This window comes from Zalophus californianus, chromosome 4 (genome assembly GCF_009762305.2).
Source record: "Zalophus californianus isolate mZalCal1 chromosome 4, mZalCal1.pri.v2, whole genome shotgun sequence".
Classification (NCBI taxonomy): Eukaryota; Metazoa; Chordata; class Mammalia; order Carnivora; family Otariidae; genus Zalophus; species Zalophus californianus.
This window is the reverse complement of record NC_045598.1, coordinates 33,889,661-34,025,479: the sequence shown is the minus strand read 5'-3', so window position 1 is coordinate 34,025,479 and position 135,819 is coordinate 33,889,661. Positions and strand designations below refer to the sequence as shown.

The following is a 135,819-nucleotide window of genomic DNA, read 5'->3' as shown; positions in this document are numbered from 1 at the left end:
CACAGCCATGGCAGGAAGGTGGAGACCCTGGCAGAGGATCCAGCAACCCCCAGACTGGCCCTTGACCCCCAGACTTGAATATTCCCCCACATACTGGAGGCAGCCAGCACTAGGTTCTAGTGCTGCTAAATTCTAGTTCACTGTGTGACTGTGGACAGGTGAGTGTCACCTCTCAAAGCTTCAGTATCCTCACCCATAAGATGGGAGTAATAATACCGTCACATGTAACAGTCTCAGCCCAAGACCTGGTACACATTAAGCCAACCATAAATATGAGCTGCGACATCCAGCTGCCTCCCGGGTCCCTCAACCTCACACCATCTCCCAAACATGATTTTCATCCCAAACCTGCCCTTGGTCTCCAGCCGGTGGAGCCACCATCCACCCCCAGTCACCCAGGCTAGACACCTAGTCAGCTTTAACGGCCCCTCTTCCCCAAGCTGCATTTCAATCAGCTGCAGGGCCTACCCTCTATAAACACCTGTCTGTCCCGCCCAGCTCCTGCTTGAGGGAAACCCAGAGCACAGCATGAGCTAGAGTGGGAAGGCGCTAAGAGAAGTCTCGGGAGGGCTCTGGAACCCCCTCTGGCCACTCCCCTGCCCCCTCCGCGCAGCGCTCACCTGCCTGGCCTACACCATGCACCAGCAGCTGGATATGCCTGTCCACTTGGCCCACAGGACGAGCAGCATCGGCACTGCGGCCAGAAGCCATGTCCAGGGGAGAACGAGGACCCTACAGGGAAACTCGGGTCAGGGCCCGGCTCCAGGGGGCAAAGTATGAGGGGAGCACAGGGGCCTCGGGGGTGGGGGTGATACGTGCCGAAGCTTCCTCAGAGTAGATGGGCTCCTGGCTTCGGGACAGAGCTAGGGAGGGGGGCAGCGCATCACCTTCCCATGGCCGCTCGCTGCAGGAAGTCTCCAAGAGCCTGGGAGAGAGGGGCACAGTCTTTGGACATACCTCCTCGGCCACCATCCTTGGTCCCGGCTCTACCCCCTCTCCTCAGGGCCCACGTACCGCAGGTAGTACACAGCCTTCGTTGCTCGTTCCTGATAGACAAACATATTCTTCCGGTTCACCACAGAGAAGGCATTGAGCACGGAGCGCAGGGCCTGGATGGCTGTGGGAGTGACAGGGGCTCAGGACACCCCCTTCTCCAGATCCCCTCCCCTCCCGCCTGCCTCTCAATGCCCGTCACACACCCCGAGACACCCCCATGCTGGGCCCCATTTTCAGGCGCGAATGGACTCGAATCACGGTTCCCCACACAACGTCACAGGAGAAATGGCCAGGGACAAACTGCATTGTGGCGGCTAGGTACCCTCGGGGCGCACAGCTCTCATCAGCAGCGTAATCTGGGCGGAAGGGAGACAGCGGATCAGAAGCGAGACACGGCCCTCTGCCCTCGCTACTTCTCACTGAGGAATTGGCCTACTTGTCCTCACTCGCCAGGATTCCTTGGACCTGTCTGTTACCCTGCAGGGGAAAGCCGGTCATTTCGGGTAACAAGGCAGGACTATGCTCTTAGGAAGCCAGGTCACAGCACAAAGGCTCTCAGGGAGATGTGCAGGAGGTAAGAAGAGGTGTCACATAAGGCAGAGCATGAGAAAATCCTCGAGACAATGTCAGGACGCTCTGGCTGTGTCATGATATAATTTATAACACACACCCCACCTTTTGAACTCACAAAAAGCGGCAACGAGAACCCTGTTAGAACCAAGAGAACAGGAGTGCCGATACACACCCCCAGAGTCAGGGAAAACACAGTGCTCTGGAGGACAGCCGCCCCAAAGAACCCACAGGGCAGTAGGGCAGAATGCAAGAGCCCAAGGGCACAGGCCAGTGCCTTGTCTGACCCTTTCCAGCTTCCCAGGTTGATGAGGAGCCTCCCAATATGGCAGAGGTGGCCATCTGGTTTCCCAGAGAAGCTGCTGCCAGGTGTGAGCAGCGTATAGAACACCCAGAAGGCTGTTCGGAACAGAATGCTGCTTGCCGAGGGCTCCAGCAAAGCCGCATGGAAAGACTGTAATGAGGAAGGGCTGTCTCCGGGCTCCGACCAGTCTTCCGTCGCACGCTGCTAGAAGGCATCTGCAGCAAAGGTGCGTGGCTGTCCTAGCTCATGCTCAATGTGCAGAAGACGCCATCAAACCCTGGGAAGTCCACTAATTAGGGGAACGGTGCTTTGATACGGAGCACATCTCAGGATGTGCTGAGAGACGTGATGTCCGGGACTGTTAGGAACATTCACCTACCGACTTGCTGAGAATATTAAAAACAAGAAGTGCTCTGATTTTATTTTTAAACCAGACGGGACAACGGCAAAAGAACGACATCATTTGGCTTTCCCCTGCAAGCTGTGCTGAGGGGTCATCAGGGGTAAGAGGAGAGAGCGGAAGTGTGAAGACTTCCGTTAGCATCTCGGGTAGAGCATCAGTTAGAGTAAAGGACTTGCTAACCGAGCCCAGCGATCGCAGGAAGCCCAAAGGGGCCCTGTGCCTGCCTGTCAGGAGGGACAGCCGATCGGAAGGCAAACCCGCCCACCGGGCCTTAGGCTCCTCCCCTCTGATCTTCTTCTACCTGTGACTTGGCCGACTCGCCCACCCCTCCACACCATTCCTCGGCCCTATAACCCAAAGGGGAAAGACGGTCGTTTTGGAAAGGAAGGTGGGGCCAGGCAGAGGCACGGCCTTAGGAAGACAGGTCACAGCCCCTTCCATGGTCCCTTTTCTCCTGTGTTCTTCAACCCTTCCTTGTCTCCTGCCTCCTTCCCTGTGGAACACACGTGTGCTCGAGTCCGCTTTTTTGTCAAATTCCTTCCTTGTGTGCCTGCCACGCTATCTGAGCGAGTCGCTCTTCTCTGCCCCGCCTGTGTGAGATCCTCTCACTTCTGTCTCCTCTGGTTCCTAGTCCCACCCCTCTGCCAAAACTATGTTCACTAACGACACACGGGAGCTCTCAATGGCCAAACTCAGTGACGCTTTTCTGTCCTACCCTCCCTGCTCTCCTGGCACTGGTGAACAAGTCACGGCCACTCTGCCCTCGTCTTCCCACCCAAGCACGGACACAGGAAGGGCGGCAGGGAGGCTCCTGGGTGGGGTCTCACCATCGCTGGGCAGCGGTGCCCGCTGACGGGAGTGGAAGGGGGTCTCGCTGCGCCACAGATCCTCTTCGCTCTCGGCCACCAGAAGAGAGTTACACACGTGACTGTCATGGAGGTCCTGCAGAAGCAGCCGCTGGGAGGAGGAGCCGGGTATCAGGGAACTGAAACATTCCTCATACAATTGGTGGTGGTGGTCAGGGGTGATCAAAGGCCAGAGAGAATGCCCATTATCATGGGGGGTCAGCGGTCAAGAGAGCATCAGTAATCACTGGGGGGGTCAGAGATGTGTCCCACAGTCACCGGGCTCAGGGCTCGGAACCCCAGGTTAGAAACATTCGTCCCTCCTCTTTGCCAGAATCTGGTCCCCACCCTCCAGGTCTCAGCTTAAAAAATCAATTCTTTCCCTGACACTTCAGAAGGTTAGACCCTGTCATATGCTCCCACCGCAGTCTCTACTTTTCCTCTGTACGATTCTTCACAATCGTAATGGGAATGATTCGTGTAATTTAGTTGTTCAAGGTCTATCTCCCTCACTTGACACGAGCTCCAGGGAGTCAGGGTTTCCCTGACTTGTTCACTATTATATCCCTGAAGCTAGCGCAAGGCCACAAGATGGAACAGCTCAAAGTCAGGGTGTGGGAGAGTAACCCACGCTACCAGGAGTGCGTGAGGGAGCGCTCCCCCGTTTGTAGAACCCAGGGAGTAAGAGTACCCCAGTAACCAGCTGTCAAAGAAGATATCCAAGATGGATCAAGAGCCTCTGAAAGTCAAGCTCCTAGAAACTCCTTCCTCATCCGAGCAGTGTCCCAGGCCTAGAAAGCCCTGCTCGCTGTCCCTTACCTGGTTGACCTCCCTGCAGATCTCCCCAACTCGCCTCACCAGGAGCTGCTGCAGGTGGCGACACTCGGTGCCTGGCCCCCCATCTTCCCGAATCAGGCTCCTGGAGGGGAGGGATGGACCAGACAGAGTCGGGGGGGGTGGCGGGGGGCTTGGGAGCTGGGGCCAAGAGAAGCCACGAAAAGGGAGTAGGACTGGACCAAGGGAAGAAGACATGGTGGAAAATGGGAAAAGCGGAATTCTCCATAGCAATTACGGAAGCACAGGCTCCAGGCTTGCTTTATCAGCTTCCACGTGGGCAGCTTCCGAAGCTTCCTTCCTCTCCGTTCTCAGATCTTGAGCAGAAGGATGGCCTTCCCTTCTTAAACCCACCCCACCCCATTATGGGAGCCATATTTAACCAGGGGCCTTGCTGTGAGTCCTGGCTCTGCCCTTTCCTGTGACCTTGGGCAAGTATCTAACTCACCTGTGCTTGAGGTCCCCCCCCATCCCCCCGCCAAGCCACAAGGAGAATAATACTCTCTAGGACCGTGGCCCAGATGAAGGAGCTGATCCAGGTGGAACACTAAGAACAGCGTCTGCCACATAGTTAAGTGCTCGTTACATATCATCTGTTATTCCCATGTCAGCTTCTGAAGCTGCTCTGAAATGGAGATGCTCTTAATGCTTGGCTACAGGAGCCCAAATCCTACCAGCTTTGAACTCCATTAGGAAAGCAGAGAGTGAACTGCTTTGCTCAGGCTGTGGGAAGTGGTCAGGACCCTCCAGCCCCAGAATACAGTCAGACCTCTCCCCAAACCCTCAGTCCCAAGTCTTACTTTGGAACGACCCCGGAGAGGAGTGCTGTGGGACCAGGGAAAAGCAGCAGACATCAGAGTCAGGGTGCAGGGCCCTACTTACCGTGCGTGGGCATACACCTCCACACGATCCTGCAGCACCCGAACGATGAGCCAGAAGTCAGGCACACAGGGCCCAGGGAGGCCTGAGAGCGAAGGCTGTGGAGGTGCTGGCCCAGGCGGGGTCCGCAACGTGAAGGGAGCCTTCTCCCCTAGGGTCTCATTGGGACCCTCACTGTCTGAACCACTGCTGCCGCCATCGTAACCTGTGTCAAATGTGCTGAGGTTCAGCTCCTTCCTATGGCTCATCTGATCTTCCAAGTGTATCAGGCTTGATGGGCCCAGCTCCTTCACGTCAGTCCCTTCTGATGCCCTCTGCCCAGTCCTTCCACCATGCAGCCCTGCGTCTGCCTCCTAACAGCTTAGAGTCCTCCCTGCGTTGTCCCAGCTTACCCAGGTGGTCAGAGTCCACACTGCCCTGACTGGACATAAGGCTCAGCCCCCGGCTGGGCCCAGGCTGGCTCCCTGGGAAGAGACGGGAAAGGCCTGGAACCTCTGTTGATTTTGCTTAGGACCGCCCTCCGAAAATGGAAGCAGGGCCGGGGATCTACAAGTCCCTGGTCCTAGCCCCCAGACTTTGTTGCCCGAGTCCTCTCTTACCTCCCTGTGGCAGGCTGAGGAGGGTGGTGCCCTCAGAACCCTCTGGGGAGCCAGGGGCTTGGGGGCTGGCTGTCAGGGCCTGAGGGGCAGGAAGTCAGAACTGAATACAGGCCCCCCCCACCTACCTCCACCCCCCCGCCCCCATTCCCAGGTTATCCCAGGGAAGACTCACCTCCCCTTCGATGCCTTCAGCCCTGTCCTCATGGCTGTGCCAAGCCCAGGCTGCTGAAGGGGGCTCCCCCTGGGACGCACCTGGCTGTTGGCCAACTGCCACAAAGAAGAAGCCACTGTCAGGATCCTCAAGAAGAACATGGCCAGGGAGGCGCAGGCGGCGAAACTCCTGGGGAATCAGGAGCCAAGGTTACAGTTCGGGCGGGAGCAGCCCGCCCTATTCACGGCACCCCACACTTCATCAGACCCTCACAACTCCCTGGTGAAGCAGACACCGGCACCCCCACTGTTGAGGTGCGCAAAGCGTCAGGGACTTGCCTAAACTTCAACAGGCCTAGTGACCAGGAGGGGAGCTGGGTCTCTTCCCACTGAGCTGGGCCTCCAGGCAGGGGTGAGGGACAATGTGGTGAGGAGGCTGTCGGGAGGGGAATGCTATGGACTCAGACCAGGAGAGGCCCTTCTACTTCTCTATCTGGAGTCCAGGGAAGAACGGGCCCTGGGACAACCGGGGGGTGGTCCGGGGACAGCGTACCTCCTTGAATTGTGTGAGGGAACGTTCTGGCCCAAACACAAAACTCAGTGGCAGGGTCTGGCGAAGGCAGGTGGAGCGTCCAGGAGAGCTATGGATGTGGGCAGCTGCCCGCTGCAGCGCAGGGCTCTGGGGGATGCCCCCTCTTCGGAGGGCCCCCACCATCTCATCCTCCAGCAACCAGTGGATCTACAGTCGGAGAGCAATCCAGGAAGTGGCAAAGGGCACCTCCCTGCCGCTTGGGGCATTATCTCCCTCGCAGACCAGAAGACACTGCCTCACAGATTGAGGGTGGCCTTACTTTGATCGCGGAATAAAGGGGCTCCTTACCTTACTCATGTGCTGGCAAGGGTATCAGTTAAAGCGTTAAGGGGTTGTCACCTAGCTTGGGGGAGGGAAGGCCCTCACCTCACTCATGGTGGTCTCAATAGCCAGTCTGTGGGGTGTGGCCAAGTTGGATAGTCCGGGGTGCCTAAGTGGAAGAAAGGTTTAGACGTTGGTTTCCAGAAAATAAAACTGACAGGGAGCAAGGAACTCCGCGAGGCGGAAGGGGAAGTACCTGTCTTCTTCTGGGGGTGGCAGTGGGGGCCCCAGGCCATCATCCGACCTTAAAGATGATGGCTGCCCTGGGGATCGTGGGAATGAAGCACTGCTTTCAGACGTGGACCTGAATAGGGTAGGAGCAAGGTCAAAGATCAGCAGCTACCCTCTTCCTAGGCCTCCTCAGCACTCCTTTCTTGGAATCCTTAAGGGGTCCTGAGTCCCCAAGTGCCTCTAGATTCCTTTAATGGGACCCTGCCCCAGCAAGGCCCAGACCCCCCCACCAAACTTGCTGCCACACCGGTGGTGCTGAGGGTCCGAGGTCGGGGGAAGCTCCACTTCCACAGGCAAGGTCAGCACAAAGACGTCCAGGGTAACACTGAGGTCCCTCAGGGGCACTCGGCCTCCAATGGGGGGGCCCTCCAGACTGGAAAGCACCTGGCCTGCGAGAGGGGGAAAGTCAGGGGTTGCTGGAGCCCGGGGATAAGCACAGACTTCAAGTCCTCAGTGCTAATGAGTTCTATCCATAGGCTCTGCCCCCTACCCACCACCATGCAGGCGGGCTGTACTGGGACCTGTGGCCTGCCCCCGGGCACCCTGGACTCACCCAGGCACGTGGGCAGGCTGCACACGGGTACTGAGCTGTGTTGCCCGTGCAGCCGCACGGAGCACGTGAGGTGCAGGAAGAGAGGCGGCAGGTCACGCACCAGGCTCTCGGGCCCCGTCGGTGAGTCGCCCCCCAGGATACTGAAGGAGTCTTCATCGGGGTTCACGGTGTCTGCATCTGACAGTGAGGCGGAGTCGAGCCCCGCTGGCCCCAGGTCTGGCTCACGGCTCTCGCGGTATTCCACCTCAAGCTCTGGGTCACTCTCGGTGACCACACAGCAGGCTGACATGTCTCCTAGACAGGGATGCATGTCGTGGGCTTCCTGGGACAGGCTGGCAGTGGAGGGCCCCGAATCCCGGCTTGAAGCAGCCTTCCCACCTCTCCCCACCTGCCCACACACCTTCTTCTCCTATGAGCTCAGCCTCTGAGAACTCCAGGTCACTGACTTTTCTGTCTGCTGGGTCCCGGGGGCCCTCATCCTGAGCAAAAGAAAGAGACCGCTTTATCCACAGCTGGACGAGAGCCACCACATCAGGGCCTCAGAGAGCCAGGAGTCCAGAGGGTCTGGGTGGGCCCATGGGGTTATGGCTCGGGGGTCCGAGGGAGGGAGGGAGGAAGCCGCTGACCTCTCGCCGGCTGGATGGAGGGCAGTAGAAGAAGTAGTGTGGATTGGAGGGCACCGTGCGGAAGTGGAGACTGCTTATCTCCAGGAACTTCTCCTGTTTGGGGGTTAGAAGGAGCCTATTATGTCAGCCTGCCCTCGGCAGAACACTCCCCGCTAGCCTAGAGTAGACATCTATATACCCCGGTCCCAAGAGAGCACACGGCGCCCTGGGGCAGGTGGGCCTCCACCCTCCTCTTCCCCCAAGCGTCTCACCTGGATGAGGCTATGAAGGGCGTCATGTGCCTCTCCTCTGAGCTGGCAGACATCCGTCAGAGAGATCTCCAGGCTAGGGTCTGGGTTGCCAGGGACACGGCTGTTCTGAAACTCAGGCTCGCTGAGGTCCTCGGTCTCTATGCTGAGTGGGCAGGTTGGGGGTGAGGGGCGTTGAGGCATTAAGAGCCACCAAGCCCCGGAGGAGCCTGCGTCCCTTCTGGGAGCGGCACACACCATCTTTGGCTCTAGCGAGGGTGCTTAGCACAACGGCACGGGCAGTGGGAGAGGCAAGGGGAACCACCCCACCCACTTTGGCTTGAACCCCCACGTTTCTTAATGACTGGACATTTCTGTGACACAGAGGAATGAGTAAGGAGGACTCTCACTTTCCTGACTCGGACCACTGGGTGGAGGGTGATCTCATTCACTGTGGAAGAACACAGGTGGAGAAGCAAGGTTTGGTGGGGAGAAAATGCACGGATTGGGGGGCACAGAAGGTGGAGGGTCTAGAGCTCCAGACAGGGAACTGGGCTAGAGTTCGGACCTGGGCGTCATCAGCGCCTTCCTCCCTCTGCTTCTTTTGCTTCCCGGATGCTAATACGCTGCAGGGGCCAGACACACAGCTGTCTGCTCGCTTGCCTTTCTCCCTCCCCTCATCAGGGACTTGCTGGGCCCCTCAGGTGAGCTGGGGACTCAGCAGTGAGCGACACACTCTGAAACTCACGGAGTGGTTCCAGGGATTACTACTATTGCCCGAGTGTCCTCAGAACAAGCTTCTATTTTCACTGATGCAGCCGGCAACTCTCTAACCCTCACCCAGCTCAACACTTCATGCCAGAACAGGAGAGACAGAGAGGAGACTGGTAAATGGGAGCAAGAAGCCAGCGACAAAGCAACCACCTCCCCGGTGTGTGGGCATGACCTTGCACAGCCCTACCCCTGGCTCGGAAGGTCTGTTTACAGGGACCTCACGCAGCCCTGACACATCATTCTGGGACCATCCTAACCTGGACTCAGAAGCCAGGACAGCTCGGTCCTGAGGCTCAGGGCCCTCATCGATGCTGCTGCTGAAGGGCCCAGGGCTGAGAGGCCCAGGGCTTGGGGGTGCCTGGGGCAAACCCCGAGTATGGCCACACAGTGCAAGCAGGAAAGGGGTGATGTCTACTTCTTGTAGTAGCTCCTCACAGGCATCGACCGCTATCAGCAAGTCCTGTGAGGAGACGCTCTGTGCTTGCTGCAAGCTCCGGAACAGCCCTGAGGAAGTGGAAGGGACCATGACGGTCAAGCTCAGGAATGGACCCTCCTGTCCCTCTGCCCGTAATCCCGCAAAGACTCCTCCCTAACACTCCCTAACGTGGCCTCCTGCTCACCACGGACGTAGCATCGCTGTGCATGCTCCTGCAGCAAGGCACAATGGTTGGCTGCCTCCTTGAACCTGGGCTCCATCCAGGCTGAGGATGGGGAGGGCTGGTCGAGGAACTGAGTCCTAGGAATAGGAGGGAGGAGCAAGCTTGGCCGACTCTCCTAAGGGGTATCTCAGACTCCCCATCCACCCTCGCTCCCGTGAACTCTCCCTGCGTCTCTACTGAATATATTCAAGGCCCAGGAAGTTCAACTGATTTGCTGAAGGAAGCTAAGCCAGGAGCCGGCAGGACATGGACTGAGTTCCTGCCACTGATCATCAACCTGTCTATACCCCTGAGCATGGTGGTCATGAGCCCTGGCTGGGGGCCGTGGTTGGGGGAGGACCTAGGTCAATACTGAGGGTATTCACCGGAAGATGAGGTCTCGGGGTGCCTGAGGGGGTTGCAGGCCAACCATTTGCTCTCTCAGCGCTTCCAGGGCACAGCTATAGATGTAAACAGGACACCGGGTCCGCGGACCATCTGCACCCTCCGTCTGTGGAGCCTGACGCCCAGCGTAAGCTTGTAAGTCCCGACGGAAAGGCGGGCTTAGGTCTCCTGGGTTCTGGGCAGTGTCTGTGGGAAGAGGTGTCACATGGTCTCCAAGCCTTCTATTTCTTCCCATTCCTGCTCCTGCTTAACTGACTTAAGAGTTAGCAGCCTTACCGCCGGCTGGGGTGACACTGAGCGTGGGGACCTGGGCCTTTGCAGCCCTCACCCCAGGTCCTCCCAGATCTTTCAGGCTGGCGGCCCCACTCCAATCCCCGAACTTAGGCTTTGTCTCCTCTGGAGAGGGTCCCTCCAGGCCACAGGCACCCAGATGTTGGACATCTGAAGAGGAAAAGAGACAGAAGTCAGAGCTGCCTGGTAGGCTGGTGAAAGAGTCCAGGGGTTTGTATCTGGGGCTAGTGACAAAGGTGAGCAGGTGGTACCTGAGAAGGTAGCTGGGAGGAAAGTCAGAAACACATGCTGGGGAGTCAGAAGCCTTGCATAGCAGCGCCACTGAGGGGGCTGGGCAGAGATGAGAGGCTTGAGCGGCTCAGGAGGGCCTCCACCCTGTAAGAGAAACATCAGAACAATCTGCAAGGGACCACCCAACCCCTGCTCCCTTCCTCCACCATGGAGTGTAGCCCTAGGTATAGCTTGGAAGATCTAAGACAAAGGGGAGTGACAGTACCCTGTCTCTGGCATCCCTGGTGGTAGAAAGTTGGGGCATGGATATGTGCTAACAGAAGGTCAGTGGGAAAACAGGCTCAAGGAGACAAAGCGGTGCTGACCAGGGCAGGAGGCGCTGAGTCTCCAGTGGCTTGGGTGCTGCTGACTGCTCGATCCTTTAGGATCCCTGGCTCCTCTGGACCTACAGTGGGGGTAGAGGTGGGTAGACGAGGGCAGGGCCAGCAGAGAGACAGGGCTCTGAGGTAAAGAGACAGGGAGGCCAAGACCCAAAGACAGAAACCCCCCCACTCCGAGGGGTAGGGAAAAGGGGGGCTGGGCCAGAGTGTGCTGTCTGGGGAAGAGGTGGGAACTCACCTGGACTGTGGAAGGCCCGTCGCAGCACCTCACTCAAGAAGGTGGCCTGCTCAGCAGCGGTCAGCGGGATCTCCCGGTCACTCAGCTCCTGCCCCAGGCAGCTGTGCAGCAGGCACAGCACCATGTCGTTGGTGGGACAGGGCCCCTCGGCGGGAGGGACGCCCTCTGGCTCTGCCCGACACACACTCCACTCAGCACTGAGAGCCTCCTGCTGCCCAGCACCCTGGCTCAGCCCTGACCATAGCGGCCCTCGTGCGGCCTCCAAGCCTCCTCCTGCCCCAGTGCTCCTCTGACTCATGTGCAGAATCATCTGCTCTCTACGCTCTATCATTCCCACACCCACTGGCCCTGTGGGTCAGTAAGCAGGAAGTTCACCCACCTCTAGAAAGCAGAAGGAAGAACATCTGGAGCTGTTGACACTGAGGCAACAGTCCCATTAGGTCAAAATGGAAAGGGATCTCGTGGACACAGGTATCTCCTCCCTGGTCCAATCCTAGGAGGGAGGGAAGGAAGACAAGACCCATGGTGAAACCCAGATGCCTCAGCTATGGCTGCCCCCCGCCCTCCACTCTCCTGCTCCACCCTGGGGGCCCCTTCCCCACTGACCATCAGAGACCCTTGGCTCTGGGAGCAGGGGACTCCATTCCTTGCTCTGGCACAGCTGTATCAGGTATTCAAAGCTCAGCATGGAGCCTATGCACGCAGCATCCCGAGGGTGGAGCTAGGGCATAAACAGCAGAAGTTAGGGATCAGCCTGCCCTAGGCCTGAGGACTCTGGTGTCCAGCTCTCCAGGAAGCCCACACAGAGACGGGCAGAGCACAGAGCTTCAGAGGGCCCAGGAAGTGCACAGGCTGTGGTACTCCAGAGGGGATGGCGCCTGCCCTGGTAAGGTGTGGGGGTCCTGCAGGGGTCACTCACAGCTCGAGGGATCTCGGAGTATGTCAGGTCCTGGAGATGCTTCCAACTCTCAGGGCCGGGTCCCACCCGTCCATACTGAGGCTCCACCCACACCTCAGTGACCAGGTTGAGCTCTGAGTCTCCTTCCAGGGCCTCCACCTCCACGTCGTTGTCGTCATCTGTGGAGAAGCTAAAGGAGGAGGAGCCCTGAGCCTGGCAGACAGGAGAGTCCAATCCATAGCTGAGTGGCAGGGGGTCAGTCCACGCGGGGAGCACAGAACGGACGAAACTCCCACGTGGCCCTTCCAGACCAGCGTCTGCCTGAGGAAGCATCCCCAAACAGCACCCACTACCCCAGCTCTCTAACAGCCCAGGAGACAACTTCAGAGGCAGTAGGGACAAGTGGGAATGTGGAGAGAGGCGGCTCCCAGAGAGGACCTGGGCCTCACCTGTCTTTGGTGGAGGTAGAGTGTGGGGGGAAGAGAATGTACTGGACAACGCAGGTGTGCTTCTCTTCGCCTGCAGCCTGCCCCAGGGGCTCGTTCTGGGGGCAGAACGGGAGATTGTGGGCAAACGTCAACCAGGCCAGCTCGGGCCCTCAGAACCCTAGCCTCCACCACATTGTCCTGGGACTGGCCTCAGGCTTTGGGTCCTCTGACCACAGGATCTCCATGAGGCCGAGTTTACAGCAGTCGCAACCTGGCTGAGAGGCAAGTGTCCCTCGGATGACGGGCCCTGGTGGGGAGGCGTCACGAGGGACGGCACATACCTGAATTGGAAGCTCCAGGACCATGTTGATGATTCCTTCCCCACTGCAGGCGAAGTGGAAGCCTTCGGAGAGTCGGACTCTGAAGCCCCGCAAAGGTGGGGGTGGGGACGGGATGAGATGGGGGAGAGACACTCAGAGTCCATCCTCCTGCCCCTCATGCTACTTACGTGACCACTTCCAGCAGCTGTCCAGGCAGACTTGTCTGCTGGCAGCCCTGCTCAGACTACTGGTGCCTCAGGTGCAGGAAGTTCTAGCTGCACAGGCCACGGTAAGTCGACTGTGGCAGGTGCGGGAGGCGAGGGAGGGCAGTGGCAGGCGCTGCTCTGCGCTAAAGACCGCGCATAATGGCGGCGGCGGCACAGGGGCTCAGAGAGGGCCAGGGTCTGAAGTCGGCTTTCTGCCAGGGCCGAACCCAGAGTCTACACCTGCTCTCTCCCTGCCCCAAGCTGCCCGGCGGGGCCCGGGTGACGTACTCAGTGAGGATGGACAGGAGCTGTGCGATGGCGCTGAGGGGCAGCGCGGGGGCCAGGCCCGACGGGACGCTCCAGAGCCAGCGCTGCTGGTAGAGGTAGCGGGACAGCGACGCCAGGCTAGAAGAGGCTGAGCGGCCTGACACCAACGGCAGTGGCCCTGGTGGCTCCAGTGTCAGTAAGAAGGGTGCCCGGTAGTCCAGGGGCAGCTTCTCATACCTAGGCAATAGAGGCAACCCCTCGATCTCCACTTGGACCCAGCTGAGCCCCAGCCTGAGCCCCAGCCCGGGCCCCAGCTTCTCCACCAACCTGATGAGTAGCTTGTCCAGGGGCTTATGCAGGACCACAAGGCAGGGCCGGTCGGACAGGGCCTGCTGCGGGCCCAGCATGGGGGGGGACTTGGAGGGAGAGCTGCCCCCACCAATGCCCCCCAGCCCTTTCCGTTTGACCTTGGGTGTTGGCTCCTTGCTTTGCACCCGGTGGGGGAAACGCAGCCGCAAGATCTCTTCCCGTAAGCCTGACACAATCTGGGGGAGAAATGTGATCAGATCTTCTTAACCCCATCCCCTCTAGGTCTGGGAGAAGGGGCCCCCAGACAAGGTGAGAGAGCCCTCTACTCCAAGCGTTCCTTGATCTGGGGGCTCCTCTCTCCACTGGCCCTGGCCCTGTATGGTGTGGGGAGAAAGAGTCAGTCTACCCTCCAGGGCTCCTGGGTCTGGGAGTCAGTCAGGGCCCAGCTCACCTTATGTCGGGCCTGGGCCGGTGTGCCGATGGGAAAACCCAGGCGAAGGACCATGCACGGGGCCTTGGAAATGATGCGGACCATGTAGAAGGAGGAGGGGGGCTGGTCAGGGGCACTAGGAAGAGATGGGGGTCAGTGAGCAGCTCTAGGCTGTCAGTGGGCTGAGAAGGAGCGGTGAGGTCTGGGGTTAGAGGAAGAGATGTGGGATGCGGTGGAGGGGGAGGAGCGAGGGCCCATCGCTTTGCACACCTGGACAGCAGCTTCACATAGGAGTATCCCTCGACCAGCACGAAGCTGCTCCAGTCCCGAAGCAGAGAGGTCAGCGAGGAGTGCGAGATCCTGCACTGCACGGTGCTGTAGCGACCGTTGCTGCCGGGGGTGTGCAAGTGCTTGGGGATGGGTCTGGAAGAGTGGTGTGGGCTGAGGTCAGACCTCGCAGCCCCAAGCTTGGGGGCAGAGAACAGACTGCTGTCTCTCTCTGCCAGGTCCTATCTGAGGATGTGGGCGTGGGTAACCCGGAAGGCTGGGGAAGGGTCGTCATTTTTCCTTGGCTGCGGCGGGTGAGGGCTCATCTGCTGCCCCCGTCTTCCCCAACCCTCCCTGTCCCCTCAGCCCACAGAGGATACCCACGTGTCGTGCTCCAGGATGAGCACCAGGCGATGCATGTGCAGCCAGCGCTGCCAGGAATTGGCATCCATGGACAGCACCGGCTTCCAGTAGGCCGCAAACTGGGCATGGGAGGAGTCGGACCCACTGTGCTGAAGGGAGAGCACCTAGGGATGGGAAGGACTGCCCTGTAGGAGGAGCATTCGTGGAGAAACACGGCACGAGGGTCAACTGGCAAACAGGACGGTGGGGTCCAGGGGTCAGAGAGGAGCTCCCAGCTTGGGACAGGAGCAAAACACAGAGGCCTCCAGGACGAAGGCCAGATTGGGAGGAGCCCAGAGACAGACTGGGTAGCCCTTTAAGCTAAACCCAGGCAAAGGGTGAGGCGGCTGCGTGCTAGCAAAAGCTGCGCCTGGCGGTGCAAGGCTGATGTCCTTGGGCCGCGGGTGAAGTGAGCACAGGACAAAGGAAGCTACGGTCTTTAGGCAGTGCACAGTTCACGGTGGCTGGCACTGGTGGGAAATGGGTGAGGATGCGGGGAGAGGCCAGAATACTCCACATGGAGACGGGGCGAAGGGGCTCATGGGAACCTCTGCGTTCTCCAAGTCTATGTCTGGCACCGGGGGTCTGCTGAGGACAGCCTCTCTCTATAGATCCTTCTCTGTCAGGAACTTGGAAGGAGGGAGGAGAATTGCTCTCAAGGCTAAAGCTTAGGAATTCTGGTTTAGGAAAAAGGAAGGTGGGAAGGAAAGGAAAAGAAGCTGGCTCTGGGTTCTAGAAGCCCAGAGGGAAGGAAAAAGAAGGTGGCTCTGGGCTCTAGAAGCTGTGCTAGTCTGAGCTTGGATGGGTGTGGAGGGGGGCTGCCGAACATGAGAACCACTCACCGGGGTGGCGGAGCCGGGCGGGATATAGAAGAGCGGCACTCCGCTTTTGGTGCTGTCAGGAAGCGTGAAATGTTCTGGGACTGAAGAGAAAGACTGAAGGTGGGCTAGCATCTGGTCCGTCTGGTTAATGCTGCAGAGCAAGGGTCAACCCTGAGCCACCCCTGACTCCAGTGGGCACAGAGGAAGGGAGCCCCAGGGGGACGTGGGATCCTGGACACAAGCCTGGGCCTCAGGGGGGCTCTCACCAGCTCCCAGTTTCACACCTCTGTCTCCCCACACAACAAACAGGGCATCACTCACTGAGTGGTGACCTCATTCACCTCTGCAGCGTGTTCCAGAACCGTCGGATAACGTGGGTACGATAGAGTGAGCGAATGGGTTGCCTTAGTGCACAGGACACGTCGTGCAGAATGTCATAGCCCCCTTCCATTGTCACTTCCACCCGTGTTCCTCGAGGGCCCTCAGGCTCCAGGGGCCAGGGCGCCATAGCCACATACTCGATGCGCATGTTGTGTTTCCACAACAGCACGAGCTTCACCTCCAGCTGAGACCCTCCTTCAGGGGAATCAGGAGACTAGTTAGGGGAAGAAGGGCACAGGACTCCAGCCTGGGACTGAGTTCTATCCAAAACCCCCACCGACCTCCTGGAACTCTAGCCTGGCTAAACGTTCCAAGCATAGTTCCAGAGATTTCAGGCCTAGAGCCTGCCAACTGCCACAAACAGAAGTTTGCAGCAGTGATGTGAAAACAGAGTCAAGCTCAGGACACCACACCACCCTCCGCTGACCCACCCCTGGCAAAGATGGAACCGGGAGGCTAAATGCTAAGAGAATGAGGCCCTGAAGGCAGCTCAAAACCCACTTGTCTCCAGTGACAAGCAGAATCTCACGGGTGATACCTAGGCACCTTCCGCTTGGTCTGGCAGGTCTGAGGCTTGCGAGATGGGGCAGAGCCTAGCGACCCTCACCTTTGGCCAGTGTGACCTCTCGGACACTGTAACCCTCTCGAAGCCGAACAGACACTGTGCTGACCAAGTCAGCAGGCACCTCCTTCTCGGTGTGCTTCTTCCGACGTAGAGCCAGGGCAGGGTTGCTGCTTGCGGAGACCAGGTGCTCATTGAACAGGCGGTGCTGAGAGCCTAGAAGACCAGCGAGGTGACGGAGGGGCGGGTGGCTATCCGTGAGCTGACAGAGAGCTGGGGGGTTGGGGGGGGCGCTATGCTGCCATCCCAGGGGAGAGAACCGTGCCAGAACAGTCAGCCCCAGGCTCGAGCTCAGGCCCCCCAGGGATCCCTTCCTGCATCACTTCCATGTCCATGCTACACTCGCCAGCCCCCCACCCCTGGCCCCAGTCTGCCCCTCACCGCAGTAATACTCGGGGTTCAGGGCTTCTCCACTGCGCAGGAAGGAGTAGAGGAGAAATGCCCGGTGGTAGACAGTCAGACCCAGGCTGCCTGGTTCTGGCTCAGGACAAGTGGACAGGTAAGAACCAAATGTGGCCATTGCGATGAACTTCATCAATTCCACGTTGGGCACATGGCCAAAACTGCAGTCATAGGAGTAAACTCCTCCCACCTAGAGAAAATGAGCAATAAGAGGCCTACCTCCAAAACAGGCACCTGAGAAAGAAGTAAAAATAGGAGTGGAAGAGACTGGGCCGGTGGCTGTTCCCACCCCTGGGGACCACAAAGCAGGAAGTGGGTCAGTGTTCTCCCAGGACAGACCACTGCTCTGCAACTTTCCTTCCCTGGGCCCCTGGCTGAAGCCACACCCTTTTGCAGGACATCAAACGCCAGACTGCACCACTCACTAAAGATTTTGAGAACTGGTTCACGGGCATCCTGTTACCATCGGAGAGACTTCAGTGTCTCTAAAAAAAGGGCTTCTCAAACCTTAGGGTATGTACAAAACACCTGGGGATTTTGTTAAAAATGCAATAGGTCTGGGGTGGGCCTAAGATTTTCCATTTCTAACAAGCTCCCTGGTGATGCCAATGCTGCCAGTCCATGGACCATATTGTGAATACTAAGCCCGTAGATCAGAGATTGGCATACTACATATAACCTGTGGGCCAAATCTAGCACATCACCTGTTTTTGTAAACAGGTTTCACTGCAACACAGCCACGCCCATTCATCTTGTCTATGACTGCTCTGACACCACAAGAGCAGAGCTGAGTTGTGATGACCGTATGGCCAGCAAAGCTTAAAATATTTACTAGCTGGCCCTTGACAGAAGACGGTGACAGGCCAACTCGAGATGTTCCATTCAATTCCTTGACCTCTCTGTTCCTGAACCTCATCTCCCGGAACTCCCTCTATTCCACTCATCTGCCCGCTGCCTACACGCTGGCCCTTGGCTTCTCTTGGACCCACTTCATTTTTGCAATTTCAGTTGCCACATCCTACCGATTGCACACCATTATACCCCTCTGGATTTCTTCCATCCTTCGCCTGCACTCTCTGACCTCATTAAGACTGCCGGCCTTGAACCTCTGCTCTCCAAGTCTATCCCTGGCCCTCCTGACCGGACTCTGCTTTGACCTCCAAACCCCAATGAGGAGCACAACCTATCCACGGGATCCCAACTGGAGAAAGGTGCATCGCTGTCTAGGGTGGCACCACACGGGAACACGGAACACCCAGCCCAGCAAGTCCTTCAGGGCTGTCCTCAACACAGTTCTCCCCGATGCTGGCCGCCCCTCCTCACAGTACTCCCCCGCACCTTCTCCTTCAGAGAGGGACGGGAGGCCCTCGGTCGAATTTATCCCTATCATCACTTCTATCCTTCTAGTTTCAAAGGAAGAAAGGACTCCTCTCCACTCCCAAAGGGTCCCTCGATCTACTTTGAGCCCGCGCCCTCTTGTCAACGGAGAGACTTCACTCCATCAGGCTTCCTCTTCTTTCCCTTATTTTCAAACTCTGCTTCCTCACGTGTTCTTAGAAACGGGCTGAAAGTCTCTAGCTTCAAAACCAAACCAACAGAACAAAGCACCTGCCTCTTCCGCCCTGCACTTCCCTCCAGCTTCCATTCTCTCCTGCCCCCACCTGATCTGAATAGCCACAGTCCTTGTGTCTTGCTTGTCTCCGCTTCCTTCTCTCCCACCCACTGCAGTCACTTCCCTTTGCCACCTCTTCACCGAAATGGCCTGAAAAAGGTCCCGGTGGCCTCTTCATCACCAAATCAAGAGGGTGCTTTCCACTCCTCATTTTACCCGATCAGTCTGCTGCCTCTCACACTGCTATGTGCTGCTCGGACTTCTCTGACATGAGAATCTCCTGGTTCTTGTCTGATTCTTTCCCTTTCTTCTTTGCTGGGCCCCCTTCTTATGAAAAACTTCTCAACACTGGTATTACCCAAGCTTCTTCAGGGGCCCTCTTCTCTGCTCAACTGCCATCTGCAGGCTGACAAATCCCAACTCTCTCAACTAGTGCTGTCTCCTGAGTACCAGATCTGCATATCCAACTGCTAACTGCTATGAAAAGCAGCCGTCTATGACATAATTATGCACTCTGCTGAGCACTTTAAATGCACTGTCTCACTCTACGAGGGAGGCACTGTTATAATCTCCACTTACAAATGAATCCGACCAAGAATCAAGTGATGTGCCCAACGTCACCCAGCTAGTAAGTGGAGCAGGCAGGCCTAACTCCAAAGGTGATGCTTTCTGCTGCTTTCCTGTTGACCCACAGATGCCTCAAACCCAACACGCACACACCTGGTTTGACCACCTTGTCCTCATTCCACCCCAGCTGCTTCTCTTCCTGTTTAGCTCTGCCAGCAACCCAGTCACCACTGAGGTCACAAACTTGGGAGACATCCTTGACCTCTCTTTCTTGCTCACCCCTCACACCTTGCTAATTGTAAGTCATGTTGACTACCTCTTCACTTTCTCAATTCTATCCCCTTGTCTCTTACCCCTTAGTCCCCTAATTTTTTTTAATAATTTTTTATTGTTATGTTAATCACCATACATCACATCATTAGTTCTTGATGTAGTGTTCCATGATTCATTGTTTGTGCATGAACATAACGTTCTGCTCCACGCAGAACGTGCCCTCCTTAATACCCATCACCGGGCTAGCCCATCCCCCCACCCCCCTCCCCTCTAGAACCCTCGGTTTGTTTTTCAGTCCCCTCATTTAAGCCCTGTTCCTCTCTCACCTTGAGCACTGCAATTATTAACCCCCCTGCTTCCACTCCTGCCTTCATGCAGCAGCAAGAGTGACCTTTATAAAACATAAACCCAACTAGTGACTTTCCTTGTGCTTCCCTGCATCACCCACAGAATTACCCTGAAGCGTCTTAATACAGCAGAACCAGCTTTTCATGTTCTGGCCAATGCCTACCCCGTGGTCTTGTTTCCCAGAGCGCTTTGCTTCCCACCCTATGGCCCATCAATCCAAATTGGCTGTGGTTTGCTGAATATTCCTATTCTTTCCTTTGCTCAAGCTAGTTTGAGTTGGGTTTTCTGATCCTTGCAATCAAAACAGTGATAACTAATCTAACGGGGGAGATGAGGCTGGACATGACTGTCAGATTTCAAATTCAGCACTCTTTTTCCTATAACATGCTGTCTCCCCACACCCTAAGGATGAAGATGAGAGTCCTCTCCCACCACTGCCACCTACCCTGTTCTAGACATGCCACCTATGCACCCCACTAACACACAGGCAACTATGTTATTGGCTTTACGTGGGAGATCGTCACCTATAAGAAAGTAACCAGCCATGTCCAACTTTGTGACATACTACACTTCCCTCTCCTTCCTACAAAGTCCTCACCTGCACAAAGGAACAAGCCACGGTGCCACTGCGGAGCTGGTTCAGCAATGTCTCACAGACAGCAACGTCAGGGACACTGGTCACCCCATCTGTGATCACGATGATACCTGGAGCAGGAAACATTGGACAGACCTGGGGACGCTGACCAGATCAAAGTCACAGGGGGGCATCCAACTGATGGGGCCCTGAAGACCTCGGTGCCCACAAACCGATGTGTTTTATGATCCGCAAACACCCTTCCTTCTTCCCTCTGTCCTGCTTCTCCCTCCTGAGTGCTGGATCCCAGTGTCCTAAGTGATGTCCCTGGAGCGCTACTCCTTCCCACTAGGGTCCCTGATGGTTGTCAGAGCTGATAATACTTGAGAGATACACGCATGCACACTCACCTTCCTCAAACAAGGAGACAGATCCTCTCCCCGGGGACCCACTGGTGCCCTGGTAACCTTGATGGATACTGATAATGTCCCCTTCTTATACCCTCCTATTTCCCCAACCCCACCAACATTCCTTCTACTGACCTGCACTAGAGTTTGAGGGGAGCAACTGCAGTGCCAAGATGCCCTGACGAATCATACTGACCAGCCCAAGATCAGCTGTCACCATGGAGACTCCCACCTTCCGGCCTGGGGGCTCCCCTGAGTCTGGGGACTGGTCCTCTGCCTGGCCCAAATTACAGAAGAGACAGAACTGGTCAGACGGCACTACTGTCCCACCCAGAGCCAAGCCAGAATTTACAGCCCAGCGCTGGCCAGGCCAGAGAGGCCTAATCCTCTGAGGACCCCCAATCTCCCGCTATGCAGCCGAGTCCTGACTGTGCTTGCTCTCCCAGGGTGTGCTCAGATGCTGACCTGCAGATGGACAGGGAGTCTGGCACCGGATGGAGCACCAGATTATACTGAGCAGGGTTCCCCACCTTTTGTCAATGAGGCCCCTTACCTAGAGTTTCCTAACACTATGATGAAATATTCTCTACATCAATCAGATTAAGTCTTCACACAGGTGGGACTCAATTTCCTCGGCTATTTCTAGGATGTCCAAAGGAATGAGCAAGTGCGTTCAAGTGAGTCCAAGCAGCTTTATCCCTGACTGTACAAAGTCCTAGAGAACAAAGCCGCCCACGATCACCCTCTCAGATCCAGTAGGGGAGGAGATCTAGGACTGAAAACACACAGGCAAATGGCTTTCACATTTTCTCCCAGCAAGAGTGTGTGTCTTGGGGAACGTACGTGAGCCCTCCTCCAGCAGGGAACCTGTTGTGTGTGCTCACCAGCAATTCTATCCCTGGCTCCCTCTCCCTTTTGCCCCTTAATAGCTCCTCTTTCTAAGTGGTCTCCACCTGCTTTCTCTCGCACATACCTGACTCTGGGGGTCATACTGCTGCTGCAGCATGGTGGCCACTTTATCCTCAAAGAGACAGAGCTGCTCGTATACCTGCTGCAGGAACGCCTCCCGCTGGGAAGGGTCCAAAAGGCAGCCCTGCACCAGCACCTGAGAAGCATAAGGGAAAGACAAGATATGAGGGTCAGGGGGACACTGGAAAGTCCCCCTCTGGTCTCCTTATTTATTCTCCACAGCTCCCTCTAGGCGATCCTGACTTTTCACCCAGGATCTCAAGTCGGCTAAATCCACAGCCAGTTCCTCTCTTATCAGATCATCTACTCCATCAGGGATATGGGGCCATTCGTGACCTTAATCTGGTTCACAACCTTCCTCTGCTTTCAGTCCCACACACTGGGTTCCCCCAAGCTCCCGCATGGCGGTGCCCTAAGATTTTCCATCTCAGGTCACCAGACTACCCCACCTCAGCCTGGCCAAGCCTTTCTCATTCTGACTCATGCTTTTTTACTTTTGTTGATTTCAAAGCACGGCACACAGAGGCGGCTCTGGACCTTTTCTCTTTTAGGTGCAAAATCATCTTCCCAGTGAGTGCTCCCTCCTTCCCTTTACCCTCAGCAGGTTAACTCCCATGCCCCTCTTCACAGAGAGAGGGAACCAGCCAATGGGAACTTCTGGCTTACTTTAACCAGAAGGGTGTACTACTCTCCAACCCACTGAAAATACCCACAATGTCTGCCCAATGTTTACATCTATTTATGTTTCTGTTGTTCTTTTGAGGCAAGAAAACACTCCTCCTCTGCTTTTTTCCCCTAAAGCTAATCTCTCCAACTAATCTTGGACCTTTTGCTTAATACCTTCGTTCTTTCTCCATGGGGTTCCTTTCCTCCTCCTTTCAACATAAATATAAGTGCTCCCACCCTAGAAACTTCACACAGACCTGGAAGCCCCTGTGATCTCTCCTGTCAGGCCCCTACCACCTTCTCACATGCAGACTACTCCCCTGCCCCTGCCCTCCTGGGCAACAGCTGCCTCTTCACTCCCTACTTGGGGCTGGGCAAGTGGGTGGTCACAGCCAGAAGAGAGGAGAGGGGGGCTCTGTACGTCCACAGGCATGACTATGAGAAGAAAAACAGAATCAGACGAATAGTAGGAACTGGGGCTCTAAGGTGGGAAAGACGTTCACAGCGGTACTGTTTACAGGAATGAAAAGTGGGTCAACCCAAGAGTCCAACAATAGGGTTTGGCTAAATAGAGAATGATAAAATGTGATAAAATATTAAGCCAGGCAGCAATTAAAAATCGTATCTTCAAAGAATACTTCCTGACAAGGAAAAATGCCCCGATTACACATTAAAAAAGCAGGACGTCAAACCATGCGAATCACCTGATGTTTCTCCTCTCTTTGGATGGAGGGGTGGTAGTGAGCAAGGATAAACAAGTACTCAAAGACATGAAGGAAATTCCATCAAATGTTCATAATACTTATTTCTGGGTGGTGTATTACCGGTGAGTTTTGTTTTTCTATTTTATGCATTTTTCAAATTTCCTTCAATGGACGTACATTATTCTTGTGATCTTTTGTTTTGTTTTAAGGAACAGCAGGATACATCTTGGGGAGCTTTAGAGATGGGGTGGGGGAAGGAAGCTAGCCTGGGGCTGACTCTGGCTTGGGGGGTAACCTGAGTAAGCCTCCTCTTTCTCCACTGCTGGTTCAGGGCCCACCTCTTCTCCAGGGCTGCAATCATCTTCTGCCCGCTCTCCTCAGTACAGAATTTGTCCTCTAATCCATCCTCCCAATGTACAAATCTGATCCCGTTACCATCCATTTAAAAACCTTCCATTTTTAATAGTTTTAATAACTGAACAGTTTTAATAGCTAACATTTTTGCATGTTTTCCATGTGGCAGGCACTGTTCTAAGTGCTTGATCAGTTACCATATGATATCGTTACTGTTAATATCCCTATTTTGGAAAAAAAGACAGATGTGCAGAAAGGTTAAGTAACTTGCATAAGGGCTCACAGCCGGCAAGCAAATACAGGGGTGTGTGAATCCAGTTCAGCGCTTGCATCATCACGCTAAACTCTTTTAATAGAACAAAGGACAAGTTCTTAGCCATGACACTCAAAGCCTCTCATCATTCTGCCTCCACTTACCTCTCTCTTTTTTTAAAAAGATTTTATTTTTAAGTAATCTCTACACTTAAGTGAGCTCGAGCTCACAACCCTGAGATCAAGAGTTGCACGCTCCATCGACTGAGCCAGCTAGGTGTCCCTCTTATCTCTCTCTCTCGTCTCCTCTTTACTACCACTCCCCACCCCTACATTCAAGGTTACTGTGTCAAACAGAATTACAAAATTACTGTGTCAAAGGACACCTGTGATTGGGAGGGCCCTCTGTGGCTTTGCTTTTGGGCCCCTCTGTCTGGAAAGCCCATTTCCCCTTCTTTGAAGGGTTAACCTCAATCCTTCCTTCAGGACTCAGTTCAAATGCCTCTTTGTGCAGAAGTCTTTCCTGTCGCAGCCCCAGGCTTGGCTGGGGCTCCCTCCTTCTCGGTGCTCCCACCGCACCTGAGTCATTACTTACAGTGCCCTTATCACATTCAACTGGAATTACCTCCTTCAATATCTGTCTCCCCACCACTAAACTCTCAACTCCTCCCATCAGGACAGGGACAGTGTCTGATTCATCTGTGACTACAGGACGTAGCCCAGGCCTTGCAGAAATTGGGCTTCAGTAGGCATCTGGCAAAATGAACCAAGCGTTGAGTGATTACCTAACACCTATGCCTTCCCTGTCTTGGCTATTGGTGCCTGCAAAGCTCGGCCTCTGCCTGGGGATGCAGCCTACAACCAACAGTCCTAATAGCTGTACTAGAAGAGCACTTTAAACCACAGCAGACGGCTGGGATTCAGACATGCACCAATTGCCCTGTAGATTTCAGACCCTCAGGTGCCAGTTTGACAGCTAAGGTGACAACATGGCCATCAGGGACAGTTTCAGGGTAAGCCCCTACCGAAGAATTGAGGGTGGTTAAGAGCAGATGAGGGGAAATTGGGCCACTGCTTATCTAAGCCCAAAACAGATATTCCAGTAACAGACTTGGCCATTGTCCAAAAGGAGTGTCTTGTGCTAGCCTGCTTGGGTGGTGGATAAGCCCTGTGCATTATCTGTATGGTCAGTATAACACCCAGCAGTTCACAAGGCCCTCATAGGAAATGACCCTCCTCTGTCCTTGGCAGAAATTATGTTTCTGGGTATTTGTTATATTTCAAAATCATAAAATTATTCTAAAAGATCATCTCCCAGAGGTAGTGCCAGGAGTAAGGATACAAGCAAATCTTCTAATAAAATTAGGAGGGTGGTGGTGGAGGCCTAAAACAGAGACCTCCAGTGGCCAGAATCACAGACTTACAGAAGAAGTGAGAGAGGCATTTGTCTAATCAAGGCCACCTGACCTAAAGCTCATGAGAAGGCTCTTGAAGAGCAGAGGAACAGATTCTTCTCGAGAGGAGAGAGACTCAGAGATGACTAGTAAAGAGGTTCAAGAAGCCGGCAGAGCTGGGGACTCTGGGCACAGACTGCAGAGACGGGACGAGGGTACAGACCTGGGGATAGTATGCACTACCTGGTGGGCCTGCAGGCCAATGATTGAGGAGTAGGCCTGGATGGTTATGTAGATCTCAGGCTGGAAGTCGATGCAAGATCCGGGCACGCGGAAGGGTCGAAGCAACCCGCCCAGGCAGCGGGAGAGGGCATGGAAAACTTCATCAAACAAGATCTCTCCTGTGGAATCATCCTGAGGGCAAGGCAGAGAAAGATCTCTCAAGTGTAACCAAAAGCAGCCCAGAGCAGAAACGAGCAGCTTCCCTGGGAATTCTTTTCTGAAGGTTGATCACACCTCCAAATACGGTGCCACAGATGGAGGGGGCGGGGTCTGTCTTTCAACACTCACCATTTAAAAGCCTGTTTCCTTCCTCCAATGGTAGGCTGGGATCCCTTTTCACTTCTCTCAGGCCTCTCCCTCTCTCCCTCACCCCCTACTCCCTCCTTTCCTCCCACTGTCCCCCCCTACCCCCTTACCACAATGCCAGTAGACGGGCTCAGGTCGAGCTCAATGACAAATCGATACTGCCAAGCCAGGAAGGTGACCCGGGTGGAAGGTACAAGGAGGAATGGCCTTGAGACCACTGGTTCATCTGGCTGCCACCCAGGGGGCAGGACGCTGAGGACTTCCAACTCCTGCTCAGACTGGAGCTGACAATTAGGACAGAGAGAAAGGCAAAGGGTCTGGGAAGAGTCACCCCTTTTATTTCCAGGACCTGAACTTCTGTATCCAAAATGGCAAATCATTGGCGCCACCTCCTGCAACCTAACCATATATTCTTCCTGTCTGGAAAATTAAACAGCATTTCCCCTGTGGAATCATCTTGTGGGCAAAGTCACTTGCCCATCCTAGAATTGGACCCCTCAGAGTTAATCTCCCCTCCCGTTTCTAGGATCCTCTTAAAAAAGTAGATTCTTTTGGGCCAGCCCCTCGTATCCTGTATGTTTCTGAGCCTCACCAGCATCTCCGGGGGTGTGGCCTGCACAGTTTGATGCAGGTGATTGAGGAACCAAGCCAGGCGGACATTTCGGGAGATTCGATAATCCTTTTTCATCAACAGGAACACCTGCCCAGCTTCTTCTACCTGGAGACAAAGAGACATTTAAAAATTTCTAACCATTCACTGAGTTCCTGGTATCCGCAGGTGACCGCACAAGGAACGTGTTCAAGGAGTACATGACACGTGAGTGAGAAGCAAGGCAGCAGAGGCGAAAAGTTAACTCCCACCTCAGTGCATGGGGTTCCCAAGGGCTCGGTTCTCTGCTCCCGCTCCCCCTACGTGGACTTCTAAGTTCATGAAGTGACCTTTTCACGTTATCGAACATTTAGTAGGTGTTTCTCCTATAAGCCACGAGCTCGTTGAGGGCAGGGACTGTCTTGTTCTATTTTTGTGTTCCTATGTGTGGCAAATTGCTTACAACAGAGCAGATACTCTAATATTGCTACATGCTTCCTCCTAAGAAGCCTTGACCACAGCGGCCACTAAAGGACTCTTCACTGTGTGACTAGTGAGGCTGCCTCAAAGTTCAACTTCTTCGGGTCACAACCTACACTTTCCCCACCCTCCACACTTCTTAGCGGTCAGCACTCTAGACCCTTCCCACTACTGCCTCACAACCGTTGACTCAGCAGTGTCCTGCCAAGCGTCAGCTCCCTTACCTGCGTCCCTGTCCTTCCATTCACAAGCCCTGCCAAATAGTGATTCAGGATGGATGCGACATTCTGTCTTATCCACACATATACCACTAACAGCTGCGCTTTGACGCGAAGAAACCTGTCACCTTGCCGTGCCGCCTCTGGCGGGCCTTTACCCATCCTTTTACTTCTCCCTGCTAAGCAACTTCTCCTGTTTCCCCTAGAACGTTTCCCGATCTTTCAACCCCTGGAGTCCTGGCAGATAAACTCACCTACTGTCTCATGCAGAAAACAAGGGTCCACTGGTCTGAACTCCCCCAACGTTTCTTCCTGATCAAGGTTTATCTGAAATTCCTTTACTCCCTTACTCTAGCCTCCAATGAAAAGATTACTGTCCTCTTGGTTTACACAAATTGCAAATTGCTCGTCCTGGGTCCCTGACGGGTGAGGGGGAGATGCCAGGCTATAAGCACTGAAGAGAGTGGTAGAAGAGAAATGAAAAGAGGCCAGTGATTGCCTGTTAAGAAATGTGGTATGGAAAGGAAGGGAAGGTTTTTCTTCCCCTAAGTGGGGGAATGGGGAGAAGAAGTAGAAAAAGCCCTGGAAAAATCACAATGGAAGGGTGCTGGGGCAGACAGGAGGGTGGAGAGCAGAGATGAAAAGCCTTTCTTCTACAGGACAGAAGGCACACGGCAAAAGATGCAGAAACAGTCCCTGGGATGTGGCACAGGTGAGAACAGAAGGCAAGGAGAGGGAAGGCACTCCCATCCCTTGAGCACCTATAATATATCTAACAGTCCCCCGGAGAGGCTAAGTGCAAGAACTTCAGACTCAGCCTGGCATGAGTCCCAATTCGGCCTCTTAGTAGCCTGTGAGGTCAGGGAAAGGGTACTTAACCTCCCCAAGCTTCAATGCCCTCATCTGTAAAATGGATCTAATCCTAATACCAATCTAGTGTTGTTAAGTGGGTTAAGTGAAATCAGGTACATGAAGTGCTCAGCACTGTGCCTGGCACTCAGAAAGAACATGATACAAATTAACTATTACAGGTTATTAACAGGCACAATACAAGGTTCTTCACACAAGTACCTTCACTCAGTCTGCACATAAGACATTTAACAGAAAAAAACTTGAGGTCCAAAAAGTGAAATGATTTAACACAATTAGTAGGTAGAGGAACAGAAGTCAAATAAAACTGGGGAAAGAGCAGAAAAGATTTGGGGTGCCTGGGTGGCTCGGTTGGTTGAGCATCTGCCTTCTGGTCTCGGGGTCCTGGGATTGAGCCCCACACGTTGGGCTCCCTGCTCAGGGGGGAGTCTGTTTCTTCCTCTCCCTCTGCCCCCCCCCAAGTCTTTCTCATTCTCAAAGTCTTTTTTAAAAAAGCTTTTATTTATTTGTCAGAGAGAGAAAGCGTGAACGTGCACACAAGTGGGGGGGAGGGGGGCAGGCAGAGGGAAAAGCAGGGTCCCCACTGAGCAAGGAGCCCAATGTGGGACTCGATCCCAGGACCCTAGGATCATGACCTGAGCCGAAGGCAGATGCTTAACTGACTGAGCCACCCAGGCATCCCTAAAAATCTTAAAAAAAAAAAAAAAATGAATGAATGATGGGTCTCTACAGGCAGAAAGGATGCTCTGGCATAATCAGAAAGATAAAAAAACAATTTAAACATCAATATGATGTGATTCAATATTATTTTGTGTTAGCTCTCTACACTAACCTAAAATCACACAACTCTCTATTTTACTGTTTCCCTACAGCTCAGGTAGGTGCTGGCCAGGATTTTGGATTTTATCACCAGAGTTAGGGCAAGCTACTGACTTTTTTTTTTTCAGCAGAGCAGTAACATTATATCTGCATTAAAAAAAAATTCCCTCTAGCTACCACGTGATTCAGAAAGATTCCCTAACGACCAGGGGAGATGACCATGGCCTAGACCAGAGCTACTCAAAGCAGCCCTTCTGTGAACTGTGAGACTGACCCCCCATGAGACAGCAGTTGTGCCAGAATGTAAAGCCAGTACTGCCTTTCATTGAGAAAGCCTGGTTTTACACATTCAGCTGAACTAACTTTCAAGACAAGTGAGCTTAGCTGCCATTTTAAGGAGTCTTTGGAATAAGACAAAAATTGGTGATTAATTGGAAAGTAACAAAAAGGTGTCAAGGATGGCTAAGATAGCACTGGAAACCAGTAAGCTGCAGAATGATTTCCAAGTTAACTAGAAAAATCAGATATAGGTATCTTCCATCATTTCTAACCACCATTCCCCCAAAAGGTCCCATCAGATTGTACACCCTCATTACCAAGATGCTAGAAACAGAAGAGGAATCTACGGGTAAAGAAACTGCAGCAGTTACTTGCCCTCTGCCTGGCCCTTGGTCTCAGACTGGGATGCTCTCATAAACCAGTCAAGCTCTCTCTCAGGCCTGTCTGAGCTGGGTGTGGGTGTGAGATGAGTGCCCACTCTTGTCTAACTGCTGATGCTGGATCCCTGCCAAGGGTCTTATCTAGAAAAGGATAGGCTGGGGCTCGGACTGTTATCAGAATAGGAAGGATACCCGAATTCAGCAGTCCTGTTTATCACTCTATCCTCAGAGCCTACAGCAGTGCCTGGCACATCAGATGCTCCACATGATTTTGCTGAATAAGTGAATTCACCATATGTTCTAAGCAAAGCAAAGTTGATGTTTAAAACTAATAATCAGCGGGCGCCTGGGTGGCTCAGCTGGTTAAGTGTCCAACTCTTGATCTCAACTCAGGTCTCGATCTCAGGGAGATCAAGTTAATCACACTCCAACTCAGTGTGGAGCCTACTTAAAAAAGTAAAACTAATAAAAATAGTAAAACTAATTCTCAAGGTGAGATAATATTAACACTAATCTCGGTACTATTTTCCTCTTGTTCTTTGGTAGTTAGTGAAGACTTTTTTCCAAACACCAATCTGTTTCAGCCATGCAAGGAAACACCAAAGGGAGTTTGGGCCCCAACTGAGCCGGGTTAAACAGGGGAGAACGCATGTCCGTGGGTCAGTACCGTAAGAACAACTGGGAACAATTGCTCATTCCATCTTCTAGGACTAAAATCTTGGCGATTCTGGGTTTAATGGATGAATCTTTCTATGATTCCCTACACCATTAGGTACCTCCATCAGGCATTCACAAGGCAGTCTATAGCTCTTCTTCATAGCACCCAGCAGTTTTTAATGAAGAATTTGTGTATTTCATAATGTCTGTTTCCCCTACAAGTCTGGAAGCTCCAGGGAGGTAGAAGTTGTGACTATATACTGTTCTTTGCTGTATCCCTAGCAAGTAGCACAGTGCCAAGACACACAAGGTGTTCAAATATTTGAATGAATGTATAAATGAGGGAAATTGCTGTCATAAGCTTTATTTATTCTCTTCTCTGTTTCAAGCTATGTTTTGAATTTCTTACCAGTGATTCCTAGTTTTTCACTGTTATCAACATCTGCTCTTTGTTGTTCAAGAGTTCCTGTCCTTCATCTACTTTACGGAAAAACTAGCCTATTTTATTGTTTGGATTTTTCCTTGCTTCCACAAAAGTTGTTTTTACCAGGTTTTCACTAATATGTGGTTTTCTAATATTCTTTTTTTAAACGGTTCTTGGAATCTGGGGAGGGGGTGCTGGTGTGGGTTCTAATAGATTTGTTTTGAAAGCAAGTGTGCTTTGATAGCTAAGCCTCTGGGCTTGAGCTTTGGTTTCCTCCTCTATAAAATATGATCGCCTCCCCCAATGGCATGTAAAAGGATAAATGCATGTATTAGTGTAACGATAACAAGTAATTAATCAAAAAGGTGCTTCTCTAAGTCTGGAAGGAGTCCCGCATAGCCATTCACCAGCTTTTTTGCTCTTCTCCAGTTACCTGGCATAGTTGGGTGTTTCCTCACACTAAGCCAAAATGTCTTCTTGATATAATCTTGACCCATCCTTGAGATCTGTTTTCTTGAAAACATCTAAACCACTGTTGGTTTTACCTCCTAAGGTCCCACAAGGAAAGTCTGACCCCCTGCCAAAGGAGAATCTATCAAACTTCTGAGGGCAGTCCTGAGTCTCTGCTTCTCCATGGTAAACATCTCCCAAGTTCTTTAGGTATATCTCAAATGCCATGGTTTCCGGTTTCCTCACTATTTTATTTCTTATATCATATGCCTATGAACACTAGCTGGTCTCTTTTTCAACTTAAAATGTGGGGGCCAGGGGGCGCCTGGGTGGCTCAGTTGGTTAAGCGACTGCCTTCGGCTCAGGTCATGATCTTGGGAGTCCTGGGATCGAGTCCTGCATCGGGCTCCCTGCTCAGCAGGGAGTCTGCTTCTCCCTCTGACCCTCCCCCCTCTCCTGATCTCTCTATCTCATTCTCTCTCTTAAATAAATAAAATCTTTAAAAAAAATGTGGGGGCCAGAATGGAACACAATACCCAGGTGTGATCACGGATTCAGAGTTTCCTAAGTTCTATTTGTAAGCTTTACCATACCGTTGCCGCAGGCAACCTTCATGACTTTCTCACTTGTGTTGCTGTTAAGACATATCCTCCATTCTGTCCTCATGCAGGCTTTTTGGGACACATACAATTATTCAATTAGTCCTGAACATTGGGTAAATTCAGTCTATTATTCTATTGTGAGGCTCAGAGTGCTGTTTTGCCTTCTAGCAAATCTCTTTCCAGCTTAATTTCCCTGCTAATTTGATCATGATGCCATCAAGTCCTCATCCCGGTCCAAAGAGGACAAAGACAAGGTGAGTGTGCATTCATTCATTGGTCAACAAAATTTATGGAGAGCCAGCGACATGCTAGCACCAGGCTAGGTCCTAAGGATACCATGGAAAGCAAAAATTGGCATTCTCTGCTCTCACAAAATTTACCCTATAATGAAAAAAATAATTAATCAAATAATCACTCTAATTACTGTATTATTACAAACCGAGTAAGTGCACCAAAGGAGAATGTGGTTCTATGGTAGCATACAACAAAGTAACCTGACCCAGGCTAGATCTTAGGAGAAAGTGACCCTGAAGATTGAGGAGGGTTTGCTAGATGAGGATGGAAAGGGGGGATAAACCAGATGGAGGACACGTTCAGGGGCTGTGGTATTAGAAACGTTCTTTAGATTAGTAGTAGTTAGTAGGCTGCTTAATTCCACTACTGTATTGCTTCCATTTCTCTACGTTGTCTTTAAAGTTATTTTGAATGATGGATTAACTGCCCAAGGCCAAGCTGAAGCCCACCTAGTTCATCAACCAGTTCTTACAGAATCCATCTCTTGAAACTGGGGCGTTCGCTCAACGTGAGCTTTGAAACCAGGGGCGTTCGCTCAACATGAGCTTTCTCACAACATTCTCCCTCATCCACAATCCTTCGAAGTCAACAGCTATGTGTTAAAAACCATCATCTCGAAGAGGTCCTCACATGCAAGATGTAACTGATCAGAGCCAGGAGACTTAAGAATTAACTTAAGCAGCTAGAACAGTAGTTTTCAAAGTGTGATCCAAGGACCAGGTGCATCAGAATGGCCTGAGGTGCTTATTAAAATGCAGATTCCTGGGCACCACCCAGACCAACTGAATTCGAGTTGATAGGACTCGGGAACCTAAATTTAACAAGCTCCCCAAGGGATTCTTCCACTTTAATGTCTGACAATCTCTGAAATAGTTGTGTTCTCCCAGCATCCACACTCACATGGAGCTTCAATTCCCTGATATTTAATCCTGAGTCTGAAGTACATTACTCTTGGAGGAAGTCTGGCAAAGAGAAGGCAGGGTTCTGGAGTCAGAGATCTGGATTCAAACTGATGTGAGCTTGGACAAGTTACTTCATTTTTCCAGGCCTCAGTCTCTTCATTGATAACATGTAGGTAAGAATATCTACTTCATAAGGATGTTGTTGCAATTAAACATGAGAATCCGAACAATGGGAGAGGAAGCCTAGCATTCTTTGGAACATTTATTGAGGCCTACATACCATGTATAACAAGATGAATAATACATTATTAGGCACTGTGCTGCATACCATGTATACCAGGATGAAGGAAACATCGGCCATCTCAATTTGTTGGCTTTTCTTTGTTCTTTACACCCGTCCCTTTGTGATTAAGGTATAATCAATCTTTGAAGCCTTTTCCAACCCTCATGCTATTTTCTGTTAACAGAATCCCCTGAGATAATTTAGACACTTTCCCCCCTTGAACTGTCTGCAGGCTCCTTCCTACTGTGTGTATGCCAAAGTCCTGAACCTCTAGCATGGGCTCAACCTCACTCTTCTTTTCATCTCTCCCCAATCTCCCACTGAATTGGAGCACCTAGGATCTTTTAAACACTGGTTCTGCTGCTGCTTATTGGTATAAGGCCTTGGTGAAGTTACTTAAACTCTCCGTGCCTTAGTTTCCTCATCTGTGACATTGGGAAAATAATAATGCTATCTCATGGAGATTTTACAAGGACTAGGTGATACTCAGTAAGCACTCTGGAAGTGTTAGCTACTCTCATTGTCACATTGCACTCACATTAGCAGCTGCTTCTTCTGTTCTCTGAAGGCTCTAAGCTCCTTCTCACCCCAGGATTTTCACTATTGCCTCTGCTCATGGCCAACTTCTACTCAGTCTTCAGGCTGAAATGTCATTTCTCTGAGAAGGCATCCCAACCCACCCCTCCCCTCACACTTCCTAACAAAGTCGGTTAAGAACCCCTTTTAAACACTCATTCACTCTAGTTTTCCTTTGCAGCCCTCATTATAATTCAGTGTTTGTTTACTCCATTAAAATAGGGGACATGTCTGTCTTACACTGCTTGGCATCCACCCTGATACTTGGCACAATTCTGAGTCCATAGTAGCACTCATAAACTATTTTACGTATTTGATGAATAAACGATTTCTTAAATCTGACTATGCCCAATTTTTTTGTCTTGGGATTGTAACAACCTCTAAAAGTCAGTCACTTTTCTGCCCAGGGACAGAACTCTTCACTCCCCTTACTTTCTGAGATAAAATTTTCGGAAATGCAAACCAAGAACTTAACACATGCTTAACTTTTGGCTGAATGAGACTCCCACAAGTATGTGTCTTGACTTCAAGTTACTACAGATCTGCACTGATCAATACTGTAGCCACTGCCAAATGGGGCTACTGAGAACCTGAAATGTTGCTAGTCCAATAGTCCAAAATGTGATGTGCTGTTAAGTGTAAAAATACATGCTGAATTTTAAAAATTTGGTAAAAAAAAGAATGATAAATATCTCATAATTTTTATCACGTCAAAATGGTAATATCTTAGAAATGCAGAATTAAATAAAATACATTACTAAAATTGGCTTTTTACCATTTTAAATGTGGCTACTAGAAAATTTACATATATAGCTTCTGTTAGATTTCCACTGGACAATGCTGTTTTTTTTTTAAGATTTATTTATTTATTAGAGGGGGGAGGGGCAGAGAGAGAGGGAGAGAAAGGATCTCAAGCAGACTCCCCGCTGAATGTGGAGCATGTCCTGGGGCTGATCTCATGACCCTGACATCATGCCCTGGGCAGAAATCAACAGCCATATACTTAACCAACTGAGCCACCCAGGTGCCCCTGGGCAATGTTGTTTTAGATTACCTGCCTAAAAGGTATGTTGTATTTCCCTATAACATCCTCCCATTTCTTCTCATCTTAATCCTTAAGGAGATGTACTCCGAATTCTTTCCTTCTTTCTCAATATTGATATTTCTGATGCATGGGCTATTCCACCATCCCTGTGGAACATGTCTGATTCTTTTTTTTTCTAAAGATTTATTTACTTATTTGAGGGAGAAAGGGGAAGAGGGAGAGGGAATCTCAAGCAGACTTCCTCCCAACGTGGGACTCGATCTCACCACCCCGAGATCATGACCTGGGCTGAAATCAAGAGCTCAACTGATTGAGCCACCCAGGCGCCCCATCTGATTCTTTTAAACAGTACAAGGTTTCCTACTTAATCTTGGGTCTCATCACATCAAATCCCAACAAATTGGAGATTTACCATCCTGTGGCTACGTTATTATACCATAATCATGATGGTTAAAAATTAAGATCTGGAGCCAGGTCACCTGTTTGGGAATCCTGGCTCTACTACTTACTAGCTGTGTAACCATGTTACTCTGGTGAGCTCTGTGCCTCCATTTTCCCAAATGAAAGATGGAGATGATAAAAGTGTCTAGGGATGAGAGCACTAACTGATATTGGTAAAGTCCTGAGAATGGTGCCCGGCATGCAGTAAGCATTCAATAAGTAATGACTACTATTTGTGTCCTTATATACATCTTTCACCCTTCCCACATACTCTCTTAGAACACTGGGCACCTCTTCTAGTGATATTCTTTCCAAATCTGATAGATTCTATGCTCAGCTCTTCTAACTTCAAAACTCTGCTACTTCCCAGCTGAGTAGCACTTGGGTAAGGTACTTAACCTCCTTCACTTTTCAGTTTCTTTATCTGTAAATGAAAACGGATATTGCCACCTTCCCTTCCTCGCACAAGTACGAATAACATGTAGGTATAAGTTCCTTGCATTAGCACCTAATGGATGCCTCATACACATTTTCTGGTTTAATACATAAGGTCCTCACACCATAAGAGAGGTATTTTATGAAGAAGGAAACAGGATCCGGATAGTCAAGACTTGCCCAAAGTTGCACAGATAGCTAAATAGCAGCGCCAATATTGGAACGAGGTTTCACTCCGAGTCAAATGTTTTTTCGCGAAACCAAAGCTGCTCCCAAGTGCATGAGCGTTACAACTAAATTAATTCATGCTGTTTATGTCATTCCAATGTTTGGAGAAATGCATAAACCAGCAAAGTAGGTCTACTGCCGTGTTGCCTACGGAAACTGCAGCAGAAAATCAAACCACAGGATCATTATTAAGACCGAAGAATCCGAGAGCCCTAGAGTCGGCGACGTGTCTGAAATTTCAATAAAAAAAAGCCAAAGCGACAGGTTTCTGCTCTAGCCCCCCCTGAGGAAACTGCGGGCCCCGGAGAGGAGGTTCAATTGTCGGGCCTTCGGGGCTGGGCCGATCCCTGCCCAGGCAATTCGGCACGGCCGCCCCCCAGGCCGGGAGAGGACCGCTGCCGCGCCAGGCTGCCGGACCCTCCCCCTCGGGGCTCGGGGCCCAGGGCCCAGTGCTGCGCCCGCCCGCCCCTCACCTCCGGCTCCGGGCGCTCCGAGGCCATCACACAGCCCTCCCGCACGGGCCCGGGCCAGAGAAGATGCTCCACTCGTGACCCCTGACCCGGTTACTGCGGCCCCGCAGGAACCGGAAGTAAGTGGGAGGGCCGAGTTCTGAGTTTTCTGATTGGGGGACGAAGCCCTCTGAGAGTGGCTCGCTGACTAGGAAACCGGAAGGGGAAGTCGTTGCCGCCTCCGTTGCCGACGCAATGCAGGTGAGAGCGGAGTTGGGACTGTTGACCGCTAGCTAGCTTCAGGGAACAGGAGTGAGAGTGGGCTGGCCGAGGAGAGTGAGGAGTTGGGGCTGAGAGGAGAGGGCAGAGCCCGTAGCTGGCGGGTAAGGGCCCGCGGGATGGGGAGGCGCGGCCGACTGGAAAGGTGGGGGGTGGGGCCCATCTGGCAGGAGACAGTGGCCGAGTCGCGAGGAAGGAGGACGCGTGGACTTGCTGTGGTGCACGAAAGGATGAGGCTACTGTAACCTGGGAAAGTTGAAATGCATTCCAAGGAAGACGGCTCAAGAAAATGGCGGGTTGGCTCAGGCCCCGTCCTAGGCTTTTGGATGGACGCTGTTGGATGCAGACATAACAAGGGATCTGGAATTGGAGAGGAACCCGAGGGGTGAAGGAATTGCTGGGGGAGGGGTAGGGGATGGCCGAAAGCTGAGCTAATTATAATATGAGGCTGAGGGTGGAACCCAGGATCAAGGCTCATGTCATACACATTGGTGAGTTTGCAAGACGATTTTGCATCATTCTTCCCACCCTGAGCCTGTTAGTTGTTAAGGATGAAGAAATGAAATAAAACTGGAGACCACAGATGGGAGGAAAATGTTTGCGGACACCCCAGCATTTAAAATTGTTTCTCTGGTGCTTAGGAGCATGTGCATTTTTTTGTTTTTCACTTGCCAGTTACTTTATTGCACCTGGTTGACTGTCAGTGAATGTTTATAAGTTGACTAAGCTTGTGAAAGGGACACAGGAATATTGGCACAGAGTTAAAATGAGTGCCGATTAATTCAGCAAGAAGAAATTTGAAAACATCAAATGTGGAGGGCAAAGGAAGAGTCGGGGAGGGTGGAGGGCAGCGGTGGTACAAGCCTGGTATTCAGGGAAACCTTCATGTGTGGGTAGGTTTCCCAGAGATTATGTTATTGGCAAGAACTACCAGGCTCACAAGGCAGGTTCTAGTACAGGAGAAGCTAAAATACATATGCTGCAGAGGTGTACAAAGATAATAAAGCCCCGGCATTAGGTCTGGTGAAAGTGTCTCAGTGAGAGAGTACAGAGTATTTCCGATGCAGAGAAAAGCCAGACATGAATTAGGAGATGATGAGAGAAAGGAGGAATGGTGAGGCAAATGGATTGAAAGGTCTAAGGGTTGATGCTGTCTGTAACCCAAATACCGAAGATAGAAAACAACCTGGCTCTCCTGTGCTAGGGAAATCCTGTGTTACTTGACTAGTTTTGCATACTGTCATCCTGGCTTTCTAGCCTTCCTCTGTATGTGCCATACTCACGGCTCTCTGGGTAACCAACCTGTTCCTGTCGGTGCAGAGGGAGGAGAAGCAGCTTGAGGCATCATTAGATGCACTGCTGAGTCAAGTGGCTGATCTGAAGAACTCACTGGGGAGTTTCATTTACAAGTTGGAGAACGAGTATGACCGGCTGACCTGGTAAGGGTTGCCAGGGCAAGCTGAGGAGGGCTCCATGGGTGCTGGGGGTGGGGTGGGGAGGCCTCCTGGTGGATAGGACATCTCCAGTGATGTCACAACTTCTCACTTAGCAAACATCTTTTGATTTGGAAAGAGCTGGGTTTTTACCAGCATTTAACAAGTGAAGTTTGTCTTAAGGCCATGGAAGTAGAGAAATACCCAGTTTCCCAACCCATGTTCTTTTTTTTTTCTTCTTCAAAAGATTCTATTTATTTGACAGAGACAGGGAGAGAGGGAACACAAGCAGGGAGCGTGTGAGAGGGAGAACCAATGTGGGGCTCGATCCCAGGACTCTGGGATCATGACCTGAGCCGAAGGCAGACACTTAATGACTGAGACACCCAGGTGCCCCATAACCCAAGTTCTTTCTGGCTTTTGATTCTTACCCTTTGACTTCTCTGGGAGGAGGTACTCTCTCAGTGGGTCCTCCCACTATGGTGAGAATCTCGTGTTCATCCTGGATCTCTTACCACAGATATTGCTGAGTCTTTTAGGTCCAACCTACTCTGGAAGTGTGGGTCCTATTTTCAGGCCTGGAATGTTTTTACCCAGTTTCTGAATGTTTAGTGATAGGTATAGCCATGGTTCTTATTTTGTCACTGGTCCTCACCCCATTGAAAGAATGAACTGCCTTATTTCTCCACCTGTGTCAGAAACTGAAAGTGTGTCCCTCCTGCCCAGTCCAGTTGGAGTGCAATGAGTCCTTTTGGGGTGAGCCTGGGAATTCCTAGTTTGAGGGACCCCTTCAAGGCTACTTTACTGAGAACATTCTGACACCTTATCACCACCAGGCCCTCTGTCCTGGACAGCTTTGCCTTGCTCTCCGGACAGCTGAACACTTTGAACAAGGTCTTGAAGCATGAAAAGACACCACTGTTCCGTAATCAGGTCATCATCCCTCTGGTGCTGTCCCCAGACCGTGATGAAGATCTCATGGTAAGAGGAGGAGAAAGGTACAACATGGGAAATTAAATTCTTAGATGAGGACTTGGCGCACAGTTGTTGCTTGGTTATTTTAGAAGTTCTGAATGTGTAGCGTGTGGCAATAGAAAGTAAGGGCTGCATTTTGGAGACCTTGCTTTTTTTCCTTCTGGAGTTGGGGAGCCACTCCCAAATAGTGCCAGATAAACCTGAGGCCTCTGTCACTAAGGCAAAGACCTTTCTCCTCCAATACCTATCTTGAGCAAAAAGTACGTTCTTTTGTGAGTTTGTCTGTTTTGGTATTTTATTAAAATGTAGCAAAGAACCTTGCCTCTAGGCGTGGTAGAAATAGAAGTGTGAGGAGACAGAAATGAAGCAGGGAGTAAGGGCAGTAGTGTCCTTGGAAGCTCGATACTTTAAGTGTCAGGTGGTGTTTTCCCTGAAAATGTACCGTTTGCCTATGGAAGGAACCATATATATCAGGCCAGACTGAATCTACTTGAACTGCATAGGAGGATCAGTAAAATCTGTGTGTTATAGCGGCAGACCGAAGGACGAGTGCCTGTTTTCAGCCATGAGGTGGTCCCTGACCATCTGAGAACCAAGCCCGACCCTGAGGTCGAAGAGCAAGAGAAGCAGCTAACAACAGATGCGGCCCGCATTGGTGCTGACGCAGCTCAGGTTGGATGGCGTCACTGCCCTGCTGCCCCCCCCCCGAATCCCTCAAGTCCCATCACGAGAAGCTAGGCATTACCGTTTGTGTGTGGTGGGGATGCACAGTTGGTTACCCATAAGTTGTCCCTGGAAGAGCACAAGGAAGAAATTTCACCACACTCTTGTTTGTCCTGATCTCTGCACGAATATCTATGTGTTACAGAAGCAGATCCAGAGCTTGAATAAAATGTGCTCAAACCTTCTGGAGAAAATCAGCAAAGAGGAACGGGAATCGGAGAGTGGAGGTATGGAGGGATTGGTGGCAAAATGGAGAAGGAAAAGCGGGAGAAGGTCGCTGGAATAAGAGTGGTGGTTTTGGTGGTGGTGAAGTGAGGACAGAAGACCGAACTGCTTAGGAAAGGGACGTTTCCATTCTGTTTGCCGTGTGTACTTAGGGCTAGCCCTGGAGCAGGTGGAGGAAATGGGCAAAACGAGAGGGGAGAATTCTGAGATAGCTGTGAGGGTCTTTGGGGGCTCTTCCTCTGGGCTGCCTGTGAGTGTGGATGCTGCTGAGCCCTGGTGCTCTGAGCCCCTGGGCTCAGCCTGGTCTTCCTCTTGCTAGGTTCAGTCCAGGGTCAGAGGCGTACCTCAGGCTTCTCACTTCACCTTTTTCTTCAGGTCTCCGGCCAAACAAGCAGACCTTTAACCCTGCAGACACCAATGCCTTAGTAGCCGCTGTGGCCTTTGGGAAGGGGCTATCTAATTGGAGACCTTCAGGCAGCAGTGGTCCTGGCCAGCCGGGCCAGCCCGGAGCTGGGACCATTCTTGCAGGAGCCTCAGGATTACAGCAGGTGCAGATGGCAGGAGCTCCAAGCCAGCAGCAGCCGCTGCTCAGTGGGGTACAGATGGCTCAAACAGGTCAAACAGGTAAGGGGGCAGGGAATGACATGGTTGCAGACCTTGTGGAAGTAGGAATAAGCTGCATTGTCTGGGCCCCCAACATCCCAGAGCTGGAGATTTTCTCCCTTTCTTCTTGGACCGTGACTCAGAAAACAATTTTTTAGGAGTAAAAATCTCCTTTGAGACTCTGTAGCAGGCACCAGAGAAAGGAAGAACTTTGAGCAGCAGAAACTGCACCTCCTACCCCCATCTTAAAGTTCTGTCTCAACTACCTTTCTGTCCCATTTACTCTGGTACAAGGTGTGCTGTCAGGGTCTTTTCTTAGACTAATGGTCTTAAGACCGTTCAGTAGGTACACTGGGAATTGACAAACAGGCAAGCTCCATGTACTCTTTTCTCTGTTTCCTCTGTCCTGCTTAGCATTAATAGTTATGAGAACAGTCTGGAGGAGTCTGGATGTATGTAGCTAAAAGAGGTCTTTTTTTTTTTTTTTTTTTCCCCAAAGCTGTCCAGGAAAAGAAACAGTTACAATAAGAGAAAACTTTTTTCTTTCTTTTTTTTTTTTTTTTTTTAACCTGTGACATTAAATGGAGTCTAGCTGTCTTTTCTGGGAGTAGCTGAGCAGGAGACCACTGGGGTGTGTTTTGATCCCTCCTACTATCAGCCCTTTCCTCCCAGACACCTTCAGGGACCCACATCTCTGATCTTTGCTACTCAGGGTCAGAGGCCACAGAGGTTCTGAGATGATAGAGCAAGGAAGGGGGTGGCGGAAGGGAACCTGGGAGACCATCTCTCTGATTTATCATGAAAGTCCCACCATGCTTCAAGTGTATTTCCTCATGTTCCTTTTAGGGAAAATGCCAAGTGGAATAAAAACCAACATCAAGTCAGCTTCAATGCATCCCTACCAGCGGTGAGTGTGGCCGGCAACCTCCACTCCCAGGTGCCCCTTACAGAGTTGGGCAGTGAAATTGCCTTTTGCTCAAAGTGAACTACATGGGTACAATAAAGAGAACATGGGCTTTCAGCACCAGACAGATCCCAGCTCTACCACTGACTAGCTGAGTGACCTTGGGCAAGTGACCTCATTTTTCTCAGCCTGTTTTCTTATTTGTAACTGGCGATGATACCTACCTCATAGGGTTGTTGTGAGGATTAAAATGAGAAAATGAATGTAAAACACTTAGTATAGTCTATGAAATGACGGGTATTCAATAAATGGTAGTTTCTACAGCCACTTCTCCCCACTGCCCTCCTCAATCCTGGATCCAGAACTTAGCGGGATCTGATACTGCTTCACGTCAGTAGTGAGCTGACAGACCCAAGATCACAGGCTGTTCTGTTATGTTTGAAAGTCTGTGCTTACTTTGTGTGGCCAGAAACTGTCATAGCCTCTGTATGTCCTTAGGGGCGTGCTGGCTCTGCAGGCCCCCCTGCCCAGGTTCCATCCTGGCCATCTCTCCGAGCTGCGGGCACTGAAGCTTCTGGGCGGGGACAAATGGCCCACCTGCAGCTCTGGTGAAGTGTGGGTCTGCTCTCCTTCTCTCCTCTAAGAAGCCGGTTCAGCTCTTACCTGGGAAATAGTCACAAAGTCAACTATCCTTTACCTCACCCCGTACACATGAAAGAAGATGTTGCAGGTCCAGTAGGTGGGGGCTTCCCAGGAAGTGGCTCTACCAGGTAGGACTGTGTGAGAAAGGGATTTTCTTAGCATGTGAAGAAGCCCCTTCTTCCTGGACTCATTTTTCTCGTTTTAGAGGGAGAAGGGAATTATACCTCACACCACCTTTCTTCAGGGTTCAGTTGGCCTCATAATATACCTGGTGCCTGGACTCCAGCCAGGATGGCTTTCTTCCAGTCCACTGAAACTCTAACTAAGAGCCAGATTGCTGGTGGGTGGGGACAGCCACCAGGACCTTTGCCTGCTTTGCATAAAGCTGAAGAGCAGCGTGAGTTGGGTCTGCAGCCTAAGCTGCCTTTCTTGCTGCTCCTTTGCAGGCAGGGGCAGGGTTTGAGTCAGGAGAAGACCAAAGGGTTTCTCTGAATAAAGTTTGTTTGTTTATTTATTTATTTATTAGATTTTATTGATTTATTTGACAGAGACACAGTGAGAGAGGGAACACAAGCAGGGGGAGGGGAGAGGGAAAAGCAGGCTTCCCGCGGAGCAGGGAGCCTAATGCGGGACTCGATCCCAGGACCCTGGGATCATGACCTGAGCCGAAGGCAGACGCTTAACGACTGAGCCACCCAGGTGCCCCTCTCTGAATAAAGTTATTTAAATTTCTGGCCACCGTGTCGGGGTTAGGCAATAGCGATTTATAAGGGAGCTATATAGGGATCAGAGACCATATGTCAGAGACTTTCAAAGTTGCTGCAAGGCAGTTTTAATTTGTCCATAAAACGTTTTCTTAGCTTTGATTAGCTTTGATGTAAAAGTCCTGAGCGGTATGAGGAGGGCCTGCTCATACCTTCCAACTGCCTTTTTTCTGTTCGCTTCTGTCACACAGCGGTGCTTTGGCATTTGGTGCCGGGCAGAATTCTGCCAGGCTGTGGCAGCAAAGAACTGGAAAAGTGGTCCCCAATGTCACATCCATTCCTGCTCCATCAAGACAAGAGATGGTATCCGCAGAGTTCAGTGGTCATAGCACCCAACAGCGTGGGGAGTCCTTTTATCATCTCTGAGGCAATGCCAGACCTTTCCCCCACTTCAGCAGTGCTGCTTTACTGCTCTGTTGGCCCGCTCAAGTGTTCCTTATGTTCTTACCTTTTCCCTCACTGCTGGAAGTGTCAGAGCTAACCATATTGGATAAAGTTCAAGTTGTATGTCTCCAAAACCCCTGAAGGAGCTTTTGGTGACTGCCGTCCTTAATTCCACCAGAAGATTCCCTCCTATTGAGAGGCACCAACCCCAAGTTACTTTGTTGTCTCAGACTACTACTACCTTCATTCCCACCATAATATTTGAAATCGGTTCCTTGTCCTCCCAGACTGGAAATGTCCTCCTGACCCAACAGGAATATGTGCAGGATCTCACCGACATCTTGGGCCCTTATGCAAACATTCCTTACTCTAGAGGCACTCACATCTTTATATTCTTTACTTACTCTGGAAACACACATTCTCATTTCCGACCCCCTCCTATCCCCACATCCTCTGGAGTACACACACCTATGTAGCATCACCAACTTTGGGACCCACACAACCTGGTAAATGCCTCCATGGAAAGTATCTCCCTCTCCTCACCCAGGCATTCCCTCCACTCCCTTGGGGACGAATATATATGGTGCTCCCTTTAAAGAAGAGGGTGTGATGTGCTTACTTGTTTAGATTTAGGATGTGTAAAAGATGGCTCTCTTGCTCTACTTTGGGGGTATTCCTCTGTTTCTGACTTATCTGTTTTGCCTGGGGACTGTGCTTTCTCCTACTCTCGGGGCCCCTGGGAAATGAGATTAGGCTATCGTCTCCTGGGCCTATGCCTAGGATGGAGAATGAAGCACTGAGAAACCATGAGATCTTATTGCAGTGCAGAGTCCATCCCACTGAAGGAGATTAAGAAAGCTTACTTAGGGGTGCCTGGGTGGCTTAGTTGGTTAAGCGACTGCCTTCGGCTCAGGTCATGATCCTGGAGTCCCGGGATCGAGTCCCACATCGGGCTCCCTGCTCAGCGGGGAGTCTGCTTCTCCCTCTGACCCTCTTCCCTCTCATGCTCTCTATCTCTCATTCTCCTCTCTCAAATAAATAAATAAAATCTTTAAAAAAAAAAGCTTACTTAATCCATATATGCATGGACCATTACCATTGCCTAGGACTGGTCTGTCTCCAGCTCCGCCCTGTGGCTAGAATTCTGTCATTGTTGAACCTCCCTTTCACTCATTACTCTAGTCACCCCATTCTCTACCCCTTCTGAGGTCTACTGCTGCCCTACCTAGCCAATTTTACTTAACCTTGTACTTTCTTGTGAAACAGCCAAAATCAATAGGTTGTAGCCAAGTGCTCCTTCCAGCTCCATAATGGGTTCTGTCTTGAGGACTGAGCTGGAGGTATAGATTGCTCACCTGTCCTGCTGTCAGGGAGGAAGCTGAACTCTGCAGGAATACCCTTGTGCAAGGCTGGTCCCTTTTCCCACCCATTCTCACCTCCCCCAGGCAGCTGGGAACAACCTCTCTCTTTGTCTGAGCTTCTTGTACAGAATAATCCTCCTTACGGACAATGTATTCTCTGTGCCCTGTGGACATAGGAGCCGTGTGAGCTGATCCCAGCACCAGGCAGGACGGAGGCTGAATCTTTCCAAATGCCCACCCCGGGTCAACTGATTATTGTCCAGAGAAATTACTAAGGGATGTACGTTAACCTACTGGCTAAATCCAGAATTTTTTCAGTGCTCATCTTACTTGATCTCCATGGCGTTTCCTAGTGCCGAGCATTTCCTCTTCATCTCTTTCTCCCCACTTGGCCCCTACGTCTCTGACCATTCCTTTTTGGCAGCTTTTGGCCTTCTATCCCTCTGCCCGCTGTGTCTGTGGACCACCTCTTTTATTTTCAGCTCAGAGCTCTCTGCCCCTAGGATCCATAGGTTCCTCAGATTCTGAATGTTCAAGTCCAGGCATCCTTTCCTCTGGATGGATGGTTTTTTTTTTTTTCCCCTAGTTTTCCTGGGTGTGACCTAAGCCAGGTCTATGGAAGTCATCCTAAACCCGTCCCTCTCTGTGTCCCACCCCCAGGTGCCAAATCCTATCTCTTCTGGCTCCCTAATATCTATCCATCCTGCCCTGCATTTTAGGCCCTGGGCCTCTTTCCCTAAAAGTGTTCAGACTCCCTGTATCCCACTCCGACCCATCTTTGATACGGCTGCCAGGTCTTTCTAAACTGCTGATCAGATCACATTGCTCCTTTGATTAAAATCCTTTTGATAGTTCCCTCCCCATGTTTCTCAAACTGGAGTCCATGCACCTGACAGGTTGGTGTGCCAGGCATGCTGAAAGTCCTTGGGTCAAATCACCCTGGAACACTCATTTTCTTGAGGGTAAGTAATTTAAACAGAGAACAAAAAACTACCATGTATGCATTATTAGGAGAAAATAGACTTCAAGAAATTCCTACTAGTCCGAAGGGGTTCAGAGTAAGCCACTGGATTTCCTGGGGGATATTTCTTTCTGTCTTTTTTGCCATTACATTTACTTCATTAAAAAATTTGAAAAACATCTAAAATTTCCCGGAAAGGCAAGTAAGATTCTGTGTGATCTGGCCCCCTGACTTCTCCTGACTTAGTTTCTCCCTTGTCCTGCCGCCCACTCTGTTTTCAAGCCATACAAGCTGCTTGAAGTTTCCTGAAATGAACAAATTCTTTCTAGCCTCCGTTCTTTTTGTCCTGCCATTCCCTCTGCAAGGAACATTTTTCCCCATCATTCTCTCTGATGAATACCAGTCATCTTTCAAAATTCAGCCCATGAGCCGGTCTTCTGTGAAGTTTTCTGACAACCCAGTGTGGACACAACTCAGTGGCACTCAAGTAAGTAAAGTCAGTTACCTCCTCTTCTATGCTCTTTATTGTCCTCCAGGTTCAAGCACCCTGAACTGTCAGGGTTTGAATTCCAGTTCATCTACCTGGGAGCTAGGTGATCTTTGGCATGAATGTGTGTGTCTGGCATACTACAGCACCTGGCCCACCATAAACACTATAAATGCTAGCTGCTACTATTTTTTTTTTCTTTACAGAGAGAGAGACAGCGAGAGAGGGAACACAAGCAGGGGGAGTGGGAGAGGGAGAAGCAGGCTTCCCGCCGAGCAGAGAGCCCGATGCAGGGCTCGATCCCAGGACCCTGGGATCATGACCTGAGCCGAAGGCAGACGCTTAACAACTGAGCCACCCAGGTGCCCTGCTAGCTGCTACAGTAGTGTGATTTAGTTGACTTGGGGGAGATAGAATAATGTAGCATTTTGGTTAAAAGAGCAGGTTCAGACTGCCTAGCTGTGCCACTTACTAGCTGTGTGGCTTGGAAAAGTTAATTTACTTCTGTGCCTCAGTTTCCTTATTCCTGGGGATGATGATATTAGTGGCAATATTGTAGGGTTGCTGTGATGTTTAAATAGATTACTACATACTAAGTGCTCAGAATAGTACCTAACAATAAAAGCTTGATAAATATTCGCTATTCTCAGGATAGTGTCTAGAACTCTGCTGTCAATAATTGTTGCTTAAGCCAATGATTGATCAATCCCTTTATGAGGACAACTTCTTCCTCCCTGTGCACCTTGTCTTTGCTGACGTCATGCTCAGCCTCAGGAGCTCAGCCTCCTGAGAGATCCTTTGTGCACTTCTCATCCCCCACAGTGTCTTCACCGAATGTAGAACATTTTTACATTGGTTTGCCTGGTGTGATAAGTCATTTTTGAATCTAGTTTTGTGAATTTTTTTTCTCCCACTTAGTTGACACCCATATTCTTCCATTAAAGCCCAGTTTGGTCTCTTAAATTGTGTGTCATTTTGCTTTGAGACCGAATGACAAGCTCCCTCACCTGAAATGTTCTTTGTCCCCCCTCCTAAACTATATCTCCTGTCCAACCAGTTGAAGGCTCAGTTCCACAGTCTGCCTACAATTCTGTCCCTAAAGGGGACCCTACACCATGCAAAGATCACTCTGTGCAGTTGTGAGGAGTTCCCTCATTTGTCCATGCTTACCAGGTTTGGGCTCGGGTCTTCATGGGCTGCTGTTGTAATTCCCCAGGTATCACAGATCAGAGCTTGTGCTTGCCTCTCTTCACACTCACCACCAGTCCCGTAGGCCTTGCTGTGTCACGGCAACTCCACTGTTCTTGGCCACTGAGCTGTAAGTACTCTCAGCTGGAGCTAGGACCCGGGAGTGAGGTGCTATGTCACACGTCTACTGCTTGCAGAGGCTCTGCCCTCTACTTGGACTGTCTGCCCTCTCTTTTTCCTGCTGCCAGTCCCCTTGTTCATCCTTCCAGTGTCACTCCTATCAGGTCTTTACCAACTCCTTCCCTGTATACTCGACCATTCTTCAATTATACCTGATCTGGACACATCCATTGTGTGGCCTGAGGCGAGTTATCTCCCTTCCAAGAACCCGTTTCCACCTCTGTGAAATGGGATTATAGCCTAGACCTCAAAAGGGTACTTTGCACTGAACATACTTAAAAAAGTGAAACCTTTAAGTAGCTCGTAATTTTCTACTGGGTAAAGTCCAAACTTCTTAGAAGGGCATAAAAGGCCCTTGAAGTATAGTCAGCACTCAAATATTAACTACTATTCTCTTCCCCTACTCTCTCCTGAGCAATTTCATTTTTATTGCATCATGGTATATTAGACTGCTTTGATTATAGCACATTACAATTAAACTAGCTTAACCAAAAACAAAGAGAGGGGGACCCGATTCTATTTGGGTTATTCAGAGGGAGGGTTGAAGGGTGACCGGCTGCAGGAGGCTCCGATGTCCGAGGCTCTCTGTCTCTGTATTTCGGCACTCTGCAGCAGGAGGGCTCATCTCATGTAGGAACTCTAATTGTTCTTGACTGGATTCTGGGCTGTTAGGAGCTCAGACTGGGGGAAACTGGGAGAACACCATGATTAACAGGCCAGTGGAGTGGGGGCAGGAATTCCTTAAAGGAAATGAAAGCACTTTTCCCCTGGCTGGGAAAGTGTCTGAGCTCTCACAGTCTACTTTATGTGATTTCAGAGAATCTTTGGATTTTTTTTTTTCCTCGAGCCCTGTCCATTCTAAACTTCCAGAACTGTGTTTTAAGATTACCTATGGAATGTGTCACTTACTTCACACTCCAGATGTCCCCAAATGCATTCATTTCCTCCACTCTGCTCCACCTGAGTTATCCAGCATGACCACCTTCCTGTCAATTGTGTCCTCTGTCTGCTCTACGCTCTCAAGCCTTCTGTGTGTCACAGTTGTGTGTGTGTGTGTGTGTTTGTGTGTACATCACACCTGTGCACTGTAGCTGGTCTCTCGGCTGGCTCCCCTTCCCCTCCTCTCCTCCTGGTGATATATATCATATTGTCCCCAGGTTTGTCGTTCTAAAGAACAATGGGGATCATAACCCCTTTCTTAAAAATTCTTCGGGATGCCCCAGTACAAACAAAACTCCTCATTCTTTCATTTGGGACCAACCAACTTTTTCACCTTCTGGCATATGAAGGCCTCTTATTCAGCGTATGGTTTGGCTAAGCAGAATCAGGTGTAGCAATTCCCTGTACCTGTGCTGTGCTTTCCTCCTTCCATCCCTTTGTCCACACTTTTTCCTCAGCCTGGAACACCTGTGTTGCTTCCGCCTTACTTGCCATGTGACCTTGAGAAAAATCCATCACGCTTTTTTTTTTTTAATATTTCATTTATTTATTTCAGAGAGAGAGAGCATGAGAGGGGGGAGGATCAGAGGGAGAAGCAGACTCCCTGCTGAGCAGGGAGCCCGATGCAGGACTCGATCCCGGGACTCCAGGATCATGACCTGAGCCGAAGGCAGTCGCTTAACCAACTGAACCACCCAGGCGCCCATCCACACCCTTTCTGATTCAATTCTTTCCATCCACGAAGTGGGGATAACAGTAGTTACAGGACTGAACCATAAGAACGTACGGAAAGCAGCTCTTAGGGGCCCATTCTTGCCAGAGAAAGTAGTGAATAATAAGCTACGCTTTCTCTTTTCCCCTTTTGGGCCCTCTCAACACATCTTCCAGATCTGGCTGTCTTTCCCTCATCTTGATAACCTCCCCTGGTTTGTCCCCTAACCAAAAGTCTCCCCTTTTCCCTCTCCACAGCTTTTTCTGCAGGTTCTATCACAGCCCTCTTCCCATACCTGAGTTTCTTTAGTTCTGTTCAGTGAGCAATGCATGCTACCCACAGTGTGTAGGCTTTGGCTGCCCACGGACAGATGTGACGAGTGTTCACACACAGTCTCCCCCTTCTGCCAGCTGAATGTTTTTCCAGCTCTGGTTCCTTTAGCAGAGGTCTCAGCCTTAGGTGGAGGACACTGGCGAGCGGGCAAAGGCCCAAGGATATGCAGAATGATTAACTGACAACCCCTTCACCCTCTCTTCACTCCCCTGTCCTCACAGACTCAGCCCTCCCCCCCAACTCCTCTGTGTGGCGACTGTGTAGAAAGTGCCCTTTGTCCTTTACAGGATGGGGAGGGGAGAAGCCTGACACAGCCCCCAGGAGACTGCTTTCATCTCTACGTGCCACTCCTGGTGTCTGTTAGCCTAGACCCTCAGTTCCTATCATTTTTAGCCGACTCCCCCACGTCTCCCATGCTCTGTCCCCTCCACTCCTCCACCTGTTCGCCCACCTGCTCATAAACACACAGGCATGCCTTTTTCCATTTGTTTCTCATTGCTATTCCTGCTTCTTTGATTCCAATTCCTTTTAATATTTCTGCTGAAACATGTAAAGCCTCAGATAATCATGGGAACGGAGTTGTTTGCGTTCACAGGGATGGTGGTTTTCAGACTGAACCCTTGCAGAAAATAATCAGTGGTTTATCTTCTGGGGAATGAGGATGGAGAAGGGCCCCTGAGAGAGCAGTGAGTGAGCAGTGAGTCAGACAGGGGGGGCCCTGGGGGGAGTCACCTCACTTCCAGTTAGTCAGGAAGGTTCCATGAAGGAGGGGGAATTTTAGCTGTTGGACTGGGGCTTCTTCCCCTGCATGCCCCTCCCCAATACCTGGCCAAACTCAACTTATCGAGCCTGTGAGTTCCTGGACCCCTTCCTGGACCCCTTCAGTTTCTCCAGTTTATCAGCCTGCCCGTTCCACCAAGCTTCTCTGCAGGCCCCAAATGACCTCCTCTCCCAGTCCCCTGACAAATTTACCCTTCTTTTCCGTACATGTCAGTCTGTGAGGTGTTCTCCTTAGCCAAAGGCTAATCCCTCCGTGTGTATGCTGGATCCCATTATCTCTTTCCACACCGCACATAAACATGCTCAAGACTCTTCCCGTCAAAAACAGCCATTAGAATCAATCTGAAGGTGAGAGCCAGACATTGATATTTTTAAAAGCTCCCAGGTGATTATGTGCAGCCAGGGCTGAAAAACATAAACAGAACAAAATCCACACTTCTTACCATGGCGTTCAGGGCTCTGTATAAACTGATTTCTGCCTGTGTTTCCTGCCCTGACCACTCTGCCCTCTGAGCTGGAGCCACACTGAACTACCTAGAGCTCCCCGAACCTGCCACATCTCTTGCTTCTGTGCCTTCACACCCATGCTTCCCTCTGCCTGGAATGCATTTCCCTGCTTTCTAGAAAGTGCCCTTCAACGTTCAGCTTAGTGTCCTTTCTGTGAAGCCTTCAAGAACTCACCCCCACCCTAGGGTAGGGTGCCCCTCCTCAGTGCTTTCATAAGCCTCTGTGTTTATCTCTGTGGGAACACTCGCCACATGCTAACTATGATTGGTGTCCTCCTCTAGACTTCGAGTGTTTTGCAGGAAACCCAGGGCCGTGGAGGATGGAGGATGCCATTTGGTAGGATGTGGGGCCAGGTGATCTCTATCAGAGACGCTTTTTCCCAGGACTAGGACAGGAACTGAGCGAAGTGAGTCTTGGTGCACGTTCACTCCTGTAGTCAGTCAGCGTTGACTGACGGCATGCTGTGCTCATTTACCACCGGGGCCCAGGTGAATAAATGGGTAGCTGAAGTTCCCTGCTTCTACTACCTTTGACCTCGGTGACTGCACATCCTCTCTGGTCGTCTGCTTTATTCGTGTCTCATTTGTCCCTAGGTGGATACTGAATGCACAGCCTCTCACTAGAGTTCTCCGAGCACTGTGTGCACACAGTAAGCGCTGAGGAAGTATCTGTCGAACCAGTGCTCATGAGTATACACACAAGACTGACATACTGGTTTTCGGCAGTGGTATGTTCTTAACGTATGGGTTGCTTCCCACCATCTGAAATGTTGCGTCCAGAAGCAGGGCTAAGCACTGCACGTGGCCCAGCTCCTTCACGCTTCTCGAGGATGGGGGAGGCACTGCAGTTGCCATCGTATAGAGGTTTGGCAGCTTGCAGAAGGTCACGCAGGTACTCACTGGAAGATTTAAACTCAGGCCTGCGGAGTCAGGGGTGACCCCAAAGCCACCAAAGTATACCTGGAACACATTAGGCTTTAAACAAATATTTACAGACTCAAGGGAGACTGCCACCCCCGGGGAAGTAGAAAGCCTTCTGAATTCTCACCGTCCTCCCTGCCTGACTCTGGGTCCCTCGACCTCTCTTGCCTTTCTCACAGTCTCATTTATTCTGATATTCACTCCACATTCTGAAGGATCAAATGAGCCAGCCAGTGGGCCCAGGTGCAAGAGATACGGAGCCGACTACCACGTGCCTCTGGCTGAGAGGAACGTCGAGTGGGGGAGGTTGCAGATAATTGCGTCGCTTTAGGACTGCTGTAGGATTGGGGGAGCAGCGCTCGGAGAAGGGGATTACTACCTGGGAGAGCTGTGTGTACCTTGTATTGAGCCAGGGGACAAGGCTTGGAGGGGTGGGAGTGTGCGAAAGATGCAGACATCCTTGGGGAACAGTTAAAGCCTAGCACAGGAGAATAACAGGTAGAATGGCAGGCTGAGGGCCCGATCAGGGAGGCCTTAATGTTATAACGCTAAGAAATTTGAGCCTTTTGAATTGTCTTTCAAGGGTAGCTGCTCACAGGCTGGATCATAGTTCAAGTTTGGCTCTGACCTCTTACCTCTAAGACTAAACTACACGGCTGCATCCCACCATTTATGAGCATATTATTTCTCCCAAACCACGGTCTCTTCTGAATTCCCTTTCTGTCCACATTTACACCGTCCGATCCAACAAGCAGTTATTGGGTCACGAGATGCAAAGCACCGCTCCAGGAGCCGCTGGAGCTGCACATTACATTCCGCTCAAACTTAGTCCTCACCCCAGTTCAGTCTAGTGGGTGAGTGTGTGGAGCTGGGAGGGGAGTGCAGGAAGCTGGACAGACAGCTAAGTATAGAGAGTCCACCTGTCTTGGGGACATCTCCAGTGTCTGCCACTCGAATCCCATCAAGTTTCCAAAGCTGCTTAGGTCAGGCTGTTAGCTCTCACCTGGTCTGCCTCAATAAGCTCATCGCCCTGCTGCCAGAGCGACGTGACTCTGCTAGCCCGTAAACCCCGGGCTGCGACAGCAGCATCTGCCTTCTTCACCCATGTGTCACTAGCACTTACCACAGTCTTGCACATGGTAGGTGTCCAATAAGTATGTGATCATACAAGCCTGATTGCAGCCTCCTTGGGAACCTTCACTCTTTCTCCTCTGCTTCCAGAATAAAACCCAACTGCCCGTGTTGGCCTTCAAATCCTACTAGATTCAGCCACAGTTGGCCTCACTTCCCTTTTCCTTTCAGTACCTTCAAGGCCAGTTGAGCCAGTGATTCACTGTTCCTGCCCCAGGCCACTTGTACTCTCCCACTGTGAAGTCCTCTTAGCAGTTCCTAATGCTAGGGCTCAAGTTTATGGGCTGTTTGAGAAGGCTTCCTTGCCCAGCTGCTCCCTCCGGCTGAGACCTCTCTGCTACCCCTGGTTAGCCCTTAGCACACACGTGCTGCCTCCCGCGCAACCCTCCCACCACCCCCTGGAGAGAGAGCTCTGGAGGAAAGGGATGCTGAGGCCTGGAACTTTCCGCAGGGTCCAACCTGGGTAGGCCTGCGACGGACAGAAGATGTGTTGGTCGCGTTGGTGGACAGTCACTGGAGGTCCGAGAATGAGACTGAGCGTCAGGAAGAAGCCAGGTGCACCTCTGGCGGGCCAGGGACCGATGGAGCCGGCTGCGCGTTGCGGAGGGAAGGGGTGGGGAGCCCTGGCTGGGCGTGCTTCCTGCCCCGGAATCTGGCGGCCCGCCCCTGCGCCCGCCCCTCGGGCAGAGCCGAGTCGGGGCCAATCAGCAGGCGCCCCCCGCCCGGCCCGCCCCGTCCCCCTCTGGTGACAGAAAGTCGGCCCAGCAGATGAGGAAGTGGCAGGCAAGCTGGCCCTGGGGACTTCTCTGTGGCCCTGCTCCCTCTGAGCCCTTCACTGCTGCCCGCCTGGCCCCCCACTGGTGAGTCTGGACCTTCCACGGGCGGGCTGTCCACGTGCCCGGGCACCCTGCCCGCTTGGCCCTGCCCTGCCCTGCCCTGCCCAGCCTGTGGGCGAGGCTGTTCCCGGGACCGTGGGTGGGAGGTCCCAGCTCTCTGGGGCCGGGCCTGGCCGGCAGCCTCCCTCGGATCCCGGCCCCTATTTGCTTAAACCTAGGCTTTCTTCCACCAGCTCCCGGTCTTGTCCCTCTAGGCTCTTCTCCTCCCTCTCCTTTGCTCCCAGTTCTTCTCTTTTCCCTTCCCCTCCCCCCTCCTTTGCCTGTCTCCTTTTCCCTTCCATCCATCTTAAAGGAAGGAAGCACCCGCCTGAGTTCCCCTACCAGGGACACACCCAGTGCTCCTCAAGCAGGGGGAGAGGTCCTTTCCAGAGCTTGGAGCCACTCCTGACCTCCAGGGGGCTTGAGTGTTTGTGGGGGGGTGAACTTGAGGTGGTGGTTGCGAGAGCGGGAGAGATAACCAGCTGGCAGGCTCACATGGGTCAGGGAGGAACCGTGTGTAAGCACAGGCCTCTGCCAGGTAGGCCCCGCCACAGAAGAGGCAGCCAACGAGATCTGATTGTGAATGAATGAATGGTGATTGTCGTCCAGGAAAGAGATCTGTGTGCAAGACCCGAAGGCAGGTGTGTCTGAATGTGGTAAGGGTGACTTTATGTTCATTCATCTCTAAGTGGGGTGTCTGAGTTTATGTCTGTGACCACATTTATCTGTGACTCACGTAGGTGTGAGTAAAGCTGCGTGTGGGCCTGGGGGTGTGAGCATGAGCATTTGAACGTGGTAGTGCAGGACCAGGGAAGGCGGCCGTGTGAGTGTTTTGGGTGTGTTGCCAGTGTGAATAGAGTTAGGAGTGGGTCTGAGTATCAGAAACTCTGCATGTCAAAGCCCATGGAGGCTGTTTGGGTGGTGTGTCACAGGGGGGTGGTGAATGCCAGCAGGAGGTGTGTGGGCCCTGCGTGTCATAGGTGTGCCAGCTCTGGGTTGGCCTGTCATTGGTGCTGGGGGGAGCTGTGCGAGAGGGAGGACTTGGGGCCTGACCGTGGTGGGGGCAGTTGGGGATCCCCATGGAGGCTGTGAGAGCATCTGTGGGATGTGTGCCTAGCAGAGTGTGTGAGGGGCACGTGGAAGGCCTCGTGGAGATGTCAGAAGGTGGATATTCTTCACTTAGTGCCTGCACGCCTTGTTCCCTGGACAGAGGGGACCTGGCAGACTAGAATGCAGGCAGCTCGCAGAGCATCTGCTACCCTGGCCGGTTGGGGAATGCCTTGCCCCTCTGGGACAGCCTTGGCATCCCAGGCTCTCCTGGGTCTGGGCCGAGGCTTTTGTGTCCCAGTGCGCCCTCCCCCGACATTCCTTCAGGTTCTGAGGGGGAGAGGGCCTGGCTCATTGGGACCCTCCCTAAGGGAGGGGAAGATTCCCGAGACCTCCCCCACTCACCCACCTCCTCACATGCCACTGGCCTCGCTGCCCCTCCCAGGGAGAGAAGGGTGATTGTACCCATTCTGAAGCAAGACAAACTGAGAATTTATGGCTGGTTTAGGAGAGGATGCTGGGTGTGGGTTTTCAACAATTCTTTTTGGGCCAAGGCTAGGCCTGGGCTGGAGTCCTGCGAGGTTTCTGGCTCAAAACTAAGCTAGAGCCTTAGCTCATCTGGCTATCCAGGGTGGGTGGGTGGTGAGTCCCATGCTTTACTCTTGGCTTTCTCAATCCTGGTTTGGTCTTGCTTCTCCAGGCCCTGACCTGTGGCCTGGACCCACCCTCCACCCCATGCCGCAGTGCAGCGGGGGCGGGTGGAGGGCGGGGCGCTTCCAGATCAAGTCGGACAGGTGGAGCCGCCGGGGCAGGAGTCTCCAAGAGCCAGGCTCGGGAGCGGAAGGGCAGGAGGGGAGTGCCGGAGAGGAGGGGAGCGGGGAGCGGAGAGAGTCGCTGGAGGTGAGAGCCTGGGAGGGCAGAGGAGAGGAGAAAGGGGCAGGGGTGGAGGGAGTTGTGGGGGCGAGCATCCCGAAGGTGGACTGGAGCGGTTGAAGGGGAGGATCCCTGGGCAGAAAAAGGACCATCTCCCGCTGGAGAGGTGGGGGACTGGTGGGGAAGGGAGAGGCGGTCATTCTGGAGAGGAGAGGTAAGATTCTCCAGAGAGAGACCGGAAATGGAGAGCTCCCCTGTGGAGGAAGAGGGGAGGTGAGAGCGGGTGGTAAGAATCTCGGTGGCGGTGCAGGGAGTGAGCGAGGCGAGTGAGGTGTGGAGAGGCGGGCGGCACAGCCCTTCCCAGCAGGCAGGCAGGCTGCGCGGGAAACCGTGCCTCCTACCCCCGGTCCCGGCAATTCCTTCCTCTCCCTCCTCTGTCCTTTCTGCAAGGAGGTGTCGGGAGTTGTCTCATCTGGTCTGTGTCCTGTCTGTGGGTCAGGGGTAGGCTGGGGGCACAGCCGGCCCTGACACCCACCCCCCCATCCCTCCCCAGAATCTTTAGCCAGGATGGAGGCAGTTGTGAACTTGTACCAGGAGATGATGAAGTATGCAGGTAAGATGCTGTCCTCCCTCCTGCCCCAGGATCCCTGGATCTAAGGCTGTCTCCTACTGGAGAGTCCCTGCCAACTCCTTGACCCTCTGTGACCTGACCGTATGCCTGTACACCTGGTGGGGACCCTTTGGACCCTGTGACTCTTTCTGACTCCTTGACCCTTATCCACAGATCCTCGGATCCAGGGCTACCCTCTGATGGGGTCCCCCCTGCTAATGACCTCCATCCTCCTGACCTACATATACTTCGTTCTGTCACTTGGGCCTCGCATCATGGCCAATCGGAAGCCCTTTCAGCTCCGGGGCTTCATGATTGTCTACAACTTCTCACTGGTGGCACTCTCCCTCTACATTGTCTATGAGGTGGGCCTCTGGGATACCTAGGTTTTAAATCCTGCTGGCAGGATAAGGGGCAGGCCTTGGGGTCAGAGCATGGCATCTCCTTTCCAGAGAGGCTCAGATCCATTTCTTCAGCTAGATAGCAGGAGGGATTGGGCAGGGTGGATCCCTGGTGGTCTAATCCACACTTCTTCCTAGTTCTTGATGTCTGGCTGGTTGAGTACCTACACCTGGCGCTGCGATCCTGTGGACTATTCCAGCAGCCCGGAGGCACTAAGGGTAAGTGGGGATGGAGGGGTGCAGCTAGATTATAAGCACCTTGGGGATAGCAGTTTGGCTGTGCCCCGGGCTTATGGACCAGTTCAGGGAAGTTTTTGGAGTAGCATGGGGGTCCTAAGGCTGCCTGACTTCTTGCAGATGGTTCGAGTGGCCTGGCTCTTCCTCTTCTCCAAGTTCATTGAGCTGATGGACACGGTGAGTAGTTATAGGAGATTTCTGAGGACCTGGCGGGGAGAAAGGAGAGGCCCTGGCTCTGAAACCCATTTCCCCCACTCTTCTCAGGTGATCTTCATTCTCCGGAAAAAAGATGGACAGGTGACCTTCCTACATGTCTTCCACCACTCGGTGCTTCCCTGGAGCTGGTGGTGGGGGATAAAAATTGCCCCGGGTGAGTGGTGAAGGCCACTGGGGGAAGAGGAGCAGGCACTGAGAACCAGCAGCTCGACTCTTCCTGACCTGGTTCATTGTCCCCTGACAGGAGGAATGGGCTCTTTCCACGCCATGATCAACTCTTCTGTGCATGTCATCATGTACTTGTACTATGGGCTGTCCGCCCTTGGCCCGGTGGCTCAGCCCTACCTGTGGTGGAAAAAGCACATGACAGCCATCCAGCTGGTGAGGGGCCTGGCCCATAACCATTCCCCCAACCTTCCTTCCTGGTCTGGATCCTACCTTTATTCAACCTGCGTCACCTTTGACCCCGTGCCTCCGCATTCAACATTCGGTCTTTCTCTACCACCTCTGTTTCCTCTGACCCTTGCCTTTTTCTATTCTAGATCCAGTTCGTCCTGGTCTCACTGCACATCTCCCAGTACTACTTCATGCCTAGCTGTAACTACCAGTATCCACTCATCATCCACCTCATCTGGATGTACGGCACTATCTTCTTCATGCTTTTCTCCAATTTCTGGTATCACTCTTACACCAAAGGCAAGCGGCTGCCCCGTGTACTTCAGCAAAATGGAGCTCCAGGTACCACCAAAGTCAAGGCCAAATGAGAAACGTGGCCTAGCTCGGTGCCCACCTAAGTGCCTCAGGACTGCGCCTTGGGCAGCATCTGACTTCTCCCCACCTACGCCGGTGACCTGTGACCAGGGTTTAAGTGGTCAGGACTGAGCAGGGGACCGGCCCTCCCCTCCCCACAGCTGGTACACAGGGACCACGGCTTCCGTTCCTCACCCACTTCTCCCGGCCAGCTCCAAGGACATGGCCTCATTGCCCTCTGCCACTCCAGAGCTGGGGGCTGAAAGGGCTGGACACTTATTTCCCCCTCCCTGCCTTAAACTTGGGAGAGGAGCACTCAGGACTGGCCCCTACCAGGGTCTTGTGGCCTTTTTCCTCACACTGAAGAGGTCAGCAATAATCTGTCACTGCGGACCTATGATCCCTCCTTCTCTACCCCACACTGAAGCAGAAGCTTCTTGGCCAAAGGTCAGGGTGGGTGGGGGGCCTGGGAATACAGCCTGTGGAGGCTGCTCACTCACTTAGGTCTTCATTAAAAGTGACAAGAGGAAACCACCAAGGCTGTGTGTTACATGTGTGAATGGAAGAAGTGCTAGCCCTGTCTGCAAACAGGAGGGGTGGTTTTGGCTCTCTGAAGACAGTAGAGAGGAGCCTCTGGTAAGGCTGCTGGGACAGAGGTCATGCAAGGAGAAGAGAGGGAGACATGACTTTATTAGAAAAATAAAAAAAACCAAAAACAACTGAGGTGATGAGTTGGTCCTTAACGGATGCCTTGGTGGATGAGGCTGCTCTTGGCTGCACTGGCCTTCTCCCGCTCCCGCCGCCGTGCAGGGTCCAACTCAAAGCAGCGCCATAGCCGCAGGGTCTCATCTGCTGCTGCTGAGGCCACGGTGGCCCCATCTGGGCTCATGGTCAGACTTAGGACCCGGGCAGTGTGACCTGAGGCGTGAGGAGGGAGAGCAGTACATATGAATGCAGACACACCTCCATCCTCCCAATATTGATGGCCACCTACCTTTTTTGTTTTTTATAACACTTCTGAGATAATAGAATTCATCCTTTTAAAACACACAATTCATCCTTTTAAAATATACAATTCATTGGTTTTTAGTATATTCACAAAGTTGTGCAACCATCACAATAATTCCAGAACGTTTCATCGCTCCATAAAGAAAGTATCTCCTCATCACCTTCTCCCCCCTGCCCCTAGCAACCATCAATCTATTTTATTTCTTTGCATTTTCCTCTTTTGGACACTTCATGTAAACAGTCATATACAGTATGTGGCTTTCCTTTTGTGTCTGGCTTTGATCACTTAGCACCTACCTTTTTTTAAAATGTTGAACCATTTTTTAAATATAAATTCAATTAATTAACATATAGTCTATTATTAGTTTCAGAGGTGGAGGTCAGTGGCTCATCAGTCTTATCTAAGACTGCTTGACTGACATCCCAACTTAGTATCTCAGAGGCAGTTCAAACTTAACATGTTCAAAAGGAAACTCATCTCCATTCATTTCAAACCTGTTCCCCTCATGGGTTTTCCTTTTTTTTTCCAGTTTCAGAGGTAGAGTTTAGTGATTCATCAGTGGCATATAACATCCAGTGCTCATTACATCATGTGCCCTCCTTAATGCTCATCACCCAGTTACCCCATCCCCCCACCTCCCTCCCCTTCAGCAACCTCAGTTTGTTTCCTGTGATTAAGAGTCTCTTATGGTTTGTCTCCCTCTCTGGTTTCATCTTGTTTTATTTTTTCCTCTCTTCCCCTATGACCCTGTTTTGTTTCTTAAATTCCACATGAGTGAGATCATATAATTATCTTTCTCTGATTGACTTATTTCACTTAGCATAATACCCTCTAGTTCCATCCACGTCATTGCAAATGGCAAGGTTTCATATTTTTTTGATGGGTGCATAGTATTCCATTGTGTGTATATATACATATATATATATATATACACCACATCTTTATCCATTCATCTGTCGATGGACATCTGGGCTCTTTCCATAGGTTGGCTATTGTGGACATTGCTGCTATAAACATTGGGGTGCAGGTGCCCCTTTGGATCACTACATTTCTATCTTTGGGGTAAATACCTGGTAAGTACCTACCTTTAAGCTCAGCCACCTTGGCCATGGTTGGGTACTTCCAAATAACCAACTGGTTCTGGGCAAAGCCATGGCCTGAGATGAGCTCCTTGTAGTGGGGAGACCAGAGGATGGAGCACACCTGTGGAGAGGGGTTGGGATGTGGGCACAACATAGAGCCAACACTACTCAAATGAGAACTAAGTCCATTTGAGTGTTAGGCACCCTGCCAGGTGCCAGACTCAGACTTGAATCATCACAGTTCTTATAAAAGCTTTTTGAGAGAATTATTATCCATTTTAACAGATAAGGAATCAAGCAGAAGGAATTTCAGCAAGTTGCCTAAGATGACATGCAAATTTAATAGGTGGCAAAGCCAGAATTTGAACTCTGGCTCCAGAGCCCAAGTTTAGAATGGAATGAAGACTGCATGGGGGAGATGAGGGTGGAAGGAGAGAAAGCTGGAGTAGGTGCAGGGAGACCCCACAGCAAGGGCCTCAAATGTCATTCTACCCAATGTGGATTAAGTGCTGGAGGTGCTAGGGAGCTACTGCAGGGTTTTGGGACAGTAACAGACAACCCAGATCCAGTGCAGAGGACAGACTGGAGAAGATAAGAATGCTGAGGGACCAGTGCAATGGGCCTCCACTGAGAAGAGTGGCTGTAAGGGAAGGGGACACATGTGAATGATACTGAGGTAAAAATGATGTGTTTTGGGGACTAGCTGAGGAGGATGAAAGATTCTAGGAAGTCTGGCAGATTTCTGAATAAAGTTCTATCCCTCTCAAACAATGTAAGAGGAGAAGGAACACATTTCAGGGAGACAAGAAGGCAAATGTAATTTAGGACATATTAGGGTGTTGCCGCCTATAGGGCATGAGGTTGGAGTCGAGCCACAAACATTAGTATGGTCTGGACCTCTTGAATGAGAGCTGAGTTAGAATTTTGGAAATCATCAGGGCAGGGAGTTGGTGAAGCCACTGGAGGGGACAGTTGCCCAAGGAAGACTCTACAGAGTTAAGAATACTTCTGGGAGAGAGAGGCTGGAACAGGTAAAAGACTACCTGGGATTGAGCATCCACAGCACTCAGACAGGCCCCAGAGCAGACATTCCAGATTCGAATGTGTCGGTCGCTGGTGCCCCCTCCAGTTGCCAGGACATTGGACTGCCAGGGACACCAAGCTACAGCCTAGGTAGGATAAAGTTGGGGTCAGCAGGTACTAGAGCTAGACAAGGAGCTACAGGGGTCACAGGGTAATCCCGTCCCATCCAATCCTACCATCCCGTCTCCCCTTAACAGTCCCCAGGTTCTGGGTGAGGGTCTGCAGAGGCCCCAACCCAGCCCCACTCTCACCTTGACAGCCCCTTGATGCTGGGTGAATGTCTGCAGGGGAACCCAGCCACCCTCTCCAGGAGCACTAGGCCACACATTGACCAAGTTATCGTTGCCACCGCTGGCCAAATGTCGTCCATCTGGGGCCCAGCGCAGCCCACACACCTCCTGGCTGTGGCCGCTCAGTGTGGCCACATGGTGTTCTGCCACCCGAACGTCATGGTGGTGGATGTGGCCAGAACGGGAGCCACTGCAGGAGGGAAGGGAATGAGGTTCAGTGGCAGTGCCACCAAACACGGCCAGCAGCACGGAGTTGCTTCAGTTCAGAGGCGTACCTCTGGGGACAGGTGGCCAAAAACACAGACTGATTTTGCAACAGACTAGCTAAAACCACAAACCTGGACACGATATAGCTATTCCAACACAGGGAGCTCACACGGGCAGAATGACTGGTCATGTTTCGAAGCCGCTTCTGCTGCTGCACATCCCACAGCTAGAGAGAGAAGGCCGCTAGGATCAGACCTGACTTGCCACGAACACCCTCCCGCCCGACAAGCCCCCTGGGTCTGGGCGCCACAGAACTGAAGCACGGGGACAAGTCTCACCTGCACCTCCGCACCGCTGGTGCCCACAGCCAGGTAGTTGCCCTCTTTGATCCAGGCCACAGAGGATATATAGTCCCCAGGCTGCTCCATTTGCAGCAGCTGCAAGATGTCCCCAGAGCTAGCACTCCACAAGTACACGCTGTTGTCCAACGCCACAGCCAGTACATTCCCAGAGCTCCAGTCCACAAGGTTCAGGTCTGCCAGAGCAGGGAGAGGGAAGAGCATGAGCTTGTTCGCCTGGTCCCCAGGCCCTCTTCCTCCATCCAATGGGCAAAGAGAAGGCTGCACTTACAGTAGTCATTCCGGATTTCAGGGGCGTCCAGGATTCGGTCTGGCAGGGAAGGAATGTAACGGCAGGTCTTCCGGCTGGAGCCAGGCGTGGCCTTCTGGCTGTAAAGCACTTTCAGTCTGTTCTGGTAACCTGTGGCAACGGAGTGGGTCCACACACTGGGACAACTGACTCTTCCCCGTGCCCCTAGCCTAAAGGTCAGATAAACACCTCTCCTCCCCTCTCTTAGGTGGGAAGAGCAGACAGGCATCTCCTCTCAACTGTAGGGATGGGCTGACACCTCCCTCCAAGATCCAAGAACTTTGGGTCTTACCCTCTGGGGCATTTTGTGGTTTTCCACTGAGCCGAAGGATCTTGGCTTCCTCCACATCAAAACCGTTCAGGTTCAAAGCCCAGGCTTTCTGATGTTCCTGGCACAAAGGGCGAGGGTGAGGCAGGATGGCATGATCCAGATTACACAGGCGGGTCTTGCGCCTTAGGCCCCTCTGGGACACATACCTTCTTGGTGGGCGTCTGGCTATCTTCAGGCTGGTTTTCCTTGCTCAGGAGGAAACTGGCCACTTCCATCTGGGAAGCACTGCGATGGGGGATATAGCGGTCACCGCCAGGTTTGCTGGGAGTGGTCTGAGCCTTGGAGCTGGATTTGCCTGGGGCAGGGAGAGGGAAGCCAGAGAGTCTGACCAGGCTCCTGAGGGAAGAGGCATGAAGGCCGCTCTCAGCTGTCCTCTCTCCCTCCCCGATGTCCCGCCGCACCCCACTGACCGGGAGTTCGGCCTGGGGTCCTGCCGGCGCTGTGGGATCGGTTGGCTGCCCGCATGGGTGAGGGAGCCGGCCCCGCGGCTTCCTTAGCTTTGCGCTGCCAGCGCGCGGGAGGTGCATTGGGGATAGGGGCGTCCAGCTGCAGCAGCGAGTGCAGGTCACTCTCGAACACGAACTGCGCCATGGCAGCGTCTGCAGAGGGAGGGGTCCTTGGGGTGGGTGCCCGCCGAGTCCTGGAGGAAAAGGCGACCGTGCTCGATCTGGGACGGCCAGCCACTCACTCAGGGCCCTCCTGTCCGCAGCCCCGCCCGACCCAGGACCCCCGACCGCCTCTCACCTTCAGGCCCGAGCAGGTTCCAATCCCAGACCGACTTCAGCACTGCCTACCTACGCTTCTTAAACTCTCCGCTCCGAGCTCGCATTGGCTCCTTCAAAACCCAACCGCCGTAACCGTCGCCTTCGCCCATTGGCCTTTTGTGGCACAGGAGGCGGGTCTTCCGGTGCAAGTCACAGATCTCTCGAGAATCCCTCCATGGAGCGTGATTTGAAGAGTGAGAGAGGGAAGGCCGGTCCCCAGAGAACGGGTGTCTGAAAGCGAGAGGGGCGGGACGGGGCGGGGCGCGCCTGGGGGCGGGGCCTGCGCTGCCGCCGCATTCCGGAGCCGCTTCCATTCATTCCTCAGCTTCCCCTCATCCGCCCTTTACGCTTAAAACTGCATGTGATGTGCGCCAGGACTGCATTTGTTGTGATGTGTGGAATTGTTGAATCATTTTTTTGTACACCTGAAACCAATATAATATTGTATGTTCACTAACTGGAATTAAAATAAAAACTTAAAAAAAATACATATAAACACACATACAGCGGAATATTGCTCATAAAAAAGAATGAGATCTTTGCATTTGCAACAACATGGATGGACCTAGAAGGTATTATGCTAAGTGAAACTAGTCAAAGAAAGACAAATACTATGTAATTTCACTTATAGTGGAATCCAAAAAAACAAAATAAAGAAAACAAGTGAAAAAAAACCCAGAAAAAACAAATACAGAGAACAAACTGATGGTTGCCAGAGACGAGGTGGGTGGGATGATGGGTAAGATGGCTGAAGGGGATTAAGAAGTACAAACTTCTAGTTATAAGATAGTCACAGAAGGCGCCTGGGTGGCTCAGTTGGTTAAGTGTCATCTCAGGGTCCTGGGATTGAGCCCTGCGTCGGGCTCCCTCCCTGCTCAGCGGGGAGTCCGCTTCTCCCTCTCCCTCTGTCTCTGCCCCTCCTCCCCACTCGCGCTCGCACGTGCGCGCGTGCTCTCTAAGTAAATAAATAAAATCTTTTTAAAAAAATAAAAATAAAAATAAAATAGTCACAGATGAAAAGCACACCATAGGGAATATAGTCAATAATATTGTAATAATGTATGGTGACAGATGGTGACTACACTTATCGTGGTGAACATTGAGTAATACGTAGGATTGTTGAATCACTATGTTGTATACCTGAAACTAAAATAACACTATACTTCAAAAATACATATTTAAAAAAATTTAAAAAAACTGCACGTGGATTGTATTGATGATATAGAAGTGCAGATCTCGATGGAGTAACCTAAAGCACTTGAGCCATTCAGAAAAGGGAAAGGCGGCAGGTGGGCAGGGGTGGGGAAGGAGTTGAGAAGCTTAGGCACAGAAAGAAGGCCAGAGCTAGTTAGCTTGGTGCCTATAGGAATGCTGTGAGGAAGGAAGTAGCGCGTGTGGTTTTTGGTTTTGTTTTGAAGATTTTATTTATTTGACAGAGAGAGAGCAAGAGCACAAGCAGGGGGAGTGGCAGGCAGAGCAGGCAAGGGAGAAGCAGGATCCCTGCTCGGATCCTGAGGTGGGGCTCCATCCCAGGACCCTGGGATTATGACCTGAGCCGAAGGCAGACATTTAACCGTCTGAGCCACCCAAGCGCCCCACGTGTGTTTGTTTTTAAAAATTGTTTTGTTGTTGTTTTACAAACAGGGAAAATGAGGCTGGAAAAGGGATGAATTCCTGAAGATCAAGAAAAAAGATCAGGACTCAGACCTGCCTGTCTGGAGATAAGATTGGACTCCCTTTGGAGAGACATTGTGACTTATCTCCATGGGGCTTTAGAGGTGTCAGGAATTTTGTAGATCCACTAGTCTAATCTGTGTGTGGTGCATCCTCCCCATCCTGGCAACGTACCCATATTTTACAGATGAAAAAGCCAAGGCCCAGGGAAGGGATTTGCCAGACACCACACAGTTGGTGGGAAGCCAGGTCTGACTCCCATTCAATCCAGTGCTCTAATAAGGACTTGAATGAATTGTGTGAATATGCTTAGAGGTGAAGCAGCAATAATAAAGATAATAATGGGTACCATTTATTGGCCATCTACTAACTACTGTGTTTAAATGGTTTACATACATTATTGACTTTAATCCTTAATCCCATAAGGCAGATACTCCATTCCCTTTTTATAGAAAAAGAAACTGGGTCAGAAAAAGGTTAGAAACATGCCTGAAGGCATACAGCCAAAAATAAATAGCGGAGCCAAACTATCTGGCTTACACCTGCATGCCTAACCATATGCTATACTATCCCAGAGAGAGGATGGAAAAATCATGTTTTCAATCATGACCTTAGATCAACTCTGATGATGACAGAGAAAAATCTAGGGCTCTTAGCCCAAACTTAATGTTGTTACTATTTTTGATTTTGAAGTATTCATGTTTTTTTTTTTTTTTTTAAATTTCCAATTACCTGGATGACCTGGAGTTAGCAACAGGGGGACCCTGAACCTCAGAGAACATAGAAGAGGTTTTTTAGAGTCACGCGGGTCAAGGCCTTAAATGTTAAGCTAAGGAGTTGGGACTTTATCAGCTAGGCATTGTGGAATCAGTGAGTTTCTGTGTAGAGAGGAACCAAGTAAAACATGTCTGAACACAGGACGTGGCCAGTAAGCTTCTGGAGTAACTCTAGAGGAAAAGAGGGATAGAATATAAATATGGGGACAACCTCAGGGAATTCATAGATTTTAAAATAAAGAAAGGAAAGAAGCCAGCGGAGATTATCCTGACATGGACCTTGAAGAGGGAGGAATTCTAAGATATGCAAAATGGTCAAGAAGAGTGATGACAGAAAAGGTCAGATTTGGCCACTGACAAATAAATCATCAGTGACCATGGAGAGAGCTGGATCAGAAGAGTGCGTGCTCGGGGAAGGGACTGTAGAAAAGAAGGCTGGGGATGGAAAGAGTGTAGAGGCAGCAAGCATGGGATACTTGTGTGAGAAATTTGGGATTGAGAAAAGGGCAGTGCACGGGAATTTGAGGGAACCAATACCAAGGGCTGATGCATGTCTGAAGGTGAAGGCAAAAGAGCCAAGGGAAATGAAAGAAGCCGGGAAAAGGCCAGCTGATAGAACAAGGTGCTTGGATTACCTTACCCAGGAAGAAATGGGATAGAAAACACAGGGAGCTTCCCAGTCTAGGAAAGAAAGATCACTTCCTCTTACACTGGAGGGAAGGAGAACAAGGCTTTAGAGAAGGATAATTAGAGGCCAAGGAGCTGGTTAGATGGAAGAACTCCCACCTGAAGGGTTTGAGTCTAGGAAAGCAAAGGACATGGAAGGAATAAAATATAGGTGACATCTAGGCGGTGAAACAGCCCAGTTGGGATGATAATAAAAATAGCTCAATAAACATTGAGTATTTACTATGTGCTTGGCATTATGTTAACACTTTAATCCTAACAGAGAAGAGATCAAGTTCTGAAGAGTGAAGCTAAAGATTTAGGGGTATGGAGTGTGATAAATAGGAAAATCAATCTGGTGGCAGCATACAGGCTGGGTTTAAGGAGAGATACTGGAGGCAGAGATATTAGTTAGAAGGCTGTAGCAATAGCTCAGTGGAGATGGAGGAGATGGACCCTAGGAAGTCAACGTGGTCAGGACATGATGGCTGAGTGGGTATAAAAGTGAGAAGTTTGGTGGCTTGGATCTCAATCCTAGCCTTGAGGCCCTAGGATTAGAGTCGGAGCCTTGACCATGGCTAGGGGAAGGAATTATGGAAAATGAGTATACTGGATGTCATCCATTTGTCCCACTCAGACCTACTCTTCCGTCCGTCTCTACCATGCCCTGTGCCTTGTGAAGCTGATTTGTATGGCCTATACAATGGATTCCCTTGGACTTTGGTTTCTGTCTGGATTCCACAAATGGGAAGAGACTATGGATTAAATTTTGTCGTCCCCCTAAACTCATATGTTGAATTCCTAAGCCCCAAATACTCCAGAGTGGAACCTTACTTGGAAATAAGATCACTGCAGATGTAATTAGTGAAGATGAGGTCATTTGGGTGAGGTCATTTGGGTTATTCAATCCAGTGAAACTGATGTCCTCATAAAATGGGGAAGCTTGAACACAGACACATGAGGAGAATGCCATGTGAAGATAAAGGCAGAGATGGGGGTGATGCTTCTACAAGCCAAGGAACACCAAGATTGTCAGGGAACCACCAGAAGCTAGCGGAGAGGCATGAACAGACTCTTCCTCTTCCTGGTTAGGAACCAACCCTAATGATGCCTTGAACTTCTAGCCTCCAGTACTGTGAGACAGTACATTTCTGTTGTTTAAACCACCAACTTTGTGGCCCTTTATTATGGCAGTGCTGGCAAACTAATGCAGAGGAGAATAGAAGGTGGAGGGACAGTGAGCCTGAGCCTGACTCCCTCTGTGCCATGTCCTCACAGGTTGGCTCTCTACCAAAGGTCACTCCAGCCAGCCCTCTCTTAGAGGGACTCTCCAGATCTAGTAACCACAATCCCCCCTTACCCCTTGACGTGCCTAGGGGTGGTACCAGCTCCCAGCTGTTAGCCCTGGGGTACTGCACTCTTCCTTGACGGTTTCCCTAAATCCTGCCTTATCTTTATAAATATGCCCTTTATTTAACTCTCATCAAGATTTCCAGTTTGAGTGTGCCACCTATTTCTGCCAAGACCCTGATTAATACAGTGGGTATGTCTGGAGCAAATAAAAACTACCATTTATTTGCAAATTCGAATGAGTCAGGAGAATTCATAACCAGAATGGCCTAAGCACATTTTTTTTTAAAAGATTTTATTTACTTATCTGAGAGAGAGAGAGAGAGAGTGCACACACAAGTAGGGGAGGGCAGAGGGAGAAGGAGAAACAGACTCCTTGCCGAGCAGGGAGCCCAATGTGGGGCTCAGTGTGGAGCTCCATCCCAGGACCCTGAGATAAGGACTCTGAGATTGGAACCTGAGCCAAAGGCAGATGCTTAACTGACTGAGCCACCCAAGCGCCCCTGGCGTAAGCACATTTACTACTGCAAATGAATGGCCTCGAGGATGAGGGCGCTTGGCATGGGGTTAAGGTGGCATTGTCTGGAAAGAGTTCCTTCATTTAGAAAACATCTACTGAAGGTCTATTATCATGCACCAAGCACTGCTCTAGGTGCTGGGGGGCAAAGACAAATAAATCATGGCCCTGGCCCTCAAGGAGCTCACTCACAACCTAGTAGTAGGAGACAGACACATAAATGGTTACTTGCATAAAGCAGCACAGGTACGGTAGAAGTCAGGGCTGGAGATAAGAACTTTGCAATTGTCAGCTTACAGGAAAGGCAATGGACTCTTGAGGAACTACAATAATTAAGGGGTGGGAGAGATGCCGGGATAAGAGAACAGGAAGGAATAATTATAATAGTTCAGATATAAACATACGTCCTAGGCATTGTGCTCTACTTACACTAGGTCACTCATCCTCTTCACAACTCTGTGGGGTTCTGGCATTATCCTTGTTTTATAGATGAGAAAATCAAGGCACAAAGACTTTAAGTTATGTGCCCAAGGTCACACAGCTAGCAAGTGGGTAAGAGAGGAATTGAACCCAGCGTTGACTGTTGAGTTTATGCTTTTAACTACTCGTATACTCAGAGCCAGGAGAGATGGTGATACTATGGATGCCAAGGTAGGAGAGAATTTAAAGGAGAAATGAGTACTCCCCATGACAGATGCTACGGAGAGATCAAATAAATTGAGGATTGACAAGATCCTACTGGCCCTTGCAGTCACAAGGTTTGATGTGAACTCTGCCTGAGTAGTTTCCTTAGCAAAGCAGGGGAACGAACTGAAGTCGTCGAAAGAGCAAATGGGAAGTGGGGATGTGGAGACATCTTTTCAAGGAGTCGAGCATTAGGGAAGAGAGAGAAAGCAGGTGAGTGAGAGGAGCTTAGTCAAATGAACCTGGAGTGAGGAGAGGGGTCCTGGCTTTATGTCTGCAGCAGTACCAAACGTTGTCAGTGTCGGGGAGCCCAACTACGAGGACAGACAGAGGGGGATGGCCGTAAGGTCTGAGATGTTTGTGCTGTGGGGTTGGGGGTAGGGAGGATGGGAAAAGAGGTTGGGCAGGTTTGGATCTGTCCAGGGAACGGGGAGAGAGGGGCCTGCCAGCCACTCAGAGGTAAGTAGGAATGATTGGCGATGTGGGTGGTGCAGTAGGACCCCAGCTCAGCCATGCGGGGGCACACACACAGGGGCACGGTCCCCGGGCAAGAAGGGGGCAATCCTCGGTAGTCCGTCTGGGTCTGGGAGGAACACAGGGCCACGGAGATCTTCTCTGAGGACTTGGGTAGAATTTCAAGGGGGCTGGGTTCCACTTCCTCAAAGGCATCTGAGACTGCAGCCTTGGGCTGGGACAGTTGGGGGGAAAGAAGTCCGGATTAGAGCAGGTGCAGTGGGGAGGAGGACCTGGACTGTGCAGGGAGGATGGTTAGCTGGGCATAGGGCTCAGGGATGGTAATGCTGGTGGGCAAGGGCCTTGGAAAAGTGTGCACTGGGGCAAGGATCCAACTCCAGGCAGGGCTGTTGCTGGGGAGTGGAGAAGGGGATGTACTCACTGGACTCAGCGATGCTGTATCCCTAAGGTACTGGCCTAGGACCCGGTGCAGGTCTGGAAGTGAGGGCCACAGGGCATGCTTCAGGCTCCTTGGGGAGAAGGAAGAGGAGACTGAGTCACAGGAGTGAACTGGGATGGAGGAGGGGACTACTGAGGGGGCGGGGGGTTGAGGCTGAGGTTAGGGAGTAAGGCTTGGAGAAGTAAGAGTGTAGTCCAAACAATAAGATAAGGTAGAGGGGCGTAGGTGAAAAGGAGGGAAAGGGGAGTCAGGGGAGGGGAGGTTCGTAAAAGGGGTTTGAGTATCCTCAAATATCCCTGCTTCAGACATACTTGCTGTGCTTGCTATTTTCTGCGCCTCTTGGTTTGTTCCCTTGTCTCATTTAGGTCTCTGCTCAAATGTCATCCTGAGAGAGAAGCCTTCCCTGACTGCCATGTCTAAAACAGTACCCCCTCCCTTCCCCGTCCCTGTTTCCTGCTCTGCTTTATTTTCCTTTATAGCACTTGACTTACTGTATACGCATTATATTATTACACATGTTTGTGTTTGTCTGTCTCACTCCACTAGAATATAAACTCCAGGAGAACAAAGAGTTTGTCTGTTTGCTCAGTCCTCTATCTCCCGGGGATAGAACACTGTCTGGCTCATAGTAGGTCCTCAAGAAATTAGTTCAAAGGGTGAATGAAGAGAACCAGAGCGGCTTATTACTAAGTTACTGGGGAAGGTGGTCTCTCTGGGAAGAGTATGGATTAAGGTCAGTTGGGGCAACCTGTAATTCTTTAGGTTTGTATTTCCACGTGGAAAGACTTGAGTTGAACAACATTTCAGGCTTCTTTTGTGACCTCACTCATATCTCTCCAGGGGAGGAGTGATTTATCTGGCAAACTGGGGACAAGGAACTGAGTAGGCTTGGATCAGTAGCATCACCTTCCTCTTCTCCACCAGCTTTTTTGTTGGCTCTGACTACCTGCAAAGAGGCTACAATCCGGTCTGCTCAGACAGATGAGTTAATTAAAAATTGAAAGAAAGACACGTTCAAGGAGAGATGGGAGCATAAAGGAGGGACAAAGTTAGACCCTAGACTAACCTAGTCTAGGGTCACCAAGAGAGGCTGCCTGGAGGAGTCGCCTTCCGAGATCAGTCTTCGAGAACCAAGAGATGTTACCAACTGAAGGACTGAGGGGGTATGGATTCTATCCTTGTGTCTGTTTGTTTTGTTTTACTTTTCTATCCTCGTGTTTATAACTTCCAGTGACATTTCTCTTCAGCCTTAGTCTTCCCACATAAACAAGTCATTAATAACATTTATTTAAGGGTGTGCTATTTGGCAGGCACTGTCCTGAGGATTTAAAGATGACCAAGTAAGGTATAAGGAAGGCATATAAAGAAGTAAATACTGTAAAATGCTACTGGTACGGTGACAGAAGTCGGTACTGGGGCACAAAGAGAGTAGCCAATCGGGGAGGGTTTAGGAAAGGTTTCTAGGAGGTGGTGGAGAAAGTTATTTTAAGATAAAGGGTCTTAGTCATCCAGGGAGGATATCCCTGGCAGAGAGGACATCATATGCAAAGGCACTGAGAAGTAAAACCACTGGACTTGTGGAGGAAATCACTAACAGTTTGGCAAGGCTGATGCACAGGGTGGGAAGGGGTGGAAAGGTGGGCCCTGGGCCAGATTTTATAGAGCCTTGCTTGTCATTCCAGAGTCTGGACTCTATCCTGGGAGCTAGTAATGAGACTTCAGGAGGGGAGTGACAAGGTCATGTGTGCGTTTTAGAAAGATTATTTGGGTGGCTGTGTGAGGCTAGATTGGAGTGAGAAGAGGCTCTGTTTCAGCGAGCCTGGTAGTGTTTGTAGGGCTAAAAAAGGGGACCATTGTTTGAGCGAGGTTTTGGGGGTGGAATGAGCAGACCAGGCCAGACTGGATAAAGGGGAGGGAGGCGCCTAGTGTTCTGGTTTGGGTGATGGGTGGACAGCAGCCCTGTTGCTGATGAGGCGCCAGGAGGTGCGGTTGTTTGAGGGTCCGGTATAGCGGGCATGTTAGAGTGTACGGAAGCGGTGCGACTCTCAGGGGAGACGTGCAGGAAGTGGCTGAAGCCAAAGGTGTGGACTTGCGGTCCTCGGTCCTCGGGAGAGCGGGTGTCATTGGGTAACCCTGGGGTGCTTGTTTAGAGGCCTCCGGCCCCACCCGTCTCCTGAGTGACCGGGGCGGTACCTGTAGTGCGCAGGAAACTGCCACCTCAGCAGCAGCAGGCCCAGGAGGGCACTGAGGCCCAGCACCACGAGCAGAGCGGTCACCAAGGAGATCCAGGCTAAGGGACAAAACCAGTCAGACCTCTGCCGCCCTCGGCCGGAGCCCCGCCCCCAGGCCCACCAGACCCCGCCCCTCACCGCCCGCCCCTCGCTGCGCCGGCGCCCCTCCACTCGCGCAGCCGCAGAGCGCCTTGCCCCTCCCCCCCCGGGCCCTCACCGATCTCGGAGGTGGTCTCCACGCGCACTGGGTCGGACCAGGCACTCCAGGGGCCTTGGTAGGTGGGGCCGTGGAGCCTGGCGCGCAGCTGTAAGCGGTAGCGAGAGCGCGGGCGCAGCTCCAAGGTCTCTCCCTGGGCCCCGAGAGGCGGCTCCAGCACCTGCGCAGAGGGGGAGTGAGCGGGTGGGCAGGCTCCGGGTGGCGGTGCCTCGGCGTCGGGGCCTCGACAGCCTGGCATCCTTTTGGCCAAAGGCCTACCGCTTTGAATCTCCGGGGTCCCCCCACCCACCACCACCAAAGAGCCTCCCTAACAGAATACATGCATCCCGGCGAAAACTTGCAAGGTAGAGCACCCCGACGGAGAGGCGTGCCTAACCTTAGGGAAACACACCCCGCCACACACACGCTGGCACACAGACCTCACCTGCACAGAGAACTAACTACTCATCCTGACACAAATGCAAACACACACTGACCAGGTCACGCGGACATCCCGCCAGAAGTGCTCCTCAGGATCCAGGTCAGGCGACGGAAGCCCCGGGCACATTCAGATACTCAGGGCCACATAGACTGTTCACAAGTAACATGCATCCAGCAGTGGATGCTGGGTGCTGAGGGTACAAGGACAGATTCCGAGCAGAGGGAACAAGCATCGCGTGGACAAGCAGGGAGACTAGCTAGCCATCATATAGCAAACATTTATGAACTGCTGGTGATATGCCAAGCACTGGGGAAAGGACAATGAAACATGGTTTCTTGCAAGTCTAATGAGGATCACATGCAAACCAGTAAATAATTACAAGTAATTAGTGCTATAATGATGATATAAGTAAGGCAGAATGGGCGCATGAGGAAGCGTGTCATGCTGCCTGAGCTACTTGGTTGGGGGTTACAGAGTAGTTCAGTGTGCTAAGAGCATGGAGCATGGATGGGCAGGCGGGGTGGTCAGAGATGAGCTAAGGCAGTGGTAGTAGGGATTTGAAGACTGTTAGTACAATAAACTCAACTTCTGTGTTGATGAATGGAGGGAAGGGACAAGGGAAAAGGAAGAAGAGTCAAGGGTGAGTCCAGGCTTGGATAACTGGTAAGTGGTAGAGCCACTGTCAGATAGCAAACAGAGAAGTAAGTTTGAGGACGAAATACCATATGGTTCCATTTTAGTAGGTTCAACAAGAGTCAAAGCTTATCAATGATAATGTCTGAACAGTGGTTATCTTGGGGTATGCGTGACTGTAAGGGGCATAAGGAGCTTCTGAGGTGCTAGAAATAACCTATATCTTGATTTGGGTAATGGTTAAATAGGTGAATACATGTACAAATTAACCAACTGTACATATTTTCTAAAGATTTTATTTATTTCTTTGACAGACAGAGACACAGCGAGAGAGGGAACACAAGCAGGAGGAGTGGGAGAGGGAGAAGCAGGCTTCCCGAGGAGCAGGGAGCCCGATGCGGGGCTCGATCCCAGGACCCTGGGACCATGACCTGAGCCAAAGGCAGACGCTTAACGACTGAGCCACCCGGGCGCCCCATTGATCAACTGTATATTTAAGATCTGTGTATTTTGCTGAATGTAACATACCCCGATAAAAAGGTAAAATAATCTTGGGGAGGAGGATGAGTTTAGTTTTGCATATAGATATATTGGGTCTGAAATGCCCCAGGGGGCTTTTATGCGGAGCTGTCTGGGAAGAAGTTGTATATACATGTGGTTAATGAGAATAAAAGTAGAGAAAGTAATATTTAATGCATATTGAGTACCTTCTATCTGCCAGGCAGTATGCTAGATATTTATATATTTAATTTTTACCACAACTCTGGAAGATAGATTGTTGTATCTCCATTTGACAAAACTGAGACTTCCCAAGTTTAGGTAATTTACCTAGGGCATAGGAGTTCCTTTCCATATGGGTGTTGGAATGGTAAGATTGGGTGGGTTAATGCATAGTCATTAAACTATAAGCACTTACCTAGGATGAGCATGTATATTTATCGAGAAGAGAAAAGAGTCTAGAACGGGACTATAGGAAGCACAACATATTAAGGAAGGGTGGAAAGGGAGGAGCCAGGAAAGAGGGAGAAGGTTCAGCCAGAGAAGTAGTATGAGAATCGGGAGACTGATATCCCAAAGGCAAAGGAAAGAGAAAATTTTAAATGGGAGTAGTCAATAGTGTCAAATGCCCAAGAAAGATTAAGATACCAGTTGAATCAGATCAACATAGATATACAAACCCAGACCCAGATACATGGATACCTTCACTCTTGATAACAGACCCGATGAATCTCAGGAATACCCTGTATAGTGAGATCTGTGGACATGTTGTCCTCGAACGTACCTTCCAGTCTTGATGGCCTTCTCCTGTGTATCGGAGCTGATAGCAGGTCTCTTGGGCTCCCCAGGAGGATGGGTGTTGCCACTCCAATTCCAGCTGCCCACTGGAGACCTCCCTCCAGTGCAAGTTTGGAGTGGGGATGAGCACTACAAGGAGCCAGCAGGGCCTGGCCTAAGCCCTTCTGTGCATGAGACATCATGCCACGAGGGCCATGGGTCAGAAGTGCCAGAGCTGGCGATCCTGGGCGTGGGGTCAGGAGTGGTAGGGGCAGAAAGTACGTGGGAGGAGAAGGGAAGAAGGTTCTTACCAGCCTGGTGGATCCAGAAAGGGGAGCCCAGGTAGCTGTGAATAGTACCCTGGGCTGTGGTCACCTTCACAAGGATGTGAATAACACTGTCATTTCGTGACTTGAAGTGGCAGCGGGAGAACTGGGAGGGCTGTAATCCTGGATATTTCTCCTCTTCACACTTCTCCCAGATGGGGTCCCTAAGAATCATCCCCGTAGCCACTGAATCAGGCCTGCCTCTGAGACTAATCCTGATAATTCCCATCCCAGAGGGGATATGGCCTGTGGGGATTATAATCCAACTCCTCCCTTGGATGGGCTTCCAAGGCTTTCTCTCTGTCTTCCTGCCACGATGTTTTGTTTCCTGAGGCTGACTCTGGTGTCCAGCCTCTTCCTCTTAAGGAAAGAGCTAGATGATTCATGAACACAGCCTGGGCTCTACAGCTCAGGTCTTAGCTTGGTCTGCAACTCTGGTACATGATTGATCTCTGCTCCCATTTCCTCATCTGCAAAATGGGTTAAAAATCCTTACTTCACAGGATTGTTTCAAAGAGCCTTCATCTTTATGGTGGAAAGATCCTCCTGTTTTTAATCTCATACAGCAGGCCTGTTAGTCACTGCTCTGTGTTATTCTACTATTAGGTGATTACAATAGCCTTCCAACGGGCTTTTCTGCCTTCATTTTCACCACTCCCTTGTGGAGTTTGTTCTCCACATGGCCACCAGAATTTGCTTCCAAAATTTTGAACCGATAACGCCCAGAAGAGATCACAAATCTGTCCATTTGTTTGAATCTTTCCCAAGGCCACATTCAATGAGCCACCTCTGTCTCCGGCCTGGATTAAGGCAAACTTCTAACTGGTGACTCTGCTTCCACCTTTACTTCATCATTTCACAGAGAATAATACCTTTTTGAAAGGAAAGTCACATCACGTCCCTCTTCCACTTGAAATCCTTCAGTGGTTCCCTGTCCCCCTTGAATGAAATCCAAACTCCACGCCAGGGCCCACAGGACTCGATATGGTTCAGTTCCTCCCTACCTGGCCATTCTCCTCTCCTACAATTCTTAACACCAGTCTGCCACCCTTCATTCACACGAGCCTTCTTGCTGCGCTACAAATATGTCCCAATCACTGCCTTTGCACTACACCTTGCCCTCGATTGCTCTGACTCTAGAGCTCCATGTGACTCATTCTTTTTTTGCCATTTAGGCCTCCTGGTGAGGCCTTCTCTGACCATACAATCTAAATTAACATCCATCCCCCATCCTTCCACTTAGTCTCTATCATATAACCTGTTCTTTGGTCTCTACTTCTTTGTCACCCTTCCTTCCCCCCCCCCAACTAAAATGGAAACCTCAAGAATGTGGAAACGTTTCTCTTTTATTTGTCACTCTAGCCCCAATGCCTGGCACATAGTCACCCTCAATAATTGTTTATTGAACAAATGAATCATGTCTCCTTCCTGATTGTCATTCCTAAATGGCTAGCCCTTACTAAAATTATTTATTAATGTATTTATGTGTTTACTTCTTTATTCAACAAATAATTGACACGATGTGCCAGGCACCATGTTAGGCACTATGAATACATAGAGGAATAATCAAGGAGCTCTCATTCCAGTGGGAGAGGCGGAAAAACAGACAGATGGTATTTTCTGTGGTGTGGACTGGCTGGTTTGGGGGGTATCAAGGAGGATAATCTAACCCAGATGGGGAGGGTTAGAGGGAGAGAATACTTCCTGGATAAGACAGTGCTTAGACTGAGTCTTGGACTATAAATAGGATAGGCAAAGGGGACAAACAGGCATCCCAGGCACATGCTTGTGCACAGATAAGAGATATGGTGCTTTGGGGGAAACTCTAAGTGGCACAGAACTCTCTTAGCTTAGAGGGGCCTGGTGATGAGTGGTAAATGGGAGAGGGCAGACTAAGATCATGGATGGTCTTACGGCCTTTCTGAGGAGCTTGAACTTAATCTTGTTGTAATCACGGAGAAGTGTTAAGGATTTTAAACAAACTTGTCATAATTAGCATTGTACTTTGGGAAGATCACTGTAACTGCAATTTGTAGGAAAGAATTTGTGAGGACAGACTTGAAGTGGGGAAATCCAATTGGACACTTTTATGGATGAAGGACCAGAAACAGGGTGGCGGCAAAGGAGGTGGAGGAAAAGAGATGGATTCAAGGGATACTGAAGGGGTAGAGATGATTAGACTGTTTCTGATTGGACCCAGAGGGTGGGGAAAAGGCAGAAGTCCATGGAAATCACCATGTCAGGCCTGGAAAATTGAGTTGATGGTAGGATGGAGGACAACAGGAGGAGGAGCAGGTTTTGGTAGAAGAAATGATGAACGTCAGTTCTGCTTCCCTTTAAACCATTCATGGCACTTCTAGACTATGGAAATCTGTGCAGTTATTAAAAATAATCAGTTACATCTTTTTGTAATGGGCTCCAAGACACATTTTTAAGTAAAAAAAGTAAGTTGGCAAACTATATATATAATATGATCCGATTCATAGTGAAAATGAAATGTTGTGTATAGACACGCATAAGTACATAGAAAAACTGGAAAAGAACATTAAAACTGTTAATGGTGTTTTTTTCATTATTCATTAATTTAGCAGTTTTTTTTTACTGAGTAACTGCTAAGTTCCAGGCACTGTGGTAGGTGAGAATACCTTAGTGAGTAAAAGCAGACGTTGATTTTGTCCTTAGGGATCATGTATAGTCAAGATCAGCCCCTCTCAACTGGAGTTCTGAGACAGGATGATATTATCAGTCAAATAACCACATAAAGTATAAATGTAAAATTGTAACTGTGATAAGTACTTAAGAAGGAGAGGTAAATGGTACAGTAAGCACGTATAATAGTGCTATTGGACCTGATGAGGAAGATCAGGGGAGGTTTCCCTGAGGAGGTGACATTTGAGTTGAGATCTGAAGGATAAGTAGAAGTTAAGACAAGAGGGCTGGGGAGACAGCATGCACAAAGACCCAGAGGCAGGAGAGAATATGGCAGATAGAAGGGGACCAAAGAGTCATAGAGGGGAAAAGGCAGCATAGTGTTAGATGAAGCTGAAGGCATTCAGGGGCTGAGTCTGTTAGTACTCTATTAGGCCACAACAAGGGTTCTTCTTCTTTTTTTAATCCCAAGATCAGTAGGAAGCTATTGAAGATTTTAAAGCAGAGAGTGTTATGAGAATGATTTGGAGGATTTAAGAGGTGATCGGTTAATAAGTCTCCTCAGTAGCCCAAGTGAGACGTCATGATGGCTCATACTAGGGGAATGGCAGTGATGAAAAAATGTGGACAGGTTCTAGAGATATTTAATAGGTAAAATCAACAAGACTTGGTAACTTTCTTACACCATACACAAAAATAAATTCAAAATGTTTGAAAGATCTAAATGTGAGACAGGAAACCATCAAAATCCTAGAGGAGAACACAGGCAGCAACCTCTTTGACCTAGGCTGCAGCAACTTCTTACTAGACACATCGCTGGAGGCAAGGGAAACAAAAGCAAAAACAAACTATTGGGACTTCATCAAGATAAAGAGCTTCTGCACAGCAAAGGAGACAGTCAACAAAACTAAAAGGCAACCTTCAGAATGGGAGAAGATATTTGCAAATGTCTTATCAGATAGAGGGTTAGTATCCAAAATCTACAAAAAACTTATCAAACTCAACACCCCAAAAACAAATAAGCCAGTCAAGAAATGGGTGGAAGACATGAACAGACACTTCTCCAAAGAAGACATACAAATGGCTAACAGGCGCATGAAAAGATGCTCAACATCACTCATCATCAGGGAAATACAAATCAAACCACACTGAGATACCACCTTACACCTGTCAGAATTAACAACACAAGAAACAACAGGTGTTGGCGAAGATGCAGAGAGGGGAACCCTCTTGCACTGTTGGTGGGAATGCAAACTGGTGCAGCCACTCTGAAAAACAGTATGGAGGTTCCTCAAAAAGTTAAAAATAGAACTACCCTACAACCCAGCAATTGCACTAGTAGGTATTTGCCCAAAGGATGCAAAAATACAGATTCGAAGGGGTACATGCACCCCAATGTTCATAGCAGCAGCAGCATCAACAATAGCCAAACTATGGAAAGAGGCTAAATGTCCATTGACTGATGAATGGATAAAGAAGATGTGGTGTGTGTGTGTGTGTGTATATGCCATACATATATGTGGAATATTAGCCACCAAATAGAATGGAATCTTGCCATTTGCAACAATGGAGCTACAGTGTATTATGCTAAGCAAAATAAGTCAGTCAAAGACAAATACCATATGGTTTCACTCATATGTAGAATTTAAGAAACAAAACAGATGAACATATGGGAAGGAAAAAAAAAAGAGAGGGAAGCAAACCTTAATAGACTCTTAATGATAGAGAACAAACTGAGGATTGATAGAGGGAGGTGGGCAGGGGATGGGCTAGATGGGTGATGGGGATTATGATGAGAGCATCTTATGGGGATGAGGGCATGGAGGCCAGTTGGTTTTGGGACAAGGGAGGGAAGTGAAGAGGATCAAGAACAATCTCTCCCTTTCTGCATGACCATGCCTCTCTCCCACGACATCGAGCTCAATCAGCAGTTCAGCTCTCACCTGTCTCTGGGACAGCACCGTGCCCTGCTGTGGTAGAAGAAGCCTTGGGAGCTAGCATGGTCCTGTTGCTGCCACTGACAGGTAACATTCTTCAGGTTCAAGGTAAAACACTGCAGTCCAATTTCCACTGAATTAACAGAAGGAAGTCCCATCAGGGCCAACACATTCCCACTCTATAGGGTATCCAGATTATCTTTACACACATAACTTGGAATATTTACCCCCATTCCTTGTTCTCTCCCTGAATATAGTTCACTCTGTCTGTCCGGTGGCAAGTCTGAGGTTATCAGGAAGGACCATGGTTCTCAGAGCTGCTGTATCCAGTCCAGACCTCTCTAGAGATCTTTTCTATCTCCTCCCCATCTTCCCACTCTTTTGTTGACTCACCTGCATCTTCAGGCAGGTCCACGGTTGCAGGGAGGGACCAGGATCCCCAGGAGCCAAGGAGGGAGACCCCATCGGGTTGACTGCGCAGCTGGAGCCAATAGGATTTACCAGGCTGGAGCCCTGAGATGAGGCAGCTTCCACTCCTCACTGTTAGAGATGAAGCCTTGGGAGAAGAAGCCCAGCCTCAGAATCGAGGTCTGCCTCAACCAAGACAGCTTCCATCTCTTATATTTGAAGATGGAACTGATATGCCCATTTCCTCACTGGATAAATATGCACACAGAACTAGGGGCCAGGTCAGTGGGTTTCGGGTGGTATTCAGAGCTTTTTAGGGAAATCCCTACTAATTCAAAGGCCTGAAATCCTCAATTTTGTTGGTGTGAATGACCCAAAGTGGGAGATCCCTAAATAGACATGGCTCCCAAGCCCATACTAACTTCCCAAGGACCAACGCGGTCTGGAATCCCCAAAGTATGGCCTATCCTTTCTTGGGGCAAAATCTGGGGTAGGAGATAGGGGGTGGGGCAGAAGAAAGCCAGGATACTTCTCTAGTTGGGGAAGTCTGCTCTGGTCCATCTTGCTGGGGCATCATGGGCTGAGCACATGGAGGCTGGTGCAGAGCTGGGACTGGGTTTAGTCTCTGCAGAACTGGACAGCAGGTTTCTGTGGGCAGCAGCTGCATGACTGTGGGACCAATGGAGTTGCTGGGATCCTTGGGGCCGTAGCGAAGTTCATGCCTCAGGAAATCACTGATTTCGGGAGCTGGGGTCTCCCAGCTGATCTGCAGGTCCCCTGGCTGGCTCCCACCTGAAGCCTTAATGATATCTGGGGGAGCTGGTAAGCCTGGGGGCAAGACAGGGTACACAGAACTCTCTGAGTGCCACAGTCTGTGGCTCAACCCATGGACTGTACAGAGGGGAGTTGGAAGCTGGGTTGGGGGCAGCCCCTGGATTCTAGAAGATCACAGGCCATTGCTTTCTTGGAGGCCAAGGCAAGAAGTTTCCTTATCCTGTTCTCCTTTCCTCCTTAGAACAGTGACCTCACTGTGGCGTTGTTAGACTCAGTGCTCACAAGAGCAGGGATCTCTTCATCTCTAATAGCCTTGTCACCTAGCACGGTGCCTGGCACATGGTAGGTATTCTGTAACTGTGGAATGAGTCAGTGAATCGGTTCATGATGGGGCAAGGGCACAGGTTGTCTCTGGTGTGAAATGAAATCTAGCTCTGGATGTGAAGAATGATAAGGGGGTCTTGAGGTGCCTCTGGCGGTCTGGTCACGAAGGCATCCACGTTGCCCTAAAGGAGCACAGACCAGTCTGATCCCAGGGGCTGGACTGAGGGCAGCAAAGAGAGGGGCCAGGGTGACAGGAGGATGGCCCTTACCCACACTATCCACAAAGAGCACCCTCTGGGTCAGAGTCTGATTCAGAAACATGTTCTTCACCCAGAGGTGCAGTGGAAAGAAGAGGCGAACTTCATCCTGGGCTGGAAACTGACACACGTATCGGGTCCCAAAGGGGGGCACGCTCTTGTAACTCAGGGGGCAGGCACGGGGCTTCTCCCTGTGGGCATAGGAGAAGTCTGTTCCACCTACGTGGCCACCACGACAGGCTCTGAGGGCCCAGTTCTGGGCCCAAGCCCAACTTCTGTTTCCATTCCTGCCATTTTTCTACTCAGTGCCTGGGACAGGTGGGGTTGGGGGTTGTGTATGGGCTGGCACTGGGGATATCCAAAGCACATCTGTTCATTAAGTGGCTACTGAGGGCATGTACTTGGAGTAGTCCTCTGATAGGGCCCAAAGGCAGGGAAGCTCCAGGAGCTGGGCTCAGCTGAGGCAAGGACAGGACAGATACAGGGGAGCGTGGCACAGCCCAGCACATACCCTGGGTACGCATACAGCAGCTGGTATGTTCCATTGGGTGCTGCCTCTTCCTCATCCCAGAAGCAAGTGAGGTCCTCAAACGTTCGAGAGAAACAGTTCAGGGGCTCTGAATCCAAGGCCAGAAAGGAGGCATCTGAGGAACAGCTGGCGAGTTGAGCTCTGGGTGCTCCCAGGCATGTTTATAGGCAAGAGTAAGGGGCTGGTGGGAGCCTCCTACCTTGCACCCCTCCCAGGGCTCCCTCTTCCTGGGGATAGGTGATCTCCACCCTCCACACACCTCACCTTGGCTGGTAACTTGTGCCAGGTTTTGGGGGGTCAGGAGGAGGCAGGAGGTGACCACCAAGAGGGCCCACGATGGCATTTTCTCCGGCACTGTGTGCCTGGCTTAGCCCATCCTCCCCTCAGGAAGCCGGGCCCCAATCCCCTCCCTGGCCAGCCCCTCAGGTTCCTGTCAGATACAGCCCCACGTCCTGTCCCTGTCCCTGCCCCTGTGGGGCCCATCCAGACCACACTGGGGCCAGGGGCCAGGGGAGGGGGAGTGGGAGTGGGCAGGAGGGTAAGAGGAATTTGAAAGGGAAGATATAGGCCTTTTGGTGGGAGGGAGATGGGGGTTACATTTTTGATCGTGAACCAGGAGACCGAGCCTATGTCAACTGTTATAGAAGGGTGTATTATCAACAAGAATAGCAACATTTGGCAGTTGTGTCCCGGATTGCCAAGATGTCGTTCCCCAAGTACGAGCCGTCGCGTCTGGCTACCCTACCCTCTACCCTCGACCCAGCCGAATACAACGTATCTCCCGAAGCCCGGAAGGCGCAAGCCGAGCGGTTGGCCATAAGATCCCGGCTTAAACGGGAGTATCTGCTTCAGTACAACGACCCCAGCCGCCAAGGGCTCATCGAAGATCCTGCCTTGATTCGTTGGACCTATGCAAGATCAGCAAACATCTATCCCAATTTCAGACCCACTCCCAAGACCTCGCTCTTAGGAGCTCTGTTCGGAATTGGGCCCCTCTTCTTCTGGTTTTATGTTTTCAAAACTGACAGAGATAGGAAAGAAAAACTTATCCGGGAAGGAAAATTGGATCGAACATTGAACATTTCATATTAAGTCTGGCACCAAGAAGCAACAGTGACTCCCCTGGGCTCCAGATCTTTATATTATTGTTTAAATAAAGCTTCTATTAATCATTAAAAAAAAAAAAAAAAAAAAAAAGAATAGCAACATTTACTGAGCACTTACTAAGGACTTTATATCTATTGACTCAGCTCATCCTCACAATAGTATCATTTCCACTATGGAGATGAGGAAACTGAGATGCAGAGAAGTTAAAAGATTTACCTAAGATCACAGACCTACTGAGAAGTAAAGCTCAGGAGGTCAAGCTTCAGAGCCCAAGGGCTGAACAGCTATGCCATGCTACTGGAAGGCGTAATCCATCGAGAAATGACTGCTTCACAACCATAACAAAATGGTAGCTATTTCCACTTCAATGGGTTCTGTACCTTTGTGCACAAACACATTCTCCCTGGAACTGGATGTGCACCCTCCCTGGTGGGGAGCCTCCAGAGCTGCCTCTTGTCCTCTGCTACTCAAAGTGTGGCCTGTAGACCAGCAGCAACAGCATCACCTGGGTGTTTGTTAGAAATGCAGAATCTGGGGCGCCTGGGTGGCTCAGTCATTAAGCGTCTGCCTTCAGCTCAGGTCATGATCCCGGGGTCCTGGGATCGAGCCCTGCATTGGGCTCTCTGTTCAGTGAGGAGCCTGCTTCTCTCTCTCTCCCCCTCACTCTGCCTACTTGTGCTCTCTCTCTCTCTCTCTCTCTCTCTCTGTCAAATAAACAAATAAATAAAATCTTAAAAAAAAAAAAAAAGCAGAATCTTAGGACCCACCCCAGACCTACTAAAACAGAATCTGCCCTTGACCAAATCCCCAGATGACTTGAATACACATTTCAGTTTGAGAAGCACTGGTCTCAGATGATGTGCTCATCTTCTTCACATTAGTAGCAAAAGAGTGGGTATGATGCCTTGTGTGAAGCCCAGGCTGCCTCCTGGGAGTGCTGTTAACTATGGGTGGCTTTTATGCCACCTCTCAGAAGCTCTGACTCTTACTGGGATGGGGGGACCGCATGCCACATCAACTCCTACACTGAGCCCCTCCAGCCTCAGCTGGGGCTACCATTGCTGGCGCTACAGGCTAAGTGGCCTCAATATCAACCTTTTCTCCTCCTCCTGAATTGGTGTTACTTACAGACAGATTTGGGGGGAGTGGGTAGGCAGGGAGTAAATGGAAATCCTTCAGCCTTCCTGTGAGGTCTTAGTTTCTCTGACACCGTTTCTCTGCAAGAAGTCCCTGAGGCCAGGCTTGTCCTGATTCCTGTCCAGCTCTCGGGTTACAAGGACCAGCTTCCTCTGTCCAATGGGGTTGACTTTGGATGCCTCCCCCAGCCCCCAATCAAGGGCCACCCAACCTCCAGGTCCAGTGACAGAGGAAACACATCTCTAATGGTCACACACTCCCGACGCTTCGATGCTCTGTATATGTGGATGACTTCAAAATTAGTCTCTCCAGCTGTGGCTTTCCTGGGCTCCAGATTCGGATCGCCACCTGCCTGCTTGGCATCTCCACTTGCACGTCTAATGGGCATCTTATGCTTAAGATAGCCAAAATAAAACTCTTGATTCTGGTTCCCACCTCGAAGCCTGTGATTTTGTTTCTTTTTCCTCTTGTCTTACCCAGCTCTGTAAATGGTACCACCGTCTACTCAAGTGATCGAACCCGAAACCTCAGTCCTCCTTGATTCCTATCTTTCTCTCACCCTACATTCAATTCACTAGTAAGTCCTCTTCGATATTCTTTCAAAATGTACCCTGAATGTGAACACTTTTTACCATCTCCCGCCGTCCTGGGCGAAGTCTGAGCTACTGCAGTAGGTTCCTATCTGCCTTCACTGTCCGGGACAGCCGGCCCCCCAGTCCTCCAGTCCTCCACAGGACAGAGGGAGCTGTTTAAAATGCAAATCAGACTTCTTTGCTCCCCTGCTTAAAACCTGCTAATGATTGGGCGCCTGGGTGGCTCAGATGGTTAAGCGTCTGCCTTCGGCTCAGGTCATGATCCCAGGGTCCTGGGATCAGGTCCCGCATCGGGCTCCCTGCTCCTTGGGAGCCTGCTTCTCCCTCTGCGTCTCTCTCTCTCTCTGTATCTCATGAATAAATAAATAAAATCTTAAAAAAAAAAAAAACCCGCTAATGATTTCCTACTGCACTTAGAATAACATCCAAATACCTTCTCAAGGCATACAAGGTCCTGCCTGGGGATACAAGGTCCTGTGTGTTGTGGCCCCTGCTTACTTAAATCTCGTCTCCTACCGCCGTCTTCACTCTCAACCAGCCACAATAACCTCATTGTGTCTCTCACCTCAATCCTTATCACGCTCAACCTTTTTGCAACATTTGATATTCTCCTCCTTCCTTGGCTTCTACAAAAGTATCACATTCTCCTGGTTTCCTCCTACCCTCTGGAACATTCCCTCCCAGTTTCTTTCTTTCTTTACTCTTTCTCTTAAATGTTGCTGTTCCCCAGGTGTCCTTGCTTTGCCCTTTATCACCTCCCACCCCCAAGTGATCTCATGTCTTCAGTTCCATCTATATTTGAGAGAGAATGAGAGAGAGAGAGCACATGAGAGGGGAGAGGGTCAGAGGGAGAAGCAGACTCCCTGCTGAGCAAGGAGCCCGATGCGGGACTCGATCCTGGGACTCCAGGATCATGACCTGAGCCAAAGGCAGTCGCTTAACCAACTGAGCCACCCAGGCGCCCTTCAGTTCCATCTATAGACCAGTAACTCCCAAGACTATATCACTCTCTTGAACTTCAAATTCTTAGTTACTTATTGGATGTCTCTATTTGTTGTTCCATAAGCACTTCACCTAAATGCACCAAGTCCCAAATGCAACTGTCACTAACTCCCATACATCCTTTCCGATTTTTCTCTTCCTATGTTCTGCATCTTGCCCTTGGTTCCTGGGCATCTAAGCCTGGACGCTGAAACTTTTCCTCAAATCTTCATTCTCCCTCCACTCCTGCATCCAAGCCTTATCAAGTCTGTGACTTCTACAGGGAGACAGTGTAATAGTGGTGAAGGATGCAGAACCGGCAAGACAAGGGGCTTTGTCTGTCGAGAGTTGAGATGGGGGCTCTGCGAGCCTTTGTGAAAGGAGGTCCAGCTACCTGTCCCTGTCATTTCCCCATTTTTCTCTGTTTCCACACAGCTGGGAAGAGGTGTCTTCCCCAGTCCTTTGCTTCTTTAGAATATCAAGGGGAGCTAGAAGAAGCCTAGGGGAAAGGAGACCACTTAGGTATACCCATTTGTTGGCCAAAGAGTCCAGTAGTCTCCTCAAGGTCCAGCCCAGGTCAGCAGGCCTAGGCTTTTCTGTTGGGCTATAAGGCCGAAGCCCCAGCTTAGAAAAGCCTGTATTTGATCTCTGTGCAACCGTTGCTCAGAGAATTTAAGGGGTTGCTGGATGAGGCTTGGCTCAGGCAGTAAGTCTACTGTTAAACTACTCTCTGGGGGCAACAGGGAGCCCTGTTTTGTAGCATTTGCCACTTTTTTTGTGCAAATATGCCACCACGGCCAATTTCAAGCTGCTAAGATGATGTCGCTCAATAGTGATTTGGGAAGAGAATTGGCTCTCGTGAGCGCATGCCTGTCTCCTCATTTCCCCAGATTTCCAACACCAGTCAGACAGTCGGAGATAGGCAACTCTAGGCCCCTGGATTCTCCATCTCCCCATCACTTACTTCCCCGGCGTTGCCAAACTCCTCTCCAAAAGGATTGTTCCACTTGTTTGATTGTTCTAGCAGGGTGTCAGAGCGCTGTCTTTTCCCCACACCTATGTCACTGTTGTTTTAAGTTTGCTATTCTGATAGTTGACGAATGCTCCAAGCTCCTCACTCAGTGCTTTTTCCGAAGCTCAAATTTGCCTTTATCCTTTCCCTGCTTAAAATCCTTTCATGGCTCCATAGGATCCTTTGGACCAAGACTCATCTCTGGACGTTGGAACACAAGGCCCTTATGCCTTTCATCTTCCCCTTCCTGGAATCTCTTTCTCAAGATGCTCCCTTCACTATTCGCAAACCCAATCCCCTTTCTGCCACAGGGCTTTGGTCCCTTGCATCCCCAGCACAGGACCCTCCAATCTCTCAGCCTGTTGGAACTTTCTTTGTGATTCAAGACCTGACTCCAACTTTTCTTATCCCCCAACTATATGTAACAGAGCAGAGCATTCCTTCCAGAGGCCTTGTAGCTCTTTTGTGATTATGACTAACTTGGTGAGCCTTTGGGCATGGCCTTGGTAAGAAGGAGTGAGAGAGCCAAATCTGCTGAGTATGAAATTGGTGGGGATTTGAGAGTATACCTGCGGTAACTCCAGAGAAAGGGCTAGTAAGTGAAAGACTGCAACCTGAGGAGAAGAAAGTCTCATGAGTGAGAAATTCCAGTAGGACTGTCGGAGGAAAGTTTCAGCACAGTGATGCCTAATGCCCAGTCTGAAGGGTACTAGCTACTCTGAATGCTCAGCTGCCCCAGAACGGCCCCCCCGCCCCACCATTCAGTGAACGTGTCCTCGACACATAACCTTCATTCGTGGTATTTTCGGAACAAAGGGAGAAGAGTAACGAAGAGTGGAGAGAGGATGGCAGCCACGGGATTCAGGTTGTGGGATGACCCCGAGGGTGTGAACACCATGGGAGGGAGAGTCCAGTAGGAACAGAGGAGGGTGTGAACTTCCCGAGGATGTGGAATAGGGACTGAGCTGTTCTGATGGGATATTAAATGGAAAAGGTGGTCCCAAAGGGCTGCCCTGAGGACATTTGGGCTGCATACACACAATCTTTCCTTCCTCTCAGAAACCCCCCAGAATTCTGTGCCTCTGTTGGGATGCTTTTCTATGTAAGCAGCTGTGCTAGGCTCCTCCTGAGCTGGATAAGCCGAGAACCCTGCCAGAGGGCAATTGTCATCCCAACTCACTCCTCCTGGGTAAAAGCTGGGTGGGAGCGGGCCTGCCCCTTCCTCCCCAACCCCTGTCCCAGCCTTGTAGGAGCTACCGCCAATGAACATGGGCTATTTGCCAGCACGATGCTAATGCACCATCTCGTGTCTTCGCACAAGGACTCATTCAGGTGCCCTTGTCCTTCCCTCAGGGAAGCGGAAATGCAGGCTGCGAAGGATTAAATGAGTTGTCCAAAGTCACTGTTCAGGGGCAGAGCAGAGATGTGAATTCAGGTCTGTTTGATTCCAAAGCCTGTTCTTTCTTTATTTTTTTTTTTTTAAGATTTTATTTATTTATTTGACAGAGAGAGAGAGAGAGACAGCGAGAGAGGGAACACAAGCAGGGGGAGTGGGAGAGGGAGAAGCAGGCTTTCCGCAGAGCAGGGAGCCCGACGCGGGGCTCGATCCCAGGACCCTGGGATCACGACCTGAGCCGAAGGCAGACGTTTAACGACTGAGCCACCCAGGCGCCCGAAAGCCTGTTCTTTTAACCACTGCCTAGACACCTCTCACTGTTTCGTCCGTTTTATTCACTTAACGGTATGCGTCCGGCCCAGGGCCTGCTGTGGGTCTCTCCCACGGTAGGAGGCTGAGTTCAAGACAGGCGTCAAGAGAGGCTTACTTCAAGTAAGGGGGAAAAGGACTCCCAGTACGCATCCAGCAGTGATGCCCAGCGAGAGAGCTGCAGGGGACCCGGTCCGGTCAGCCCTCTGTCCTCCATCCTCCGTGAGACAGCCGGGCTCCTGAGCTGCTCTTACTCAGCTGCTGGGCTCTCTTTGACCCCTGAATCCATGTTTCCTGCTGAGGAAACAGGGGGACCAGACACTGGCTGGCCTGCTGCCCTAGGAGAGGGCCTGGGGTGAGATAAGAGGATGCATAGCCCGTGGGAGGAGCCTGAGCAGGGCAGAGGGCCAGGCAGGAAATCACCCCTTCCTTGGGGGGCCAAGAGGGAATGACTCAGGGCTGACTGGCGGGAGTTCCGTTTTTGTGGCCAGGACGGGCTGCCGTGAGGCCCCTTGGATAACGTGCTCGGGGTCGCCTTCCCCAGCCGTCTGCCAAATGGGGCTTGGACAGGTGTACCTTGGCCTTTCCTCTTTCCCTTTTCCACCAACAAGTGGACTGGGCTGGTCTCTTGCTCTACCCCTGCCCAACCCAGGCCATCCCCTGCACGGTAGAATGTAGCCGTAGAGAGAAGCGGTGAGGACTGAAGCTAGGTAGCCTTGGGACAGCCGAGGCTGAGAATCTAGGTGCTCTGTACCTATGGTCTGCTGCCTTGTCTGCAGTGGGGCTCTGGCTGCTAGGAGGCCACAGTGGAAATGTGGGCATCTTCTGCTGGGGGAGGGTGCCCTTAGCCTAGGACCAGGGCTGATCTGAAACTTTCACCTCTTGCCCCCCTACCCCCCCACCTTCCTCCCAGCCCCAAGCAACCACTGAGAACGAATAACTGAATTCAGCAAGGATGCGGGACACAAGATCGACACACAAAACACAGTTTTCTTCTACAGACTTGCAGTCTACTTTGTATCTCTATAATGTGCCTATTCTGGACATTTCATATAAATGAAATACAAGCAGATGCAATAGGTGGTCTTTTGTGACTAGCTTCTTTCGCTTAGCATGGATTTCCCAGGGTCCAAGCATGTTGTGGCACAGATCAGTACTTCATTCCCTTTTAATGGCGGAATAATACTCCATTGTATGGACAGACCACATTTTGTTTACCCATTCATCCTTTGAGGGACATTTGAGTTCTTTCCACGTTTTGGCATTACGAATAACATTTCTATAAACATTTGTATACAAGTTTTTGCGTGGACATATGTTTGGATTTCTCTTGGGTAGATAACTACGAATGGAACTGTTGGGTCTTATGGGCACTCTTAAGGAAACTTACATTTTATTGACAAACTGCCAGATTACTTTCTGAACAGGTTATACAATTTTACATTCCCACGGGTGGTGTAAGAGAGTTCTGATTTCTCCCTGCCAACATCTGTTATTATCTGACTTGTTGATTATAGCCATCTTGGTGGGTGTGAATTTGTATCTCCTTGTGGTTTTGATTTGCATTTCCCTGACGATTAATCATGTCAAACATCTTTTCATGTGCCTATTGGCTATTTGTAGATCTTCTTTGGAGCTATTCGAATACTTTGCTAGTTTAAAAATTGGTTTATCTCTTTATTATTGAGTTGTAAGTCTTCTTAATATATTCTAGACCCAAGTCCCTGATCAGATACATGCTTTGCAAACATTTTCCCCATTCTGTAGTTTGTCTTTTCACCTTCTTGATAGTGTCTTTGGATGTACAAGTTTTCTACTCTGATGATGTCTAATTTATCAATTTTTTATTTTGTTACTTGTACTTTTGTTGTCCATAGAGTCCATTACCAAATCTGAGGTCATGAAGATTTACTTCTATGTTTTCTTTTAAGGGTTTTATAGTTTTGGCTCTTACATTTAGGCCTTTGATCCATATTGAGTTAATTCTGTACATAGTGTTTGGGTAGAAGTCCAACTTCATTCTTTTGCATGTGGCTATTAATTTGTTCCAGCATCATTTGTTGAAGACCATTCTTTCCCCATTGAATGGTCCTGATGTCTTTGTTAAAAATCAGTTGACCTTGGACACACGGGTTTATTTCTGGACTGTTGATTCTATTCATTTATTTGGTATTTGTTGCTTTGTAGTTAATTTTGAAATCAGAAGTGTGAATCCTGCAACTTTGTCATTCTTTTTCAAGATTGTTTTGGCTATTCTGGGTCCCTTACAATTCTATATAGATTTTATTTTATTTTTTAAAGATTTATTTATTTATTTGTTCATGAGAGACAGAGAGTGAGGGAGGGAGGCAGAGGCCCTCAGAAAGAAAGGTGGAGCAGGGAGCCTGATGCAGGACTCGATCCCAGGACCCCGGGATCAAGACCTGAGCCGAAGGCGGACACTTAACTGACTGAGCCCCCCAGGTGCCCCTATGCGGATTTTAGAACTGACTTGTCAATTTCTACTAAGAAGCCGGACGAGAGTCTGATAAGGCTTTCATTGAGTCTGTGGATCAATTTGGTAAGTATTATCATCTTAATAATATGAAGTTTTCCAAGTCATGAACATGAGAGGCTTTTCCATTTATTTCGTCCTGCTTTAATTTCTTTCAGTGATGTCTTATAGTCTTCAGGGTATGAGTTTTGCACTCTGTTAAATTTATTCCAAAGTATACATTTTTTTAAACTAATGGTATGTTTTTGTTTTGTTTTTTTAAAGATTTTACTTATTTACTTGAGAAAGAGAGAAAGAGAGAGAGAGCAGGGGGAGGAGCAGAGGGAGAGGGACAAACAGACTCTGTGCTGAGTGTGGAGCCCGACCTGGGGCTTGATCTCACGACCCTGAGATCATGACCTAAGCCAAAACCAAGAGCTGGACGCCTAATCGACTGAGCCACCCAGGTGCCTTCCTCTCCCCCGGCAAAGACAACTTTTTAGTTTCCACATCCTGGACCTCAAAATATCCCTGCGGTCGATCTGAAATTTCATTCTAGCAAATCCTACCTCCCCTTGTCCTGCATAGCCTCCCAATTACTCCAGTTTGTTTCTTCTTAAATTCAGCCCCCGACTCCAACCATTCAAGTCTTTTTAGAATACAGATTCTGCTAATCACCACCCATTCCAAACTCCTTGCATTTGCATATACTATCAGCGGACACTGAGCACACACTAGGTACCGGGCCCAATGCAGCCTGTGCCCGTGTGATCTCATTTAGTGCTGACAACAGTGAGGTAGCTATTACTAACCCCATTTTGCGGAGGAGAAAACTGAAGCTCAGACAGTTTAAGTGACTTGACCAAGGTCACACAGACCGTAAGTGATTTAGCAGAACTTGGACATGGGTCCATGTGATTCCAGAATCTGTGTTATTACAAAACCATGCTGTGTTAAACCTTCTTTGATTTCATCTGATTCACTGAAGAAATGTGTGAAGCAAGACAAACCTTGTTTCTTAAGGACCGGTGGGAGAGAAATCTGAGGACAGCCTGAGGCAGTGATACAGGACTAGCTTTCAGGACCAGAGCGCCTCCCAGTACACTCGGAGATAGATCCTGAGGAAGGCGAAGGAATCCTGCCGTAGCTGGCTGAAGTGGGAAGTGACCTCTGCCTTCCTCCTTGGGGGCCCGCAGGCCAGCCAGTAAGGTGGGTACCAAGCCAGGGAAGGCCACCTAGAGACCTAAGGAGAAGTGAGAGCTCAAGGCAGGCCAGAATTGGTCTGGTGCTGAGGTGTCAGTGAGCTGAGACTGAGCTAGTGCTGATCCTGGCCCGGACTGTTTGGACAGAGCCGACCCCTAGACTGGCAGTTACATAGAGATGTAGGGAGAGCTGCTGGTGACGGGCACTGGAGAGCAGGGAGGCCAGGGGAAACTGGACTTCTCATAGAACAGGGAGGTGGGTGGTGGTGTCTGTGTAAAATGGGTCTTCCAGAACATCCCCCGGCATGGAGAGCCAACCCCAACAGTGGGCTGGGGGCTTACGACTGTGTCCCTGAGGACAGCGTTTCTTTTCTTGGAAAGTCCAGTTTCTCTTTGGTTCAACTTTTCCTTGGGATTGGCCAGCAATGAAAGGAAGACATTGGTTGGAGCTTCTTATAGCATTTATTTATTTATTTTGGATAATAAAGCCGGAGTGGGGAGTAGCCAAACGGGGAATGTTAGTGGTGCGGGGGCTGGCTTGGGTGGGAACTGAGGAGGGCTTGAGTGTAGGGAGTCGCAGGAGAGGGTGCAAATGTGCAGCAGCTGAGCTAGAAGGAGAAATGTGAAGAGTCACTGTAACAGTAGCTGCTAAAGGCATGGGAGCAGCTGCAAAGGATGAGGATCCGAGTCCCCTAAGGGGGTAAGCCCACCCCACCCCTGGGTCCCCTCTTTTATTTTTTTCTTTTAAAATTTTATTTATTTGAGAGAGAGATAGAGAGAGAGAGAGTGGGGGGAGGAGCAGAGGGAGAGGGAGAAGCAGACTCTGCACGGAGCACGGAGCACGGAGCCCGATGTGGGGCTCGATCTCACGACCCTGAGATCACGACCTGAGCCAAAACCAAGAGTTGGAAGCTCAACCGACGGAGCCACCCAGGTGCCCTGGATCCCCTCTTTTCTTAAGTTAAAAAAAAAAAAATTCCTCGAGGCAGCTCAGGTCAGAGGCTGCAAGGATCCGAAGTCACAGGTGGGAGAGTGGAGTTGGCTCTGGCCAGCAGAGCCCGGTTCTGACTTGACAGCCGCTCAGGCCTCCTCGGCTGTGGCGTCGATGCCCGCGTAAGTGAAGTTCTCAAACAGCGACATGTTCACATAGGCCTGCGGGACAGAACAGGCTTTAGTGTGGGCCGGGGGCGGGGGCGCCTCTGGCTGGAGCTCCCTGGCTTCCAATGTGGTAGCGCGACTTGAAGAGACACTGATTTAGACTCAAGATGGCCCCATGGCCAAAGGTGGCCCTCTGCAGCCAGAGCAGACCACGGTTGGGGGTTCAGGTGAGAGCCCGTCGACACACTGTTAAACAAGAGGGCTTTTTCTCTTCTTTTAAAAAAAAATTTTCACTGAAGTGTAGTTGACATATAATATTGTTAGTTTCAGGTGTACAACACAGCGATTTGACAGTCACCATCTGTCACCACGCAAAGTACCGTACTGGTGACTATTTTCCTTATGCTGTGCTTTCATCCCTGGGACTTATTTATCGCGTAACTGGAAGTTTTACCTCTTGTACCTCTTAGTCTTCACCGATTTTGCCCAAGTGTGGAGGCTTGGCAACCACTAGTTTGTTCTCTGGATTTATGAGTCTCGTTTTTTGTTTATTCTTTGTTTTGTTTTTTAGATTCCACATATAAGTGAGATCAAATGGTATTTATCTTTCTCTGACATATTTCTTAGCCTAGTGCCCTCTACATCCAACCATGTTGCTGTGAACGGCAAGATTTCTTTTTTTTTTTTTTAAGATTTTATTTATTTGACACAGAGAGAGACAGCGAGAGAGGGAACACAAGCAGGGGGAGTGGGAGGGAGAAGCAGGCTTCCCGCGGAGCAGGGAGCCCAATGCGGGGGCTCGATCCCAGGATCCTGGGACCATGACCTGAGCCGAAGGCAGATACTTAATGACTGAGCCACCCAGGCGCCCCAAAATCTCATTCTTTTGGATGGCTGAGTAATATTCCATTGTACACACAACTGACCCTGAACAACATGGATTTGAACTGTATGGGTCCGCTTACACCAGATTTTTTTCAATAAACACTGTACAGTGGTGTAAATATATTTTCTCTTCCTTATGACCTTCCTACTAACATTTTCTTTTCTCTAGCTTATTTTGGTGTAAGAACACAGTATATAATACATACATAAAATATGTGTTAGTTGACTGTTTATGTTAGTGGTATGGCTTCTAGTCAACAGTAAGCTATCAGTAATTAAGTTTGGGGGGAGTCAAAAGTTATATGCAGGTTTTTGACTACCTAGGGGATCGGTGCCCTTAACCCACCCATTGTTCAAGGGTCAACTGTATATACTGCATCTTTATCTATTCATCTTAGCTTTTTTTTTATGTACCCATCAAATGAATTGTTTGTTCATGCATTCATTCATTTATTCATCTATTCATAAAGCTATTTTTGGTCATTTATCCATTTATGTGGTTATTCGATCATTCATTCATTCTTGTTTGTTTGTTGAAAGGTTTTATATTTAAGTAATCTCTACACCCAACATGGGCTCGAACTCATCACCCCGAGATCAAGAGTCGCACACTCCACCGCCTGGGCCAGCCAGGCGTCCCGATCATTCCTTCATTCTTAAGACAGTTTATTAATTCCTACAGCTACTTAGTCATTAATTCATATGAAGAACTCTTTGCATTTGCTCATTCTGATATATTTCTTCTTTTATATTTACCTGATAATTCCTTTATTCACATGGTTACTAGATTCAGTTATTTAATTATGTGTTCATTCATATGTTTATTGTATCACCTATCCCCTAATTCTACTCATTCATTCACTTACTCTATCATTCATTCACCCATCCATCCATTTGGTTAGCTGACCATTCAGGCACTGTCACTCTGGCCCTGTGCCCGGTGAGGAGAAAGGCTCCAAATGAGAGTGGGCTGACGGCCCCAGCCGAGGAAGACAGGTAAGCAGTCTGGAACCTGGGGCCTGGGGGAGGGATTGGCTGCCGGGACCTTGGAAGAGTTAGGAGGGCCTAGTGTCCAACCCATGGAGAGCTGGAAAGGGGGGGGGTGGCATCCTGAGGCCCAGCTGTCCTGGAAGCTAGTGGTGGGGATAAGGACATGGAGGTGCTGCTCTCTGGCTTCGATGAGAGAGCACCCCCAGAGCCCGCTGAGCCCCAGTCCCCGTCACCCCCAGTCTCCTCACCTTCCTGGCTTCCAGCATCCGGCCCAGCTGCAGCGCAATCTGGGCAAAGGGGGGTCGCTCATATGGACGGTCCCGCCAGCACTGACGCATCAGCTCGTACCTGCGGATGGGGCATTGCTGAGAAGAGGGGTCGGGGCCAACGGGGCTGAGGGGGTCCGGGGCTCCAGGCTGAGGACACTCACACTTCATCGTCACAGTTACGAGGCTGTTCCATGCGGTAGCCCTGAGGCAGCTTCTCATAGAGCTCAGCACAGGTCATGCCACAGTAAGGTGTGCCCCCTGCAGGAGGGGACGGAGCTCTCTCAGCCCAGGGAACGGGGGTGGGGGGGTGGGGGGTAAGGAGAGGGCTGGGGTCTGGGGATCTAGAACTCACCAAGGCTCACGATCTCCCAGAGGAGGACCCCAAAGGACCAACTGAAACGAGAAGGATGTACTTAGTTCCCGTCTAGGCCCTGGGGCCAGCTGTTTAATGTCTACCTGCCCCGGGGTGCAGCCCTCCCCCCCCGCACCCCCCCATCGGCCCCTGCATGGGTCTACGCTGCAGGTGTCCGCCTTGGCCAGCCGCTGTCTCTGCTCCACTGAAATTCCTTCATAGCCGCTCCCAGGCTCAACATTGGCACAGCTAACATTTTAATCACACCCTCTGGGCCTCGCACTGATCATCTAACATATATGTTCATGCGTTTAACCCTCGCACCAGCCTTATGATATAGGTGCTATTGTTATGCCCATTCTACAGATGGAGACACTGAGGTACTGGAGGAGTACTGACTACTGAGCTAGCTTGCCCAAGGTCACACAGCTCGTCAGTGGTAGAACTGGACTCAAGCCCTCACAATTCAACTCCAGAGCCCTTGCTCTTAACTGCCTCTTATACTGTGCAACCTCACCTCTACGCAGGTGAGACCAGGATGGAAGTTCTAGTGGGGGGAGGGCATCTAGGGGGTTTGGGGGCAGAAGCAGGAAGTAGCTGAGTGGTGGTCAGAGGGGCGGTCACTGTGGTGGACAGTGAACAAGGCAAGCCAGGCCAAAGGGCTGGGGGCCAATGGGCAAAGCAGGCTGGGTTCCCTGGAAAGAAGAGCAGAAGGGGGGCCGATATGGTCGTCTGGGGGTGAGAACATAAAGAGGGGACCTCGGCGGTTATGCTCTGGTTACGTTCTCAGGTGGAGATGACCCTGCCCTTCAGAGACGAAGGTGAGAACACTCCTTGAGTGGTCTCTCCATCCACCCAGGCATTATCCACCCACATTCCCAAACCTCTCCAGTGTTATCTCCCAGTGTTAGATGAACACTGCTCTAAAGTCCCCTACCCCAATCCTACCACTGAAACACCTTCCAAGACAACGCCTCCTTCCAGCCAGCCCCCCACCTTCCCACTAAGATGCTGGGCATCGCCAAGGTCTACCCAAGACACACTTGTATCATACCTGTGTCACGCCTGGAACATACCCTGGAATGCCCAAATCATGCTCATACTACCTGACATGTGCCTAAGACGTGTCTAGTTATGTCTGTATGCATCTTTGGGGGACCAATCCCTCCTGCCCCTTCTGAGCCCCACACTCACACATCACTCTTGGTGGTATAGACACTGTAGTTCAGAGACTCAATGGCCATCCAGCGCACGGGGAGACGCCCCTGGGAGAGAGCGGGTTTGAGGGGTTGGGTGAGGAGGAGGGGCCTGTGTCAGGGGTTCTGGGGGGCAGGCATGGAACCTGAGTGGGGAGACTGAGACTTACCATCGTCTTCTTCACATAAACCTCCTCCCCCCGAGAGAGGCCAAAGTCAGCAATCTTGGAGGCCAGGTTCTCTCCGACCAGCACATTGCGGGCAGCCAGGTCCCTGTGGATGAACTGTAGGCATGGTCAGAAGTCAGGAAAGACTGGGGATGAGCAAGCCCAGGATTCCTGGGCCCGTGAGGGATCTGACCTCACAGCTGGTCTTTGTGGGCACCCTCCCTCTCTATAACAGCCCCTTACGCTTCTTCCCAGCCAACCAGGCCTTATCCTGGACCAGCGACTCCTGCCTCAGAAAAGTCACGCTGCTGGCTGTCCCTTCCTTCTTGGGATCTGGCCATGGCCAAGCTCAGGCTGTGTCCCTCTTTTTGGGACAAGGGTGGGCTTGTCCCTGGTGACCACACTGCATCCTCCCCTCTTCACTTGTTCCCTTCCCCCTTTCCTCTCCCCTCCTTGAAGAAAGTGGGGGATGCCCTCCTCTTGCCCAAAGTGACCTTTCCCTTGAGTCCCAAGTCCTCCCCACAAGACCCTCCACCTTCCTTGGAAACCTCTCTCCATCAACCCCTCCCTCTGCCCTGGCCCCTACTCCTCTGCTTCAGAAACACTTGAAACTTCACTAACTTTAAAATGCCCTTCCTCAGTCTCATGTCCCCCTCCTGCTACTGTCCCCTCCTTCCTTCCATTCAAGCAGGGTGTCCTCAGACGTGGGCTCAGGCCTCCACTCCCTGCCCCACCCTCCACCCTGTCCTGGTGGGTCTTTCCACCCCCCCCAACAGGGTCCACTCCCTTGCCATGAGACTCTCTACCATTTTGTGGGGTGACGGCTCCCAGATTGTTGTCTCTGGCCTCGGCCTTTCTCCCGAGTTCTAGGCTAGTATCTCTAACTGCCAACTCAACATCTCCACCCCGATGCCCCTCACATGCTTCAAACGAAACCCCAGACCTGCTGGTTGTCTTGTGCTCTCCCGCACGGGCCCAGACCAGTGGCTCAGGGTCTTGTCCTCCTCTGTCTTCCCCGACCCCACACCCAATTAGGGCCTGCTGCAGTGCGCCCCATGGCGGCACACCTTCCCCCCACTTGCACACACCTGCTTCTCGCTCAGGTACTGCATGCCGTTGGCCGCGTCACTGGCGAAGCGCAGCAGTTGCCGGGAGCTGAGGGTCGAGGCTGTGCCATGCTCTCGGGCGAAAGCTGGGTCCGTCTCCAGGACCCGGCTCTTTCGCAGAAAGTCTAGCAGGTTCCCGTAGGGGGCGTATTCAATGGCGATATACAGGTAACCTGGGCGGGAAGGAGCAGGGACAGTGGGCTTGCAGCAGGCACCGCCCCCCCCCCCGCCCCCCGTCGGAGAAGGGAGCCTGAAGCCCCAGATGGGGCTTGGGAAAAAGGGGCAGGTGAGGAGCTGGGGGCTTACCTCGGTTCTCACAAGCCCCCAAGAGGTTGATGATATTGGGGTGATGCCCCAATTTGCACAGAACTTCCAGTTCTCCCGCAAAGTCCCGATGGTCATTTTCAGAGGCATACTCTGTGTAAAGAATCCAATATCACTTCTGTCAGAAACAGTCCTGGAGAAAAGGCAAGACTAGTGAGGGCTGCGGGCAGGTGCTGGAGGGAGCCAGGTAGGGCCTGGGATCTGTGGGACAAAGGGGGGGGGGTGGGCCTGGGGTCAGGGGTCTCTCCCTGGGGGACCTTTCAGCATCTTGATGGCCGCGTTCATCTTGAGCCCGTCCTTCTTGATCATGGCCCGGATGACCTGGCCGAAGTTCCCCTCCCCGATGAGGTCCTCAAAGGTGATGTCTTCCCACTCCAGCACTGGGTAACTCAGGGGCTCGGGCTGTGGTTTCGGCCGCCGGGTTAGCGTCAAGGTGCCTGAGCTGAACTGCAGGATGGTTTCTTCGCCCTTCATGGGAGGGGACAAATGGGCAGGCGGTCCGCGCCAAGACCCGGGGCCAGCAGGAGGCACAGATGGGCATCAAGGGACGGTTAGACAAATGGGCAGAGACCCCCGCAGAGGGCACTCTGGTGGTCAGCCAGGAGCAGACATGCAGACAGAGGACACACGCTGAGACAGAATCACAGGAGATGAAGCCATCGGTGGGCCGCTGGGTGGTTGGGTGTCCAAGAACAGAGAGGCGAGGCCACAGCCGGGGATCAGGTATGGCGGGCTCCAGAAGAACAAAGAGTGGGTAAGGCTGCTAGAAGCCATGAAGCCACGAGTCAATGGAAAGAGGGTATCTCCAACATTTCAAGCAGGAAAGAATTGGAATGAGCTGGGCTGCGAAGTGGCAAGCTTCCCATTACAGTGCCAATCTCACAACCAGGTTTTTGGTCATCAGGGATACTCTGAAGAGGACTTCAGCCTTGGGCTGTGGGCTAGGACACATTTATTGAGCGCCTATCACATGTGAAGCCCCAAGCTGCTGGGAGTCAGCGGAGGGCTTTTCTCCACAGCAGCAGAAGCAGAGATGACTGTCCACCCAGGTGGCATCCATCTATAGCTCTAAAACCACCCAGGAGCTGAAGACAGAAAGACCAGCACAAAAGAGGAACATCCTTTCCCGCAACCGTGTAGGAGCTGGGCCACCTGGGCAGGGCGGATGGCAGGAAAGGGAAACAGCTGGGCGGGACCCAGGGCACGCTGACAAGAGACCTGGAAGAGGGTTGACACAGACCTGGGGGTGGGGCTCCCTAAGTGAGCTGATGCCCAGCTCCCTAGGCGAGGGGCTCAGGACACGGGGCACACGGATTCCCGGGAAACACGCACAGCGGAGGGCACTGTACACAGATGCACGCACGCACATGTGCTCGGGGAGGGGCACAGGGACACACGGGGACACGCACGGGGGTGCCCACCAGTGGATGCGTATGTGCACTCCTGCGTGGCACACACGCACACCTTCGTGCGGGCACGTGAGGGAGGGGGCGTCTGGGCAGATATTAGGATTATGTATGTGTTCAAGGCTGCTTTCCCACCTCCTTCCCTCAACATTTGCATTACCCTGCCCCCACCTCAGCAGTGGAGCTTTTTGGGCGTACTGACCTCAGAAAAGAGCAGCCTGGAACAAAGAAGCCAATTGAATCTGTGAAGGGAGTTTTTACTAAAGCCCGGCAGAGACAATAGCCTTGGACACTAGGCTTTCTATCATAAGGATCAGCCCTTGAGAGAGAAGAGGGGTTTTTTTGTTTTGTTTTTTGCTGCTGTTGTTGTTGTTTTTGTTTCTTTGAAATGCCAAAGCTTGGCTGTAAATATCAAAAGCCCAGGTGCAGAGGGCCAAGGGCAAAGTCTGGATCATCAGGGACAGCTCTGGGGAAAGATCTCAGAGGAGGCAGTAGGGCAGGTGGGACACAGACTACGGACTACGGAGAGCTCAGACAGGCTTACAGTGAGGCCAGGGAGAGTGCCGGCGGCGCTTCCTTCCCCCCTGTAGCGACAGGGGAACCCCGGGCTAGCACAATTCTAGAGTAGAAACAGCCATAACAGGGGTCGCGGCAAAGGGCATGAGGGCCACAGAACACGCTGCCCTCCGTAGGGTACAGGGAGCTCCTCACGGCTCTTAAGTTTCCCAGAGGAGGCCCTGGCCTTTGCAGAGACGAGGCCGGGACGAGGAACTCACAGTAGGAGTGGCCTGTAGGCCGGACGCCACAGAAAGGCTGAGGGCATCGGCCACAAATGTGTGCTGGCTCTCAAGTCCGGGAGGGTCTGCCAGGACAGGGGCCAATATGAAGCCCAGGTGACCCCCTGTCCCCCTGCCCCCGCCATGTCATCACCATGCTACCTAGGCTTATAGCACCTCCAGGGAGAAGCGGGAGAATCCCGAATCTACCATGGTGCAATATGGACATATGGGCTCGTTTGGAAGTGGGAATATTAAATATTTCACCACTAACATAAACTGACTGATGAACTGAATTCAGTTCTAGAAAAATAAGGACGATTATATTTTACACCCCTGAGCATCGCTGAGTGAAGTCCTATACCCGTGACATAAACACGCACACGCACGCACACGCACACACTCAGGGGGTACAGGTACTGTGCGTGAGTGGACAGATGCATCTAGACACGGGGCGCACGGACTGACCGATCCTGACTGGTAAGTGAAGGTGCGTCTGCGGCGCAGGCAGCTTCTGCGGATGCACACCAGTGTTAAGAGGGCAGCCAGGATGCTGAGGCAGGTGGCAGACACGGAGCCCACGACGGCCAGGATCAGCTGCCGATCCAGGCCCTCCTCAGCTGCCTGGACCTCTTGGACCGGGCCCTCACTCTGCAGCCCTGCACACAAGAAGGGGGGCGGATCATGGGGAGGGAGAGGTCAGAGATCCTAGCACCAGGAGGGACTGGGGGTGTCAGGCCGAAGGCCGATGGTTCCCTGGAGTGACAGGATTTTCCTAGCATTAGGATGACAGAAGCAGGGAAGGGCCAGGGTGCCCAGGGTCAGGACTGGTGTGACTTGTTGGGAAGAGCATCGGATGTCCTAGCTCCAAAGCTGGAGATTGCGTGGAAGGAGAGGGCATGGAGACCTACCCCGGGCCCGGGAGCTGCTGTGGCCCTGCTCTCTCACCATTGCCCAGGGTGGACTCCTCCACCACGCTGCTCCAATCTCCAGGACCCTGGATGCTGGCCCGCACACGGAAGAGGTAGCGTGTACTAGCATTAAGGCCATGGACAATGGTGCTTGTCTCCTCGGGCCTGTCCACGTCCATCCACAGTGGGTCTCCTGAGCCCCCGGCCACCTGCACCTCCACAATGTACTTGGATATAGGCCCAGCTGAAGCCTCCGGGCGCTGCCACATCAGCTGAATCTCGGAGTCTGAGAGCGCCTGCGCACGGAGGTGTCGGGGGGCTGGGGGCCCTGGGGACATGGGGGCAGGAAGGCAGGGCTCAGATGGGAACAGGGTACGTAGCTCTGGGGTCAGACCCACTCTAGCCGTGTTCCCTGCTCTGTTGGCCCCAGAATGCGAGCTGACCCGCCAACCTCCTCCTTTCCCTTCTGGGCTGAATAGCGCTCCCTACGGCTCCCTTCACCCCCAAACTTCCGCTCCCCTTTGTTTTCCTTACGTGCCAGGTCTTCCTGGCATCCCAGCATGCTAGGTCCTCCCTGTGCCCCCGGTGCCCTGGGTTCCCCCAAATCCCATGTCCTCCTGGTACACCCCATCCTCCCCATGACTCTTGATCTCTACATGAACCCTGGCCTCCCCATGTCTCCCCCACCCCATATGCTCCTGGGGACCCACCTCCCCCTGGCCTCCAGAATCAGCCCGTCTCACATCCTCCCTGCAGTCACGTCTGGCTGACATCTTACTTCCCCCTCATGCCCACGTTTTCCACACGCCCTGTGTTCTCTCCCTGTCCAAGCACTCTCCGGTGACCTCCCGGGTCCTTTTGTGCTTCCTGTGGCCCAGGTCCTCCCCTCACCCTGAACCCACAACCCCTGTTCCAGGCACAGCATACCGCTGGGGGGCAGAAGCACGCGCGCAGGGGGCGAGGCGGGGCCCAGGAGGGTGCAGTGGTAGAGCCGCACATCCAGCTGGTAGGGGGTGCCAGGCGTGAGTCCGGTCAGGAGGGCGGTGCGGGCCTGGGGGGACGAGACGTTCTCCCGCCGCTCCTGTCCCCGTGCCCCATCCCATAGGCGCAGCAGGAAACCATCGCCCACCAGTGGCCCAGGCACCGAGGGTAAGGACCAGCTCACTCGCAACCGGTCAGGGCCCTCCACGTGCCAGCCCTCCAACCACGGCTGCAACGAGGGCTCTGGGGCCGGAGGTCGGGAGTCAGAACTGTTCAGTTGGTCCTTGGGGCTGGACAGGACAGCGATTCCCCAGGGGACAAGGCGGGACACCCTCCAGTGGGAAAGGCAGGGGCCCCTGGCGTGGGGACAAGACAGGACAACTCCTGAGTGCACAGGACGGTAGCCCCTGGGGGGACACGAAGGGGTGACTCTCGCCTCTCACCAGGACAGTCTGTGGTCATGAGGGTGGGAGGCCCCCAGGCCCCCTCCCCGCCTTCCCCCGGCCGGCTCAGCTGTACGCGGACACTGTATCCCGTCTTCGGCCTCAGGTTCATCAAAGTCACATTCTCGCTGGGGTCCACTGGGGGCAGCACACATCTATTCAGCCCCCACCTCTTCCACAAGCTGCCATCCTCCCCCCCTTTCATTCTGCCCTTTCCCCCTCATTATTACCCAATAGCCCTGTCCTGCCCCAGCCCCCCTCCCACCACCAGAGTCCCGCCCCCCCCGCCCTCCCCCCCCCCCCGCCACTCACCCACAATGGCGGACCACGCCATGGTGCTGTCCTGGGGCCGGTAGTGCAGGCGGACAGAGGTGATGGGGCCGTCCCCAGAGAAGGAGACCAGCGGGGAGACCACGAGCTGGCGGCTCTGCTTGGCCAGGAGCCGAGGAGCAGTCAGGGGCACTGGGGGCACTGCCAGGAGACCCAAGCTAAGGCAGGGTCCATCCAGATAGCCTGCACAGTCCTCAGAAAACTAAGGGCTCTACTGTGGCCAGCAAAGCCGTGTCTGGGTCTTGGTTTGGACGTGGGGCCCCTCCGGGCTGACGAGAGACAAAGTTCAACCGATGACCAAAAGGGCCAGCGTTCTGCCCCCTGGGCAGCTCAGGCCACAAGGATCCAACAATGAGGACGTGAGAGGGTCCCCAACGATGCTAAGTGGGGTCTGCCATGGCTAGCTGGATTTGGGGGAGGGCACTCTAACCAGGTAGCGTGGGGCACACAGAGCGGGCTGAGACCCAAGGCAGGGAGAGAGCCTGGTGTCAGCATGCTCTCTGCCCTCCCCCATCATTTGTCACTCTCTTCGCTGGAGAAAAAAAAGATAGCCAGTGATGAGGCACCTGCTCTGTCTGGGCTGTTTCATGCCTACAATCTCCACTTCTCACAGCTACCTTTCAGGCAGGGCTCTCCCCCGTGTTATGAGGCTCAGAGAGGTTTACCTTGCCTACGGCCAGGCAGCCAGCAGGAGGTACAACCAGGGTTTGAACGAGGTGTTTGGCCAGGCCACCTAGAATCAGCCGATCCTACCCCAAACAGCTTTTTGTTCCTGCCTGGCTTCCTCACTCCATGCTCATCGCCCCTCTTCTGGCTTGAGCTTTTCTTACCAGATGATCACGTCTGCTCTGTGACTGGTTCCCTTGCTTCTCCCAGACATTTACCAGACTGATTGTTCTAAGAAGAATGGGTGGATGGATGAATGGGTGGCTGGAAGCGAGGGAGGGCAGGAGGCTGGGTGGAGGACACAGGGTTGCGAGCTGAGGGGGTGGGAAGAACGGTGGCGTCAGCATGTCATGAGGAGGTGAGAGCACGGGTGGGTTTGGAGCCCTGGAGCCCCGCGTGCCTAGGGCTCACAGTAGGGCTTAGCTGTGCAGGGGGTGGCCTGATATAAAGTGGGCCCAGACTTCCACACTGACTTCAGAACCAGACCCCCACTGCTGGAGGTCCCACCAAATGGGTCTGGGGCTCAGGAGAGTGGTCTAGGCTACAGATCGTATCTGGATATGCATATCTGGAGTTGCCAGAGAACAGCCAAAACCTTGGGAGAGGACACTTTAATAACAGTAACAATAGGGATGCCTGGGGGGCTCAGTCCTTTGAGCGTCTGACTCTAGGTTTCAGCTCAGGTCATGATCTCAGGGTCCTGGGAGGGAGCCCCGCGTTGGGCTCTGTGCTCAGCACCGAGTCTGCTTGTCCCTCTCCCTCTGCCCCTCTCCCTGCTCGCTCGCTTGTTTCCTCTCTCTTGAATAAATAAATTAAATCTCTAAAAAAAAATAATACTAGCAATAAACGTCAACGTATATGAAGCACATACCCTGCACCAGGCACGGCGCTCAGTGCTTAAATACATCATCTAACCTCATTGCAACTTCAGTGCGTTAAATGCATCATCTAACCTCAGCGCAACTTAAACACATTAAATGCATCATCTGACTTGCTTCACTGCAACCCTCTCTGGAGAGTGCTGATATCCTCTCTGTATGGGGAGAGAAATAAGCTGCGAGGGGCTAAGCAGCTTGCTTAAGGCCCTGGAGCCAGGAATTTGTGGTGAAGATTTGAAACCAAATTGCCTGGGATCGGAAGCCTAGGGAGAAGAGACAGGCTGGAGGGGGAGCCCGGGTCACACTGATAGGTCCTGCTGGTGGGGCAGCTGCAAGTTTGGTGGGAGGGGTGGAGAGCAAGTAGGGAGGAAGAGGAAGAGGAAGAGGGGAGAGGTCTGGGCTTCTGTGGGGGAGGCGGGCTGTCAGGATCAGAGGGCGAGGAGCTAGGGCTTATCGGTGCTGGCGAAGGTGAAGGGACACGGTCGTGCCCTGCTCTGGGCCATCCTGGGCACTGGCAGCTCCCTCCCTACTCACCTGGAAAACCCCAAGTAGCTCCTCTGGGCAGCAGGCCACCCTCTGAGCTTAGGCGCCCTGCGTGCTCCCCTGTCCTGGCACTGAGAGCCCTGGGGTGTGACCCGGAGCAGGCAGCAGCATCCCAGAGGCAGAATTAAAGACACGCTGGGTGCAGGGCTTGTGAGAAGGTGGAGAGGGCCAGCATGGCCAGACAGGTGGCTGGGCAGGGCCAGAGGGTATGTCGTTCCTAAGGTACGGGATGTCCTTTCCAGATAGGACGGAGCTATGCTTCTGCCCTGACACAGGCCAGCCCAGACCTCTGGTGGATGACAAGCCCTCTTTGTTGGGTGCTGGGCTGAGAGTTTAGGTGCCCTTGCCCTTCCTGCTACAATGCTCTGTCTGAGCAGCATCAGCCCCCTGAGCACCACTCTGCCCACTGTCCATCCTCCATGGCCCCATCACTGACCTTTGACATTGACCCTGAAACGTCGGCTGTCTTGGCCACCCGATGTGGACACGCGGCACTCCCAGAGCCCACTGTCCCCAAGGGCCAAGCGGGGCACCTCGAACTCAGCTGTGGTCCTGTCTGGCTCCACAATGGCCTTGGTGGACTGAGAGAGACAGGGAAAGGGAACAGACCATAGAGAATGAGTACCCAAGTGGCTGGTATGGGGACTGATGAGGGGACAGAGGTGGCTTCTCAAGCGTCTGTCCGACCCCATTTGAGCCATAGTCAGGCCAGTGGGTAGAGCCTATGGAAAGCCCCGAGGGGTCAGGGGTCTGAGGGACCATGTGTGAGGCCGGGGGGATGGGGGGCAGGGGTGCTGCTGACCAGGAGGACTGTGCCATCTGGCTTCCGGAGCTCCATGCTGCCCCGCACTGGGAACGGGTTCCCCGCGGCTGCACAGTTGATCCGGGGCGTAGTCTCTAAGTTGAACTCCAGTTCTGAGGCCACGTCCAGGATCTGGGGGATCCGGTCTAGGGAGAGAGAGGGCGCATCCTGGAGCCCCACGGGGCAGACACTGACCACAAAGTGGCCCCTTGTCCCGTGTCATGCATCTCAGAGGAGGTGCCATTAACTGCTCAGCTGCTCAAGCCTGAAAGCCGCAGAGTCCTGTAGGGCCCTCGCACCCCACGGCTGATCGGCCGCAGAGTCTACCTCTTGTGCCCCCAACTCAATGTCCTCCCTCGGCCAAAGCAGGCCCCTCCCCGGCCTCACAGCCCCAACACTGGTTCAGGCCTCAATCGTTTCTGGGCTGTTACAGACCCTCTGGGGTCTCCTGCCTCTACTCTCCACCCAGCTGTGTGGATCCTCTCTCAAACCCAAATCTGACCGCCTTCCTTCCGCGTCTTCAACAATTCCCTCCTACCCCCAGCACACCTGCTGGCCTGCTGTTCAAAGTCCCCGAGGTTTGCCTCTTCTGACCGCCCCCACCCCAGCCTCCCCTTACTCCTGGTACTGGACCCTGAGGCCTCAGGCCCTAGGCCTTTGCCTGGGCTCTTTCCCTGGCCATCTTGCACTCATCCTTCATACCCCACCTCAGATCTTGCCTCTTCCCCAAAGCCCTCCCTAAACCCCTCAGACTGGCCAGGGGCCTCCTTTGGGCTCCCACCCACACTGGCTCCTGCCCAGCCCCGCGTGGGTGATGTGGGCTGGGCAGTAAGGACGCCCCCTGAACCCCGAGCTCCCCGAGGGTAGGAGCTGGAGCCAGGGAAACGCGTTGGGTGAAGGCTGACTTGTTTTGGGGGGTCTCAACGACCCTTGTACCTGACTTCTCACAGTGCACTCCATGCCAGCCGGATGGACAGACACAGCCGCTGAAGCGGTCGCAAGTACCACCATTCCGACAGCGGCACTGGAGGCGACAATCTGCCCCAAAGTGGCCAGGGGCACAGGCTGCGAACAGAGGGGCTGTGGTTAGAGGGGCAGCGAGGGCGCAGCTGGGGCCTGCCTGGGTAACGACAGGCTGGGTAAGCAGGGGACCGTGGAGGGCCTGGCGTGTGCAGCAGGGCCCGGGTGGAGGGGCCCGGTCTGGCTTGTGGCCGGCTGTCTGTGTCAGGGACAGCAGAGGGCAGGTCAGTCCGTACCTTCCTGGCACTGGCTTCCTCTCCAGCCAGATCCACAAGAACAGCCGTAGGGGTCCGGGAGGCAGAAGGTGAGACCTCGGCAGCCCGATGTGCCCGGGCACTGCTCCTGGCAGCTCTGCCCAAAGCGGCCCTCTCTGCAGGCTAGAAACAGGGCGGGTGGGTGTAGGGTCCACTGTTGGGCCGCAGGGTCCGGGATCCTCTTGGCATTCTCACCACCCACCAAGCTCCATCCTCTTGGTTCATGATTCTTCCCCCAGCCAGGGGGAAGGTAGGTCCTCGCCCCACCACCCCTGCCTCCTTACCCTGCTCGCAGCGGGTGCCAGTGAATCCAGGGGGGCACACACACTCGCCGTCCTGGTCATGGCAGACACCTCCGTGCAGGCAACCTGGACAGTCCTTGGTACAGTCTGGTCCCCAGCGCCCTGCCCCACAGCCTGGAGGAATGTGCTTTCAGCAACCGACCCTCCCCCCCCCACTGCTGCTGAGGACCAGGACAGCCCTGGGGGCCCACAGGAGGTGCCCACGGGCTCCTGGCTTCCCATCCCACCCACCGTCTCTGCCCTCTGCTCCTAACCCCGCACGATGAGCCGGAAGAAGGCGCTGCCTAGGGGGCTGGTTTCCAGGTAGGTGGCACTATAGATGCCACTCGCTGGTGGCTGCACATTTGGGAGCTGCATCAGGAACCGCCCGTCCTGGGCCTCATGCCAGTCCAGGGTATAGAAGTAGGATCCTGGGGGCAGAAGCGGGTCAGAGGCCTCAGCACCAGGTGAGAGCTGGTGCCCAGGTCACATCAATATGCGCCCCGTACAGTGGCCAGAACTGGGGCAAGGCACCAGCCAGGGTCTGTCCCCAAGGCAGAAAGCTGGGGTGCATCCTCTGCTCCGTGCCCCACCAACACTAAGTCACCAGGTCCTGCTCAGTCTAGCTCCTCCTCATCTCCTAAAGCAGTCCAGTCTTTTCCACGCCGCTCACGGCCACCACCACCACAGCCCTGGCCGCCTACAGCCTTCCAGGCAGTCTCCTCTGCCTCAGTTTCCCCTTCTCCCCGTCCATCCTCCACTCAGCAGCCCGCAGGATTTTCCTCAACAGAAGCCTCTGCAGCTCCGCTGCTTGGATTCCCCCAGTTACCCCCTCCTTAGCACATCACTGCTTAGCCCTCGGGCCCCATACCTCTCCACACCGTGCCTGATTCCTAACATTCCTGAGTTCTGAAAATGCTGGTTTCTCTTCTAGAAACACCATAGTATGTCAGCACTTCCTGCCTTTCCTCTTAGCCAATCCCCCTCCTGGAATGACCTTTCCTCCTCCTTTGTGTGGCTAATTCCCATGCCTCTTTCTGGGCACAGTTCAGGGGTTATCTACTTGGGGACTTCTCCCAGAAGCCTCTTCCTCCAGGACCTGCAGACCCAAATCCTAGGGTCCCTATCCCTGTACCACCCCTTTTGCCTCTTTGCTCAGGACTGGACTGTAGGGAGCCCAGGTCTACGTCACTCTCTCCACACCTCTCATCAGTTCAGGGGGCCTGGTGCTCAGGAGACAAACCCCTTGGCCCAAGGGAGGGGTCCTGCTCCCTCAAGAGCCCAGGGATGCAAGAGGCAGCCAAAGGGCTGTGGGTCTGAGGGCTGAGGCAGGAATCTCTGGGGCCACACAGAATAAGGGCTCCCTCCCATGGAGTGGCCAGAGGGTCTGATAGGGCCAGGGTCGGGGCAGGCCTGGGCCGAGTTACCAGTTCTCTTCTTCCCCACGAGGACTGCTGCCCCCCTGCCAGGGGGGCTATGTGACAGCACCTGCTAACTCCCAGGGGAGAGCCAAAGGTGATTTGAGGGTAACAGGGAAGGATGTAGTCGACGGCAAACAAGGCTGCTGGTCCTCTGGGTGCAGTAGGAGAACAGCGCAGAGCCAGAGAAGAGAGGGGTGGCAGGTGCCTCCCCTGGACCTGATCCAGGACAGAGGCTGGTGCGGCGGGGAGGGTAACAGGTGTATCGGAGTGAAGGCTGTGTAGGCGGCCAAAGCTGGCGGGGCCGAGGGCAGGGAGGTGTTCGTTGAGGCGGCAGACCCATGTGCGTTGACCTGCCCAACCCGTTCGGACGCCCCTCTCACCGTTGCTCTTCCAGATCACATCTGTCTGCTTCTCCTTGCGCACACGTGCCACAAGCACGGCCGTGTCGCCCTTGTTCACCGTGTGTGTGACCTTGTCCGGGAGCAGGTGCGCTGCGGTGGGGGTGGGGGGCGGGATGGAGGAACGGAGGGTGGGGTCAGAGGTCAAGGGCGCCTCCCCTCCGGTCCCCGCCCCGCGGGCCGGACTCACCTCCCGGGCTGTTGTGCACGTAGAGGACGCGCGTGCGCCCCGCGCCCGCCCCGCCCACGCACGAGAAGACGCCCACGAGGTCCGAGGGCTGCGAGAAGCCGCGCAGCGTGACGCGGTGCGAGCCGTTGCGCAGCAGGTGCGGGGGCTGTCCAGGCCGCGGCGTGCGCACGATGCGGTCGTCCTTCTCCAGCAGCAGCGGGGGCCCCCAGGCGTCGGCGCCTGGGCCTGGTCCGGCCTCCCCGGACACGCAGGTCAGGAAGAAGCGCTGGGGCTCGGCGAGCCGCAGGTCGGCCAGCAGCGTCAGGTCCACCGCGGCGCCTGGAGCGGGGACGTCAGTCCTCCTGTCCCACGGGGTCCCCAGCCCGCCCCGCGCCCTCTTCCAGGCGTTTCCCTCCCCTCCCTTCCGGTCTCTTTCCCGGCCCGCTGCGCACTGGCCCTTTCCTCCCGAGGCTCTTCGTCCCGAAAAACAAAAACAAAGCCCCCTCTCTGGCCTCCTGGTGCCCCCCTTCTCCCGCCAGATGGCTTCCCATTTATAGCCTCGGAAAGAATGATGTATGCTCCCTGTCTCCGTTCCCTCACTGTTTAATTCCCTGCCAGCCCTGTTGAGCCCCCACCTGTCTCAGACTGCTCTGCAAAGGGGAGCCGCTCTCCGGGAGAGCCCTGGAGAACAAAATCGGCTTCGAGAAAGCCCTCCCTGCCACTCCAGAGATCTAGACAGGCTTGCCATCCTGGGGTTTAAGGGAGAGGCGGGCTTCTATAGCCAGGTGGTTGGGGGGGCAGAAAGGAGGGGAGCCCCTCTTCTGTCCCTGCCCGTCACCTTTGGCGAGTAATTGGTTGGCTTAAATGCCACTTAGCTCATCAATTAATATTCTTCGAAAGCCTACCACGAGTAAATTGAAGTTAGCATTTGCTGACCGCCCACCATATGCTGGAGCACCTGCTTTCCAGTGGATCTTCACACCCCCAGTGAAGTTGATGTCTTTCCATTTACAGAGGAGGGCAATAATAATTATTCTACGGGCTTCCTGGAGCAAGCTCACCTACTCCCCTGGCTTAACTATCCCCTCTGACAGCCCTGGGACAGCCTCTCAGCTTTGGCCTGCACTTCTATCAGCTTCCCCAATCCTGCTTCTCTCCGGTGCCCCCTGACTCAACAGATGGCACTAACCACCCGAGACACAAACCTTGGAGTCCTCTCGTGCTCCTACTTTTGTGATAATGTTTATTGGAGGTCAATTTTATGGCAGGCGCTTTATGCATGTTCTCTCATTTTATCAGCCCAACTGTCCTGGGTGGTGGGTGTTAATTACCCTAGTTTTACAGCCAGCGAATGAAACCTCAGAGAAGTAACTTGCCCAAGGGCATACAATTAGTAACTGGCGAGCCCGGTTGTCTGACTCTGAACTCTATGCCTCTAAGGATGTTGCTGGCTGCTGCCATCAGTCACAAAATTCTGCGGATTCCACTTCCTCAAAGCCTCTTGACTGCACCCACATCTCCAAGCCCACCCTTGTTTAGACCTCACCTTTACTCACCTGGACCATCCCAACAGTTATTCCCCTCCTTTCCCGACTCATCCCCCAGAGTGACCATCTAAGACCTTGTGACTCAATGTCTGCAACCTCCCATGGCTCCCCATTGCCCGCAGGATACAGAGCATGCTTTTGAGCCCCTCATTGCTCACACTCTACTCTGAGAGGGTGAGCAATGAGACTTGCATCTACTAAGACTTGCATCTCCTCTGAGACTTGCATCTACTGTTCTGGCTGCCTGGAATGAAGACCACTGCTCCTAGCGAAGTCTCTCTGGACGCCTTTGTCATCTACTACCCCCGAGCAGAGTAGCTGGCTCCTCAGTGCTCCTCTGGGGCTACTTGTGTCTCTCTTTTATCCTTCACCCCATGTGTTGTGTCCCCAGCTACCACTCAAAGATAGCCTTTGCATTCTAATCCTTTTTGGCCATCACTGAAGGGATCAGCTGCTGCTTAGGCAACAACTGGGCACCGGGCAATCTGTGTAAATGACCTCCTTTAAACCCCATAACAGCCATAGGAGGTCAGCATCATAGACTCTGTTACATAGATCTGGAGGCTGTCTGCCTTTCAACCTGTGACCCAGAGCACAGCTCCTAGAATATTGTTGGTGCTAGGTAAATGTTTGTCAAATGAGTAATTGAATGAATCCAACACACCGACCGTATGAGCACCCACCGAAAACTTCAGGGCCCCCATAGGCCCTGCGGCGCTTTACTGATCCTAAAATCCAGCACAATGACTGCTGTACCCCCAATGCCAGGCCGCAGAGGTTTCTAGTGCCTGCCTGGGTTTTGGGGCCTTGATCCCACTTTCTAGCTGATCGGGGTGCACATAAAGGTGATGGCGGTGATGGTAAGGCTTCCTAGGGGAGAATCAGGGCTTTGGGGGCTGGGGGTGGGAGTGGCTTGGGGGAGACTTACCAACATGAGAAGCCAGAAAGAGGATGGGGAGCAGCAAACGGGGCCCCAGCCAGACCATACTCTGGAGGCTGACCAGGTCAGCCAGGACAAGCGAGGCCTCCGGTCAGTTCGTCTGGGTCTAGATGCTGGGCCTGTACTGATGAGTGTGTGTTGGTGCTGGGGAGGAAGAGGAAATGAGGTGGCTTGGGTGGGAGGGGTAGCAGTGAAGGGGTGGGGAGGGGACTTAGCCTGCTTCTGCTCACCGTCCTCCCCCCTCCCCACGCCCAGTCCGGCCCCCACAAGGCTGGGGATGGGTGTGGCCTGGAAGGCCCTGGAATGGGGTCACTTGAGGTGGGGGAGAGTTGTAAGGATAGACCTAGGAACTATGTGACCAGTTTTCCCATCTCCCCTTCTCCCTTTGGTCCTCTGTCTTGCCAGCAGGCAGGAGGCAGGAAAGGGAGGAAGCCAGTGGCTTCCGCCTATTGAGGAGGGACGGGGGAGGATGCTGTTCTGGGGTCTCCCCTCCCCCCAGCACATACAATATGGCCCATGCAATTCCTTATGTATGTGTCTTAGGACACTGATACACGGGTGTCCTAGAGAGCAGTTCACATACGGAACAAGTGGACAAAGGAACACAAGAATTCCCGCTCAGGGCAGAAAAAGAACTTTGATTCTATCTTGCATATGAAGGTGTGGACAAGTTTTCCCTTCCAGGTTCTTTGGCTGGCCTAATAATTGATATGAGGCAGATTAACAGCAGAAAAACAAGAGTTTAATAGCTTGTGTACCTCCCTGTAGACATAGGAGTGAAGGGGTTCAGAACAAGTCTTCCTGCAATATGCCTCTTTGGCATGAAGATTATTTTGAGCTAAAAATATTCAAAAACCTAGCAGATTCAGGAAAAGCTCTTTACCTCACTTTCAGCTGCCTAAATTTATATTGGAAAGGGTGCCTGTTCCAGGAAGAGAGCTATTAGCAGAGATTCCTTTTTACCTAAGGAACTTAACTGCGTGACAGGCCAACTTTTTTTTTTTAATTGAGTTATAATTACTATACAGTTATGTTTCAGATGTACAGTATAATGGTTCAACAATTCTGTCACCAAACAGCAATTATATTATTGACTATATTCCTTACGCTGTACTTTTCATCTCTGTGACTTTTTAATTTTATAACTGGAAGTTTGTACCTCCTAATCTGCTTTATCTACCTTACCCATCTCCTCTGGCAACCACTTGTTTGTTCTCTGCATTTGAGTCTGGTTTTTGTTTGTTTTGATTTTTAGATTCGACATATAAGTGAAATCATTGGGTATTTGTTTTTTGTCTGACCTAATTCACTTAGCATAATGCCCTCTGGGTCCATCCATGTTGTTGCAAATGGCAAGATCTCATTTTTTTATGGCTGAGTAATATTCCATTTTATCCGCATTTTCCTTATCCATTCATATATTAATGAGTACTTAGGTGGCTCCTATGTCTTGGCTGTTGTAAATAATGCTGCAGTAAAAATAGGGGGTGTATATATCTTTTCAAATTAGTGTTTTCTTTTTTTTGGTGGGGTGATAAATACCCAGTAGTACAACTACTGGATCCTATGCTTCCTCTGTACTGTTTTCCATGGTGGCCGCACCAGTTTGCATCTCCATCAATGGTGCACGAGGGTTCCTTTTTCTCCACATCCTCGCCAACACTTGTGATTTCTTTTTTTCTTGTTTTTAGTCCTTCTGACAAGTGTGAGGTGATACCTCATTGTGGGTTTGATTTGCATTTCCCAGATGATGAGTGATGTTGAGCATCTTTTCATGTGTGTGTTGGCCATCTGTATGTCTTCTTTGGAAGAATGTCTGTTCAGGTCCCCTGCCCATTTTAAAATCAGGTTTTGTGTGTGTGTGTGTGTGTGTGTGTGTGTGTGTGTGTGTGTGTGTGTGTGTGTGTGTGTTGTTTAAGTTCTTTATATATTTTGGATATTAACCACTTATCAGATATATTATTTGCAAATATCATTTCACATTCTGTAGGTTGCCTTTTCATTTTGTTGATGAATGACTGGACTGCCAGTGCGGTCAGGGAAAATTCCCCCCATCCCATAGACCCACAGACACCCCATCCTAGGTATGAGGCTGGGAAGAGCTTTCTCTTTTCTTTGCTGTGCACATAATGGGGCAGTCTTTGTTTTTTAAACATCTCTTCTGCCTTCTTGCCAATACCCACCTCCCTTTTGTAGCCCACCCTTGCCTTAGTTCAGTATGTTATAAGCTTTAGCCACCTGGCTGTTCTTTGGGTCTCATATTTTATAGGGCTCCCATATATGTAATTAAATTTGTCTTTCTTCTGTTAATCTGGCTTGTGTCAATTTAATTATCAGACCAGCTAAAGAATCTTAAAAGGAAGAAGGGAAGATTTTCCCACACCTATAAGAGAGACCCAGGAAAACCGAGTAACTCCCCGAAATGGCCAAAGCCATCACTTTAAATACCACCTTCAGCTAAAGACAAAAGAGGATGCGGGGGCTGGGGAGTCAGTTCTGGGAGACTACTAGGAAAAGCACAGTAAATGTGGGTAAGATTGTTGTACAGATTTAAGTTTTTGCCCTCTGTTGATAAGAGTTTCTAGAAATTGAGTCGTTCCCTTCTTCCTGGTACAACAAGGGGGAGACACCCTTATAAATGGAGATTTTCCTTATCAGTGTAAAAGAGTAACTTCTACGCAGTTTTCAGAACTTCCCCTGTGTCTACTGTTTCTTAAAAATAACCAGCTTAGAGGCACCTGGGTGGCTCAGTTGGTTAGGCGACTGCTCAGGTCTTGATCCCAGGGTCCTGGGATCAGGCCCCGCATCGGGCTCCCGCTCGGCGGGAAGCCTGCTTCTCCCTCTCCCACTTCCCCTGCTTGTGTTCCTCTCTCGCTGTCTCTCTCTCTCTCTCTCTCATCAATTAAATAAATAAAATCTTAAAAAAATAACCAGCTTAAAATAATCAATATGCCAAGGAGATTGATTTCATGGTGGTATATTTTGCTTCCCTTCATATAGCTTTCTTGTTTTACAGCTGGGAAAAGTAAGCCCTGTGGTGTTTGAGGGCATTTTGGGGTTGTGGCAAGGCTGGGACTTGAACTTCTGACTTAGTGGCTCCTGTTAAGCAGACCCAAGGAGTGTGCAGGGAGTGAGCCTCCGGCATTTACAGTCCTTAGCTTAGGTTGCTACCAGCGGCACCAGCTGAGTGCCGCTGGTACCAGTGGCTACCAGTGGCACCTGTTAAGCAGACCCAAGGAGTGTGCAGGGAGTGAGCCTCCGGCATTTACAGTCCTTAGCTTAGGTTGCTACCAGCGGCACCAGCTCATTGTTGGCCTGATGTCAGATTTCTTTTTATGATTTATTTATTTGAGAGAGGGAGAGCACGTGAGTGGGGGGGGTGGGTAGAGGGAGAGAGAGAATCTCAGGCACACTCCCCACTGAGCAGTGCTGGGGGTGTGGGGCTCCATCTCACGACACTGAGATCATGACCTGAGCTGAAACCAAGAGCCGGACGCTTAACCGACTGAGCCACCCAGGTGCCCCGATGTCATTATTTTTGCTGCAAACCCATGCCTATCCCTGGCACTGGGGGTGCACTCACTCTAGAAGGCTGACAACAACCTGGGGCAGTCCCAGCCCCTTGGGAAAGCCTCCAAAGCCCCATGGCTCTTGTCCCTGCTGTGCCCCCTCGTCTCTCGCTGCCCTGGCATCCCTGCTCCATCTGGTGTCTCCACTGGCCGTTCCCAGAACAGAACATGACCTGCAGGTCTGGAGTGCCTGCCAGGAGTCTGTCCTTCCAGGGAGCAGAGGGAGAAATCTTGGCGCCATGAGATGGCAGGGGCTCCTGGTGAGACCTGTGGTCTCTCTGGCATGGAATGGCGTGGTTGGAGTGGAGGTGGGACCTGGTGCCAACTTAGGGGACTTTGTTTGGAAGTCCAACCCCTCCTTTTGGGGCTGGGACATCTTCCCAGAGTCTATTCCTGGGCGAAGGCTGAACTTCCCACCAGGCTCCAATTCACTGTCCTGGGGAAGCTGAACCCCTGTAGCCTGATTTTGCTGGGGGCTCTTCTGAAAATCCCTGTAAAGTCTCAGGAGAGACTTGGACTGCCAGTGCGGCATGAAAAGGGGTCAGGGAAAATTCCCCCCATCCCATAGACCCACAGACACCCCATTCCTAGGTGTGAGGCTGGGAAGAGCTTTCTCTGGCAGTCTCCTATGGGAGTGAGGTGGTTGATGTGTTAGTCTTCAGCCCATCTTGGTGCCAGGGTCTTTGAATCTGGCATGAGAGAGGCACTCGGGACTGCCGGGGCGGTGTGTCTGGCAGGGTTGAAGGCACTCTTCACTTTTGCAGAACACCTCCCTCGGTTCTGGGAAAACCTGGTGGGCCTGGTGTCATTTTGCGAATGTGTGGAGAACATTTGGGCAGCATCTGTTCTTCTGGAAGATGACACAGATACTGGCACAAATGTTTGCTCTGAATGAAGTCTGAGCCCATGACACTGTGTGGCGTGTACCAAGACTCAAGGCCCATCTGCCCTCCCTGCTTTTTCAGCTGGGAAACACACCCAGCAGTAATGATCTGTAGATAAATACAGAGCGAATCCTTCGGAGCTCGTATACAGAGACGTGTATTATACAACAATCTCCTATAAGCATAAAAGTGTATTTTTATGTACCTTGAGACTATGTTGCAAGTAATTCAGTGTATGTGCTGCCCAAGGGAGCACTGTTGCAAGTAATATACATAGCATGGGTTTACAAACAGCGTGTCACAAATGAAATATCACTGCACAAACACATTCTGAGTGGGTTGTACATGGATCTGCTGTTGCGATAGGAATACTTAAAGCCATAATGCGTATCTTAGAGTCTCAGTCACTGGGAAAGTCATAGTCGAAAGAATGCTCATGAAAATATGCAGCTCTACACATTGTAAGATCAACCCTTGAACCCCCCAAACAAACTAAGTTCATAATGAGGTGACCAAAGATGGTTTTTTTTTTCAAGAATGGGAATAGCAGCATGACCAGCTCCGCACAAGGCTGATAATTCACTGTGGAGAAAGCCGCCTTCCTGCAAATAGTGGGAATTCCAGCTGCCAGTCTGTGGGTGTATTCGGGCGTGCTGTGCGACCCAGTGCCACCCAGCTGTCAGTGGTTTCAGGGCTGCCAGGCTTCCTAGTGGAATGCTGAAGTAGAGATTTTAGTGCCACTGAGATTGGGATTTTAATCTAATCTACGTGCCACTTTTAGTTTCCAAATGCCAAATTTTAGGGACCTATAATTGGAATGTTACTGGTAAGAAGCTGTAGTTGGACCAAAAAGGAATGGGTAATGAAATTATCATTTGCCCATAGCGACTGAAAAATGGACCTGTGTTTTTGGAACTATCAAGACCCACTGGGTTTGCTCAATGGTGTCACCTCCGGTGACACTGAAAATCATTGTGTATTTTTCATAGCTGATCTAGATTTGGGGCTGCTTCTTTTGGAGAAGTGGTCTCTCTTGGGCTTTTTGGGCTGCCATAACAAAATACCACTGACTAGGTGACTTATAAACAACATTTATTTCTCACCATTCAGGAGGCTAGAAACTGGGAGAGCAGGTGCCAACACGATCAAGGTGAGGGCTCTCTTCCAGGTCATGGGCCCTCACCGGGCAGAAGCGGAAAGGGACCTCTCTTGGACCTTTTAAAAAACTTATTTGAGAGAGAGTGTGAGAGCCAGAGTGCGAGAGAGCAAGAGTGGGTGGGAGAGCACAAATAGGTGGTGGGGCAGAGGGCGAAGGAGAAGCAGACTCCCCACTAAGCTCAATCGCAGGACCCCAGGGATCATGACCTGAGCTGAAGGCAGACGCTTGACTGAGTGAGTCACCCAGGTGCCCCTCAGACCTTTTTAAATAAAGGTATTAATCTTATTCATGAAGGCTCTGCCCCTATGACCCAATCACCTCCAAAGCCCTACCTCCTAACATCACATTGGGCATGAGGATTTCAACATGAATTCTGGGAGAACACAAACATTCAGATCATAGACAGCATAGTCCTTCTCTAGGAACAGGTTAATGAAACCAGGGTGGGGACAGGCCTGCAGCTTCCCAGGAACCCGTGCTTGCATGCAGATGTTTTCCACACCCCTCCTGTGGGCCAGACCCTGTGCCACATGCTGGGGCTGCAACCACAAGAAGGACAGACAGCATGCTTTGGAATGTTTAGCCTAAAAGGCAACAGAGATCCTTTCATGGCAGAAACCTGAAGACTTGAAGCTTCAGGGCATTTGTTGAAAGAATGGGAACCAACTTACTCCTCTGGGCAAGGCCCATGTTTTACTGGGGTTCCTGTTAGAGGCTCAGTGTATGATTTAGTGACACATGTAGTGATGTCTGACCCATATTGAGGTTCCTTTGGAATGATGTTTCTTTTGTGTGTGTGTGTGTGGGGGGGAGATCCAAGTTCCAGAATGACAGCTTCAGAACCACAGGATCTGATTTGGCCATAACAATGCACAACCCTGATTGTGGTACTTTCTTTCCTGCATGTGCTAGTAATGACTCAGTCTGAGAAAAATGATAACAGAAGCTGTCTTTTCCATTTTGACTGGAGAGACATTGACCTCCCTTCCCCCCACTGATCACCTCTACACACACACACACACACACACACACACACACACACACACACACTGTGCCCATCTACAGCGTGTGTGTACTTCTTCAGTGCCAGCTATACTCTCCACTGCTCTCCTGTACTTCTCCGTAAGCTTCAACTTCCTTGCACTACCTGGCCAATATCTCCTGTTGGACAATGAGCTCCTTGTGGGCAGGGACCACAGCTGCCCATAATTGACAACACTGCAAATAATCGGCTCTCAATAAATATTCAGCAAAAAATAAATGTGTGTTTGTTGTGTTATAACAGGGAAAGGCATGGGTAGGGGCTGGGTCTTCCTTGGAGGGAATTTCCAGTTTCCATCATCCCACCAAGGGTGGTTCCCTCACAGGACTCCAGCACCAATCAGCAGCTTGAATCAGAAGTGGATTCACTCCTGGTGGAGACCGTCTGGGCCGATGCGCTGGATGGTGTGAACATTCATGGAGGTTCTCTCCGGGGTCCACGTTGGGTTGAGAAAGAAGTGAAACGAGAGGGAAGGGGTGAATGCCTGGGCTTTGAGGTGTTTCTCTCAGAGAAGAGTTTCTTCTCTAGGAGTGAATTATAGGAGGAGCAGGAACTACTGTTCCAAGGGTGAAGTCAGAGTCGGCTACGCAGCGTCTCAGATCGCGCGGTCCTACTGCGCATGCCCGATAGGCCGCTCTCCCCGCTTTCCGCTTCCGGTGTGGAGTCCGCACGTGACGGCGTCTCTAAGCGCCCACGGGGAGCGTGCTCGGATGTCTTGCAGTGATGGCAGCTTGACAGAAACGTTTCTGAATGCTTACTCTCGCTTTTTGCCCTTATCTCCTTGTAACAGTTCACTGACGAGTGCTGGGCAGCCAGCCATGTTTTGAGTCGCGCTAATCTAGTAGGGTAACAGACAGAGTTGGGGGGATAGGTGGCTGGGGTCAAAGGTGAGATCTGAGTTTGTTTTGAGGGTTATAGCATTTCTGGGGTGTGGCAGAGTCTATGGTGTGGCTGTGCGAGTGGCAAGGAAGTGAGGGCCGCAGGAAACAAGAAGTCCAACAGGGTCATCTATCATCTATCAGGGTGTGCCTCTTTTCCCTTACTGTTCAGAACATGCCGCAACTCTGCGTAGAGCGGACATTATAAAGACTCTGCACTGGACGTTTCCAACACAGGCCTTTCTGATTTGTTACCATCTCCATCTTGACTGTAACACAAGACTCTTAAACTGTCTCGACATGGAATTCTGTCTTTCCTACACAGTGGTTCTAAGTTCTCTTGGGGTGTGGTGGGAAGGACAGACGTCCTCCAAAATGATGGGGGTTTAGTCGGCTGTGTTGGCCTCCGTGGCCAAGTATGACCAACAAGTGTCCTACTTGACCCCAAGGTGCTCAGAGGACTCCAGACCATGAGAGACTGTTGTATTTGCTTATTTGGGGCCAAGGACTGCTTTTCTCCAAGATGGACCATCCTCCATCTTCCATTCTCTTCTGTGAATGGAGGTTGGGGAGCAAGGAAGGAAAGGAAGGGGGGTGGAAGAGGGAGCCACAGACCATGTTGAGTCATGGGCAGGAGGCTGGGTGGGAGCTCACTCTTAGAGTTGAGGATTGGCTTGGCTGGCCAGGGCTCCACTAAGATTGTACTTCAGATAGTGGAGGTCCTGGGGAAAATATCCTTTCCCTCATCCTAGGTTTACATCAAGGGACTACCTGACCTTTCACCTGACCCTGTGAAGAAGTCAGGGATGGGGCTGGTGGTGCCTGACCGGGTTTCCTCAGTATCAGAATGATGGGCAGTGCTGGCACTGCCTACAGCCACAGCCCACAGGCTCCTATGAATCTCATTCTCCTGAGAAGGAGGAGCAGTGCTTTTTTTTTTTTTTAATAGATTTTATTTTTTAGAACGGCTTTAGATGTATGGAAAAATGGAGACGATAGCACTGAGTTCCCATATATGCCACACCTTCTTTCCCCTGTTAACATCTTACATTAGTATATTTTCCATAAGTAATGAACCAGTATCGATACATTAGTATTAACTAAAGTCCATGGTCTGTTTGGGTCTCCTCAGTTTTTTCCTATGCCTTTTTTCTGTTCTGGGATCCCATCCACAATATCACATTACATTTAGTTGCCATGTCTCCTTAGCCTCTTCTTGGCCTGTCAGTTTCTCTGGCATGACAGTTTCTCCGACTTCCCGTTTTTGATGACCTTGACAATTTTGAGGAGTACTAATCAAGTATTTTGTAGGATGTTCCTTTATAGGAATTTGTCTCTAGATGTTTTTCTCATGATTAGGCTGGGATTGCTGGTTTTGGGGAACAAGGCCGTAGAGGTAAAGTGCTATTCTCATCCTTTCATATCACAGCTACATCCTATCAACATGTTTATCACTGTTGATATTGACCCTGATCACCTAGCTGAGGTGGTAGTGGTCAGGTTTTCCCACTGTAATGTCACTATTCTTTTCCTGCCTTTCTTCACTGTCCCCTCTGAAGTCCCCATGCATAGCCTGCACTTAAGGAGGGGGGGATTTATGCTCCCCCTCCTTGAAACTTCACATAAATTATTCAGAATTCTTCTGAAAGGGAGATATGTCTCTCTTCTCCTCCACTCATTTATCTAGTTAAGCATTTATTTATATCACTATGGACTCACGGGTATTTCTTTCATGCTTTGGGTTATAATCCAATGCTACTTTATTTTATTGCTTGAATTGTTCTATCTTGGGTCATTGGGAGATCTTTCCGTTGACTCCTCCGTTCCTTTGACATATCCCCACCAATGTAGGGTCTTGTTGTTGCTGTTTGTTTGTGCTTCAGCACTTCCTTCTTTCCTGGTACAAAAAAGATGCTCCAGGTTCATCGTGTATATTCCCTGGTTTAGTCCTAGAATCAACCATTTCTGAGGAACTGTGCCTTCTTTTATTTGAGAATGGCATTAGAAACCAGAAGCTGGGTGCCAGGTACGTTCATTGCTGCTGGGGTATTACTCCTAGGCCCTCCCAGCAGACAGAGCAAGGAAATATATGTGTTTATGCCAACTGGTGCATAAGTATTTCTATATTTAATAATTTGTATTTATATTAAGCTAAACGTGAGTTCATAGGATGTCTCCAACTTTAATCCATTACTACATGGGTCAAGGGCAATGCTTTTTATCTTAGAACCACCCTCTCCCTTGCCAAACCCAACATTCATCCCAATTGTTTGATTTTTTTTAAAGCATATTTTTCAGAAACGGATCATATCTGATAGTGAGAGCTTGACCATAATTAGAACTAAATGTACTTTATGAAAATGATAAAAGGTTAACACATGATTATCAGTGAATTCACCTCAAGTATCCAATTTCTAAAAAGGTTACTTGAAAGACTTCTCCTGGCAAGAATAGTCAGGAAAACTCTGAAATAGAAGATTGATGAAGGGTGTTCCAGCCCTATCAGATTGTATTTCCCAAATTGGCCGCAACAGTATCTCCCATTCCACGTGTTTTTCTTACAATATGACCTTGACATTTGCCCCACTGGGAGGTGGGGTCATGTTTCCTCTTCTTGGCTTTGGAGAGGATTGCGTCGTTTGCAGTCAAACAAATGCAGAGGATGTGATGCTCTGTGGGTGAGAAAGGCTAGGCAGCTTCTAGTTCCTGGAAGTGCCCACACCATCACTCTGAGCTGCCATGTAAACAGTCCCATCTTGCTGAAGCTGCCATGCTGTGAGAAAGCCCAAACTAGCTCATGTAGAGAGAGCACATAAAGAAACCTTGAAGCTACATGATGACAAAGAGATGACAGGCCAGCCCCCAGCTGCTCCAGCTCTTCCCCTCCAACATTTTTCCAGTCATAGTTACTGTCTGATAACCCAATGAGCCAAAACCACCCAGCCAAGACTTTCTGGAATTCCTGACTTACAGAGACTGGGAGATAGAATACAAGAATTTTATTTGAAATGACTGAGTTTTGGGGATGGTTTACTTCACAGCAATATTTGCCAGAACATTAAACATATTACATATAAAGTCTCAGTAATTAAAACAACATGGAACTGGCCCACACATAGACCAATGGAAGAGAACATCCAGAAATGGACCCAAATATGTACAGGAACTTAGCGTAGATAAAAAGTGGTATTTCAAATCAGTAGGAGAAGTTGGTCTTCTTAATAAATGGTGTTGCAACAAATGGCAGCTGTCCGTAAAAAATGAAGCTGGGTCTGTACAACATATATCAAGATAAATACCCGGGGCGCCTGGGTGGCTCAGTCGGTTAAGCTTCTGCCTTTGGCTCAGGTCATGATCCAGGGTCCTGGGATGGAGCCCCGCATCAGTCTCCCTGCTCAACAGGGAGTCTGCTTCTCCCTCTCCCTTTCTCTCTGCCCCTCCCCACCGCTGGTGCGCGTGCTCTCTCTCTCCCTCTCAAATAAACAATAAAATCTTAAAAAAAAAAAGATAAATGCCAAATGCGTCTAATATTTAAACATTAAAAATCAAGCCCACAAAAGAACTAGAAGAAAATGTGGGTGAATTCCCTTCTAACTTTTTTTTTTAAAGAATTTATCTATTTGACAGAGAGAGACACAGTGATAGAGGGAACACAAGCAGGGGGAGTGGGAGAGGGAGAAGCAGGCTTCCCGCCGAGCAGGGAGCCCGATGCAGGGCCTGATCCCAGGACCCTGGGATCATGACCTGAGCTGAAGGCAGATGCTTAAAGACTGAGCCACCCAGGTGCCCCATTCCTTCTAACTTTGGATTGGGTAGCCTTTCTAACTAGGCCTCAAAAGCCACAAACTTTAAACGAAAAGGTTAATCAAATTTAGTGTATGTAAGAAAAACCTGAAAGGCAAAAATAAGAGACAAATGTCAGAAATATTTGTAACTCAGGGTGCCTGATAGCTCAGCTGGTTAAGTGTCTGGTTCTTGGTTTCAGCTCAGGTCATGATCTCAGGGTCATGGGATCAAGCCCCAGGTTGGGCTCCCCACTCAGCGGGGAGTCTGCTTGTCTCCCTCTCTCTCTCTGCGTCTTCCCCCCTGCCCCCGCTCATGCTCTTTCTCTCTCTGAAATAAATAAATAAGTCTTAAAAAAATTTGTAACTTGTATCACAGATTAGAAATCTATAAAAACACATAAAATCCAATAGATAAATGGGCAAAGACTATAAAAAAGATAACATGTTAACACACAATTCCATGATTATGAACAGTTTATAGGAAAGTAAATACAAATGGTCCTTTAAAATACGAAAATGTGCTTGGTCTTACTTACAGTAAGAATAATTCAAAGTAAAACTCTTCCTGAGTACCATTTTCATCTACCAACTTGGCAGAAACGGTCTTGATGAGGCTGTGGGGAAATAGGTATGGTTGCATATAATGCATGTTGATGTAGCTCCCAGGGAGGGCGATTTGGGAATATCTGTCAAAACCACAAATACGTTGACTCTCTGACTCACATTCTTGGGAACTTATCCTTGCAACACTATATGTAATGGCAGAAGATTAGGAAAGACCGAAGTGTCAGTCAACAGGGGACTGGTCAAATAAATTTTGAGGTAGCCATATGATGGAATATTCTGTGGCTGTAAAAATGGTTGTAAGAAACTCTCTAAGTCTATATAAGGCTCTCCAAGACACACTAATTAGTGAAAAAATAAGTTGCAGAACAGCGTGTGCAGTATGTTGGCTTTTGGGTACGAAAGGAGAAAATATGTACGTATATTCATAGTGCTTGTATTTGCATAGAGGAACTGGAAAGACACACCAGAAATTTATAAAAGTAAGTACTTGGGGTGAGAGGAATAAGGCAGCTGGGAGCAGGGGTTGGGAGTGAGAACTGTCACTATCTACCTTTTCTATTTTTCTGATCTCTGACCCATATTTGAGAATAAAATAAAATTCATGTGACATAAAGGGAGTCCAATACTTTACACTTATTTCCTTGATTTGAGAAAAGGTAAAAAGCATTCTGCTATACATGAGACAACTCAGGAGTGCGAAGGTCTGGCTGTGATCTTAAGTACCACTTTGGAGGGAGTGCTCAGCTGCTCACCAACTGAAGCATTATTTTCTTGACTTTTAGTTGAGGAAAGTAAAGGGCCCATTTCCTATGGTCACCCCAATGGGTTGGGCCCACTGTTGTCCAAGTGACCCTCATGTTCAAGGGGGACAGAAAAGCCCAACCCTCCAAGGCCCACCAGCCTCCCCTCCCCTAACAGGTCACTCAGACCACACACTAATTTCTGCCCCTTCCATGGTCTCCCATCAGTCTTCCAGGGTGTTCCACGTGGCTTCTTAAACTGCCCTGAGGGTTTTAGACTGCATGTAAATTTGTGTGGAAACATGCTACAGGTTCCTTTGAAAATGCCCATGAATTCGACTTAATTTTTTATGTAAACAAGTTCCCAGTCTTCTTGCAGAAATGGTGGTGGAACTGAGACCCATCTGGGTGAAACTGTTATGCAAATTATGCACAAAAAAACTATTGGCAAAACTTAGGGCTGGGTCCACGGAGGGTGAAGAACATGAATCTCTCCAAATTGCCCCTCAAAATTGACATCAAGGCCATAGGAATGTGTCAGATCAGTCCTCTGCTAAGTCACAGGGACTCCTCCCAAGGAAACCTGCCAGACAAGGGTGGATTACCTGGGTGTCCATGCAATTATTTTTCAAAATAAACAGTGAGCGTTCTGTCTTTGCTTCTTGGATTTCAGTCAAGCTATTATATACAAACTGTGTAAAGTCAGTATGTGAAGTTGAATGCTGCTTTGTCTTCCCCACTGATGTTAAGGAGATGGGTGGTCCCAATAGGCCCCTCCCCATCACATTCTTGTCTTCTCCTAAAGCCTGCCCTTGTGTATTGGCTCCTAGAATATTTTGAAAAGTATTTAAGATATTTCTTTGTTATGTGCAACCCCAAATGCTGGTGTCTTTATATATTCCACAAGCGCTTTTTCTCTCTCTCCTCTTGGTCACAGTTGCTTTTTGAAAAACCAAATAAAATGTTGCCTACACAACTGATGAAGTTTTCTTTTGGTTGAAATAAGCAACACGTTCACCCAATTCCGAAGTCCCCGTCTTTTCCTGAAATTGACTTTACCAATAAATCATTCGTCATGTTGATAAGCAAAGAAGAAAAAAAAAAGAAAGTAATTCTTTTAAGATTTTTTTAGGTCAGCTGTTGGTAACAAGGCTTAACTTCCGTAGCAACTAAAGCCATACTGTTAATTCAAAACCAGTTTTTGCTATTCTTCCAGGAAATAACTATATTTGAGAGGAAGTCTGTCAGCAGATGCTTCTGGAACATCAGGCTGAGGCTGTGTTCCTGGAGTTAGCCAATGAGTGTGTGTGTTTTCACCCTGGGCTAAAAAGATGTGCCAGGTGTTTGTGACAAGCTGTGATGAGGACCGCAGATTACTTGGAATCCATTGTATTCTTTCTCCCTGTTGGAGAAAGAAAGCTTCTGAAAACAAGCCCTTATTTAAAGGAAGCCCCAGTTAATCCGACAAGGCTTTGAATGAAGTCCCTTTCACGCAAACTGCTTGACAAAGGCTATTTGGCCCCGAGAAACCCTAGGAGGCCAGAAGCTGGAATGAACACCCCACAGGAGGGTTCAGACAGTTCAAAGCTCAGGACTTACTTCAAACACAACAGGTGTTTATTGACCTTGGTCCAAATGAAAATGACCCAGTAACACAAGCAGGAGCCTTATGTAGAACAAACCTCCATCACCATGACTAACAGTTACTGAACCTTTACAGGTGCCGGGAAAGGGTGCTGATGCCTTCTCCAGGGCTCTCTGCCTTTGAGGTTTCATTATTATTTTCCGCATGGTACAGGTGAGGACATGCATGCTTCTTAAAGGCAGCTAAGTGCTGGAGCTCAGCTCGGACCCCGGACCATCTGCTTCCCTGCCAGAGAGCTTCACTGTGAATGAGGCGGGCTAGACCGTCCTTCTGGAGGGCAAGCAGCTTCAAGTGTCTGCCCGCAGTCGCTGGGGGGCTGCTACCATTGACATGTGTCATCCCCCAAACTCTTAAAAATGATTTAAGCAAGCCAACCCGCATGCACTCTGAAAGCATTAAGAGGTTTTCCCCTGGGAAAGTGAGTTCCGTGCCTGCCATGCTGGGTCATGTGGAGACCCAACAGATGTGGGGCCTTGAAGGTCCACCAGGACCTTGCTTCACCCCTGCCACCCTGAAATCCTAGAGCCAATAGCACACCACACAAATGACTCGTTGTCCTTCTGCCTCAAACAATAGCAGGCCTCCTCAGAATACAAAGCATATTTGATGAGAGCAAGCTGCCACCAGAGGTCACAGCCGCACGTCAACCCCGGGTGAACGAAGGGGGTGCTTCCTACTTGTCCCATCTCACGTCAAATATTGTTTGAGGAGAAGAGGTAATGACAGCACAAGTCCATGAGCTCCTGTGATCCATTGCTGGTGACACGGGGATGACACGGAAGTGTCTGAAGACAGGGCCCCAACTCCCACTCTTTTCTTGAGACCCTTTTCCCCTGGAGGCACGCTGGTGCTCTGCCAACTCCATCCTTGCCGCCTACTTCCCTGAGGACGGGTTGCTAGCACACCACCACCAGGGTGAGGGCTCCCTGCCCCCGTGCCGAGACATGCCTCCTTTCAGCTGTAAGTGGCACCTGCCACCAGAGCATTTCCACATGGGAATGGCCCCAGCACTCCCGGGAACTCACAGGTGGGCACCAACTTCCCCCCTTTCCCCTCTCTTACCAGAGCCCCACAAGAAAGCAAGAATGTGGGAGAGAGATGATTGCTCCCATTGCCTGGGAAGTGGGGGAGGCAGGGCTGGGTGGGCGCAGCATGATGGGGCCGCTCTGTCCAGCTGGTCTGCCCCCCTTGGCCACTTGCCTGGGCATGTCATCCCTCAGGAGAGGGTGGGGTCGTCCCCTGCCAGGTCTGCTGAGCTCTGTCCTCCTGGACCCAGTTACTCTAGAGATAGCTGATCATGGGGGGCTACAGACTGCTACCTCATGACACTGGGCACGTTTGATCTCTAATTATATATCCAACGTGGCAAGATGGAGCTGGCAGCTTGGGAAGAAGTTGTCCCATGAACCCGGCTGTTGGACTGACGTGGCAACCATCTGAGGAAATTATACTGGAATTTCAGGGTGGTGTGGTTGGGGCTAGAAGAAGCTTGGTAAGCTCTTCTTTCAGAGCTTCTGGGAATACTGTGGCCCTGGACAGGTTTGTCCTCCTTGAGGAAGTGAGGAAACACTGGAAGCTTCCATCTCCCGTGTTTCCCTAGTCTCAGGTCTGGGTCTGGGAAGCTCCACTGGGATATATCCTTTGAGCTTACCTCAGTGAAGTGTGACTTCTGGGTGATGAGCAGTTCAGGGGATTTGTTTCACTGAGCTTCAGGCCCACTCCCCACTGGGGCTACATCAGCGACACTCCGAATGCTGGGGCATGTCCAGGAGGTCAGCGCTGGCAGACCAGGAGTGGGGACAGGCCAGCCTCCAGGGACCGTGGGGGTTGAACGGTGGAGGAAGAATGTCCGGTGGTCCTAAGGAGGTGTTGACTCCACCTCTGGGAGGCTGTCCGTGACTGGGACTTGGAAGCAGGCAGCCACCCTCCAGTGGCTTGCAAGAAGGAGGGGTCCTCTACCTATTTCAAGGGGCCATCTGTTTACAACAGAACAGAGCTTCCTGCATACAGACTGCAAAGGGTTAACACCAGTTCTTAACCTGGAAAGAGCAGGTGAGCCCCCCGGAATTCCAAATGATAAAAGCCTATCACCCATCTGATAAGTTTTTACTGAGCACCTACTCCATGCTGACCTGCGAGCGTATTTGTGACTGTGTTCACAAGCATTTTCCTGCTCTCCTCAACTTCTCAAAAGGGGACCACAACCACCTGAGGCTAAGACCCCCGGGGCTGCCCCAGGGAGGGGTTGGGCCAGATGGAGAAGGGAGTGGGTGCAAGGTGGGGAGGAGGACACCTTGTTCTTTTTTTTTTTTTTAAGATTTTATTTATTTATTTGTCAGAGAGAGGGCACAAGTAGGGGGAGCGGCAGGCAGAGGGAGAGGGAGAAGCAGACTCCTCGCTGAGCAGGGAGCCCGATGTGGGACTCGATCCCAGGACCCTGGGATCATGACCCGAGCTGAAGGCAGACATTTAACCGACTGAGCCACCCAGGTGTCCAGGACACCTTGTTCTTTGCTTGCTCAGCATCCATTCCCTGTTCTTCTATTAGCAGCTCCCTCCATTTCCTTTGGGAGATATAATCAAATCTTTGAAGTGACTACTGTCTGTCACTGCAAATGATTGTGAGAAACCGAACCCCTTGACGGTAAGTTTTACTCACAGAAGAGGGATCTAGTTGGGATATAACTGGAAAGGTGCTTGACTTACAGTCAGAAGACCTGGGTTTGAATCCTGTCTCTTCCATTTACTAATAGAGCTATTAGCATGTTTTCTTTAGTCCTCTGATTAGCAGGTGGAGTTAACACGCTTCAGGGCATAGTAAGACCATCATCGGTCTGTAGACCCCCGTCTCAGCACCACCCCATGGTTCATCTCCTAGGGCATGTCTGTATCAAGAACTGCATCCCCTGGGTAACCTCCATTTCCATATGCCACCATCTGCTGACCACCTCTTATTTTTCCAACCTACTCTCTCTGGCACAACCAGCAACGGCTCCGAAAATCCATCCATCCTGCCACTTTTTCGGGCCCCTCACACCTCCTGCACCTGGTCCTGACGTCCTCTTTACCCCACCCAGAATGCATGGGTCAGCGTGGCAAACATTCCCTTGCCCACAGCTCAGCTCCCTTGCCCCTCTCTGGTTTTATTCGATTTGCCAGGCAAATCCCCAAACCTGGCCAGACCATTCTCTCTCCCAAACCCCAGGATGAAGAATTCACATCTTCTAGAATCCCTGTACCAACACCCCCCTCCCCCACTCTTCACCATGAGCTGATGCCATTGCTTCCTGTTTCTCTGGAAAAACAGAAGCCACCAGAAGAAAACTCCCTAAGGCTCCCATCATTTCACCTGTATACTCCACTTTCGTCAGAGGGAGTCTCCCTGCTCCTGTCCAATGCCAACCCTCCGCCTGTGCACTTGACCCCATGCCCCTTGATGCCTTAAGGACTCACACTCCCATTGTCTCTTCTCTCTGTGTCATCAATTTCTCTCTCTCCTGGATTATTTCTATCAGCAGACACAGATGGTCTAAAAGCTCCTAGCCTTAAAAAAAAATCCTCCCTGGATCCCACACCTTTCTCCAAAGTCTGCCCTGCTTCTCTCTTCCTTTTACAACAAAATTTCTTGATGGAGTTGCCTTCACTGCCTCTGTTCCCATGCTCGGGCATCGCTCATACATCGCACACCATGCCGCATCAGGCATTTATCCCCACCACACGTGAAACTGCTCTAGTCAAGGCTGCCAGGGACCTCCACATGGCCGATTTCAAAGTCAATTTTCAGTCCGTAGCTTAGCTGACCTACCATCGGCATCTGCCACAGCTAACCAAGCCCTCGCCCTTCAAACGCTTGCTTCCCTGGCCTCCCAACCAACTCTCTGGTGTGTCTGCCTCCTACCACGCTGGCTAGTCCTGGCCTCCTTTCCTCTGCTTCTCCTCCCCTCCCCAACCTCTGCTTCTGGCAAGCTCCAAGGCTCGGCCCTCTTCTCTTTCTACATTTCCTTTGGGGCATCTCATCTAGATGATTGGCTTTAAAAATCATCCACATTTTACTGGTTCTCAAACTTAGATGTCTAGCTCTTCCCTTCCTGCTGCATTCAGGCTAGTTTATGGTACTGCGTACTTAGGATGCTACCTGGATGCCCCACGGGCATCTCACAACTAACATGTCCACAACTGGGGTCCTGACTGCCCTCCCAAATCTGCCCCTTTCAGAGTCTTCTCATTTCAGTAAATGACGACTCCATCCTACTAGTTGCTCGCTCAAAACTCTGGAGGGATTCTCGGTTCCTTTTTTTGTTTTCTCAAACCTCACATCCAGTCAGAAAATCATGTTGGCTTTACCTTCAGAATATGTCTAGAGTCTGAGCACTTCTTCTCATTTCCACCTGACTGATGGATGCCACATTCCCTCTCTTGTGGATGATAGCAACAGCCTCCCGAATGGTCTCCCTGCTTCAGCCCTGGCCTCCTCTAGTCCACCCTTCACACAGAGTGAAAGAAGGCCAGCCCCTCTCACGAGGGAGGGAAAGATAGGGCCCCACGGGAGCGGGCCCCACAGGCCCCTCCCACAGCCCCTCCCACCCCTGCCCACTGACTTGTCTCCCTCCAGCTGGCCTCTTTTCTGTTGCTTGGATGAGCCAGAGTGCTCTCATCCCTTGGTCTGGGTTCTTGTTGTTCCCTCTTTCTGGAATGCTCTTCCCCCAGATATTGGCATGATTGCTATCCTACCCTTAGTCAGATCTCAGCTCAAATATTCCCTCGTCCGTGAGTCCCCTCTTTTTTTGACTCTCTGATGTAGAGTAGCAGCCACCTCCACAACTCCCTGTCACATGAAGCTACTTTACTTTTCATAGCACTCATTATCTGAACTAATCTTATTCATTTCTTTACTTGTGCGTTGTCTGCCTTCCCAACCAGAACGAAAGCTGTATGGTCGGGGGAACTCTGTCCCCAGTGCTAGCTAGCACTGACCTTACCACATGGTTGCCAGGGCTGCCATGGAAGGTTGTAAGGGTTGTTCACTGCATCAGAGCTCCTGGCTGAGGGGCAGGTGCTGACATACAGCCTGTTCTCTGCTCTCTATGCACTGGGGGCATCCAGCAGGTTGCCTTCTGCTGTTTTGCAATGCGTGTTGTATGGGCTGGTGGTGGCTCTGTGATGGGTGTTCAATAAGTATTCATTGAATAAATGACTGATGGATGTGCAGACCTTTACTTGTTTTCTTCTGTGGAACTTCCTGCACATTACCTTCTCAGGGCCTTATTTTCATCATCTGTTAAAGGGATAATTAACATGTATTTCATAATATAGTTATGAGGTTTAAATGAAATCATTCATTAAAAATATAGCACAAATATGATTAGGTTTGTATGAAATACCCAGAACAGGAAATCCACAGAAACAGAAAGCAGATTAGTGGTCGCTGGGGGCTGGAGGGGGGAGGAACTGGGGAGTGACTACTTAACGGGTTGGGGTACCCAGGCAGTGTGATGCTAGTGTTTTAGACTAGATAGAGGGATGTTTGCACAATGTTCCGAATGTACTAAATGCCCCTGAACTGTGCCCTGAAAATGGCTAAAATGGTGAATTGCGTGAATCAGGTTATGTTATATGAATACCTCAATTAAAAAAAGAATCAGCACAGCTCCTGGAACTGTTAGGTGTTCAATGAATAGCTTTTGAATCCTATGATCATGTCCTTGATTCAAAATCAAAGCAAGACCCCAAACCTTCCTTGGTTCCTCACTGCCCCATCTGGGATACTATTCACTTTCCTCTCATTCATTTATTTCAGGAGCATTTATTACTGACATTTTAGATATTGGGGATATGGAGAGGAACAAGACAGACACAGACCCTTGCCCCAGAGTTTACTGGCTCATAGGGGACTGTGCCAAATGAAGAGAAAATCACAATACTGTGCGGTCAGGGCTAGCTGGGAGAGGGGCCAGGGTCTTCGGGGCACAGAGGAGGGGAGGAGGGACCCAGACAAGGGCATGTCAGGGAGGGCTGGTCTAGGTAAAGAGGCACTGGAGTTGGGACCTGAGTGATGAATTGGCCTGGGAGGAATGATCAGCCAGGTGGGAGATGGACAGGTGGGGGACGGGGCTGGAGGGAAGGGTTGGGGTCCCAGGAAGGGCACATGCAGAGCCTAGGAGGGGCGAGCATGCTGGGTCCTAGGAATAGAGAACTGTTTGATGTGGCTGGCGCAGTGTGCGGGGTAGGTGACGGGCAAGGCAGGAGAGTTCGGAAGGGGCCATTGGCAGTAGGAGTTCAACTCCATGCTAAGATAGTCAAGGTCTTGCAGGTTCTACCAGGGCGCACTGACAAGCCCTGGGGGCAGCCCTTGCTCAGGCTGTACCCTGCGGCTCCCTGTGAATTCTTGTGCCTGTATGGCTTAGTTCATAACACTTCCTCCTTTCAATATTTACTGAGAACCTGCCCTGTGTCAGGGGCTTGCTGTCAGAACCTGGCCCCACTGTAAAACTCCAGCGGGAAGGCGGGAGGTCAGCCCGGAGGGTGTTCTGGGCTAGAAGGTGGAGCTTGCAGGGGGAAGGCGGGGCTAGTCCGGGAGGACCAAATGCTCTTGGAAGGTGACTCCTGAGCTGGGGCTTAAAGAGCAAGGAGGCACTAGGCCTGGGGAAGAGGAGTAAGGCAATAGGGAAAGGTTCAGAGCTTAGCTCTGTGGGCTACCAGGATCCTTGAGATCCAGATGAAGGCTAGAAGCCTCTATCCTGGTAGACACCTAGGCACACAATAAACCCCCAAGGGCACAGATACACTCCCCATTGACCTCCACATCCCCCCCCCCCCCCCCCAGCGAGGGCTCACAAACATTTTTGCAGGCAATTTTGAGTGTCCTTGGTCCCTGCGGCTTTGCCCGGGAAGAACTCTCTCTTCCTCCCCTCCAGTTCCGGCCCACTGCCTTCCAGGGCCTGCAAAACTGCCGCTTCAACTCTGGACTTTGTCCCTGTCATGGGAAATTCACTAGCTTATCAGGGCCCTTAGCCAGAGCAGTTGCCTGCTGAGATGTCCGCCTGCCCCTTCTAGGGCTTCCTGGACCCCTCTCTGGATCCCAGCCGCAAGCCCGCCCGACTTCCCACGCGGCACCGGGGTGGGGGTGGGGCCTGCGCCAGAAGGTTCCCCGCGAAACCTAGGCAAGAAGTGTACTTAGTCCTCCTGACTGGAGGCGTTGCCTGCTTGCCCGGCCCTCCGCCCTCACCTGCGGATTAGGCCCCGCCTGCCTGCGGCGTCCCCAGGTGAGTCAAGCGGCAGCGCCGGCCCACCCACCTGTCCAGGTTCTGCCCGCCCCAGCCAGAAGCTTCCTCCTTGGACTGTGCACAGTTCCTGCAGGTGGGGAGCAGAGGGGAAGACATTGGGGGGCCTGGGAGGGGGATCCCACAGATCCTTAAGCTCCTGGGAGCTTTAAAAGGAGCCCCAAATCAGGGTGGGGTGCGTATGTCTGTGAGATCAGAGGGTGTGTGTTTGTCGGTGGAAGAGATGTGACCTGTGGGGGTAGGGTGACAGCGTGTGGGGGGTGTGTGTCCTTGAGAAGAACTCACAGGGAAAGGGCAGGCAGGAAAGGAGTAGGAGTAAAACCTTAGAGACATCAATTTGAATACAATTCATTTCCAATTAAAATCTGATTTTCTGAGGATCCAGTGCCTATTGGGGCCCGGAGTAGGCACCCAGTGAGTGAATGAGTGATTGAGCTCTCCTTTCTGATGCCCCCCCCCTTCACTCTCCGGCTCCCCCATCCTCCTCTCTTACCCGCCCGGAGCATCAAGCTCTCTGCCAGCACCAGGGCACACATTAACGAGCCCAGGCATTGGCCCCAGGCAGCTGCCCATCTAGTAATTGGCCACTTCTGCTGGATAGTTGACTGTGTAGGCCAGGCAAGGGGTCCTCCAAGGGGGTCCTGGGACAACCTCACAGGCAGATATGGTGTGATTTCACCTGGAGGGATAGGGAACTCGAAATCCTGAGGAAGGGGTGGCTGGGGAACAAGAGGGAAGGTGAGCTGGGGGAGGGGTGTGTGTGTGTGTGTGTGTGTGTGTGTGTGTGTGTGTGTGTGTGTGGCACGGGGGAGGGACTGTGGACAGGAGGCCTAGTTTGGCTCGAGGCCCATGTGCTGGGCTGTGGGGACTGGAAGAACGTGCTGAGGAATCTCCGTGCAGCCCTGAGGGCCTGGGGAGCTCTGGAAGAATTTTTAGGAGTAATGGGGTCAGATTTGGGCTTTAGGCCCATCACTCTGGGGAATGGACTGGAGGTGGGGAAAGACGGATTAGGAGATCATGTAGGGGTCGAGGAATAAGATGAAGGTGGCTCGGCTGGGGCAGTGGCCAGTGGGGTGCAGGGGAGGGGCAGAGCCATTGCAGAGATATTTAGTTCCAGGAAGAACTGATGGGGCTTAGTGACAGGTTGGAGGAGAGGAGGGAGGGTTTCATGAAGATGTCAGTATTAAAGAGTTTGCGAGGTACTCCCCTAGATAGATGCATCTCTCCTAAGGGCTTTCCTAGCCTGGATACTGCTCCGCAGGGACTCCTCTGATTCAGGTGCTCCGCCCGCAGATAATCCCCCGTCCTAACCATCCCTCTGACAGGTACTTCCCTAACCTAGGCGCTCTTCCCCTCGATACTCTTCAGATTCAGGTGTTGCTCCCGCAGACATTCCTCTGACTCAGGCGTTTCTCCTCCTGGTGTTCCCAAGCCCAGATGATCTTCCTCCCCATAGTGCCTTAATTCAGGTGCTCCTCCTCTTGCTCCTCCCTAGCCCGAGGGGGTTCTTCTCCAGCTCATTTCCTGATCCGGGTGATCTGCGTTTGGCTACTCCCTGAATGCTGCCTCCCTCTGGGGGCAGACGGAGGTCGATGGACAAGCGATGTGTCTGAAGAGCTGAGGGTCGAGGTGGGGTAGCAGGAGCTCCTGACCGAGGAGGAGTGGGGCCCCCTGCCCGGGTAGGGACTGGCACTCTCCTCCACATGCGGTCTCTACTTTGGTTCTAATGAATCGCTCTGAGCGATTGCTGTTGTCCACCCCCTGGGAGCCAGAACCGCCTCTGCCCCCCTTCCCATCCTCAGCCTACCAAGCCATGTAGCAGACTGGGCTCTGGGCCCTGGTTCCAGAGACCTGGGTTCAAGTCCTGGGACTTCGGCTGAGTTAGTTCACCCTCTGGGCCTCAGAGTCCTCATCTGCAGAGAGGGGATAATGTTGATACCCACATTAGAGGGGTCTGTGAGCCCATTGCCTGGTGCCTAAATCAGACACACTATTGAGTAAGTTCCCGCATTTTTTTCAGGGGCTTGCAGAACCGGACCCCACAGTGTTCCCTTACAGATAGCCAATTTCCAGGTACACAGCTCATTTCTCTTTTGTGCACAACCGGTTATGGTCAATTGTCCAGCGTCCAGAGTTCGTGCAACGCCCTAACATGGCCGTGCGTCTGCCCGGGGAATGTGCACCAGTGCTCCCCGGACACCCACTTGTGTGTGTATGTTCTAGGACTCTGGCCTCCAGGGCTGCCTGGCATCTGGGGGTTTCTGTGGAGCTCAAGATCTTCTGGCTGAAGCCCAGGCTCACCGGCGTCTTCAGGCCCCTCCATGAATGGGGCAAACCAAAGTGAGTTTGGGAAGGAGGCCAAGGAGGGGGGGGGGGTTGGGGGAAGGACCCTGTCCCCACACCTTTCGGTTTCCCCAGGGAGCCCATCTGGGGCCCCCATCCATAATTCTGTCCCTTCCTCTGCAGCCACCGTGGGGCCCTCAGAGCTCCCAGCATCATCAGCCGTGTCCCCTGGACCGGGCA

At 51.3% G+C, this 135,819-nt stretch overlaps 8 protein-coding genes across 25 annotated transcripts in view; 4 read left to right on the top strand and 4 right to left on the bottom strand.

Annotated features, from left to right (window-relative positions):
* SZT2 (SZT2 subunit of KICSTOR complex) overlaps positions 1–36,106 on the bottom strand; it is a 50,403-nt gene extending 14,297 nt beyond the window's left edge. For 3 of the 4 annotated variants that reach the window (XM_027603781.2, XM_027603792.2, XM_027603803.2), the window contains exons 1-46: positions 35,994–36,105; positions 26,141–26,266; positions 25,659–25,832; positions 25,204–25,374; positions 21,595–21,726; positions 20,757–20,898; positions 20,239–20,345; positions 16,820–17,030; positions 16,424–16,594; positions 15,777–16,011; positions 15,457–15,586; positions 14,597–14,739; positions 14,216–14,368; positions 13,967–14,081; positions 13,534–13,751; positions 13,228–13,443; positions 12,755–12,833; positions 12,435–12,529; positions 12,007–12,175; positions 11,694–11,808; positions 11,467–11,580; positions 11,088–11,258; positions 10,835–10,914; positions 10,490–10,613; positions 10,224–10,388; positions 9,929–10,133; positions 9,525–9,640; positions 9,162–9,408; positions 8,155–8,296; positions 7,904–7,996; positions 7,678–7,756; positions 7,278–7,571; positions 6,972–7,113; positions 6,690–6,797; positions 6,539–6,602; positions 6,134–6,319; positions 5,603–5,770; positions 5,431–5,509; positions 5,224–5,295; positions 4,835–5,036; positions 3,938–4,037; positions 3,101–3,230; positions 1,200–1,352; positions 1,015–1,117; positions 820–925; positions 621–732 (exon numbers count right to left, since the gene is read on the bottom strand). In XM_027603781.2, the coding sequence (XP_027459582.1) occupies positions 621–732; positions 820–925; positions 1,015–1,117; positions 1,200–1,352; positions 3,101–3,230; positions 3,938–4,037; positions 4,835–5,036; positions 5,224–5,295; positions 5,431–5,509; positions 5,603–5,770; positions 6,134–6,319; positions 6,539–6,602; positions 6,690–6,797; positions 6,972–7,113; positions 7,278–7,571; positions 7,678–7,756; positions 7,904–7,996; positions 8,155–8,296; positions 9,162–9,408; positions 9,525–9,640; positions 9,929–10,133; positions 10,224–10,388; positions 10,490–10,613; positions 10,835–10,914; positions 11,088–11,258; positions 11,467–11,580; positions 11,694–11,808; positions 12,007–12,175; positions 12,435–12,529; positions 12,755–12,833; positions 13,228–13,443; positions 13,534–13,751; positions 13,967–14,081; positions 14,216–14,368; positions 14,597–14,739; positions 15,457–15,586; positions 15,777–16,011; positions 16,424–16,594; positions 16,820–17,030; positions 20,239–20,345; positions 20,757–20,898; positions 21,595–21,726; positions 25,204–25,374; positions 25,659–25,832; positions 26,141–26,266; positions 35,994–36,020 (6,484 nt within the window). In that variant the 5' untranslated portion in view covers positions 36,021–36,105. Of the gene's footprint in view, positions 1–620; positions 733–819; positions 926–1,014; positions 1,118–1,199; positions 1,353–3,100; positions 3,231–3,937; positions 4,038–4,834; positions 5,037–5,223; positions 5,296–5,430; positions 5,510–5,602; positions 5,771–6,133; positions 6,320–6,538; positions 6,603–6,689; positions 6,798–6,971; positions 7,114–7,277; positions 7,572–7,677; positions 7,757–7,903; positions 7,997–8,154; positions 8,297–9,161; positions 9,409–9,524; positions 9,641–9,928; positions 10,134–10,223; positions 10,389–10,489; positions 10,614–10,834; positions 10,915–11,087; positions 11,259–11,466; positions 11,581–11,693; positions 11,809–12,006; positions 12,176–12,434; positions 12,530–12,754; positions 12,834–13,227; positions 13,444–13,533; positions 13,752–13,966; positions 14,082–14,215; positions 14,369–14,596; positions 14,740–15,456; positions 15,587–15,776; positions 16,012–16,423; positions 16,595–16,819; positions 17,031–20,238; positions 20,346–20,756; positions 20,899–21,594; positions 21,727–25,203; positions 25,375–25,658; positions 25,833–26,140; positions 26,267–35,993 lie in introns of all 4 variants that reach the window. The other variant, XM_027603813.2, reaches the window with a different exon arrangement.
* Positions 36,107–36,159: 53 nt separating this feature from the next.
* Positions 36,160–41,438, top strand: MED8 (mediator complex subunit 8). Of its 5 annotated transcripts, none has more exons than XM_027603836.2 (7): positions 36,160–36,230; positions 37,506–37,687; positions 38,536–38,662; positions 39,188–39,328; positions 39,525–39,606; positions 39,980–40,228; positions 41,054–41,438. In XM_027603836.2, exons 1-7 carry the CDS (start codon positions 36,225–36,227, stop codon positions 41,116–41,118), a joined length of 852 nt encoding a protein of 283 aa, XP_027459637.1. In that variant the 5' UTR covers positions 36,160–36,224; the 3' UTR covers positions 41,119–41,438. The 5 variants fall into 5 exon arrangements, with proteins under 5 accessions (XP_027459637.1, XP_027459627.1, XP_027459665.1 ...); XM_027603826.2 differs by having other exon boundaries at positions 38,518–38,662; XM_027603864.2 differs by having other exon boundaries at positions 36,185–36,230; positions 37,569–37,687.
* Positions 41,439–44,905: 3,467 nt separating this feature from the next.
* On the top strand, positions 44,906–57,866 carry ELOVL1 (ELOVL fatty acid elongase 1). 4 transcript variants are annotated; one of them, XM_035727206.1, is made up of 9 exons: positions 44,906–45,710; positions 52,852–53,260; positions 55,749–55,808; positions 55,980–56,170; positions 56,345–56,425; positions 56,564–56,620; positions 56,708–56,813; positions 56,904–57,040; positions 57,202–57,866. In XM_035727206.1, the coding sequence occupies exons 3-9, from the start codon at positions 55,763–55,765 to the stop codon at positions 57,421–57,423; spliced, it is 840 nt and encodes a 279-aa protein (XP_035583099.1). In that variant the 5' UTR covers positions 44,906–45,710; positions 52,852–53,260; positions 55,749–55,762; the 3' UTR covers positions 57,424–57,866. The 4 variants fall into 4 exon arrangements, with proteins under 4 accessions (XP_035583099.1, XP_027469851.1, XP_027469834.2 ...); XM_027614050.2 differs by lacking the exon at positions 44,906–45,710 and adding an exon at positions 55,023–55,222 and having other exon boundaries at positions 52,902–53,260; XM_027614058.2 differs by lacking the exons at positions 44,906–45,710; positions 52,852–53,260 and adding exons at positions 53,412–53,813; positions 55,023–55,222.
* Positions 57,867–58,032: 166 nt separating this feature from the next.
* Positions 58,033–69,473, bottom strand: CDC20 (cell division cycle 20). Of its 3 annotated transcripts, none has more exons than XM_027614013.2 (12): positions 69,386–69,473; positions 62,804–63,248; positions 62,470–62,726; positions 62,206–62,354; positions 62,021–62,117; positions 61,711–61,839; positions 61,419–61,615; positions 61,212–61,306; positions 60,835–61,063; positions 60,544–60,669; positions 59,504–59,621; positions 58,033–58,327 (listed from the first exon to the last, which is right to left on the bottom strand). In XM_027614013.2, exons 3-12 carry the CDS (start codon positions 62,648–62,650, stop codon positions 58,149–58,151), a joined length of 1,500 nt encoding a protein of 499 aa, XP_027469814.2. In that variant the 5' UTR covers positions 62,651–62,726; positions 62,804–63,248; positions 69,386–69,473; the 3' UTR covers positions 58,033–58,148. The 3 variants fall into 3 exon arrangements, with proteins under 3 accessions (XP_027469814.2, XP_027469807.2, XP_027469821.2); XM_027614006.2 differs by having other exon boundaries at positions 62,470–62,699; XM_027614020.2 differs by having other exon boundaries at positions 62,470–62,658.
* Positions 67,830–81,727, bottom strand: MPL (MPL proto-oncogene, thrombopoietin receptor). Its single transcript, XM_027613994.2, has 12 exons — positions 81,649–81,727; positions 81,367–81,499; positions 80,868–81,046; positions 80,030–80,328; positions 79,486–79,648; positions 79,099–79,225; positions 74,492–74,670; positions 74,188–74,330; positions 71,852–72,011; positions 71,597–71,693; positions 69,386–69,473; positions 67,830–69,178 (listed from the first exon to the last, which is right to left on the bottom strand). The coding sequence occupies exons 1-12, from the start codon at positions 81,725–81,727 to the stop codon at positions 68,786–68,788; spliced, it is 2,040 nt and encodes a 679-aa protein (XP_027469795.1). The 3' UTR covers positions 67,830–68,785.
* A 341-nt stretch (positions 81,728–82,068) lies between these two features.
* Positions 82,069–82,581, top strand: LOC118356917 (NADH dehydrogenase [ubiquinone] 1 beta subcomplex subunit 4). Its single transcript, XM_035727256.1, has one exon. It carries the CDS (start codon positions 82,087–82,089, stop codon positions 82,474–82,476), a length of 390 nt encoding a protein of 129 aa, XP_035583149.1. The 5' UTR covers positions 82,069–82,086; the 3' UTR covers positions 82,477–82,581.
* A 9,875-nt stretch (positions 82,582–92,456) lies between these two features.
* Positions 92,457–112,686, bottom strand: TIE1 (tyrosine kinase with immunoglobulin like and EGF like domains 1). Of its 2 annotated transcripts, XM_035727279.1 has the most exons (23): positions 111,736–112,685; positions 109,282–109,599; positions 109,074–109,184; positions 107,548–107,703; positions 107,276–107,407; positions 106,974–107,114; positions 106,654–106,782; positions 105,718–105,863; positions 105,352–105,496; positions 102,811–102,969; positions 102,499–102,636; positions 102,002–102,298; positions 101,112–101,402; positions 100,632–100,822; positions 98,239–98,449; positions 97,964–98,074; positions 97,640–97,830; positions 96,555–96,668; positions 96,383–96,453; positions 95,189–95,229; positions 94,998–95,094; positions 94,816–94,915; positions 92,457–92,746 (listed from the first exon to the last, which is right to left on the bottom strand). In XM_035727279.1, exons 1-23 carry the CDS (start codon positions 111,791–111,793, stop codon positions 92,675–92,677), a joined length of 3,420 nt encoding a protein of 1,139 aa, XP_035583172.1. In that variant the 5' UTR covers positions 111,794–112,685; the 3' UTR covers positions 92,457–92,674. The 2 variants fall into 2 exon arrangements, with proteins under 2 accessions (XP_035583172.1, XP_035583173.1); XM_035727280.1 differs by lacking the exon at positions 106,654–106,782 and having other exon boundaries at positions 111,736–112,686.
* A 20,251-nt stretch (positions 112,687–132,937) lies between these two features.
* Positions 132,938–135,819, top strand: part of C4H1orf210 (chromosome 4 C1orf210 homolog) — a 3,556-nt gene continuing 674 nt past the window's right edge. The window contains exons 1-4 of one of the 5 annotated variants that reach the window (XM_027625807.1): positions 132,938–133,278; positions 135,317–135,369; positions 135,520–135,636; positions 135,763–135,819. The exon at positions 135,763–135,819 is cut by the window's right edge and continues 674 nt beyond it. In XM_027625807.1, the coding sequence (XP_027481608.1) occupies positions 135,618–135,636; positions 135,763–135,819 (76 nt within the window). In that variant the 5' untranslated portion in view covers positions 132,938–133,278; positions 135,317–135,369; positions 135,520–135,617. Of the gene's footprint in view, positions 133,373–135,316; positions 135,370–135,519; positions 135,637–135,762 lie in introns of all 5 variants that reach the window. The other 4 variants (XM_027625788.1, XM_027625797.1, XM_027625814.1 and 1 more) reach the window with 4 other exon arrangements.

Bases quoted from the DNA above. Each gene is read 5' to 3' on its own strand.
- CDC20 (XM_027614013.2), bottom strand. From the start codon at position 62,650: ATGGCGCAGTTCGTGTTCGAGAGTGACCTGCACTCGCTGCTGCAGCTG. The intron at 61,616-61,710 runs GTAAGTGCAGCC...CTGCTCTGGCAG, and splicing joins TGAAATCCGGAATGACTACT to ACCTGAACCTTGTGGACTGG. The intron at 60,670-60,834 runs GTGAGAGTGGGG...TATCCTACCTAG, and splicing joins AGCATCAAGGGGCTGTCAAG to GCTGTAGCTTGGTGTCCCTG.
- TIE1 (XM_035727279.1), bottom strand. From the start codon at position 111,793: ATGGTCTGGCTGGGGCCCCGTTTGCTGCTCCCCATCCTCTTTCTGGCT. The intron at 109,600-111,735 runs GTAAGTCTCCCC...TCCCCGCTCCAG, and splicing joins CTTTCTGGCTTCTCATGTTG to GCGCCGCGGTGGACCTGACG. The intron at 95,230-96,382 runs GTGAGTGTGGGG...TTCTCGTTTCAG, and splicing joins TATACCACCAAGAGTGATGT to TTGGTCCTTTGGGGTCCTCC.
- ELOVL1 (XM_027614033.2), top strand. From the start codon at position 53,771: ATGGGTCAGGGAGGAACCGTGTGTAAGCACAGGCCTCTGCCAG. The intron at 53,814-55,748 runs GTAGGCCCCGCC...ATCCCTCCCCAG, and splicing joins TAAGCACAGGCCTCTGCCAG to AATCTTTAGCCAGGATGGAG. The intron at 57,041-57,201 runs GTGAGGGGCCTG...TTTCTATTCTAG, and splicing joins ACATGACAGCCATCCAGCTG to ATCCAGTTCGTCCTGGTCTC.
- MPL (XM_027613994.2), bottom strand. From the start codon at position 81,727: ATGCCATCGTGGGCCCTCTTGGTGGTCACCTCCTGCCTCCTCCTGACC. The intron at 72,012-74,187 runs GTACGTTCGAGG...CCCTCTGCGCAG, and splicing joins AAGGCCATCAAGACTGGAAG to GTGCTGGAGCCGCCTCTCGG. The intron at 69,179-69,385 runs GTGAGTACATCC...CAACTGTCCCAG, and splicing joins ATACAGCATCGCTGAGTCCA to CCCAAGGCTGCAGTCTCAGA.
- LOC118356917 (XM_035727256.1), top strand. From the start codon at position 82,087: ATGTCGTTCCCCAAGTACGAGCCGTCGCGTCTGGCTACCCTACCCTCT.
- MED8 (XM_027603826.2), top strand. The intron at 39,329-39,524 runs GTTGGATGGCGT...TATGTGTTACAG, and splicing joins TTGGTGCTGACGCAGCTCAG to AAGCAGATCCAGAGCTTGAA. The intron at 39,607-39,979 runs GTATGGAGGGAT...CTTTTTCTTCAG, and splicing joins ACGGGAATCGGAGAGTGGAG to GTCTCCGGCCAAACAAGCAG.